The sequence below is a fragment of the Aplidium turbinatum genome, chromosome 1 (genome assembly GCF_918807975.1).
Source record: "Aplidium turbinatum chromosome 1, kaAplTurb1.1, whole genome shotgun sequence".
NCBI classification, from domain to species: Eukaryota; Metazoa; Chordata; class Ascidiacea; order Aplousobranchia; family Polyclinidae; genus Aplidium; species Aplidium turbinatum.
In genome coordinates, this window is record NC_137472.1 from 36049554 (window position 1) to 36193732 (window position 144179).

At 37.4% G+C, this 144179-nt stretch overlaps 6 protein-coding genes across 7 annotated transcripts in view; 4 read left to right on the forward strand and 2 right to left on the reverse strand.

Annotated features, from left to right (window-relative positions):
• Positions 1-8379, forward strand: part of LOC145773579 (beta-1,3-galactosyltransferase 5-like) — a 14550-nt gene extending 6171 nt beyond the window's left edge. The window contains exons 4-5 of the mRNA XM_082584808.1: positions 1310-1745; positions 5588-8379. Of these exons, the coding sequence (XP_082440934.1) occupies positions 1310-1745; positions 5588-5770 (619 nt within the window). The 3' untranslated portion in view covers positions 5771-8379. The remainder of the gene's footprint in view (positions 1-1309; positions 1746-5587) is intronic.
• Positions 8380-9046: 667 nt separating this feature from the next.
• Positions 9047-15669, reverse strand: LOC145774494 (NADH dehydrogenase [ubiquinone] 1 alpha subcomplex subunit 9, mitochondrial-like). The gene is made up of 11 exons (XM_082585755.1): positions 15513-15669; positions 14684-14878; positions 13973-14070; positions 13341-13438; positions 13022-13175; positions 12441-12549; positions 11754-11916; positions 11327-11447; positions 10068-10202; positions 9760-9903; positions 9047-9282 (listed from the first exon to the last, which is right to left on the reverse strand). Exons 1-11 carry the CDS (start codon positions 15550-15552, stop codon positions 9223-9225), a joined length of 1317 nt encoding a protein of 438 aa, XP_082441881.1. The 5' UTR covers positions 15553-15669; the 3' UTR covers positions 9047-9222.
• A 20006-nt stretch (positions 15670-35675) lies between these two features.
• LOC145770791 (small ribosomal subunit protein uS9-like) lies at positions 35676-47967 on the forward strand. Its single transcript, XM_082582516.1, has 5 exons — positions 35676-35786; positions 39470-39571; positions 46494-46590; positions 46818-46865; positions 47794-47967. Exons 1-5 carry the CDS (start codon positions 35742-35744, stop codon positions 47937-47939), a joined length of 438 nt encoding a protein of 145 aa, XP_082438642.1. The 5' UTR covers positions 35676-35741; the 3' UTR covers positions 47940-47967.
• Positions 47968-70657: 22690 nt separating this feature from the next.
• LOC145769065 (uncharacterized) lies at positions 70658-83129 on the reverse strand. Its single transcript, XM_082580665.1, has 10 exons — positions 82905-83129; positions 82672-82694; positions 79957-80126; positions 77117-77302; positions 75813-76048; positions 75268-75368; positions 74626-74796; positions 73674-73892; positions 72391-72592; positions 70658-71850 (listed from the first exon to the last, which is right to left on the reverse strand). The coding sequence occupies exons 1-10, from the start codon at positions 83098-83100 to the stop codon at positions 71507-71509; spliced, it is 1848 nt and encodes a 615-aa protein (XP_082436791.1). The 5' UTR covers positions 83101-83129; the 3' UTR covers positions 70658-71506.
• Positions 83130-90281: 7152 nt separating this feature from the next.
• Positions 90282-113177, forward strand: LOC145776894 (alpha-soluble NSF attachment protein-like). Of its 2 annotated transcripts, XM_082588118.1 has the most exons (6): positions 90282-91247; positions 92200-92358; positions 97769-97891; positions 100584-100813; positions 107697-107808; positions 109054-109148. In XM_082588118.1, exons 1-5 carry the CDS (start codon positions 91089-91091, stop codon positions 107782-107784), a joined length of 759 nt encoding a protein of 252 aa, XP_082444244.1. In that variant the 5' UTR covers positions 90282-91088; the 3' UTR covers positions 107785-107808; positions 109054-109148. The 2 variants fall into 2 exon arrangements, with proteins under 2 accessions (XP_082444244.1, XP_082444241.1); XM_082588115.1 differs by lacking the exon at positions 107697-107808 and having other exon boundaries at positions 109054-113177.
• A 9396-nt stretch (positions 113178-122573) lies between these two features.
• Positions 122574-130361, forward strand: LOC145771637 (protein ILRUN-like). Its single transcript, XM_082583361.1, has 5 exons — positions 122574-122788; positions 123617-123771; positions 126697-126894; positions 127843-128516; positions 129031-130361. Exons 1-5 carry the CDS (start codon positions 122619-122621, stop codon positions 129076-129078), a joined length of 1245 nt encoding a protein of 414 aa, XP_082439487.1. The 5' UTR covers positions 122574-122618; the 3' UTR covers positions 129079-130361.
• Positions 130362-144179: the final 13818 nt, after the last annotated feature.

The window sequence follows — 144179 nt, forward strand, 5'->3', positions numbered from 1 at the left end:
CAGCTAGTGAAACGGAAGAGAGGAAGATGTTTTCAATGTCCTCGAAACAACGATAGAAAAGTTAACACTATATGCTCCAAATGCAAACGTTTCGTTTGCGAACACCACCGAGTCACCAACACAAGTGTGACAAGTGCAAAAGAATGTGTAGATGACAGTGAATGAACCGTGTGTTTATGAATATGATCCTTTGTCTAAGTAATTTGTAGAAACACATACATTATACTGTATGTGATGCTAAGACTAAAATTTTAGTTTTTATAACATTTGGGGTAAAAACAGGGATTTGTTACATTGTCATAAAAATGGCATCTGCTTTACTTGCAATTTCAGCAATCTTCCTTTGTTACATTAGCTGTATAAACTGTAATCTAAGTAAGGATGAAGAAAGTAGACTACAAGTTGGCTCTTGTGCTTTAGTGTGCCGGTATACTGATTGTATGTATTGTGAGAGAACGCAAAACTGGCTCAGCCAATTTGCCGTTTGTCATTTCCAAGGAAGAATGGCCTCCTTCATCCCCAAACCTGAACCCCCTAGACTTTGGCATCTGGTCTTACCTGGTGAGCAGGGTTTCGACTAAACACCACCAAAGTTTGGAAGCGTTGAAGGATAATCTGAAAAAAGAATGAGCCAAAATACCTCAAAGAGTCATTCGTGACTCTTGCAGATCCTTTTTGAAGCGTCTCCGACTTATTATCGACGCAAATGGCCGACACAATGAGTAAAACTTGTTTTTCTTAAATATTTATTTATTTGACAATAATAGTATATGTTTATTACTCAATTTTTATCTACCATTTGTTGAATACGTTTGTTTGAAGTTGCAACGCTAATTATTGATGACTCTGTATAATACTGTATACTTTAAGCAATAAAAACAATAGGGTCCTTGGAGGACCCCACCTTGGTAAACGACGTTGGTGAGCTAGGCTTGGTATGTTAAAGGTTAATAGGATTCAGATAGTAATAATTATATTTGATTTAATTTGCTCTGCTTTGCCTTTTTGCTTAGCATTGAGCACTTTTTGTAGTATTAATAGTTTTCATTGTTTTACATATAGGCCTACACTTACGTACGTAGATCAGTTTTGTAATTTCAATTTATGTAGAACATCAGTCACTTGGTTTCTTGATAAGGGCGGACATGCGTATGGCCGAAAACGTTTGTAATTTTTAGTTTGTTTTGATGTTATTATATTATTTTAACTACCGTGTGAGTGTTAGGTTTTACTTTTCAATAGCAAACGAGACATTAATATGCTTGCACAACTACTGTTAACTTATCCTTCCTTGCCAAAATTGTTTCAGATTTTTACCTGAAAAAGTCCTGGCTGGAATGCAATGGGCGTCGCAGCTTCCCAAACATTGGTTTTATGCTTCTATGGACGATGACATAGCGATTAACTTTGCAAACCTGGTCGACTACTTTGAAACTTTAGTGACAAACTACACCTTATCAGACAACTCGATTAACTTTGGTGACATGCCCATTGTGTGCATTTATAACTACCAAGAAAAGGACCCTCCAAATCGCGATCCTCACTCAAAGTGGTATATGCCTATTGCTAATTATTCAAAGAAGTTTTGGCCGATCTACTGTCGAGGTGGCATGTATGCAACAACTCAAGGCATGGTCAACAAGCTCTATCAAGTTTCTCGCAAAACTTCGCGGTTGTACCTTGATGACGTGTGGATTACTGGCTTGATGAGACTGAAGCTACGAAGAGGAAACACCAACATTGTGGTAACGTATAACTCATTTATTTACACAATTTATGTTTACGACTAACGACTTTTTACTTGACATACTTCCAGGCAGTAGCTGATCAAGAAAGCAATTTTGGGAGGCATTAGTTTCATCAAAGCAAAAATTTTATTGTTTACTTAAGGATCTGGGATTTTACCCTTAGAAAAATATGAGAAAATATACTTGTTTTGCTCCCTTTTTACGTGTTGTGTGCCGCAATATAATATATTGCTTTTATGTTCGTTTAAGACACATTATGTTTGAAAAAATTTAACTAGTAAAAAAACTAGATTTCTAAAAGAAGTTATGAGTACAAGGTTCGGTTTTAAATTGAAGTTACGTTTCAAATTCCTTTTGTTTTAGGACTCAAAAGATTTCAATAATTTTTTGATGGTTTTCCTATATAATCTGGTATGGTGTTGCATGAGCTTTCTGTGAAACTTCAAAAATTCTTACAAGGCATGTTTCGTCTCATACATCAATCAGCACTTGAATAGTATAGTTTTTTTGTTGTTTTTTTGTTAACTAGTTCAGCAATGAGCAATTGGGAAATCTATTCAGAATATTGCATTATATTATTATTTTTTGAGGAACACAAAATTGTTACCACCTGACCAAATGCCCCCTGGACCCGTTATTACTGCTTCCGGCGTTGCAAAAAAGCTATCAAACGACACCCGTTTCAAAGTTACAAACAAATTATTCAAGCAATAGATGTGAAGACAGTTGTGGTAGCCTACTATTTAAGAGTTTTTCAAAAGTTAAATTTGATAAGACCTTCAAATTGCTTTAAAATTTTGTTAGGCTCCAGATTGTATGTGGTTTCATTCCAGAGCGGCCTGAATTGCAAAGCGCGTTTCATTTGGCATGAAGCTATTCCCGTTAAGAAATTTCGAACCCGAGTTTAATGTCGATTACTTCGATTTAACATAGGCTAAATGTTATTTTTTTCTTTAGTTTGAGATTCAACTGAACATATCACTTCACGTCTAGGCTTGCATGTCTTGCAGTTCTCACCAAAACAAAAACAAAAATAATTCGAAATAATAAATAGCCTACAATAAAAAAATACACGCCCAACTAAAACTTGTTCGCTCTTCAGCGCTTGACTCTATGCACAAAAAAAACGCAAAAATTAAGAAGCACTGGTTTGACTCTCGAGGTATGCGCTTTAGCAATGCATTCCAAGGCCTGCTCTCCATTCAGTGACATGCAGTGGATGGAATAATTTACAGGCAACACTTCAACAACAAGCGGAAACTTCATTTTGTCAATCTCGATGACCGGGCCTACGTCAGTAGGTCTATGCTTCTACAAGTGTACGAAACTGCCAGCACACTGCTCTTAAGCTTTTTCAGTCCAAGGATAAAGATTCCAAACGGATGCAATTTACTTTCCACTTGCTGCCTTTTAACTGAGTGAGACAGCACGTCAATTTTCTCTTCATCGGGTGCTAAACGTGATGCTTGGTTCGGTTGGGTAGCCCATTCATTAAAAAACCACAGGTTGAAAATTTGGAAACTTTAAAGCATGAATCATTTAAATCACACCAGTTTAAATGAAAAAGTTGTCCATACCACATCCTTTCCACTTAGGACGCTACGTAAATGTAACAACCAAAAAAAATAAATACGGTGAAATACGACATTGGAAACATTCGTTAATAAGAATTACCCTAAAGGTAAAGGGTCATGTGATCACCATCTCGCCCCCCCCCCCTCCTCCGAAATTTACTAGTGGGTCTCTACATTTCAGTAAAAATGACAAAATGTTTTTCAAGCCATATGCTAGGTTGTGAATTCGAATCAAAAACAATTCAGACTGACTCCACAATCTGTTGGAACTCCATCTTCGACTACATAGCAATGCAAAGTGCTATGGAGTTTAGGGAACGTTCAAATATTACGTAACGCTTTTTTTCCGAATTTTTGACCCCCCCCTCCCCCATGTAACGCTAACGTAACGCTTTTTTCAATTCCCCCCTCCCCCATGTAACGCTTTTTCACTACGAATTCAGCACAAAAAACTTCCATTCCGTACTCGAAAGCGTTACGTAACGTTTTGCTTGAACCCCCTCCCCCCCGATGTGACGCTAACGTAACGCTTTGCATAAACCCCCCTCCCCCTCGAAGGCGTTACGTAATATTTGAACGTTTCCTTACCTAAATAACTAAAAGATTTTCGTCATCAACGTCATTTTCAGCCTTGTGGTATTTTTGACAATCTAGATCAGCGTTTCTCAAAGTGGGCTAAATCGCCCCCCCTGGGAGCGATTTTGAACGCCAGGAGGGCGAAAAAATCAAAGGGGGTAATCGGGGGGCGAAAGCACTCAAAGGGGGCGAATTTATCAAACCACCAATAACAGTCCAACGCGCTAACAAATGTCCAACGCGCAAACCATTTACTGCAAATAAATGATTCCACCTTGACCGACAATGTATCGCTGCTGCTTGGATATGTGCGTTTTGTTCATAATATTAATATGAGAACAAGAAGAAATGAATTTTGCGCTCAGTCTTCTTACAGATATTCGGGCATCAAGCATCTTTAATGCAGTGAAAAACTTCTACGAAGAGAAGGGAATTCCACTGAAGAATATTTTACAATGCGCAACTGATGGTGCTCCGGCAATGGTTGGAAAGCATCGAGGGTTCATTGCACTGATGAAAAGAGCAATTCCTGGACTTATTGTAATGCATTGTGTAATTCACTGTGAGCATTTGGTTGCCCGTAATCTCAGTCCTGAACTGCATGAATCACTGATTATTGGGATAAAATACGTCAACAAGATAAATGCGCAGGTCAAAATGTCTCAGTTTCCCAATTTGATGGAGATAATTACTCAGTTTCCCAATTTGAGCGAGAATGTTATTACAGAAGAACAACGGCAAAAATACTGCTCACATTTAGACATGCTTCATAAAGACATGAAACTTCGCTTTCCAGATGTCGTGGACCTCCATGTTCCAAACTGGGTGGTCCAACCATTTTCTACCGAACCTACAGACATACTGTAGAAGTGGAACTTCAAGAGCAGTTCATTGATGTGCAAACAGATGATGAGTCAAGAGTGAAATTCAGAAATGATCGATAGATACTTGTTTGTTTGTTTATCTTTATCCTGCATTGCGGGAAAGCGGACTTGAGCGCTATGCATCGGTGTACGCCTTCCGACATACACCTGACCCACGCTGCAGCCGACTGCAATGTCTGTTTCCGGTTGTCTACTCTACTTATGACTTAAATTTGGTACTACCCATTACTCGGAGGCAATTATCGTAAAGTTTCTTGCCCAGAGAAACAACAGCAAGTGCCGGTGGCTGGAGTCGAACATGCAGGCTCTCGACTGCGAGCCCAACGCGCTAACCACTCGGCCACGGCTGCCGATTTGTTTTGTGCCAGGTTGCTGGCAAATTTGAGCTTCTCTGGAAAGAAGCTAGAAAAATGTGAATTTTGTCGTTTCCTCCTTTATATATGGTTGAAAAGGGGTTTTCGGCTGTGGCATTGATGCTTTCAAAGCAACGACATGCCAACAATCCAAGACTCAATTTTTGAATAGAAGTTATCAACAATATGTGCTTGATAAAGTAGCCTACAGCCTCGACCCTTGGTGAAAAACAAAGGTTCAAACGAAGAAGTAAAATACCATCACCGTATTCAATATCGACATAATAAATAAGCTAAGCCAGCGTACTTTTAAATTTTCTTCACCTTGTTTTACGATAAGAAGTGTTTGAAACAGGTTGTTTTGGATATCGCTTGATCGCTCTGGTCATAGAACACATGCATATTGCATAGCCTAAAAATCCAATAGGCCTAACATATTTCTTTATTTACAGGCAGCACCATTCTCAGAAAAAACGGATCAAGAAATGCATAAAGATCTTGATTTCACAAAGCTTCTTGTCAAGCATTTTTGGGGAAACATTAAAGAGAAACACATAAACGTTACCACAAGCCTGGTAGAAGCTTGGACTCAACATAAGAAACTATTTTTAAACAGAATTAAATGTCAGCGTTGAAGAGATTTCCTTTCCGGTGTTATATGAAAATGGGATCCGCCGATCGAAAAAAGGAACTAAGTTGGTCTATTCCGATTAAATAAAATATCCTTGCGGAAGAAATGAAACAAGTTTTATTTTACTTTTTGAACGATCCTATTTTTGCAGTTGAAAGTATGTGGCTAGTTTTGGAGGAGAGAGAAATAACTTTATTTGCCAATCAGAATCTATAATACTGTAGTACGATACATAATAAGCGTACATCACAGTAACAAACAGTTCATGGACAAAGAGGAACGCATAAGTACGCTCAGCGTTAACAAATTCAATCTGATTAACCAGGAGCAGTAAAAGACCATTTGGTCGTCTAGTCAGCTGCTTCCAAGGAGGATGAATTTCTCTGTAAATTCATTCACAACAAACTCACTTTGTCATTTATAACAAAAAACTTTGAAAGAGCCAATTTTTTGGCAATCTTTCCGTCTAATCGCGTGTGGTAGGAAATATCTAATTGCAAATGTTCATCTTTGCGTTTAAATATTTTTTTATTAGCCTAGCCTATAGGCTATGCGGTACTAGATTGAAGTTTTTTGTTTCAAAGTCAAAGTCAAGCATATATTTTCAATTAAATACTGTTTCATAAACTTCACTTGCATAGTGTTTCATCACACCTAGTGCTTCATACATAGCCATGAAGTTGCGTCACCCGTTTCTGGTAGCCTACTTTAAAGTAGGGATTGTAGATCATAGGGATGCGAAACTTCATCCACTTTTGGCTTATCCGTAACACTAGAAGGGTTACGTTTTTTTGTAATTTACAACATATTTTACTTTTTATGGGTTATATAAGAAGAGTGAAGTTGGTTTTAAAGTAATTTAAGGTTTTTAGTTGAAAGCAAGCCAGCAGTAAAGCGTAAAAAAAATGTTAAATTGGCAATTGACCCTTCTAATGTTGAAGGAACAACGGAGTTGCGCGTCCCGTAATGTACCGTCCCTATTTAAAGTCACTGGTCGTACATTGTGTGAATGGCCACAGGATGGTACTAGTAGCCTATGTTTGACAGTTGACCATCGCATATGTTTTTTCATAAAATTTACAAGTATCTGGATATTTTCAGATGTTGAAAATAAGTTAAAAGGGTATTTCAAATCTTATGAATTAACCTTGCAAGCTTATTAATTTCTGCTGAGCATGTTGGTATTTAAGTTATATGTTTGAAACATTACTTTTCATATTGGAGCACATTGAATTGGGGTAAACTACATTTTTCATAAAATTTATAAACATCTGGATATTTTCTGTTCAAATTTTTCGAATCAGGCTACACATTTATTTCTAAACTCTTAGCTCAGTTGGTTAGCGCATAACTTCGTGAACGAAGAAGCTTCAAAATGAAGCGGCGCTGGTTCGACTTTCGGGGTGTGCGCTTGAGCAACGCATTTTAAAGACTCCTCTCCGTTCAAAGGCACCTAATGGATGGAATAATTTCCTGGCAACAATCGGAAACTTCACTCTGTCAATCTCTGTAGCCGGCCCTGCGCTAAAAGCCTTTGTACAAATATGTGAAACTACCAGGAATAACCTATCAAGGCTTTGTCAGTCCGAGGATGAAGATTCAAAACCAAACCAACTTAAATCATGCTCCATTTCAGTGGACTTTTTAAACTTTATATGCACTAAATTCAACATAAAAATATAATTTTGAATATTTGAGCAAAAAATCAGAAATTAGCCTAGTTACAAAACTTGCCCGAATTTTAGACTAATTGGTTAGTTTAGGGGTGCGGTTGCACTTTATTTGACATTTGTATAATAATTATGTGGAAAAATCAAAAATAAGTTCAATCTTAATCAACTTTTTGAAACATGCTGAAAGTTCTTGCCCAAATTTTCGACTAGCCTAATTGAAAGGTTTGAGGGTACGGTTGCACCTCCTGCACCCGTAGCTCCTACGCCTGTGATATTCCAAAAGCTTAGTAGGCGACTTGAATGTAATTTAATCATCATCCGTTCAGTCGTTTACGACTCTCGGTCACTCTATACGTCATCTTTCTCCACATCTCTCGATCCCACGCAGCCTCCTTCAATTCATGCACTCCCATGCCACTGTCATTTACAATCGTGTAATGTAATTACTGTCATGTAACTTAATAGACGTCTTGATTATGTCAAAATACAGCTAAACACGGTATGAAGCTTGGTATTTCAACATACTAACATGGTACGGTAGGCTACTGTAGTTAAGCGAAAGCCAGCGGTATGTAGTTTTTACCAATAAAGCTATTTCCACAACAAAAGGTTCTTGAGAGATGTACTTTCCGCAGCAGGAGGATGCGATTACACAATAACGTCGCGTGTAAAAGCAGCTTGGAAAGCATCGAGAACTGTCGCCGGTCTTATGATTACGCCACCTGCCTTACAAGACGCGTGGTAGAAAGTACAGCACTTGTGAGTGGACTACCATGCTCTATGCCACTGAGGCCTGGGCTTTAACTAGACAAAATACTCATCTTCTAGAGCGCAATGATAGAGCTATGATTCGACAAAATACGTATGTCAAGACCAAGGACCTTACCACAGTGCGATCAACCCTGTTGCTGCATCGACTGGGTCTTGCTGACATAAATACATCGATCATACTTTGAGAGAAGGCTCCGCTAGTATGGACATGTAGATGCTGATGGTGCTGTGAAGTTGACTGGCAATTTACAAATTTCAGGAGGACGTGGTATGGGGTTGGTCGGCCAAAATTAATTTAGGAAGCGACAACACTAAAAGATCGTAAGTTGGAAAATGGAATTTGTAGGGACCCGACCCTTGTGAGAAGTGGAGAGCCAATGTGCATTGTGCAATCTGCCATGCGTGCAGTTAGCCAGTGATCTGGAGTGGGGCATACGAGTGTAGAAATGTCCGCAAAGCCTGCACGTTAAACCGCAAAAGCCGATGATGATGATGTTCATCATTCAGGGCCTGAACATTATCAGGAATGTTTAGTTTTTCTATAGTTACACTTATTACATTAGCAACAGTTAAACTTCGCCTCAACCGCGTTTCAGTAATATTGAAGGAAAATTTGTTTCTACCATAAACTACGGTGGCTCGCTGTCGGTTAATTGAAAGAAAAACTTAAAAATTCACATTTCTCTCAAAGCTAAACAAATGGAGATGCAGACTACTTATTGCCGGTTATGTGCCTCTACGCGAATCAGAAGCAAAATTTTGCTTTGAAATGCATTCGTTGAAATAAGACAACGAGGAAACCAAGTACAGCGAGTGATTTCACCACATCAGTTACGTAGCTTGCGATACTTTTTATTTATCGCATTCCACGAAAAATTGATGTCGAAAAACAGACAAAAATTCTGTTAAAATATATAAGTAGTAAATCCACTTCTATTGAATAAGCCTTAATAAGATCGGATCGTAGCGAGTGGTGCAGTAAACTTTGCTAATATAGCGGATGGGTTTCAAATCAAGTACTCAAATGAGCTATTTGTTTGCCTGACTGAGGTTCTTTAACTTCTGGCCCGGTCTGAAAAACAATATATGACAATAATTGTTGTTCAAGCATTCCAAAGTGCGCAAGTAGTAAGTTAGTCAACACAGTAGGCCTAAGGAATTTTTAACAACTTCTGACAACTAGAAATATCTGGGTCGGTACGCCAGAGCAGTTTGAGCTAAGAGTGATACAAGCAGGATCAGTATCCCCCGGATGCAAATACTCAACCAAATTACCACCAGCTTAGCTCTGAAAATAGAGACATATTCCTTTGTCAACCTCTGCTAGTTGCAATGGGCTGTCGAAGGAAAGAAGCCTAATTTCACAAAAATGTTTTCTCAGAAATTTGCATGAAGCAAACCAAAAACTTAGTTTTACTCTTAACATTAACAGTAAAGCCGTCATTCCAGCTATTGCATTGCCACACATCGACGTGCGTTTCTTCCTTTAAGCAATTGTTAACTAGACCATGACTAGACATAATATGCTGATGATGACGATATTAATTACCCTGGGGATCGTTTTTCCTGATCTTGGTTTAAATTTCTCATTAAGCGGAATGAGATACTCGAAGGCTTTCTCTTCATACGGAGTCGGATCGATGCCCAGGTCCCGGAGTCCTGCAGCGCCGGTGGTCCTGTCGGTGAGGTGGAGCTGCAGTGTGGGAAAGATTGTAATTAAATTTATTAAAATCAGACGAATACAAGCAAAATAGCCTGTGCGTGTGAAAAGCTGAGATTGGTAGTAATCGAGTCATGTCAGCATCACAAAGCTGAGAGGAAAAGAATTGTAAAAGATTTAACTGACTGATCACCAACCTGTTTGAAATGATCGAACGTCATCCACTGCGACGCTCTGCTGCCACCGCGCGTCAGCAAGTCAAGAAAGCGAGGCAAGAACAATCGCGGCCGAAACATCTTCCAGAAATAGAACTCTGCCACTTTGTGAGTAAGCTTAAAGACAAAAATACAAACCACAATTTGTTATAATGGTAAAATGAAAATCCATCAATATTAGTCATGTTTGATGTGAGATGGATTTCATTTTTGAAATGAAATCGTAGCTGTATTTGCGCAGCACAGACGCTGAAAGGCAAATTAATGGCAAAGATTCTAAACAGAGGCTTTGCTTTGAAACTTTAGTTTTCTGTCCAATGTATTCACTTCTTGATACTGGTCAGTATTTTACCAAATCCATATACTCGATGAACCATGGTTGTCAAAGCATGGTAACACCTTAAGCAAACTAGACTAAGCCACCATTTAAAAGGATTTTTGCAGTGACAACTGACAAGTATTTCACTAACAAGCATCGATTTTGTGCCAAGTTCAGATCAAGTGTAGTTCAATCATAAGCAGATGATGAGACAGTTTTAGAATTGTGGTTATTGCGTAAAAAATCGTTGTTACAAATTTGGTGAAATAAACTGTAGATTCTACAGTGTAGAAACAATACAATGCCAAAAATAATTAAAATTACATAATAGCTAAGAACCACCGCTCTAAAACTGCTACGTCATCAATTCAATAATGTTATGATCATCATCACTTGACAATGCGAGCTAACAATTCACTTCTTTACGTACGTTATTGCACGATGTAGCCTACTGTAGAAACATATGGCCACAGAACAGTGACTGTGAACGACAGCTGTTCGAAACAAAAGTTTTGTTTCAACGCAAAATTAATTGTCTTAGTTGTTTCGTTAGAAAACCATTTTTGTTTCGTCATCAGCTCGATACAAAACATATGAAAACTTTAAAACACAAAAAGCAAATTACTGTACAATATTAGGCAGGTTGACTTGAGCCGTATTCTGGTAAGAATTACCAACTATTCAGACTTACGTGTCTTCAAAAATAAACAATAAACTACTAACAAATAAAATGAACTTTGTTTTACACAAAATTCCCTTGTTTGAATTTCATTTCAAATGAATTTTTCTACAAATAACTTCGTTCATTTCAATTTTAAACTACTTTTTATGGAGTTTGAACGAAATTTCGTTTCCAACAGCCGGTTCCTCAGCCTTCGTAGACGGATCATTACTTTCATCTTGCATCAACCGATGAACTAACCTGTTGATACCATGCAGCTTTGCTGCGGTCGAGTGGGCCGATTGTATTGAATGGAAAATATTCTTCCTCCCGAACTTCGAAGGCATTTTCCAGGAAGTCGTGAAGTGTAAAGCGGTCAGGACTAAAGAGACAACAGAAAGTTATGAGTTAACAGTGGGCGTGGCTGATCACAAGTCTGACCGACTCAACAGCTCAATCTATCAACACTCTGGCTCTATGAATAAAGAAACAGCGAAATCAAACAACGATGGTTTAACTCTAGTTTGATTTCCACCAGGTGATTTTTATGCCGTTTTCACTGATATGGTTTAAACTTTAAACAAAGACTAAATTCACAACACAACTACAGCATCTAAACAAAAACTTATCACAGAGAAACCTTTACCGTGTACTGACAATGAAGTCTTGTCAATTAGTTAACACGAACCCGAGAAATTCGAAAGTATGTCCAGCGGCGTCGGGATGCCTGGTCAGTCGGGCGATTCCCTCTGCCACGTCACTCACGAACACCGGTTGTATGATGGTCGACTTGCCGCCGTCGTACATGACTGGAGCTGAACCAGATAACGTCAATCCGAGGTTGAAAAACCCTGTGAAAGAAACGAGACCAGAATGCATGTTACAAAGGCATTTTCCGGCCGCTGGACTCCCAATAATAGATAACATGCTGTCTCGGCCTGAGTGGTCCAGCTGTCGAGCTGGCAGTCGCAAGGGCATTTTCGGCTGTTAGACTGCTTGGTGACTGTCAGCTCGACAGCTTAACTGCTTAGGCCTAGACAGTCTTCACTCCTTTTTGACGACACGGTGTTTGACTGAACAACACAATGGTGGATCAATACATCATCTTGGTGTTTACTCCAGGAAAAATTACTGTCTGAATTCGAAAAAGGCAAAGCTATTACGATTCAGTGACAAAAAAACACTCGAGAAATGAAGAATAATCAGTTCTTAATGAATTGAGAATAGTTTTGAGTAACCAAAAATTTCCGAAATCTTAACAACACGTGCACAATACACATCAATTTAAAAAATGTCTTTTTTAGTAATGTGTGTAATGTGTATGATACAATTTTCTTGAAACATGCTTGAATAGCCTAGCGATCGAACCACTGACGTTTGTTGAAGAACTTGAAAGAGAAGTTATCCCCGTAGCCATGAATGCCAGAGCATCGGACGATGGTGGTCGGCGGGTAGATTTCTCTCATTTCATTTTCGGCTTGGTACTGAAATATTTCAATGCAATTGCCGAATGCCGACGTCACTCTTGGTGGAACTTTTCACAAACACATGCATTCGTGATCTGTTCATGCTACTTCAAGTCGATTAATGCGACAAAAGCAAAACTTAATAAAATAACCACATGTAGCAAGTTTAAATAGTTTCTAAAGTTTGGTTTATTTAATTTGTGTCAACGACAAAATGTTTATATGGAATATTCATGTGTGTCGTATATGTGGTGGAAACGCACAAGGAATATGGTGTTGTTTTCACTTTTTCTGTCAAATTCGGCCCAAGGTTATACACTATTCCCGATGGCTAAACTTTATTTCAATCGGATATCATTAATATGATAGCAAATTACAACTCTAAAAGAAGCCAGACATACAGTACATAGTTGTCTTACAGAAGGTGTGGGCCCATATTTGGAGCTAGGTTGCCAAATGCCAATGCAAACATGATCATCTTATCACCTACGTCTTGTCTAAGAATATTTGAGATATCTCTTCCTTCTTGTTGGTGGCAGTTCAGATGAGTGACATGAATCAACTTAGTTCCGTCTCCCTTTTCAGCCACTAAATTAGCAAGTCGTCTTGGCCATTCCACGTTCACTTCTTCCATGGTGTAGTGACTTGATTGAAACAAAAACCGTTCAACAAAATTTGTAAAGGAATTGTCTTATTCAGAAAAAACTCATCCATAGAAATTTGCGCCAACTTGCTTCTGCGTTTACAACTAACCTATTAGTAGTCTGGAAATCTGGAATAAATCACAGTTTCATAAATTGGCCACTTACTTGAACGGTTTCCACGCTTTAATCAAATTGATGACGCAGTTAGAATGTTCAATGAGGTCACGCACCTCGTCATCACCTCTTTGAATGGAAAATCTCTCCTGAAAATCCCGTAATTAGATTTACATAACTAATAATTACAGAGAAAAGTGTAACACCGGTATTAAAAATTGAAGAGTGATATATAATTAAAATAACTACAAAGGTACTCACATTGCACCTAGAAAATGCACTTAACCTTCAAACATGTAAAAAACATTGTGTTGAACTTTAAAATGCTTTTTTTTCGTAAACTCTCTGTCAGTTTCATGCAAAAAAATAAGCAAACGTTTTTACTGTGTTGGTAATTCTATGAACAATTCTGACAAGGTTGTCTACTGAAGATCAGATAAAACTGAAGTTGTTTTACTGGTCTTCTGACCACTGTAAAATGTGTTTGTTAAAATATCTTTTCACTAAAACTGAAAAACCAGATGCTACTAAAACAACTTTAAAATCGGCTCCATGTGCAAGGAGAACAAATTCAAGCATTCCAATTGCAGTTAAATGAGCTCCTTTTAAACCTGTCACTTTGAGAACACCCCATCTCGTCCGATCTGGGAAGTCAAGTAACGTCGAGCCTGGTTAGTACTTACCCGAAACATAAATTGTCCAAGATCACTCATGACCCTCATTCTCTGAACGCGATCGAACGTTCCTCGATATGGAATCATGACATTAGTTCCATATGCCCCTTAATAGAAAGTTAAAACTTTATAGACATCAATAGACTAATATTTTGTGGTCCAGGCATGAAACCGGCCATAAAAGATTTAGCCAAATGGCAAGAAAGCCAATCTGCCTGCTCACCTTTAATCATGGTATTATAACTGTTTTGCAATCAAGAAATTCTATGACAAATCTTAATAAACCAGTATCAATTACATTATACAAAAGAACTTGTTTAACTCAACAGAAATAGTCTAACATAACATCCTGTTCTAATTTGTTAGTTAAACTGTAGTTATTTTATGTGCTTACATAGGCTAAGCTATAATGAATTAAACTGTGGTCTAATGCAAACATTTAAGTGAAAACAACAGTGCTCATGTCAACCCAAAATCTTCACAGCTTGAAAGTAACACTTTCAAAAAATCAAACTTATTTTATACAAGTTTTTCTATCAAGAATAAGTTGGACATAATGACGATCATGATGGGCTGCTTAATGCTTATATACCAAGTTTGTACTACTAACTGTATTATGGCGAGTTGGTTTGATTGTTTTCTTTGTAAAGCTGAAAGAAGTCAATTGACTGGAAAAAGTAGTTTGAAAAGACAAAATTATGTTTTTTGTCATATATTTACCTAAATGGTTTAATAGAGCATGTCCTACAAATCCATTTCCACCAAAAACAGTTGCAACAACTCCGCTAAATGAAGATCTTCCCCCTTTTCCCTTGGGAAGGTAAGATTCATGCATACATCGAGTTTGTTGACCATTTTGAGCAATGAAGGTGAGTGCTACTGGGCATTTTTTGCAACTTAATTGTGTTCCAATTCCTTAAAACATATGTTGTTTTAAATAAAAAATAGTTATTAGTTTACTAACAGCCTGTTACATCAATTAATAGGATCATAAGAAGGAACTTATTCAAATAAAATTCCATTTGAATAGATTCTGTTTGAATAAGTTTCTTCTGATGATGCTGTTAAGGTAAAATAGGCTGAAGGTTTTTAGTGAATTACTAACTATTTAGGTGTAATTCGCTCTGCTTGGCTTTTCGCTTGGCATTGAGCACTTCTATCAATAGCATTTATTGTTTACATTGTTTCAAATATGTTCATAAAAGCAAGCACAATATAATAATTTAGCTTGGTTTTATTTAATTTCTACAAATGGGTATATTTATGGCACTGGTTGCAATCAAAGAGCATTGTTTTGTAGCAGTATTGCCATGGTTAGGGTTTGGCCTCTGCCACGACTAAAATTTCTAAAAAAATTACAAGTTCTTGTCTTGAACAGCTTTAAAGTTTTCTCAAATTAGGGCAGAATTCCTTATCTGGCAATATTAGTGCTATAGATATTGATATAGCTATAGTGTAATTTCTAACGATGCAAGAAAGATAATAGCATTTTCCATGACGTAACAAAGTTTATGAAAAGTGGAATAGCTTTACAAAAAAACAAACTTACTCAAAAATTTCATCTTTTCACAGGTCAAAAATACTTTCATGGTGCCAGGCTGCTTGAACTTTATAGCAACTACAGACTCATGCAGTAAATTACTGCAGCATAGAATATATTTAATTAATAACTACTTTCAGTCAAATTGAAGTAGTCCTACAGTACAAAATCTAAAGTTATTTAGAATTTAATTTGTTTAATTTCCACTACATATTATCATTTTCATTATCTTTAAATTAATATGCACAGAGGTAAGGGGTGAAAAAGTGCCAAAAATTTGGGTAAAAACTTACATTTGTTTACACAAAGGTTGTTAAATAAATAGCCACAAAATTTTGTCACTACAGTAGAAAACATACAAGTTGTACTATATACAATCTGTTCGAATTCGGAAGGCAACAGTTTAAATGCTCTTATTTATTTATAATATTTTATGGCAAATTTTCAAAAGTTATAAGTTCAACACAAAATTTCTGTATTACCACTAAATTACCACAAATTTTTCATTACTACATTTTTATCAAAAGCATTTTTAACATAATTTCCACCAAAGTAGAAACACTGATCCCAGTAGGCTACAGCAGTGCTTCTCAACCTTTTTCAGTTCACGACCCACTTTTAATGCAAGTTTTATTGTGCGAACCACAATGAGATATAGCCTACAGCGTGGTCCAACTACTTTTAACTTACGGGCTACTTTACAAAAACGTGACAACTTGCGTGCAGTAGCTTACATGACCTTAAAAAGGCATCCGCGCCCTCTGTTCCCCCACTTCCTGCACCCCTGTCGGTTCTACTATAGAGTGTAGATGTTCTAATTGTTTGTAGCCTATTTATTTATTTCGTTTTTGCAATGTTGACATTTGAAGTTTGTTTTGTTTGTTGGTCTATATCAGCGTGGTCCAACTACTTTTTACTTACGGCTTACGGGCCATTTCCAATAAAATGATAGTGAGTGCGTAATTTAAATTGTGAAACAATAGCAAATAGAAATTTATTGCAAATCTCTATCAGTGAGATGCCTGTGGTTGAGGTTTCTCTGATACTATTGTTTCTACATCAATTTCAATGTTAATTGTTAGTGGTAGCAAGTCGGAGACTATCTTCCAGTGTTTCGTCTATCATTCAATTTCTGTTTTTAGACTTGACTTGCTTCATTCTACAAAACGTACTCTCACACATGTATATGTGCTTCTAAACAGTGAGTGCATTTTTAATGCAAAAGTTTTCAGTTTGGGAAATCAATCCTTGCTGACTAATTTCCAGAAGCACTCTGAGGTTTCATTTTTCCTTGACAGCAAAAATTGGTCGTACTGAAGCTCGCAGAGTTTGAGCTGAAGTTCTGGTAGCTGTGTTTCCACATTAATATCCATAGGATTAGGATTGTTATACAAATGGAGATAGGTTTTAATCTGTCAAAATCTTTAAATCTATTCTCAAATTCACAAGATAAATCCTTAATATCTTTCACAAAACGGGTGCATTCCACTTCATAATCATTTACCACAAGTGCATGCAAAGAATCAAAGTGTGAAAGATCGTTATTTTTCAAGCATATAATATAGCAAAAAGGCGCAGTTTCCTCTGGAAAGCTTCAATGTGTCCAAGTAAACGTGAAATAGTTTTCTTTAGCTCCTGCAAATTTAGGTTTAACACATTCAAGTGCATTGTCATGTCTGTAAGGAAAGCAAGATTGCACAGGAAGTTTTTATCGCATAACTGAGTTTGGTACATTTGTGTTTCACCCAATTGTTCTGTTAAAAAAATGATAGTATTTCCTTCCGAAGACTAAAGAAATGAATATTTAAAGGAAACAAAAATGTCCGAAACACTAGTTACATATCAACCTTTAAAAAGCCCAGTTGTACTGACAAGACGTGTTAGGTTGAAACAGTATAAGCCCTGCTGTCTGCAACTTTGAATTACATTTTTGACACTTTTTATCCAAATGCTGTAGGCCTAGCCTACTTGTTCTAATTGAAATTACTTTCTGTAACATAAATACAAATTAAATCAATATAATACTGTGAAAGCTCGCAGGCCACAAAAATTCTACCCGCGGGTCGCATGCGGCCCGCGGGCCTGTAGCTGGACCACTCTGAGATATGACATCTTTATAATGGCATCTTTACTACTGGCGTACCCACTGAGATAGCGTCTACGGTATCTAATTTATATCAGGCATAGCCAAGACATGTATCTTTAAGTGGTGAAAGTTTCATCACTCTGGGGGTACCATCTATTCTACATGGTTATCTACCCCCCCAGAAAAGGGGGCCCGAGAGATGTATTTTAAGTGGTGACCATTTTCAGCAGGGTTGTTGGTATTTTACCCGACCCAAAAAAACCCGGGTGGGTTTTTTCAATAAAACCCACTTAAAAAAACCCAAAAAAACCCATAAAAAAACCCAGAGCATCATATTTGTCCAGTTTTTATAAGAAAATTAAAAAAATGAACAAAAACACTACAAAGCACTTAAAACAAACTTTAAATTAGGACTTAAGGATGTGATTGTGAAGTAAATTTCCAAGAATAAACTGAAAACGCAGTGGATATTGTACAGTACACAAAAATCAAGTAATGTCACTTTGTGTATATAATACTACACTAAAACTCATTTATGCAAGAAGGCCTTATAGTTAAACTGGTGAAAGTACTACTCTACTGTAGTCTGTATATATGATGTGTAATGCAATTTAGGAGGCTATTTACCAATTACAGATTCTGGATTCTAACGCATGGCTCTTTCAGAGCATTTGCCTAAATGGCCACGCAATTGCTCATCCATTACTATATATAATGCATATATATATAAATGATAAAAAATATTTAAACATGATGGCATAAATGCTCCTTGCCTTCAAATCTAAAGCAATGATGCAATAATGTGATTTCTACCACGGTAGCATTAACTTGGTATAGAAATCAGTGGATGATGCAACATCCAACTTGATCTTGAAATTAATGGATAATGCAACATTCAAGCAACAACAGCCCAAGTGGATTATTTTATTGAGTTATGCAAGCATGTACTGTGAGTGAAAGGCACTTCATTCGTAAAAAGTAGTTTTGAGGTGAAATAAGCATGAATCTACTCTTTTTTAAAAAACCCAATAAAACCCAAAAAAACCCGGGTTTTTTTAAAAAAACCCGGGCGGGTTGGGCTTTTTTAAAAAAAACCGGGTTTTTTTCAACCCTGATTTTCAGTAGCCTCTAAAACCATTATTTCCTGTTTGTATCAAGACATTTTGCTTCTATTGCTTCTACACAATCAGGGCTGCAATTTTTGCTTTTTTCGGTGACGAGGTCACTCGACACGCGCCATCACTATTCGACAAACGCCGTGCCTTACGGAAAAAAAAAAGAAAAAAAAGAAGAAAATAAAAAGGAAAAAAAACTGAGAGAGGACTAAACATCGTCAGGTCGAGGAACAATTGGGGGGGGGACATTACGTGATGCAATCATAAGAGTGCTGGCTTACGTAAACTTTCTTGCGCCAGGTACTTTAAAGCAAGGTCTAAAAGCGACGCTTCACACGAGAAACTCCCAAGGCGTCAGCGCCGCCATTTTGAACACGGCGGGAGAATGCTTTAATCGAAGTTCCAACGCTTGGCATCAAACATTTCGCCACACACGTTTTGTGCTATTCGACACAACGGGTTTCTTTTATAGATAAAATAACCGAAGTAGGCTACTTTAAATGTCAACATGTTTGCAAGTTTGGATTTATGTCTGACTTATGCACTTGTTGTTCCAAGATTGCAGAAACGTTTTGCAATGTGAATAAAGAAGAGTAGACAGATAACCACGGTTGCAACTTGACTTCCATCCACTAAAAGGGTTTCTGTGATTACGTAATGGGCGATTTTGCATTCACAAAAGCACACAACCCAGCTGGCAAAACCCGTCATTTTTACATTGATTCAACGTCTGCAGACGTTAAATCGAAAAAACGAGAAGCGAAAAATACACTAGAGTAGTCTGCACTGTTTGATTTGTAGTGTTGTAATAATACCAAAAGTAGCGATACGCACGCTGTTACGTTAAATCACGTCAAATAACTCAGGGGGAAAAGTAAGTTAATTTTGGGTTGATTCAACGTTCGAGTCAGCACAAATCTATTTAAATTTCCTGGCAGGTTACATTGCGTACCCAGACAGCAAAAATCATCATTTTTACATTGATTCAACGTCTACAGACGTGAAGTCAATGCAAAAATAACGAATTTTGCTGCCTGCGTAACAATGCCCAAGAAGAAATTTACGTTTGTTTTACATTAATTCGACATCTAGCGACTTTGAATTATCATAAAATAACGTTAGTTGTTCAACCAGGTACCGGTAACAAATTAATATCTCACTGCGGGATGATTGCCTCGATTTACGTTTACACTAACATAATTTCGGCACAATTGAGATACTGCGAGCAAACACGAGTCTGTTTGATAAAGAACTAGCTGTCAGAATCGGAATCATAAGACGCTGTATAGGAGGATGAAGCTGTCGCATCATCACTGAAATACTTGAAGACGCAAAACTGCCCGTTCATGCACGCACAATGCCATAAATTATGATCAGAAGCATTATTTTTCTTTTCTGCCGAAGAATCGTTTATCCAATTTTGTACTACTTTTTTAACTTGACCCCGTAGCTTTTCTAATTCCGATTTGTTTCTGTCATAAAATTCTTTACAAATTTTGCAAAATACCACACTAACTTCCTCCTGTTTCATATAATCTATAGCAGGTAAATTCCACTTTTTAACTGTATCTTCTTTCACGATGATTTATATTCGCAACGACACCGGTAAACAATAAGCATTCGATGAAAGAATAACTTTTGCGTAACAATAAGCCGGTATTTATTAGGTTGCAAACTTTTTACAGTTCACAAGAGCATTGTCAGCGCATAAAATAGCTTGCGTGATGCTCTGGGCTACCGCCGTGTGACACGCAATGAAGAAGCGCATAAAATTTCGTTTGATTAAACATTAAAGCATACGGCAATTGTCGCAGCAATCCAAGGTGTGTTGATTTGGCGACGGCAATGTTTTTGCCGTCATAGATGGAATCACTCATCCAGCGTGCGATTAAAAACTTAAAGTAAGTGATTCTGATACCACACAACTTGTGCGGTAACTCGCGGCCAAACGCTTATAATCTGACTTTTGTGATGTCATATTACTATTCGACAAGCAAGCGTAGAATTTTTGGTCGTTCGACAAGAAAGAAAAAATCGCAGCCCTAGACACAATGCTTATTGCCTAAATTACACAAATTTGGTGATGTTGGCCAAGAGGGGGACTCACAGCTGATGGTCAAAATGTGAAAAATTTACATTTTTACCAACTAAAATCCAGTTTTGAGATGCCTGATAACTTTTCATCAACACATCCTGGTCCAATTATGACAGCAGATTCTGAAAGAGCAGCCCAAAAATACCCATAACACCAATTTTCAGGCACATTGCAATATTGCATGCATAGAAATGAAGATATGTGCCTTCAAAAACCATTGAAAATGAACGCGGCAATCCACTGTTACGAAAAAGGGATGAGACCCTTAAAGTTTAAACCGCCATAAAATCTAAGCTGCTTGGAATTTTCATCTGAAACTTGGGGATTTTTTATTGCTTCCATAGAGGTACGTTTGGTGCAATTTTGAGCAAAATCTGAGACGGTACCCATGGAAGCACTGGTTGAGTTGGGCTGGAATGACCCGTAGTTAATAGAAACAACACATCTAATTGAATGTTACATTGTTGCATGATTGTTACGAAATGATAATGCATTAATTTTCCGATCTAACAGAAAACAGGGAGCACAATTCATGAAAATGGAAAGTCAACAAATGAAGTGAAGACCCTGAAGTGAGTGACCCACCTGAAATAGCTTCGCGATCCACCAATGGGTTGCGACCCACCGGTTAGGAAGCACTGGGCTACAGTACTAGTGGTTCCACTTTTACAAAGCTAGATTACCACTTGTATTACCACATTTGTTTTTAGATTAACATATTTTTAACTGTGATTTTCTTCTCGATTTTAACCGTATTTCGACTTACTTTTACATTAACAAAGTGGCTATTTTTACCCACTTGTTGCCATGGTTACAATCAGGTGTTGCCAGAGTTAGAATTAAAGTTAGGAAGGGTTAAAGCAAGGATTAGACTTCTAAAGGAATAAGGTTACGGTTTTGATCTTTAACCAGAACTGAAAAAGTCCAAAATGCAAGTTTTTGTTTTCAACAGCTTTAAACATATCTCAAATTAGGACAGAATTCCTTATCTGGCAACGTTATTATTTGGCTATATTTACACTACATAGTGTAAAATAAGGTCTAAAACAACTACTCAGTTTACTAACAGTACCGTACCGGTTATTAAAACGTCCGAAATAAGTAAGCAAGTACTGTAGTAAAGGAAGGGATGAAGTGGAAGGCCATGATGATGAGTTCTGCCATGGCATCGAAACAGTGACAGACTTATGTTATCTGGGTGATCGGATAAATGGAAGTGGTGGATGTGAAGCAGCGGTGACAACAAGGGTAAGATTGGGCTGGGCAAAGTTCAGGGAATGTGGGGAAATGTTGTATGGCAGAAAATTCTCACTAAGGATGAAAGGGAAAGTATATCGGAGCTGTGTGCGGCCTGCAATGCTATATGGTAGCGAGACATGGATATTGAGAGAGAGTGAACTGGCAATCCTGAGAAGAACGGAAAGGTCAATGGTGAGAGCAATGTGTGGGGTGAAAACGAGAAGGGAAAAAAGGACTGAAGAATTGTTGGATATGCTAGAGATGAGAGAGACCATAGACCAACTGGCAAGGGCAAATGGAGTAAGATGGTATGGACATGTGATAAGGAGGGAGGAAGGAAGTTTTCTTAGAAAGGCACTAGATCTAAAGGTGGATGGGAAGAGGAAACGCGGTCGTCCAAGAAGAACGTGGAAACAACAAGTGAAGGATGAATTTAAAAAAGTCGGACTGAAGGAGGAAGATGCAAGGGACAGGGTGAAATGGAGAAAAGGGATTAAAACAATTGCTGCGCGGAAACAATCGGCCACCCCCACTAGTGGGGAACAAACCGACGATGGATTATGATGATGATGATGATGTACTTAACACCGCAGCTAGAATCTGAAAGACATCTTGACTACCCATAGTATGATATGAATATGATCACATGGTCACCCTACGTTCAAAGTCAAAAGTCAGGACGCATTCCAAAATCAAACCAAAAACAGCAGAACATGCTAGTCGCATGCTATTATAAGTAGTTTTTTTGCATATCTGTTCGATTTCGAAAGACAACAGTTTAAATGCTCTTATTTATTGATAGTAACTTATTTTACGTCAAATTTTCAAATTATATAATTTCCACATTTTGGCTACATTTCCACACAAAATTACCACAAGCATGATGAAAATTCCACAATTGTGGTTTGTTTGTCGTATCCAGGCTTACAGTACACCCGGTAGTTGAAGATTTAGATTAAGTGGACAGGAAGGCAAGGAAGCCAATCTTCGTGTCCACCTTCAGGCATGTCTTTAAGTGTCCTGCCAAAGACACAGCCACATGCTCTTGAGCGGTGTCGAACCGGCGACCTTTCGATTGCCGTTCCAGGGCTCTCACCACTCGGCTATGCAGCCTACACAATTGTGGTAACTACCACCAAAGTGGAAGCGCTGTACAGTACGCCACTACTACGTCTACAACCTCACAAATTGACTGCTCACAACATAAATTTTGACCTGACCAAAATTTTAGTGTTGCCACGAAGTTACAAACGCAATGGTTTTGTGGTAATATTTTATTTAGGTTATATTTAACGACTAACGTATAAGGATAGTTTGTTTATAAGTTGAATTAAGATGAAGGCTGTCTAACTGCTTGATGAAATTTCTATCTATCTAATTTATCTAGTTTGGCTATCTGACTCCATGAAATAATTTCCACGCAATTATTGTTATTCGAATTATAATTTTAAGTTATCAGAAGGTGTTCGACTGTTCGTATAATATTGTAGGTCTATAACACAAAGTGAATTTAAACATTACAGAATAGTGAAATTGCAGAACAGGGAAACATTAAGCTATTACGAATTATTACATTTTTAACTAAACAATAAATTTAATGTTTTCTGAGAGCTGAACTGGTCTAACTGGACTGGTTTGATGTGAGCTCTTTGTCTAATTGAGCTGGTTTGATATGAGCTTTTTGTCTAATAGAGCTGGTTTGATGTGAGCTTTTTGTCTAATAGAGCTGGTTTGATAGAGCTCTCGTCAAAGGACGAACAAACCATTTTATTTTGTGTTCTCTTTTTCTTATTTACTTTGGGAGCAGACTACATGGAAAATTACAGAAACACTAGGAAATAAATTCAAGTTAAAGTATTGATTGATTGATTGATTGATTGATTGATTGATTGATTGATTTTATTTCGTTGTAGGTAAATATAATACAATAAATACAGCAATAAAAAAGGAATTTCCAGCAACGGGAATCTGCGAAGAGACCATGGGTCTTCGAGTCAAGCAGATACCCCAGATTCTAATAGAAGTTCTAAAATTGCGATAAGAATAATTCAATAACGAAAGTTGAGACAAGGTGTTAGAAGATGGTCACAGAGAAATATATTTAGTAGTCTATCGATAGCATAAAGGTAATACAAAATTAATCGTGCTAATATTTGGCGATGAGTGAATATTTGTGTTGTTTTTTAAAAGAATAAAATGACAATTTACGCAAGCTCGTTGGTAAGGAGTTCCAGACTTTCACTCCGGCGTATTTAATGCTGCGCTGGAGTCGGGATGAGGCGTAACGTGGGACAAAATAACAATCATTGGAAGAGTGTCTAGTAAGACGTGCATTATACATGAGTTTGGTTTTTTCAAAGTAGTGTGCGAAAGGCAGAGGCAATACATCCGTATCAAATTTAAACATGAATTTAGCAATTTCGTGTTCGTACAAATCTTTAAGCTTGAGTATGTTTACTTTAGTACTAAGTAGTTTACTAAGTAGTTTACTAAAGTAGTTTACTTTAGTACAAGAAAGGGAAACTTTATGACGAAATAATGGACCGCTACAGTTCAAAGCTTTCTCCAGGTTTGGAAATCGTGCCAGAAGCTCATTAAATTTTTGTATCTTCTTGTATATATATTTACAAAAATTTACGAAAGTTTACGATCCGGATCCTATTTCTTAAAAAAAAGGCAATATCCAAATCCGTTCCAGATTCGGTGAAAAAAAGTAAGATCCGGATCCAGTTCCTGCACAGTTGCAAAGTAAGATCTGGATCCAGTTCCTGCACATTTGGCTTTCAAAAGTGGGTGGGCCAGGCCCACCCAGAAAATAAATTAGGTGGGCTCAGGCCCACGATGCCCACGTGGTTCTTCCATGCCTGCAGGTGCAGCACATCGAAGCTTTCACTCAGTTTATGTCATAAAACAATAAAATCTGATGGCTTATTATAGCGAATACTCCCGTGCGTTGTGTAGTGTCTGTGGCTTTTTTTATGTTTCTTTGCGTCTCATTGCCGTTGTGAAATCTGTGCTTTAAGGACGTTTCATTTTTTCACCATTTTTGAAATTCAAAATGCCTTGGGACCCATCTGGTGGTATTTGGTGTAAAAAGTTTCCACCCCAGCAATTTTTCAATTATGACGTCATGTTGAGGTGGTCCACAAGGTTTGAAATTTTTAAGCCTCAAAATCTCGACATTCGGCAGTATCTCCGGAACCTCTCCTGATAGATCGACAAAATTGGTGTGGAAATGCGCGGAAGGGTCGGCTTTCTATGTCTGATGTGGAAAATATTAACTACTGTATTAAAGTCTATCTGCTTCGGAAAAAAAGTTATTTCAAAAAATCTGATTTTCGATCTATTTTTTCCTGATGAACAGAGATCAGGTGATCAAGATAAAAAGCTTTTCTGTATTTTTCTACTCTTGGAAGCTGCTATTGCGCAATAATAGTCCTTGTTCGTTTTGCAAGAGATGAAACGGTAATAATTGAAGCTATTACCGTAGCCTACTATTATAATGTAACCATTCTAAGGCTGAATAAGGTAGACCTTAATATTCTCTACATCAGGTAACCTATAGTATATATAGGAAACCGACACTTCCGCGCATTTTGACATTAATTTTGTCGATCTATCAGGAGTGGTTCCAGAGACATGGCCAAATTTTGAGATTTTGAGGCTCAAAAATTTCAAACCTCGTGGACCACTTTAATGTAACGACATAGGCTAATTGAAAAATTGTTGGAGTGTAAACTTTTTACCCCAAATATCACCAGATAGGACCAGTAGCGGCGCCACGTGGTGGACTGGGGTGGACATGTCCACCCCACTCCTATTTAGGGTCAATTTTGTAATTCGTCGAGATCCGATGAGAAAACTTGGGGGTGTATGCAGGGGGTTAGGGGTGCCTAGTGACTGCGTCATAAATTAATTTCAAATTCTTACGTATGAATTACTTTTGCAGCATTGACATAAAATGAAGAATCTTCATTGTTATCGCTCTGTTGTATTGATTGGTTGTAGGCTAGTCTAATTTTATCATTTTGAGGTGATGGCTTTTATCACAGCTGAGACATAATTAAGCTTTGTAAGACTTAATAGGCAAAGGTTTTGATGGGGCCACCAACATGTCAGGAAAAGATGAAGGTGTACAGCAACACCTAGTTCAGCGGGTGCCAAACTGTCGGTATATTTTCATTGTTTTGCACGCCGATTAAATCTTGTGCTTGGGCACAGTGTTGAAAACATAGCGACAGTCAAAACAATTTTTGAAACAATTGGTAACATCTACCACTTTATGGACTGTTCTCCCAAGAGACATTTTTTTCTTTAAAGAGCATTTGAAAAAGAAGGGAATCACGTCTAGAAAAATTGCATTGCACTCGTTATCTGATAGGCTACTAGATGGTCTGCACGTTCAGGTGATGTGGATGGGTTATTAATGTAGGCTATATCCAGCACTGCTGTCAATGTTCCAACAAATGTCAAACGAAGGTAATGGTGTAGCTACTGGTTTGTTGTTCCGCATCAAGCAAACTGAATTTGCTATTGCTAGTCTTATTCCTCATAAATGCTTTTCGCTAAGTAAACAGGCTTCAGATTATTTAAAAAGTGAAGAAATGGATCTCACCACTGGGGTTACTGCTATCAACGACTTGAAAAGAGCATTTGACTCACTGCGTTCAGAGGAAGATTTTAACAAATTGGTTTTCAACTCATCGCTGTTTGCGGATAGAAATCAAATTACTAGTGAAGCCACCACCCCGGCTAAGTGATGTCGCTACCCACCAAGCCATTTCCGAGATGGTCAGATTACAGGCCCGCAACCAGCAAATATTTTCGGGGGGGGCATTTAATTTTTATCAAAGAACAAACATTAAAATGATGCATTGTGACATTTTTATGTTAATGTCCACAAACAAAATCGTTAGCATGGCTTCCAACCAGCGTAGCCTACTTTCGGTTTCGATAGTCTACACCAGTGGCGTAGCCAGGAAAAAAAAATTGGAGGGGCCAAATATTTGATGAATTGAAGAGAACGAAAAAGTGTTTGATTTAAGACATCGCCACCTGATGTGCAGTGGCGTATCCTGGTGGGTTAAGCAAGGGGAAGCAATGAAACTGGTGGGGGTGAGAGCGTGCCGAACGCACGCGTATTCTAGGGGCGTCCGGGGGCATGCTCCCACGGAAATTTTTTGCAAAATTTCACTCAAATAATGTAATATAGCGCTTTCTGGTTTTAGGATAATATTTGTATGAAATTTATTAGCAGATAAACAGCTATTAACTTATTAAAGGTAGCTCTTACACACGAACGGGCAAAATCTGCGGATAAAATTAGAGAACACCAAAAACTTAGCTACACAAAAACCCAACAGAGTAAGCCATTCTGAAATTGCTTCCACAAATTAGTTAAAACAAACGTAAATCGAGTAAATTTTGCGCGATTTACGATTTGCAAAATTTATTGGTGTCTTTCTGTGTGTCTAAAACAGCGGTTCTCAACCAGTGGGCCATGGCTCACTGGTGGGCTATAGAAGCATTTTGATGTGGGCCACAGACATATTTTAAAAATTGAAAGATTTATTGAAACATTTTGTTTCATTTTGTCATTATAGTCAATTTTACACTTGTGTGTTTGTTTAGTTACAATGAATGATGCTGCTGTTTTTAGCTACAAAGTGGCAATCATCATTCTATCTAATTATTGCAACATACAGTACAGTTTTACGTCAACTCAGTTTTTACAACACTGTATGATGTAATAGACTACTACTTTGTGGTTACAATTAAGCCATCTTTATAAGCGGTAGCCTTGTTGAACTTCTGCAGATCCGCGTTTTTAGTACGTGCAGCATTTTGTTTTGTGGATTATTTTGGGGAGAAATTGACAATACAGTATTTGAAGCTTTAAGTTTGATAAAAATTACATTCAGTATGCAGCCTACATCAATTTTTGATAACAGAGAAGAAAAAGGACAATGCGTATTATGTTGTAAGGTTCTTAGTCATCCAAATTACAAGGAGAAGGATGAAGATGTGAATTTTTTTTAATGAAAAGAAGATACTGTGAAGCGTCAGCGCCTGGATTCAACAAGGGGATTCCAGCAACATTCTAAAGGCAATGTTCTGCTGCTTTTGTTTATAAACCTGTTTTGTAATTTTTTTCTCACATAAAAACTGAATGGGCCACAGAACTTTTATGCAAACAAAAATGGGCCACGAAAGAAAAAAGGTTGAGAACCACTGGTCTAAAACAAGTCCTTGTGGTGTTCATAGCCAGATGTCTTGAAAAACGTTATAAATTTCTACAAATTTTATTATATTTTCAACAAAGCGCTCAACTTCGGAATTCAAGCTTTGAAAATTTGGTGGGGGCCATGGCCTCTTTCGCCCCCCCCCTGGCTACACCTATGGTCTACACTCTACAGTATGGCTGTACGTGTACGACGTACGTCTATTCATAGTAGGCTACATTTCATACTGCATAGAACGCTGAAAATTTTTTCAAAAAATTTCGGGGGGGGCAAATGCCCCCAATGCCCCCCCCCTGGTTGCGGGCTTGGTCAGATATGATTGATAGGTTGCAACAGTCTTCCGTGGAGTGAATCTGAATCCATTACAGAAAAGTTAAAAAGAGATTTTTCTTTATCCTTTGACAGAATGCCAAATGAACTTAAAAAGCGTTACTCGGATCAAGCATGTGAATTAATGTCAAATGCAACTGCATTTTATTTCACGCACATGTCTCCATCAAATTTGCCTAAAGTTGAATATTTAGTCAAATTCTATAATTTCAATAAAAATCTGGTTGGGCAGCAATAGGATCTTCTTTTCTTGAGGTCAGCTAATTGTCACAAGTGAAAACTAGAATTTAAAAAGCACCAAAGTGGATAGACCCAGGGCCTGATTAAGACGAAACTGGGCCTGATGCTGCAGCGCAAAAACAGGCCTATTTTTTCTAGGCATTGGTACATATGCATTCGACACTCTGACTCCACCGTACACGCGTAATCAGACCGACCAAAGAGCCTTTATTGCTTTCGACGCAGTCAGCCAAATTTTAATGAACATGAACAATAATAACGACGTGTTATCGTAAAAACTCGAGAGTAACATCAGGCTATGTAACACCAACACAATTCAATACCAATATTGCCTGAAAAGCGGAGTTAATGAAGAAAAGGCTAATCCAGATCAACTTAACGTTGGCATATTGTCAATGCTGCGCTAGTGCTGCTTACTTATACTACTGTTTTTCGAGCCTTAGCAAGCGCGAAATCTTCGATCATGTCAGTGCAGTCAAGGCTGCTCAGCACCTCATGTTCAATGTTCATAAGCGCCAGCATGTTTAGCCTTTCCTCCCTCATCGAGGACCGCAGCTCTCCTTTGACTATTCCCAGTTTTGAGAAGCTCCGCTCGCCGGAGGCATTAGACACCATCAAGCACAGATAGATGCGCAAAGCAATCTCGACGTTTGGAAATGTTTGAGAAAGGTTCAACGACGACAAAAGCTTGTACATGGTAAGCTCTGCTGACTCGTTCACACTCACCGATTTGCAAACTGTATGAGCTCAGCCACCAGCGTGTCTTCCAAGTCATCTGGATACGAGGAAACGAGATTTTGAGCTTTATTCTCGATCTGCTTTATGCTCAATGACGTTAGCTCCGAAAGAAATCCGAATGTTGTAGATACAGTATATCCTCATACGCCTTCATTCGCTTTTCCAGTTCAGCTAACAGTCTGTCGATCATGACCAGATATATATGGGTTTTGAATGTTTCCCTAGGGGTGAGGTTTTCTTCGTTTGCAGCTCCTTCATCAGGCATTCGCTTTCGCTTACGGCCTCGACGTTCTTCAGCCTTGTATTCGCCGTGAGGAACCTTTTCGATCGCCATCTGCTCATACACGTCAAATCTGTCCCGTGCAAATTGAATCGTTTAATAATAAAGGTTAACCTTCCGATGACCTAGATTTTGTGCCGTTTATGATTGTTTCGTCATAAACTGCGTCTAGCTTTCAAAAAGTTTTGTAATACAAGGTCATTCTTCACTTTTCAGATGCTGCAATAGCTTGTCCCGTTAAACTACAGAAGGATTAATATGGAATCAACGAACCAACAAGTGTATTTTAACAAGAAGGAAAAAACTAAGACTTCTGAAACAAATAATTCTCAAAATGGAAATGAACCAAGTATCAGTAGGTGCAAATGTAAACTACGAAAAGGGCATATGCAGATAAGTTGAGTGTCACAGAGGGAAGTAAGAAACGAAAAGGGGAATTTGTCAGGCAATACAATAAAAATACTTGGAGCTTGGTTTTACAATAGTTCCGGGTAGTGAACAATCGTCACGGCCCTAATGTTTGGTGTGCTCCCAAATTCTGCCAAATGACGTTATGAAACCTTCTAAAGTTGTTCGTCACTTTCATTCAAAGCACAACAATCTTGAAGGCAAGCCACTTGAATATTTTGGACGAATATTCTCTGATATGAACGATTAAAAAAAGCAAATGAAAAGATGACGACTACCGAAAAATCCTTTCTTCATGAATCCTATCTAGTTTCTCTACGAATAGTTAAAACCAAAAAAAGCATACACGATTGGGGAAGAGTTAATAAAGCCGTGCATCTTATCTGCGGCTGAAGTAATGAAGGGCCCTGAAACAGCTCGAAAAGTGTTATAATTTTTCATCTTAAATAAGTAGTCTATGCCAAAATCTTGCTTTATCTTACGTGCCTAGGCGTAACACTGTGCCTAGGCGTGCGAAAGTCGGACTACAAATTTCATAATAAGAATTATTTGTGGGTTAATTAAGCAAAGGAAAACTGTTCAGCGTCCGGAAAATTCACGTCTGTTTTCGTCTGGGCCTATTTCAGGAATGGGCCTAATGCTGCAGCATCAATAGCATCCACCTTAATCCTGCACTGGATAGACCAAAACCGCGTGGTTGTGTTTGCCTTCACTTTTGAAATTGTGTGGACAAAACGACCTTAAATCATTTGTACAGCGAATTTTTTCAAATTATTGCTAAGGCATATGCAGCTAATAAGGCCCGGCCAGTAATAAGGCCCACCTCCTGGATCTCCGTTGTTACAAATCTTTTAAACAAAATTGGAAGCTCTGATTGCTGCTATGGTGAATTGAGACTAACTGGTAAAGTTTCACAGCCTAAAGTTGAGAACTTTTTGAGTTACGGAAAGTTGAAGTTTGGGGGGACTGAAAATGAGTGGTTTTATTAATTTTCACATATTTTAGACTGCTCTGCAGTTAACAAACCGCTTTGACTTCCGTTTTTTTGCATTTCATGTGAAAGATATGTGCATGCTGATGCAGTAAAACCAATAAATTTGAACTTTTTTTCTAATTAAAGCAAGACTGATAATGATGATCAGACTAGGCTAATTTTGGTAATGAGGCCCATGGGCCCCTGGGGTAACGTTGTGCACTAGGGTGGAGTGAAAAAAACTTTTTATAAAATTTTTATTAGCTCGGGGTTGGAAAACTTGCAAATTACTACTAAAACTAATTGTGCAAAATTAAAATGTAATCTGACGAGAGTTTGATCTGCCACCAGCCACTTGAAAATTTACTATTGGGCCATTCCGTGTCAATTCACACAGTCAAGAAATTCAACCTCTTCAATTTTTCTTAAATTTTACACACCTTTTCACTATTTTATATGATGAACACCTGCAAAATTTGAGTGAAATTTATTGAGAAACACGAGAGTTATAAAGCATTTAGTTTGGGGGGTCTGTCGAGGAGCACAATTTTTTTATGTTTGGCCATGTTTGAGGCCCTATTACTGCTTAAGTAAATTAGGCAAGAACCTAATTTTTTTACAGGTGATAATAATTCTGCCAAATATTGAAAAAACAACACCGTTCACATTCCCACTTTAAAAGGTCAAAGATCATAGACATCCAAATGTGGCCGTTTCCAGCTCTCGGTTAAAATTTTCCAAAATTTCAAAACCTTGCTAAGACCCTATTTTTGATTGGTTTTGGCTGAAATTTAGTAGAAATGTTGTTTACAAAATTCTCTATGATATTTCAGAGTAAATTTTTACTGGGGTCATGGGTAATCGGGATATTACAAGGACCTCTTTTTTGCTTTTTGTAATTTTGACCAATGTTTCACATTAAATACCTCCCAACCCCTTTCATATTTTGTACTGAAATTTTCTCAGTTCATAGAGAATCCTGTAAACAACATTTCTACTAAATGTCAGCCAAAACTAATCAAAAATAGGGTCTTGGCACGGTTTAAACATTTTGGAAAATTTTAGCCGAGAGCTGGAAAGGGCCACATTTGGATGTCTTTGACGTCTGACCTTTTAGAGTGACAATGTGAACGGTGTTGTGTTTTCAATACTTGTCAGCAGTACTATCACCTGTAAAAAAATTAGGTTCTTTCCTAATTTACTTAAGCAGTAATAGGACCTCAAACAAGGCCAAAAATTAAAAAAAATTCTGCCCCCTCGGCAGACCCCCCAAACTAAATGCTTTATAACTCTCGTGTTTCTCAATAAATTTCACTCAAATTTTGCAGGTGTTCATCATATAAGATAATGAAAAGGTGTGTAAAATTTAAGAAAAATTGAAGAGGTTGAATTTCTTGACTGTGTGAATTCACACCGAATGGCCCAATGGTAAATTTTCAAGTGGCTGGTGGCAGATCAAGCTCTTGTCAGATTACATTCTAATTTTGCTCAACTAGTTTTAGTAGTAATTGGCAAATTTTTCAACCCCAAGCTAATAAAAATTTTCTAAAAAGTTTTTTCACTCCACCCTATTGTGCACCCCTGGTTAAGAAAGTGGGGGTTAAAGATTTGAGTGACCTAAACAATTCTTGTTACACCATTAATCCAATTTGTTATTGCAATGGAAATATCATAATTTCAGAATCAAAATACTTTATCATCCCTACCATATCTAAAAACACCATGTCGCCTTTTAAAAAATGGAGCATGGGGCGGGGGAGGGAATAGTTGTCTCTGTGTATTTAATTATTAGTTATGTGCCTGTGTTGTCGATTAGAATTTGTTTTGTGGTGTGGTTATAGTAAAAATACACCTTTTCCATCACTTTTGGTGCTAATTCAAACCGGGCCTTATTCACAACACGTGCATCTAATAAGGCCCGCTTGAGTTTTTTTTTAATTTTTTTAATATTTTACAACCCCTTTTACTTAGAAACTTGTTTCATAGATATGTTGTTTAGATAGACCCAAAGTATCCTCATTCCAAGTTTCGTTCAAAATTATGCAGTATTTAGAAAAATATTGAGGTTTGAAAATTAGCGGGCCTTATTAGCTGCAGGTGCCTTACTGTTGCTACTTTGCCCATGACTGTGGCATCTTGTGAACGTATCCACAGCAAAGTTAAGACAATAAATTATTATTATCTGCAACCTGCCATGTCATCACAAAGACTTAAACATCTGGCGCAGATCAGCAGTGAGCGAGACATTGCCGATAACACTGGTCCTCAAAAATTGGTGAAAGCTTTTAAACTGACCTGCGAGCGCAAAATAAAACTTTTGTGACAGTGATTCTTAACCTATGGCTATGGGTATTATTGGGTAATAGCCAGGTTTTTTTAAATTCTGTTTAAAGGACCAAATAAATTTTTATAAGGCCGCCTATCATTGCAGCTCCATGACATAAAATAACGACATGCTTGCTAACATCAAGATCGTAGTCGGCAATTCTATGGACTACAGAGGAATGTATGGGAGCGTTTGGCCCCATTCTATTCTTTTATTCATAATTTATAATGCGCTCAATGTAAAACGAGCTTTTGCCCCTTTTCAATTTCCTTTTGTTCATTTTTCAATAAATTTCACAACCGAGCTGCAGTGAGTCACATCGCAATCGGTAATCTTAGTGACCATACTTTACGGTAGTATATTACCTCGAAATATTTTTGTCCACCCCACTCATTTTTGGCTGGCGCCGCCCCTGGATGGGACCCCAGGCATATTGAATTTCAAAAATGGTGAAAACAATGAAACACTCTACCGTACTGTGTTTGTGGGAATATGAAACGCTGGCTAGAATTTGGGCGTTTTCCTAAGAATTTGTAGGCTACCACTTATTAGGGTTCGATACACATATGGACGGTTTGGTTTTGAATCTTTATCTCGGACTGACAAAGCCTTGGTTGGTTTTTCCTGGTAGTTTTGCATACTTGTAGAGACTCTTGACGCAGGGCCGTTTACCGAGATTGGCAGCTAGTTCTTTTCTTTGCAATATACTCATGCAGAAAACCAAGGTAGTGTATCATTATCAGATCATCCCAACTGCCAATCTACCATTCTGGTACTCGGGATATTGCTGTAGCAATTACAGCTAGGTATGGGCAGATGTTCAGACAATTCGACGTCCGGTACACGTTATGGAGTAGGAGTGGAGTTGAAATCTCAAAAATTATATTCTGCCACTGCCCAACCACTATGCACATATTGCACAAAGTTGCCAAACAACAAGTCAATTTCTACACTGCCTCTTTGAAAAGTTGTCAAACGCATTGGGCATTAATCAGACCTTTTGCAGCACAGAGCACTTTTTAAAAAACAAATGTGTTCTCACTCTTGAATTCTTTCATACTTATTCTTCGCCATTTTATATATGTTTTTATGGTTTGCTAGCTAAAAAAAATTGTGTGAGACTATTTCGCGTCATTGAACCAGATTGCAGTCTTGAAATGTGGTTGTCTTATCCAGATTAATAAAGCATTTAAGTAGTGCTAAAGACCCACATCGCTAGTATCAGCATTGCCAATTTACAAAAACAAAAATAGGCCTAAGCGTCATCTGTTTTTAAATCAAACCTCCAAATACATATAATTTCTCTGAGCGACATAAAGTGTCACAAACTGCAAGAAGGTCTTTAGTGCAATAAGAAAATCTAGACGTACACAGCAACTCTCTTTGCTGGTTTTATGGTTGGTCAGTACTATCAGTAGCGTCAAAATACTTTTAAAAATATTTTATGGCATAAAAATAGAAATACGATCCGTCATTGTCTTCAGTTTACAACATTTTGTGTTGAATTTTTTTTACAAAAATGTTGTAAAACTACTTTCTTTCTCTTCAGCTTTGTCAGCAAACTACTTCTGTCCCACAAGGAAAAATCAGCGTAAGTTTAAATTCTTGCAAGATTATTTTTATTATTATTAATATTATTATTTATTTGTATCAGACCTTTTTTGTATCAGACCTTATTTGTATCAGACTTCTTGAGAGAGAGAAAGAAACCTTGTATTTCGTCTGTTGCGAGAATAATACGGTACAATTATACACAATAAGAATAAAATAGTACCATAGCAATCTAGATTTCACTACAGGCAGGAAGCAGCTTAACACTATATCAGTCATCTAATCGTCGTCGTCGTCGACGACGAGTCATCTAATGACCATATTCAAATCACAATATAAAGGTAAAAGACATAAGCTATGTTTTTTATTTCATTATATATTATATTTCATTTGGATTCAAATTAGATAAAAATCCCAGGTTCTAATTCACGATTGCAACTCGAACCTACCGACAATTTCTTGATATATCATTCCTCAGTTCAATGGTAACCCTTTTTAAATGCGATTAAACATGAACCGATGTGAGGAGTTGATCAATGTGGAGGATTTTCCTGCTTCCGATTCTTTTCGTTTCGTAGTGTGGTTGGGATTTTGCTCAGGCTTGTAACTGTGACTATGACGTCTGTGAAAGCACAGTCCGTTCAAGTGTTCGGCCGAAAGGTATAAAACATAATTATTTTGTCCTGTGTGAACTCCAAAATTGTCTTACTTTAAGCAAAAGCGTTTCATGTGTATTGAATCAGTGTGCAAAGTTGAGTGGTACCGTACCAGTTTAAAGGATTCACTGTTTGTAATAAAATGTTGAACTAAAATTGTCAAAAAGTATAAATTAACTTTCACACCAACAGAAAAATGCTCTTGCTTTATTCAAGAAAGCTAAAACTTTTGATAAGTTATTAGCCTATTCACATCTTTAATATGTGGCCTAGTTAAATGCAGTGTACCGGTAGCCTATCACTAATTCAACACATGCCGCATATCATGATTGTGGCCTAGTTAAATGCAGGCCTAGTTATTTAAATATATGTGGCCTAGTTAAATGCAGTGTACCGGTAGCCTATCACTAATTCAACACATGCAGCATATCATGATTATTTATAAAACTAGCACATTCAAAAACATATTATGGCAATAAATCTAAAATTCTGTATCTTACCTTAGTTTACATGCTTGTATGTGTAAGGTACGGTATTAAGAAATGTTGATACAACTTTTAACGTATTGGTATAAATTGTATGGTATATACTATCGATGTAAATGACTGTATTATTGCAGGCCTTGAAATTTGTACTTTTTTTCGGCGGTCAAGCATGTCCTACCGGACTGGCCCTTTCAGCGGACATTTAATATCTCAAGCTGACATATTTTTTGCATGTAGATTTTGCACAAAATCACACTACAGTATTGTGTAGTCGTGTTTGTAGAAGAAGATTTTCTACAACAGAATAACTCTGCAATGGTTGATGGCTTAATTAACCGGTCGACCCTGAAGTATACTGGAGCAGATTGCTTGCAAATGAATCAATGATAACAGTCGTGTAATGACGCAATAAACACAACTAAAAAACAACAATCCAAATTTCAAGACAAATGTGTTTAACACCCTCCCTTCTGTGCAGAAATTCTATTTCTTTCAGTATCAGCGTGAATAAGGTTGCCACATTTGCCTAAGCATGTGCGGAACCCAGCTGAGACTTGCTTCTCTGTGACGTTTCTTTTTAACAAACGATCAATGTAACGCAATAATCCTCATTGTTAAAATTAAAATACATAACCTGCCGAAAAGTTTACACAACTATATTTCAAGGCAACATTGCAAGGCGTTTAAATGATGTAAAAATGGCTACTTTTGCCATCAGCTCGTTAACCATGCCACTCTATTGTGATCTTTAAAGCAATTGCCTGTACTATTATTGTTTCAGCTCCGTATTTGTTCGTGTTAAACAAACAATGGTAACAATTCAAATTTAAAATATATTTTTGCTGCATTAGCTCTATTTTTGTCAAGATTTTTGCGGCGGTCATTTATGACCGACCAATGAATCGGCTTCGGCAGACATTCAAAGTCATTCCGGAGGTCATGACCCCATGACCCTCACTAGTGGGGAACAAACCGACGATAGATTATGATGATGATGACCGCCAGATATCAGGCCTCGAAATTCGTTTTTGTTGGCGGCGGACAAACGTGTCCAGTCTGAGCAGCTATCACGGCGGACAAATTAAGTCTCACGGCGGACACACTTTATCTTGATAATTCTTCGCAATTTGAGAACTATAGCTACGATTTAAGGCTTTTTTTAAATTTCAGCAAAGTAAAGGCTTTTATCAGACCAACGACGTGTGGCTTCTTGCGTCACAATGCTCTGGGCACGAGTCGGAGAACTTCTACACTAACGCTACTATTTTCTGCTGTGCAACATTTCACTAGGCTTTTTCTAGGTTTATTTTTGCGTGTCATGTTAGCGAAGGTGAATTTTCCTTGGGCTTTTTCTTACTGTAATACTAAAACTTAACAAATTTTGCTGCATCTTGCTGTAACTAATAGCCTACTTGTATAATCTAATTTTGTAACCAACCTTGCCTTATCAATATTACTCGGAGATCAAAGCCAGACATTGTGATGTATATAAGCAGGCCTCGAAACAACTTTTTTTTTCCGGCGGCTAAACGTGTCCGACTGAAGCAAGCTGTTCGGCGGCCAATCACAAGCACATGGCGGCCATCGGAACGTCGACACGCATCAACATACAGTCTTCAAAATTAGCACATTTTTACGTCGGCAAAAACGTTGCCGAGGCCAAACGAAAAAAGTTGAAATTGCCTCGGCAATTGCTGTGAACGTTTATTACGAAACAATTGTACCAAAACGAGAAGCGAAAAATATACTAGAGTGGTCTATCACGACCGCACTGTTTGATTTGTTGTGATGTAATAATACCAAAAGTAGCGATAAAGCGAGCAACAAGATACGCACGTCGCACGCTGTTGCAGTAATTCACGTTAAATAACTCACAGGCGGAAAAGTAAGTTGATTTTGGGTTGATTCAACGTTCGAGTAAGCACAGATCGATTTAATTTTCCGGCGGGTTGTACTGCGTAACAACAATGCCCAATAAGAAATTTACGTTTGTTTTACATTAAAGCGACATCTAGTAACGTTGAATTATCATAAAATAACGTTAATTGCTCAACCAGGTACCGGTAACAAATTAATAGCTCCCTGCGAGAAGATTGCCTCGATTTACGTATACACTGACATAATTTCGGCACAATTGCGACACTGCGAACAACACAAAGTCTGTTTGATAAAGAACTAGTCGGAATCGAAATCGTCAGATGCTGTATCGGAGCACGAGGTTGTCACGTCATCACTGGAATCAGACGTCTTCGCCTTTCGCAACGAAGCGTCCACGTTTTGCAGCTTTCGGGCTTTGATACCAATCCACGCGCCTCTTTCTTTTTTATAGAGCTCCATCAGGGTGTTGACTAAGGAACAAATCTATGGCTGTGCCATAACGACTGGGAGGAATGTGTAACCCTAACCTTACAAGCGCTCGTGTGACCTCGGCATTTTTATTGCCGACGCTAATTTCGAAGACTGAATATATCGCATCAATAAAGTGTATTGTGATGTCACTTGCATCCTGCTTATGTCAGGCATCAGCTGCTGGGTCAATCAATAATGTTAACAATTCAAGCATAGACAAGGTGTATTGTGATTTATCGGATGCTTTGACTGCTTTCTAATCCTTTGTGATTATAAGTGGCAAGGTACTTTATTCACAAGACCGCTTGCGTAAAATTTTCTCGGAACTTCATGGCGGACAAATGCGGCCGACGGAAGGGCGAGACCGGCGGACAAAATGTCGGTTTTTGTAGGTTAATCGCGGCCATGGCCGCGATGGCCGCCTTCAGTTTCGAGGCCTGATATAAGACTTAAGTTGTGCTTGATTGTAGACTGTAGTACCTGTACTCCTATCGATTCTTGGCGAAGAATTCACCTTTGTTACGCTGATTCAATGTCATCAATCATTGAAGCAACACAAAAATCAAAAGTTTTCTTGCTTGAATTGAAGCTAAACGGGATACAGTACCGGTATTCACATTTTCTCGATGAGCGTTAGAATGCGCGGGAAATTATATTCTCGCAACAATTGTTTGACTATGCAATGACGATTTGTTTCGTTAGTTCCTGTGTTATTTCTCGGCGGACAAATATGACCGATCTAGATGGTACTTTTCGCGGACATCACATGCTGTGACGGCGGACATGTCCGCCGTGAATTTCGAGGCCTGTTATTGTAATACAATAAATTAAACAAAACTGTTTGCTGCTGCAGAAAACTGCTACTGCTGTTGCTCATTGCAAACGTGGAAAAGGACTTGTGAAGGTCAATGGACATCCCTTAGAAGTAGTTGAACCAGCTACTTTGCGATACAAGGTATTCATAATTTGAGTTATTTACACTGTAGCAGCTCTACTTTTAGACTAATTATTTATTATATAAATTACTATTATTAATTATTGGCTGATTTATATGCAGTACCGTTGCTACGTAAGGATGATTAAGGAATTCTGCCCTAATTTAAAGTGCAAAGGCGTTGAAGGTAAAAACTTGTAATTTTAGAAAGTTTTAATGTTCTAGGCAAGACAAAAAACCCTACCCTTAGACCTAACTTTGTTTGTTCTTCCACAAGTTAATTTTGTAGCGAAAATTGTAGCAAGTTTAGTTTTCCAAGTTGGTACTTGCAGAGATATCACCTGTCACAAAACAATGCTTTTTGACCGCAACCATGGCAACAAATTGTATGAAAAAATAGCCTTTTTGAATTTGTTAACAAAGAGTCTTGACCTTGTTGCTCTTAATGGTAATAATTGATGTAACAAACTGGCTGGGTTACAGTAATCTTATATGGTAGCTTTTTCATATGAGATTGTGGTCCCCTTATCACTCTAGCACAGTGGTTCTCAAAGTGAGGTCCGCAAAGCAATATTTTAGGACCGGCAAGCACTTTTAAAAAAAGCTGTGTGTTTTGATGTGATATACAATATCCAAGCCAGCAAACTTTATATTTCTGTATTCTTACAGCAGAAGATCGCCTTTTTTTCTTTTCATTACGACAGATTGAGCTGTGGACATTAGACAGCTTCTGCTATTTCATGATTGTACAGTAAATTTGCCATTACTTTGCCAACCTACAAGATCTTCAAACGCATTGTCGTAGGAGAAAGAGGTGCAGAAAAGCGGTTGCTCCCCTGTTACACAAGGGTCATTCCATGCCAAGCGTCATCACAAGTCTCGGGGGTGGGAGGTAGTGTGGCTCTTATTTGGTGAAAAATGAAAATGTTGCTAAAAACACCCTTTTAAATGGTGAGGTTGTCAGAAAAAATAACTCCTGCAAAAATTTTGAAATTGATTTAGGGGTGGCCCTATTGGCCATCCCTTCTAAAGTTCTGCGCCATCCCCAAAATACTATCGGCATATCTCAAAAATCGCTCGACAACCTAACTCAACCCTAAGACAACCTCACCATTTAAAAAGGTGTCTTTGGCAAAATTTTTATTTTTTGCCAAATAAAAGCCACCCTACCTTCCACCCCCGAGACTTGTGATGGTCAAGCTCATGATTTCACAGCTGCATTTACTACTGTATTGAAAGAGTTAGGTTACATATTTGAAACTTGAACTGTCTATAGCTTAGGCAAGGATTTTTTCCTGAAAGTTTCAACTTTCTGAATGGCTGTCCACGAGGTCAAATATTAACCACAAGATGGCGCGTTTTGAGTTGTATGCTTGTTTAGAAATGGCCGAAAATGACTGAGCGCTCGTCAGCGCAGGGGTGTACCCATTTTAAAAATGTCATAATTTGAAAAGTACAATAGATTTTTAGCTAAAATTTTCAATTTTTAGCTCAATCATGTTATACAACCTTTTGTCCGATTTTCAGCAAATTCGGAGAGGGTCAAACTGGGAAGTTTCAAAATTTCAGGACGTTTGGCATGGAATGACGTGACCCACAAAAGAGTCGCTAATTTAGGCAAATATATCCAGTTATTTGAGAAAATATATCTAAAATGCATGGTCATCGAATTTGGACAATGTTGCATGTGGTATTGGAATCTGGGCAGAATGTTAAGATTCGCTTCAGTAAAAGTATATTTGTAAAGACACAATTTAGGCAAAGTTTTTTAGCACGTCCAAAATGTTTTATTCCCCTGACCTACGCCTGCGGCTATATTTAAAGTAGGTACGGTTGTTTCCTTAAACCGTTTGGAACTAATGTTAGCAATCTGCCACCGAAAGACAACTTAGCTTATTGCAATTAATTTTATTAACAGTTTATTTATTTGATGAATGATGAGGGATGCAAAACGTATTTTCTGTGAGATGTGCTGCAGTGACGTCTGAGTTGAAATGGTGCAGTCTTAACCTGATATCGCAAATATGGCACTTTAACTGCTGATTCCATTTCCAACAACTTATGAATGTGAAACAGCATTTTTAACAAGTACTTGCTATCAAAACAAAAACTTGAAACAGGTTGAATGTACTGCATGATATAAAACTAAAAGTGGCATTATGCAAAACAGAATCTAACATAGAAAGAGTGATAACAGCAAAGCAGGTGCACCTATCTCATTGACGTGTGAATTTCTAATTGCATGTAACAAACGAATGATTAACCGTTTTTCTGCAAATTTGACTAATTTTTTGGTGGACTGCAAGTCATTAAAAAAATTGCAAGGGGATCATTACACAATTTTTTTTAAAAAGTTTGAGAACCACTGCTCTAGCATGAGGCTTGGTTTTTTTCTTCACCAGTTAACAAAGAAAAGCCTTGTGACACGTCTTCATTTTGGAGAAATTTTGTAGTGCGTTGGTACAGAGCTAATGTGCAAAGTCCCATAGAACCATAACACAACTAAGGTACTTTTTTGTCTTTGGCTAATCTGATTTAAAGCAAGACGTAGGTGATGATTGTGTTTTTTTTATGCTTCTAGCTGTTTTGCGGCATTTGTTATTGTACTTTCTGATGTCACAATAAGTACCGACCAAACCCATTATTTCATTTTATGCTTTGACTGTTTTCTGTGCTTTTTCAAATGTGTTGGAATCACCTTCTGTAATTTCTTTTTTTTGTATTTTATAATTGAAATCTTTTGCTGCTGGAATTGCAGGCACTCGTTGCAATAGATTGTTTCATCAAAGCCTAGATTCTTGCAAATTGCTGTGTCTGTTTATTGTCATTTCAACAGACTATGCTGAACTTCGAGTTGTAAAATTGCAAACCTTGACTTCTATTTTTTTTTTTTCTCACTAAAGCTTGTTGATTAGCTCTTGTGATGTCAGCAGCAATTTGAATTAAAATCGGCACCAGGGATTGCTTTCACTGGCTCCGACTTACGGGGTGGCAGCCACCCCGTTTAGGTTACATTACTTACTGCAAATAAATGTAATTTGAACGGACGTTCAAATCTTTTTTTGATCATTGATTTTCGCTTCAAGTCAACGTAAAGCAAGAGGTGAGCCAATACAATCTTGCAAAAAAAATGATTGTTTTTGTCACAAGCATGATACTCGCGTAACATCAAGCAAGCTACGTGAAGATTATGCAACACGTGGCTACGAGTTTTTTCCTTGTTGTTGTTGCGATCGTTTTATTTGTTACTTGTCATAAGTCATTGTTACATTTGTTAGGTTTACAATGGGATTTATTAATCAATAAAATACGATCTTTTCATTGCCTCCCTCAAATCTTTTTTGAAAAATTTAAACTGCTCATAATGTCGCTATAAATTATGAGGGTCTGCTACTATTTAGTGAGTCCGATTCGGTGAGTTCCTAAACCCTAAAACGGCAATGATAATTAGGCTACAGTACCTGATAATTTAAAAAAAAATTGAAAAAATCCCCCGTTAAGGGATCGGACTCGCCGAAACGGGCCATTCCGAAAATATGACAGCTATAAAATACTTGGAAATAAAATTATCTCGATGATTGATAGCTCCACACCCTAAATGAATATCCATTTTCAAGTTTCATTAAACAAATGCAATTTTCGAAACTTTTTAAGTTTTATTTAAAAAGTGCACTTAGTAAAGTAGCAGTTTTAACGTTCTGCAAATTTACATGATTCTATTCGAGGAAAGCTACACCCCCTGCCAATTCCCAATAATAAAAGCAACCTTTTTCAATTACTCAAGATTATGCATTTTGAATTATTTTCCGATTTCAATTGGAGTGTACTGTCATCTACTTCATGCTTTAATTTATACTTTATTTATTATCTACTTCATGCAGTAATCTTGCGTGTCAATGCGTGACAAACTGTGAGGCGGGAATTTATTGGTCTGACATAGGAGTTGCTTGTTACATCACAGAAAAAATTACGAAAAGTCGTCGAGTAAAAGTTTTCGCCGACATTCCAGTTTTATTCAGCTTAAAGATGCCACCGAAAAAGCGTTCAAAATTGCAGCCCTCCATTGAGTCATGTTTTCTTGCGTCTAGTCAGGATTTCAGCCAGCATGAAAGTATCAGTATCATGATATTGGTTTGCAGTTACCATCTTTGCCGCGTGGCCGTGGTGGATGTACTGGTACTGCAAGATCTTTCGATGACCAGCATTCCAGCAACTGTTTTTTTTTCTACCGTAGATGCTTACTTTTACTACCAAAGCATTTATTTAGACGTATTTAAACTGTGTTCTTCTTCACTTTTTTCACGTTATTCACAGCAGGACGTGAAAACAACAGCTGGAAAGTTTTCAACAGCAAAAACAGATTTTTGTTTCAACTATGTCGCAACTGCTTGATCTATTTGCAAGCTATGAAACAATTTCATTAATGCTTCCAAACGTGGTCTGCATTGTGAAAATATACTTATCGTTGCCTTCCACCACCTGCGAGGCGGAGCGGTCGTTTAGTGCACTCAGGCGCATAAAAACCTACTTGCGATCTACCATGACGCAACAGCGATTGAACCACGTCCTAATTTTAAATGTTTATCAAGCTGAAGCTTCACGGTTACCAGTTGATTACAGTTGGATTGACAGAGCTGCTGTTCGCAAAAATACTTTTGCCAAATGTTAAGTGTCAGAGCAGCAACGTAACAATAAAGTTCACGACATACCTCCTGTGCTTTGTTTTAAAGTTGCTATGTAAATTATCGAGCTACAAATCAAGTGTGAAAAGACAATTGCATCTACGAAACCGCTTAGTAAAAATCAAACAAAAACATGCAGTTTGAAAGTTTTTAGGTTGCCATATTGTGCTATCCGCCACCCCGTGCAAAAATAAAAGTCGGCGCCTATGATTGCTTTCATTTAAAAGCAATGAAAACGATTTAGTTTTTGAAACGTTTGCTGAACATGAGTTCAATAGGCTACCTTTATTTTTTTATTATATTGACAAGGCGTCCTGACTATTTGCTTCTAAGAAGTTTGACGAATTCAGTGTGTGAAAAGTGCCTCTTCATTGTAATGCAAAAATTTGCAAGTTTTGCAAGTCGTATTTATATAATTGTAGCAGTTTGTTCTTTGTCAGAGCTGATTCTAAAGTTCAATAGTCAGTAATCACCTGGCCGAACTAACAATGTTTACTAAGTAAACTATAAAAAGAACACTATTTTAGTTGAATTAGGCTACGTTTACATGACGTTTCATGAATCAAATCAAATGAAAGATTTCCATTTCGGTTCGAATGAGATTCATGGTGGCGGTCAGGTAGTTTTGACAGAAATGAAACTCAAGTGGTTGCGGCTCAGTTGAAAAAAAATTTGGCACGGTCGCAACACCTTCAGAAAAATTTAAGATATAAAGTATGTAAACACGCCGATGTAAACACGCCGCAATGAGATCCTAGCAATGAAATTAGCCCTAGTAGTTTGATTAATTATAGTCAGTTAACTGGTAGTGTAGTAATTTGTAGTGCAGCACGTAAAAAGAACTTAAACATAACATAAATAAAATAGTTTTGTTTTTGAAGTCATAATAATAGAATTTTTCCACCGGTCTAGAATGTTGGTTGTGCTGTAGAACCAGCCATCTGCAACCAATCCTCTCAATTTCTGAAAGATATGCTGCAAAGTGTATTAGGAAAGGAGAACTTGAGCATTACATCAGTGCAATAGGCATAGCTTTATATTTGTGAATGTGAAGTCATGATGATATACATTTTCAACTGGGACTAGTCTAGAATGTTGGCTGTTTTTTAGACTGAGCACAAAGACTTATTGTCAGTGTCATCCGTAATCATTTGAGACATGCATTGGACTGGTGCACTAGTAAAGAGCAAATAATTAGCCAATAAATTAAGCTAGTCCATTCTCGAAGAACACAAGTAAATTATTGGCTCTGAACTTGCGATGTCAGTCTATTGACCCAAAAGAATTTTGAAAATACTTCTGCTATTGCAGTATTTGTTAATGTACCCTTTGGAATTGCATGTTTTATTGTAGAATCTATGTTGTTTTTTTTTGTAGAAGAACCAGCTTAATTTTCAGTGTACTCAGTAGCCTAGTTACAGGCGCGAAAATCACTCATGCGTAGAGGCTGTATTCATTTCGCTCGAAACCAAAAGCAGCCGCAATGAGATGGCATGTGAACAAAACCTTTTCCACGCCGCTTTGAGATTTCATTTCGGTCATTTTCATTTCCCCTATCATGTAAACGTAGCCTAATTCATGTGTTAATTACCACATTACCACAAGTAGACATTAAGAAACATTGTCTTGTAATGTTTCTGATTTAAGTCAACTGTTTTCCGCTTATTTTAATGCTCATATTATTAATTGGTAAAAATTAGAACAATTAGTATCTACCCTCTCTATAAAGCTTACAAATCAAGAATTCAAAGTGATTCTAGGAATCACAAGTCTTGTGTTTTACTATGGTGAAAAGGGGTCACTCCAAAACAGTTGCTTTGAATGGCACACTGCAAAAAATGATGCAATGTGAATAATTCGTTTTAAAATTTAACACACTTGCAAGTTGCAGTTAGTGAAATGTTACTACATTACAGAATGAGCATACTCATTTGTGTGTAAAAAGTGTGCTGTGTTTACTGAACTGAATGCTGATGGCCAAATTCAGTTGGTTTGATATTTTACTACTATGTGTGTAAAAGTGTACAATTTCACAAAATACCGTATTTATTTGAGTGAGTATAAGTTGCACCCTTCACTCAGAGTCAGGCCTGTTAAAATCGTAATTTAAAATATTTATGTATATTGTATATGTTCCACCCCGACTTTGTTGATAAACATTTGGTACACAAATCTGCATCTTATACTCATACGAATAATGCAAATGCAATTATATCAATGTTTCTGCCGCTGTTATCAATGATCGGTTATCTACTTCATAGATTCAGGAGCCTATTCTCCTTCTTGGAAAGTCACGATTTGCTGGAGTTGATATCAGAATAAGAGTGAACGGAGGCGGTCGCGTTGCTCAAATATATGGTTCGTATAGTAAATAGTTCTAGTTTGTGTGTAAATGTAAACAATGTGTATTTTTTAACAAAAAATAAATTGTAAACAATGTAAACAATAATATGTAAACAATGTAAACAATTGTAAACAATGTGTTATTTTAACAAAACACCCGAATCTCAGATGTCTAACAGATTCTTTGTTCTCAGAAGTTTAACGTCAATTTTTCATTAACTAACTAAAAGTATGTTTTTCAGCGATAAGACAAGCACTTGCAAAGTCTCTTGTTGCCTATTATCAAAAATGTAAGTATTTTTTTTTTTAATAATTCTTCACGATATCGTAATTGTAACCCATCTGTGGTTTGGTTTTGAATCTTTATCCTCGGACTGACAAAGCCTTTGATGGGTCATTTCTGGTGGTTTCGCATACTTGTAGAGGCTTTTGACTCAGGGCCAGTTGGCAAGATTAGCAGGGTGAAGTTTTCCTATTGTTGAAGTGTTGTTGGGTAATTATTCCATCCATTTAGTGCCGTTGAATGAATAGCAGTCCTTAGAATGCGTTGCTCAAGCGCACACCCCGAGAGTCGAATTAGCGCCGCTTGATCTTTGTTGTTTCATATCTTTATCCTGCATTGCGGGAAAGCGGACTTGAGCGCTATGCATCGGTGTACGCCTTCCGACGTACACCTGACCCACGCTGCAGCCGACTGCAATGTCTGTTTCCGGTTGTCTACTCTACTTATGACTGAAATTTGGTACTACCCATTACTCGAAATCGATCACTGGGTAGAGGCAATTATCGTAAAGTTTCTTGCCCAGAGAAACAACAGCAAGTGCGGGTAGTTGGAGTCGAACATGCAGGCTCTCGACTGCGTGCCCAACGCGCTAACCACTCGGCCACTGCTGCCGACGATCTTGGAAGCCAGGCGTTGAGCAATCGGGCGGACCAACTTAGCTATCTCTGTAAACAATTAAATGAAAATCGTTTTAACTAATCTCCATCAAGCACAACTTTTATCAAAATGTGATAGTTTGGAGATAACATTTTTTACCAAAAAGCTTTTTCGAACGGATAACCCAAGTGACTAAACACTTGGGTGCATATTGCACTTTTTTCTAATAACGACCGCTAGGATCCGTAATTTGTTTCGACCAATCTAATTTGCTTTTTGCAATCAAATTAACTTTTCCCCTTTGGAAATTCAAAACTCAACCACATAATGTTTTACAGTTGTCGACGAAGCGTCGAAGAAGGAGATAAAAGACACGTTGATTCAATACGATCGTTCTCTTCTCGTTGCCGATCCCCGTCGCAAGGAACCCAAGAAGTTCGGCGGTCCTGGTGCAAGAGCACGTTACCAAAAGTCTTACCGTTAAATGGTTTATTAAAATGAAAGAAAAATGACCGTGTTGAATTGTGTCGCCAGTTCTTAGATGACATCCGTGCAGAAAGTTAGCCAATCAGAAATCAGACTTGGCCCAGTAAAATAAACTTTCAAAATTTGAGTGGCGCTACTGGTTTACCGTTAGCGTATACCGTAATAGTAATTTGCAGGTCGCTGCAGAAATGCGAAACCATTGTTTCATACATTTTGATAAAAGTGGGATTTTATATGAGACTGTCCACATGACATTGTATTCCTCCAGTGGTCTGACTCTAATCAAGAACCCGGACTGTTTTCTGATCTCTTTAATGTCATGCGCATACGAGAGAATAGGGAAATTAAGTAAATGACGCTTGATGGTATTTGAACAGTCCCTTCTCATTTTCAGCAACGATGATGGATCAGGCTAAAGTTTATTCTGATTCATTAAATCATGCCGTCGCTTCAAAGTCTTGCAAGAGAAGTGTTGTGGATCCAGGGAGCACTTTGGTGACTCCCAATAACTGGAAAAAACGCATTTTTTCGGTTTTTGAAAGAAAACTAAAATTTAGTGACATGTTTATTGACGCCATAAGAGCACTCGCATTTAAATCAGTTGGGGGTTTTTAGAGGAAAGAAATTAAGCAACAAGCTCTTAGAAGTAATTCTACTTCAGCTACGATACCTTACACACAGTGCCGGATTAGCCAAAGTAGGCACGTGCCTACAGGCCAGTCAAAAATCCAGGCCACTTTAAAATCAGTAGAAATTTAATCATGTTTTCAAAATAATTATTTTCTAAGCTAATAAATATTTATCTTAATAGCTCTGTTTTTTCAGATGAATTAAAGGTTGCAAAAACCGTTAAAAAATATGAACGGAAACATGTTGTTTCTCGGCAGTCGAGTGTAGCAAAGAACTTGGCGATAGACACGTGTTTCGCCCATGAGGCTGGGCTCATCAGCAGGGTGGAGTGAAAAAAACTTTTTATAAAATTTTTATTAGCCTGGAGTTGGAAAACTTGCCAATTACTACTAAAACTAATTGTGCAAAATTAGAATGTATTCTGACGAGAGCTTGATCTGCCACCAGCCACTTGAAAATTTACCATTGGGCCATTTCGTGTCAATTCACACAGTCAAGAAATTCAACCTCTTCAATTTTTCTTAAATTTTACACACCTTTTCACTATCTTATATGATGAACACCTGCAAAATTTGAGTGAAATTTATTGAGAAACACGAGAGTTATAAAGCATTTAGTTTGGGGGGTCTGCCGAGGGGGCACAATTTTTTTTATTTTTGGCCATGTTTGAGGTCCTATTACTGCTTAAGTAAATTAGGCAAGAACCTAATTTTTTTACAGGTGATAGTACTTCTGCCAAATATTGAAAAAACAACATTGTTCATATTGTCCCTTTAAAAGGTCATAGACATCCAAATGTGGCCGTTTCCAGCTCTCGGTTAAAATTTTCCAAAATTTTAAAACCTTGCTAAGACCCTATTTTTGATTGGTTTTGGCTGAAATTTAGTAGAAATGTTGTTTACAGGCTTCTCTATGAAATTTCAGTGTAAGTTTTTACTGGGGTCATGGGTAACCGGGATATTAAAAGGACCTCTTTTTTGCTTTTTGTTATTTCGACCCATGTGTCACATTAATCAATCAATCAATGTTTTATTTGTCAGGAACATAGGTAGATGTTTGAAATATGCAATTAATGTACACAATGCAAAGTTACACAAGTTCCCATACCGACTGGGAGACAACGAAACGACCATACGGTCTACAAGTCAATTGCCACTCTACGGAAATGACGATTTTGCCATTTAAACTAAGCTTACAAGAGAGAGAGAGAAACCTTTTCTTTTGTCTGTTGCGACAATACGAATAAAATAGCTATCTAAATACCACAACAGACAGGAAGCAGCGAAAGACTATATCAGTCATCGAGTCAGCTGCTTCCCAGTTCTTAATGTGACAAATGTCAAGCATCGGCAAATTACGTTGAAACAAGATAGGCTGATGTTGAGTAATATTAATGAAAGAAAAAAAAATCATGTGCTGCTGCGATCCTCAAGTGAAGTCCTGTGGTTTTTTATTCAAATATAAACTTTATTCCGGGTGATTAAAAATAGGAAAAACTTTTAAAATCAATAAACTCTTGTAGCAAGGGCGTTTAAACTTCAGTGCAACAGAGAAAAGTTCAAGCCAATAAATAGTACAAGACTATACGAGTAAAAACATTTTTAGTAACAGTATTACAATACAAAAATAATCAAAATTTAAAAAAAAGGTATAGGCCTATTGTTCTGTCATAAAAGAAATGGCTGAGTGACTCTCAGTGTGACCTGTTAGGCTGCATGAAACTAGCGAACAATCCTGAAACTAGTAAATGAGAAATATTTGAGTGTAACCGAACAACACAATAGGTCAATAATGTTTTCTTCGGACGAAATTTAACAAATCAAATCCAGTTAAATACCTCCCAACCCCTTTAATATTTTGTACTGAAATTTTCTCAGTTCATAGAGAATCCTGTAAAAAACATTTCTACTACATGTTGTTTGACGCGTATTTGTCAAACCTACTGTCGTTAGGCAGAATTGACCAATCAGAAAGCAATAAACGATTCACACTTCTCCCAAGAGGAGGAAACCAGTGCTTCCACTTTGAAGGATTTTATCTCGAAATCGGGATTTTTCAACGCTTCGAAGGATAAAAAAAGGAAATGAAGATAAGAGGGATTTTTTTAAGGATTTTTAACAATTTTACAAGGAAATTTTGTCTTAAAAAGCGAATTGTTGTTTTTAGCAATTTTATTTATATTTTTATAAGAAAATTTTATAAGAAAATTTTATTAATATTTTCTTACAAAAGTTCTAAAAACGACTGGAAAACGATGATCAGCTGGTTTCCGTCGTCACTCGCCATCCGGAACCCCCTCAGCCCCTCTCACTCTTTTTCCCATTTTCACCTTTCTGTCGCTTGATTTCTATTTTCGCCATTTTGGGAATTGGACCTGAGTGCAGTGAGTGAGTTAACTGTTCTAAATTCTTTTAGTTAAAATTAGGTAATCCGTTGATATTGTGAAGTTTTTCATCAGTCTCAAATGATTGTGAAGACGTTACTAACAAGGAGAAAAAAGAGATAGCCTGTAGTGTTAAGTTAGCGCATCAAGGAAAACTGAACTAAACACAAAAATAAATTTGTTAATGGATGGATAATTCCTTACTGGACTTTTACCACCTGTACATTTTCGGTGTTAGGGATACCGTAGGTTAGGAGTCCGGGTAGAAAAGATGAGAGTGGTAATTGGTAGATGATGTCCAGGACTCCAGGTGGTAAATGTCCCAGAACCGACTAACTGAAAAGCACTTTTTTGGCTGGACAGTGAACAAAGGAAATAAACCATGTTATTGTAAAATATGTGCTGCTTTTATGCAGCCTACTGTTCTAATAAAACAACGTTGCTTCGACATACCGGTGCTACTGAAAAAAAAGCTTTAACTGAAATTATAACTTTAAAGTTGTATTAGCACATTTTTTAACTTAAATAACGTCAAAAATAACCTCGCCTATAAAGGAAATTTTGAAGGATTTCCGACTGAGAAAAAAGGGATTTTTCAGGACAAAAAAGGAAATTGAAGAGGATTTATCAATTGTTAGAAGTGGAAGCACTGGAGGAAACTTCTTGACGTTTGACAGCATTCCATCACACGACACTTGTGTTCCATGTTTGGAGATTTTCGTGGGTTTTGTTTCGAGAAGGCAGTTAAACGAAATAGATTTTTGTACGAAAAACTACAATGGCAAAGTTGATAGAAAACAGAAGGAAACAAAACAAAAATGTCTCAAAAGTAAACGTTTGAAAGTATTTGCAACCTGAACATAAGTAATGTTGCTTCTCAAATATTTTCGTTACTTTTTATCTTATCCAATGTAGACTACTACTACAGTTTCTTTAACTTTGCTACATGTTGTTTCTGTCTGTATTTATAGAATCAATGTACGCTTCTAGCAGGGATTCCTAAACAAACCGGGATGCGAAACTCGGTTTGCCGCGTAACAACAGTAGGGCTAACGCGAAACAATGCTGCAGCTGTTTGTAAGCATATACAGTATCTGATACAGAACTTAGGCTACTTCAGTTTCTGTTTCAAACGTTCTAGAAACACTAGTATTGGCATTACATATGACTGGAAGCAATATTGGTTGATTACAATTTTTTACACCAAAAAGCGGAGCTGGTATACAAGTCCCCCCCTCCCCCTTGGTAACTCATGACAAAGACAGGACTCGACCAAACATATAGGGTGAAACTACTTTACCTTTGTTTTACTGTTCACACACTTCAATCCACATGTTTTGGTCAATTCCTCTTTGTCATAAGTTACGAAGGGGGGGGGACTTGTATACCAGCTCCCAAAAAACTATTACAAAAACAATAATTCAAAAGTCAAGGGTGAAAAAACACTTCTTAGAATATTAAAAACACATAATAACAAATCGAATACCAAAACCTAGAGGTTTAAGCAGCAGTTTTGTTGGAGCTGGCACTCGTAACTTTTCGAATCTTTCTAGCCATCATTGCTGGTGTTTCATGTTTTGGTGCGTTGAGCCGTTTGAGTTAGTTTTTAACTGTAAATTGCCAAAAACGATCTCCAAAATAAGTTCAAAATTACAATGTCCTCCTACGCAGTTCTGGCGCAGCATAGCACAATAATGGACAGACTCGTGTGCAACATTTTTCACTGCTGCTATATATGCAGAGCGCTGATTAGAAACTGACATCACTTTGGATTTGGCACTTTCATCCGATATGATAGCAGTATAACATTGTACAGCTAGCGTGGTTACTGCAAAACAGAATTCAGAAGGCACTGACAACCCCCCTCGGTCTGCCATATCGAATAATTTGGTGTGGTCTTCTGACTCACAATCAGGAAATGGAGGGACATCCTCGCTCTTGATCAGAAGATCTTTGCAGCATTCACATTTCCGTCGGCGCGTAATGCTGCGTGCAATGTAGCCACTAACATAAAAAGCTACGTTCGCATCATTTTGGGACAAATCTTCCAGTCCATGCACAGCAACGATCAGCAAATGTTCGGTCAACCACTTTACTCCGGGGTCGTCTGTACCTCTCCCTCTACCACCATTAGCATGCCGTGAAGGCATGACTTCATCATTATTCAGCCTTGAAGCTGCCAGCAAACCGTGCTGTTGCAAAACACTCAATGTCCGAATTTTCTTCTCCGCTTCAACAAGCTGCTTTATTGACATAAAAAAGTTACCTCCATTGGCTTGGCGGTACCATCCAAAACGTCCTTCTATGGGATCTGAGGTGAATTTTCCCGGTAAAACGTACCGAAGCTTAAACTTTTCGTGCAAGTACCTTGCCAACTTTGGTACTGCAGTCATGGTTTGGATGCAGGCCAAAAAGGTTTGGTCAGTCAGTCCAGAACATCCTGATTGCTTCCATTGCACAAATATGTCTGTCGCCGCAGTAAGGTATTGCAAATTGGCTTGTTCCTGTTCATCTCCAAACATCATAGGCTTGCACATATTATCTCTCTTTTCAATGCCTAAATATAATAACGCAGTGAGTAAAAATACTTTTCATGAAGGCATTTATAGTAAAGTATTTATTGTCTGCTTTTGCCCTGAGAGAGGGAGGGTGCAGGGCCAGTTGCCCTCAAAAGCTTGCAATTAATAAGTGTAGGCTATTGATATAGAATTTATAGATAGAATGTCTATCAACATCTCCATTTGATAGCAATGGCATACAAAAGCTTCATAGCTCAAGACATCTTGATGCTTATTAGTGTCAGAAAATATCGCCTGTTTTCATGAAATGCAGAGTTAGGCTACTTAACATTACAAGACAAAATATTATACACAAAACAGTTGGCAGTGTCGTAACAATAACACAAAATACAGTATAATATTCAAAGAGCGCAGAATATGGATGTTCTAACCTTTGTAAGGCGTTCTCACGGTCATAATCTTCCAAATAGTGCAGATAAATTTCACAAATTTTGCTGTGTCTTTGAAGCCGGGGTGTTCTTCTGAAAAGAGTTCCAAACCAAGGAAAGTTGACTCACTGAACACACCTACACAATGCACAAGTCATACAACGTTCAATAATACGAAATATTCAGCATTAAAGCTGAAAGAAATGTTACCAGCAGACAAAAACACTTGAGAGTACAGAGATAATAATGTACCACAAATCGAAAAGAAATCTTCGGTTTCTTCCTGCGTGAAGATATGTATAATATATCCTTGTTGACATACGATCTAAACTACCAGTACACCAGTATAAACTAAATAAAGTACATGCATGGAATTGTAACTTAATTCTAGAAATAATGGCCAACCATAAAAATGAAATGTTTCACAGCAAATAAAACTGATTCATACAGCAGATCAATACATCAATTCCACTTACTGAGAGCATGCTGTGGGGAGGTTCGTGCAATATTGCTCGGATTAAGAGAAGCTTTCTTCAATGAATGAGCCACTTTCAGAGGCTTGTGCTCCTCTAGTGCATACAATCGTTTTATGTGTGCAAACTAAGCAATGCACTATCCACCAAGTAAGCTTTGGTCACCAGTGATTTCTGGAATATGCATGACCTTTCTGTTCACAAAATTATTGAATATATTCTTCATATTGTGGGTGAAATCGAAGAGCAAGAACAAACGTTCATTAGGCTTGGTAGGGTGAGCCACACTGCTTGATAGATTGCTGCTTCCGCATAATTCGGCAAACAATTTTCTAAAGAAATGAGAAATTAAAGTATGGCCATCTCAAAGAAAACTTTTCAATACGTATTAGCTTTTGTTAAAATTAAACCGTTTTATATGCATATTATTGTTCCAGATGGCTTATGCCTGTAGCAGAAAACTTTCATAAACATTGGGTTCCTTGGCTTTACTAACAATACTTCAAAATGAATCAGTACCATATACAGACGAAATCGGTTAATCGAATCATCTATTTGCCAGACGTTTTGATACGATTATACGATTGATTCGTTTAACCAATTTACTAAAAAAAAAGGTTTATTGTGAATGGGTGTAATTGTTGAGAATGTGTCTGTGCTGTCTAAGCTGCAACGCACATTACAACTGATACTTCCTACAACTGTTTACAATTCTTGTTAAACTTTGAAGAGTTTACTAGTTCTGTGTTACATAACACTATGCAGTATGTTCCAGCCAGCAAAACTGGTCCTTTTTACATTGATTTATCGTCTGCAGACGTTGACTCAATGTAAAAAGACCAGCTTTGCTGACTGGGAAAGCATATTGTACAATCAAAGCATTTTTCTGCAAACTGCGGCAATCGAACTTCTTTTAATCTCACCGATCAACTTGGACCGTTGAAGTTTTTGATTGAAGCGTGCTATTTTTAGCTTGTACCAGCTGTGTAGTTTTGAGTATGGAACGTGGCCTACGAAAACAGTGGTACGGTAGAAAAACACGTCTCACACTCATTGTTTGTTTTGAAATCGCAAAGATTTTTTTTCAAGTCTTTTTGCGCTGTCTGGTAAAATAATTAATTTGCAATGTTCTTCAACTGAACGAAACTGCACAAATGAAATTACGCACTGCGTTTCACAACAGTAGGCTACTTTTTTTCAGCAATTTAAAAAAATTCTCCAAAGTTTTCTGGTTTAATTTTTGGACATGCTTTTCAACACTTCCCTCTCAAGCCAAAGTAATTTGTCCGCGTCCATTCCTTGGAAGGTCAGTCGCCTACGGATGACATCAAAAGCATTTAAACTTCTTTATTGGGAAGTGTGATTATTCCTTTTGTCTGCTCTTTTGTTTTAATGAAGCCCAGCTGTGCGAAAATTGGTTGTTTGTAGTGCGCTGTCTAGTACATAAGATTATGGTCTGGGATTACAGACACTTGTCTTTGTTTTGATCGCATGCGTCTGTCTCACCTTTGCTTCATTTCGCCTTTGAACATTGCAGACAATTATGCAAAGCAAAAAAGAGACACTCTCTTTTTGCTTACGGGTACAATTATACAATTAAATGAATGAAGTATGCAAGCGAGAAGCAAGTCCTGATGCTATTATCCGACTTATTCTTTTAAGCGGTATACGTTTAACCGATGTTTTTACTTAACATTAGATTGGATTTGGTTTGGGATTTCAGGTTTTGATTCAAATAAACGATTGATACGTTTAAGCGGTCTACTATTAACCGATTTCGTCTGTATACCGGTACATAAATAAAATCGATTCTACAATCAGCCTAATGTAGCACAGGCCAGATGGCTGTTCACCATGATGCCCATGCAAGTTGATTAGAACAAGTTTAATAATTATTTTGTTGCAATTTAATATTACTAAGGGTAGTACTGTATCATTATATGGCGAATATACTGGATGGTTATGGCGAATGAGAGGTGACAATAAAATAGTTTCCATACTTCTGCTTTAAGGCAACTAACAACATCAAAAAGTATAATGGACTTACCTGTTGCATACATGATTATCCACTGATACAGCCACAACAAAAAAATTCTCATCAAGAGCATCCATTACAAGATTAAAATTGCGTTGTAAAAGCTTCGTATCAAGCTTTTCTACTGGCACCAAACACACCACATCCCTATAGTTTTTGCAGACAGACTGCACCATAAAAGCTAAAACTGTTTTGGCTGGACGACCGTCTTCTGTTAGACCGATGTAACTTCCATTACTGTACTCAACGCGCTGGGCAGTATAGACCTCATCAATCAGTAGCACAACCGTTCGTTCACCTTCACTTAAATTACACGTTCTTTTCTTTAAGTAGCTCATATCAACTTTTCCTGTTTCAATGTTCAAGTCCATTGATAGTTGCTGCAGTCTGCGTGTAGATGGTAACAAGAAAAAGTCAGATAGTCGCTTGTATAAAGAACTGCTGTTGAGTTTCCACAAAAATGATATTGTAATCATTTCGGGTGAATATCTTCGGCCACCTTTGGGAAGTAGCATCAAATTAAGTTGTTCTGTTAAAAATTTCACAAAATGCATACATGAACCTGAATCATTATCATCACTTTTGTCATCGCTTTTGAAATCTTTTAGAGCACAAATGGCTAAATTAATGCGATTGTAGTTATCAACAATTCCAGATTGCAAATCGCTACAGAGGTTTTTGCAAAATGCAAGAATGTTGCTAACTTCAGTCAATGTACTTATTATATTGGAGTTCATCAGATGCTGAAACTTCTCCTTTGACAGCATCACCGAGTTAAAGAAAGCATTCACACACATATCTTCTCCAATCATAACAGAAGACATAAGATTTGGAGCTGTGTCTTTGTTCTCACTGCAGTAAATATAGTGAAATTCAATAACATGCACTTTTTCCACTTTGATAATATCCAATGGCAAATTAGAATCACACAACTTCTTCTTTAATTCATCCAAATTTCTGACCTTATCCAATTCAAGCATTTTGTCATTTTGCATTTGGATATTAAGGTTTTCTTTGTCCAAACGTGCAGAAGATGAACAGGCAGTAGTAGAGCGCTTGGGAGGAGCTGGCTTAGATAAATATTTGGGCAGGTCTTGAAAGATATGAGGAATAGCAGTTGCTTTCAATCTTAATCTTTTAAGCTGTTGTGTGTCTCGCTTCTTAGTTCTGCTTTTACATTGATCCATAGAAACAGTTTCAAAGTCAACGTCAGAAAAATGCTTAGCACATACTCTGCTATTTTTTGTCACAGGTAAGTTTTTCCTGAGAATCGCATTGACCCAACGGCGAAGCATTTCTGGGTCACTGGGGAAACGAAGCATTGCAACTTTTTCTCCATTATTAGCTGATCTATAGCCGGTATTACAGTTTGGCACACAACAAGTGTAGCCCATAGCATATACCACTACCAGAAATTTAACCAATAGATTTTAGTACCGTACCGTAGTTATTTTACAAATTAACACCTGAACAAAAAGGTAATTTCAATAAAACCTAGTGCTGATAACCATACTTAATATCATAGAAATAGGGTAAAGTCTGACTGAAATGGGAAAAATCGGACAACTCATCAACTTCCATTTTTAAGTGGTTTTGAACAACCCAGGTGACTGTATTACCATATAAGATATCTATGGTATTACTACCATTAGCCTACATTGGTTATGCAGCTCAGTGATGCCAAATTCTCAAATGAGTTTGTCACCAGAAACCTCTTCAAATTTTATCAGATTTCAAAAAATTACATCAGATTTTCATCATGCACATAGAAACTATTATCCTAAAAAGAAAAACACAATATCATTTCATTAATGATATTTTGCGCATCCCGTACCATCATAAATATCATTGAGCATGTCAGATGCCATTTTGTCTGAAAGCGCACATCTTGAGCACTCATTGCTGACTGAAAACACATTTTTAGTATGTCTCAAGGAGAAATAATTCTTTTCATTACTTGCCTTCTACAAGTACTGCAACCTGGTACCAGATAATTTCAAAAATGGCATACCAGCATGGTGAGAGTTGCCATTGCAGCTTTGATTGCCTTCTACCGATAATTCATCAAGCTGGTCAAATAATTATCTCTTTTTTAGGGAATAAACAACTACTGAATAAGAACAACGAAACGTGAACTGCTGTCTAGCATCTGTTTACTATTGGCAAAATTACATGTCACCGCCACGCGCGCACTCGGCGACATGATGATAGCACTACTGTTGTTACGATCCTAAGCGGATAATCCGTCAGTTTCGCATCCCGGTGTGTTTTGGAATCCCTGGCTTCTAGTTCTAACACAAAACGGTACGTAATCCTTAGGAAAATACTGCTGTTAAATTTTTAGCTTATATTTAGCCTATGGTTTTTAGGTTTATATGTGGCATAGGGGAGACCGGGGATAGCTCGGACGATTTTTTGAAAACAGCCCATATTTTTTTTAAATTACCCAGCAAGTTCGTAATTGTTATTTTGTTGTAAACCTTAAAGCTTTGCCAAAAAGGGTAGGAGTATCGTTTGTTTCAGCAAACCGGAAATGCTTATAAAAAGCATAATTTCTACGGTCCTCAAATGTCCGAAGTTACCCCGGTACCGGGGTAACTTCGGACATGCCTGGGGTCATCTTGGACAGCAATTTTATGCACACCTTTTGAGTTGATTTGACAGTTAATACAGAATATTTGTTTTTCTTTTATATGTCCGAACCATTATGTCTTTAAAATCCAATAAATTATTTAAAAGATCTGAAAATAAGATTTTGTTTAAGTTTGATTTTTTCCACGGGGATACTTCGGCCGCTGTGTGACTTGTGTCCGAAGTATCCCCGACCACGTGACTACAGGTAAATGAAGAAAATATGGCTACTTGATTATCTGCTGGTCAAAATCATCACTTGCTTATCTGAGTATAGCTTTCTAACTACAACCTAAATCAATAAAAAGTTTGTTTTGGTTAACTGCAACGGAATTATGACCTTACACGTACAATTTTGAAATCTCAATATCACTGATAAAGTTACTTTTTCGACCTCAACTTTCTAAAAAAACTAGACATGCTTGCAAACTTTATCCTGATTTGTAATGGAGCCACAAAGCTTTGGTAAACGTGATTTAACAATACTCTACTGTGACGTCAAATGCCTTATCCGAGGTATCCCCGCGTCCGAACTATCCCCGGTCTCCCCTATTCAACGCGGAGATCACACAATGTGAGGATGGAAGATATTTCTGAGATGGAATGGAAGAAAATCTCAGGTTGGAACATAGCCGTACGAGACCAAACCATTTTGGGGGGGGGGGCAGAAAGTAAATTTGCCCAAATGTGCACGCTTTTATAGAAATTGCCCAAATATAATGTATGCGGTGCATGATAACAGTGAAAAAGCAACATAACAAGATCACCAGCAGTGGCGTAGCCAGTAATTTTGAAAGGGGGGGGGTTGAGGGCGTGTTTCGCTTATGATGATACCCAGCAGCGGGGGGTCTGGGGGGCCTCCCCCAGAAAATTTTGAAAAATTATTTTGAATTTGGTGCATTCTGAGTATTTTCAACAAAAATGTGGTTATGGATATTCCTGTAAAATGGTGCTGTCCGGTGGCATAGCAAAAGGATAAGATCATGTTTTCTTCAGTATTTTTCGCAAATAAAGCTACAATTCTCTATGTTTCCTTGTTGCTAATTCCTGGCTGAGATATTTGAATGTTTGGTAATGGCAAAACTCGCTCTTTACAATACCCAGCCCCCCCCCCCCCCCCCTGGCTACGCCACTGATCACCAGCTAGCTAGAATTTCTTACCAAAGTAATCAAGATAGAACAACTGAATTCATCTTTGAAGAGCATGGTAAGGAGGAGTAACAAATATTGTTTTACACACCACAAATAATAAACAAGGCCACTTAAATATTCAGTTGGGATGTCATAAAAGACTCAGAAAAATAAACATTGCAGGAAACCGGCTCAGGGTGACCATGCGGATTCAGAAAAAAGTACATAACAATAGAGAAATTATAATTAAATGTAATAAAACACAGACATACCGTACTACTTCTGTTCAAATAAACTTTGTTCAATCAATTAAAGTAGTTTTGATGATACAAATTTTAGTACAAAAATAAAAAGGTCTGGCAGCACTAATTATAATAGTTAGGCCAGGTAAAATAATATATAGTAAAATATAGTTAGGCCAGGTAATTTGATGACAAAAATAACTAAGTTTAATATATTCTAAGTTTGCATACAGACGGCGACGCAGGATTCAAAGAAACCAATTAGCCTAGCAGTAGCCTACGTATTTACATTGATTCAATGTCTGAATATTGAAAAATATTCAATCATCGGATTTGCAGAAGGCGTCGTTGGATTTTAAAAAAATCGCCGAATAGGAAACTCGCCGAAAAAGGCTCTCGCCGAATAGGGAACTCGCCGAATAGTAGCAGAACCTTTTATGAAAGTAACCAAACAAAGCTAAGCAACACCTTAACAGCACAGTACTTTTAACAGGTATATATAACATGTTTTTGTTAAATGTTGTGGTGTTGCTTAGCTATGTCCATTTATGGTTGAAAAAGTACTGTGACCTCCCCACCAGAATTGTTTTGTAAAAGTAGGCTATTCACCAGATTTATATAAATTCATATTTTGTAGTTGCCCAAATCAAGATGATGCATTTATGGATAGGCTATTATGAAAAAAATTAAAGACTTTGTAAATTTTGATGCCGAGGCAACTGCATCATGATAATTTGGGCAGTTTTATAAATAGGCCTAGACTATGATCAGATAATTTCATATTTTTTGTTGCCCAAATCTAAACGATACAGTTATGTAAATGGGAAAAATTAATGAATTTGTTCATTTTGGGGAAACTGCCTCACGCTAATTTGGGCAGTTGCATAAACAGAACATAAACAGACAGTTTCATCAAATAATTTCATGTTTTTAGCTGCCCAAATCAACACGATGCATTTGTGAAAATTAATAAAATTAGCTTTATAGCAAATTTTGTGTTTTGATTTGGGCAGTTTTACAAAAGTATTAGAGACATATTTTGGTGGCTGCCCAAATGCTTGCCAGATGTTTCGTCCCTGAGATCTTTCGTCCCGACGTTTCGGCCCTAGGCTTGCGAGATGTTTCGTCCCTGAGATCTTTCGTCCCGACGTTTCGGCCCTACAAGACATCGGCTACTTTGGTGGAAAGTGCAAGATTGAGAGTGGCAAAACACCGCGACCAAAAACAAGTTTTATTCGAAGTCGGCAAGGACCGAAACATCTTGGACAGTGACTCGTAATGGTTTTGTTTCTGGCTTCCTGTCAAGCTGTTGCGGGCAATTTCAAGTGTAGGCCTAATCTACCTTGGAATTGACTTTATTAAGCGGGTGTGCCCAGTGGCGTACGCAGGATTTTCTCAAGGGGGGGGGGGGGCCATTGAAAATGTTTTTGAATCGAAACGAAAAAAACTAAAAAAACGCCCATTTGCTAATAACAGGCGATAGCAGTGGCGTAGCCAGGAATTTTGAAAGGGGGGGTTTCGCCAAAGGCGATAACCAGCGGCGGGGGGGTCTGGGGGCCTCTCCCAGAAAATTTTGAAAAATTACTTTGAATTTGGTGCATTCTGAAAGCATTTTCAACAAAAATGTGGGTATAAACATTCCTGCAAAATTGTGCTGTCCGGTGGCATAGCAAAAGGATAAGATCACGAGACTGAAAGCATCATTCTCAATATCGTAACATCACACGAGTGCCAAATGGGGGGGTTGTAATGGCCCAATGCTCCCCCCTGCGTACGCCCTTGGGTGTGCCTGTTAACCGTGGGCTTGTGTAACGCCATGAAGCTGCTTTTCTTCTATGCAAGACGATCCTGCCCAGTGTCCGATAGGCTACAATTGTTGTATGAAAAACGATCGTGTTATTTTATTATTTCATACCCATTCCAGTTCAAGAAAGATAACCTATAGCTTGGAACCACATCAAAGAATTTTGCATGACCCACTGTAGGTTAAAGGTTTCTTTTTTGAGTCACTAATATTCTTCTGCAAGAAACATAGTGGATGTTGCCAGGGAAGTCCTAATAGGTAAAGTAAGCCAATGTGAGAAAATGGGGGATGACAAGCCAGTTTATTAGCTTGAGCAAAAAGTGACGCCTAGATGGTAAGAAACTAACAGCTGGGTTAGTAAAGTTGACAACCATGCCAGACTCTTGTAGCGTAAAGCGTGTGTATTGATTTACAATAAACACAAGCATGGGCTACTTGGGTGACACACATGCAAATTGCAAAATAAACTAGACTACGATATGTTTAAAAAAATAGCTAGCAAGGTCTAAGTCAAAAATATTTATTTCCGAAAGCTTGAAGTTTATAGCCTACAGTGATTCACAGATGTATTCAAATGCAATGCTTATTAATAACCTTTTTAAATGCATCCTTTTATTAGTCTGTTTCATACTACAGTAGAATTCGCCTATAGTAACACCTGATGGGACAGCGGAAAAAGTGTCACAATAACCGAAGTGTCACTATAGCCGAATTCTACTCAACTGTTGCGTATGCAAACGGGACTTTGCAACAGGTGTCACTATAGGCGAAGCGTCACTATAGCCAAAGTCACTATAGGCGAATTCTACTGTAATCGTTTGGCACTGCTGGTTTGCAGATCTACATTTGTCTACTGTTCAACAATAAATGCTCGTAACCTAGGCTTACTACAAAAAGTGCTCAATGCCAAGCAAAAGGCCAAGCAGAGCGAATTACATCAAATACAATTAGGCTACTATTCTCCAAAGAAAAACAAAGAATTTGTTTCCCATCAAATAGACGATAAATGGAGTCTGATTAACAACATCAGGCTCAGAAAATTGAGATACTTCAGACACATAGCAAGAAGCATCGCGTTGGAAAATGTAATGTTGACTGGGATGGTGCAAACGAACAAAAAGACGACAAAAAATAAAATATTTTGACAATATCAAGCAAATTACGGGAAAAAAAAGCATGCCGGAAGTACTAATAAAAACAAAAGACAGAACAAAATGGAGGCAGTTCGTATGGGAGATCACAGCTGATCTAACATGATCAATCAGTTTGAAGTGATTCTCTAAAAACCTCTACAAACTGTTTCACCTTTATGTGGGATCACTGAAGGTCATGAAAAATATGCAAAAATAATAAATCAGTAATATACGGTAGCCTACTTAAAAAGGTATTAAACATTACAACCTTAAATCTGCCTGCAAAAAAAACTCAGAGTTATTGAAGGACCACTACCACCGTTTTTCGCACAAGACTCCGATAAAAACGTGAACTGATGTTAAATAACAACGTTTATGACGTCATACAGAAGCAAAACGCGGTGTACGCTGACGTAACCTATAGAAATGAAAATAAATTTATGTTCAAAATGAATGAATGAAAACGTCCCATTTCAATTATGTTATTTTAAAGTATTTGAGTTTAAATTTATTGCGGTGACGACATTTACTCACCAATTCAGAACGATTGTTCAAAGACAAGGGTGTGGATCATAAAATATCATGGTCCTATCAATATCATATTATGGTCCACAGTTATTTTCGTCCTAATAGTGGGGGTGGTGGTAACAATTGTGTTCTTTGTTTTGCTGAGGAGCTTGCTATTCTGAAGGCCGATTGTAACTACCTTCGGAACAATCGTTCTGAATTGGTGAGTAAATGTCGTCACCGCAATAAATTTAAACTCAAATAGCCTACTTTAAAATAGCATAATTGAAATGGGACGTTTTCACTCATTATTATTATTATTTATTTGTATCAGACAAGGTTGTCCATAATAAAACCAAAACACAAAAAGACAAGACGTAAGGAGTCACTTGGATGACATGTGCAACATATCATTGTAGCGCTTAAAAAATGTCGTTTTATAGAAAGCGTCTGAGGACATTAATGCTATGATAAGAAAATTAAGAGTTTGTCCAAGTTCCACTTGTTTACGTCTTTATGACTGGAAAGAAGATAGAAGACTATACGGCTGTATCAGAAGCTCTTTCGACCTGCAGTTACACGCGTGATCTTGGATTTCGAAGCGGCTGTGTGGAAGGCGATCACAAACGTTTTCCCTGCTGTTGAATTTAGAGGTTGTTCGTTTCATTTAACCCAAGCCATTTACAGACACGTGCAATCTTTGGGATTATCGGCATCCTATCGCAATAATGTCGACATAAGAAATTTTATCAAGAAGCTGATGACGTTATGCTATCTTCCTTCCCTTCATATTGGACGAATGTTCGAAGCTCTGGAGCAAGAAGCAAATGCCTCTGCTTCCCTATCTGAACTGACAAACCATGTGCAATCAACTTGGATGGAAAATTGCGTGTGGAAAAAAAAATTGGAGCGTTTACGGCCTTCCCTTTCGTACAAACAACGACGTTGAAAGATGGCATCACAAAATAAACAAGAAGGCCCGTCCAAACACTCCATTTGATTTGTTAGTAACTCTACTTAATGAAGAAGCTGGCGACATTCCAATAAATGTCCAGCTCCTTGATATGGGATGCTTGAAGCGACGCCAAAGAAAGAAATATTTTGCACTCCATAAGAGGGTATTTCGTTATTGGCGTCAGTATGAAAATGGCGAAAGAAGTGCGAACAAACTGTTAAACGCCTGTGCAAAACTAGTCAGCCCGGTGGTTGAATAGCCTTAATCATAATCATGCTTTTATTTATCTTATCTACTGAACAGTAGACAAACTGTTTTACCCTTATTTGGAATCATCAGGAGATCATGAAAAATATGCAAAAATAATAAATCGGTAATATGCGGTAGCCTACTTGAAAAGGTATCTAACATTATAACCTTAAACCTGTATGCAAAAAACCTCAGAGTTATTGAAGAACCACAACCAGCGTTTTTCGCACAAGACTCCGATAAAAAACGTGAACTGATGTTAAATAACAACGTTTATAACGTCATGCAGAAGCAAAATGCGATGCACGCTGACGTAACCTATAGAAATGAAAATAAATATATGTTCAAAATGAATGAGCTTATGTTCATTTTTTTTTCTGTTCATTTTTTTTAACAAATGCGTGAATTGTGTGCAATTGCTGAAAAGGTTTATGGACTATTTTAAATGTACCGTCCATAAACCACGTTTTAGCTTGCGCTAAAATTTTCAGTGGCCAAGACTATATGCTCCTACCAGCTTCAGGGACGCTACAGATATCTTCAAATATGAAGTCATGGGGCACATTCAAGTAATCCAATTCGAAATCCTTAGTTGTTGGTTCTTGGGGGCGGTGCTGCTGCCGAAACTTGTTCACGTATCGGGACATGTTGTCTATCGGAGGTAGTCCTTCCAAATCCAAAGGATTTGAAATTTCTTTTCGAATTTCTTCTCGTATAATTTTAGTCGCTGGTTCAAATGGTTTAGCGGTTGCCTTTCGTTTCGCAACTAGTGTTATTGTGGTGACCTTCTCAGCGCCGTGTTTTGGTGAATGATTGTGACAAGCTGCTCCACGTTCAAACTTTCAAAAGAAATCAGCCACCGCACAACCTGTAATTGCAAAGTTTTCCCGACTGGTAAAAAATTTTAAATTTTGTTTTGTGTTTATTTTACTTTATCTTGTGCGGAATAAACAACACAGAGAAACACGGGACAGGAAAAATGGCAGCAAAGCGACGACGCTATAACATGCAAAAACATTGGAATTTGCTCTCCCCGCTTAGACCAGTTTGGCTTGGTCCCGATCAAGCGTGGCTGAGTGTAAGCTCGGCTTAGGGAAATTATATTGCTCTTCAAGACCATCAGCACTTTTGATGATCAACCTTGCAACTGTCTATTTTTTTGTCTTGTTTTTTTTTTGTTTACTCATACAAATGTTGAAAATCACTTTTTTTTTAATTTTAAAATTCTACTAAGGTCTTGCGATCATGCCATATTTTAAACTTATTGTACTGTTTTAGTATCAATCACGTTATAACGTTCGCGTTTTGTCGCTTCTACCTTTTTCTTGACTTCTGCTATGTTTGGCATATATTGTTTTTCGTTGTGATGGTCAGAAATAAAAACAAACTGAACTGACAAGCCCAAACTGGGGCCGGATATTATCAAATTATAAGCGCAGATATTGTTCACGCGGGCCGACTAGGTTTTCATAAAAATTGGCAATAGCCTCAGCATTTGCAATTAGGCTACCGCATGTTATTAGCCTATCCAAAATCGGCTGGTTCAAGATAGATGAAGGCTAGTATGTTAATAAAATATCACTGTAGGCTATAAACTTACTTATTCAGACGAACATTGGAAACATAGCAATTTCTCCAGTTCCCACTCATGTTTGACCATTTTTCTGTACAATGTTCGCGATAAGCCTGGTAAGAGCAGGAGCTTTTTTCTGATACGTTCATCTCTAAGAAGTTGTGAAATTGAAACCGCAGATGAATACAACTTTGGCTTTATATAAAGTAGGCTACTGTGCGAAGCGTGTTGAAGACAAAAAAATAGGTAACAACAGTACGAGTAAATAAAAAAAGAAATATAAGTTAATCACTGATATCCGCTACTAAGGTTTCCAATTATCTACTAATGCAATAATTGTCGGCCTACGTAATGTTTGTTGTTGGCCTAGAAATCGAATCAAAACAAGACACTATGTGGCCAATTATCTACTAATGCCAGCTGTTCAACAAATACTTTAATGCAAACATCCTGTCAGGAAGAAAAAAAAAGTATGCTAGAATAAAGCTTATAGGCCTACCAAGTTAAATGGCACTTCTGCTCTCACAACTGCAAGCTCCTGTCGTCTCGATAACCCGTCTACAATATCGTTTTTGTTGTACGAACGTATCTCAATGTGGATCGGTGAGGCAAATTAGTAGCTATATGTCTATCCCTCAGCTCATCCACCCGTCTATGAAGCTACATTCAAAAACATTTTTTTCTTCAAGTAATCCTCTCCGTTATAATCTGGCCTACTTGTTCCTCGACTGCTTAGAAAATAAGAGGCGAGAGTTTAAAAGCCCATCTTGATTAATAACTCAGACTCATAACTTAGCTTGTAAATGGCTTGTCACACAAGAAAACTAAACATGCACATGATCGAATAGATATATTAGCCTATGTTTTGCATTTATTCATTTTCAAAACTTACGTTTAACTTATTTGTTCTGAGTGACCTCATAAAGAAATCTACGTCCATGTAGCCTAGTAGTTTTGGGCGTTCGAATTCTTGTTTTGATGATGGGAAAAAATGGTAAAATAAATATTTTGAAATACCGTAACAATTGTCTTTTTTTCCTAAACACACCATTGGCATATTTATTCTATACAAAGTCGTTTTGAAAAAATTACACAGTAGATTACCGCGGTACCTACAAATGATTGCACTATCCAGCTTCTCCGCGGGGAGCGATTATCGCTGCTTGATTGTTCTGGCCTACTTCAGGATCAATGGAAAGACGAATAGACATGATGTAGCCTACTGTGGCTGTTTTAGCCTACTTTTTCAAACAATGTTCTATAGGCTACAATACGTTTGTGAATAACCAAAAAAACGACATGCGTTTCTTTTTCTAGTCTAAATCAATGAATTGACATGATAATTAGGCTAGCATATAGCCTTTTTAATCACAATTGTATATTATTTCGTTTCCACTATCTGACAGTTGAAATTAAAGGTCATGTCTTCATCTACCTCTGACGAACATAATCAAATGCTGTTATGTTGAATCTTGCAGTGGCTGTATTGTAGGCATATAAGGCAATAGTTGTTGATTTTCTTCATCGTGTGTCACACGGCCGTAGCCCAAAGGTTGTTAAATTGAAAACTTAAGAGATGTTTCGGCCTCTTGCCGACTTCGAATTAAACTTTTTTTCGCCCGCGGTGTTTGCCAGCTCAAGAGATGTTTCGGTCCCTTGCCGACTTCGAATAAAACTTTTTTTCGGTCGCGGTGTTTTGCCGCTGTTAATCTCGCACTTTCCACCAAAGTAGCCGATGTCTTGTAGGGCCGAAACGTCGGGACGAAAGATCTCAGGGACGAAACATCTGGCACCCGCCCAAATTGGCATGATGCAGTTGGTAAAATGCATTTCGTACTATAGTTTGATCACCATGCAATACAATACATCAATACGGGTGTGCCAAATGAAAATTTTGCGACACATTTCTTGTGCAAATAAGAGGCTGTACTTAGTTTGATAGGTAAAATATATTAATTTATAGTTTTTCTTAATTCATGCAACTTTGTAGCTTTTTATATAGCAATTTTTGCCCTAATAATTTCAAGATTTTGCCCGAATTCGCGACGTTTTGAAACAACAGGGGGGGCGGCTGGCTCGTACGGCTATGGGTTGGAAGATGGAAAAAACGTCTTCCATTCCATCCCATACCCTGTGTTATAGTTGCAACAACGATCTTTGTGACAATGATTTGGCATCACTGATAATTCTAATTTTTAGTCGGCAACCCTAATTTTCGGGCCACTTATAAAATGTGCCTACAGGCCAGCAGACCCCCGGCACTGCTTACACAAAATTATCTAGTGGCCAAACCCCCTGCAAGAAAAAGGAAGTAAATGTTTCAAAAAATTTATTTTTCTATAATAGTAAACGGTAATGGGTCATATTGCAAGTAGCCTAGAATATTTTTGTTTCATGCTATTCACAAATAGATTACCTATTCAATGTTCATTCTAAGTTGCTCTCCCATGTCATGTAGGCTATTTCCCAAAATCTTTGTTGCAACAAGAGCGCTTCAATGTCTTAAAAATCATCGCCATTGGGCTTTGTTTTGGTCCTGGTCCAAATTGAGACAAAGGCCATTCGCTTGTGTGGTTGGTTAAGGTGGTCGTGACTACGCGAGGGCTACGCACACACTCTTGGCCAGCTCCATGTCCACTGCGGTCCAATAAGATCGGAACGTGCAGATTCAGGGGAACCGGTTGCAACGGGCTGCCGGGTGCTCTGTTCATTGAGGCCCGCCTTACAGGATGCCTGCCCGTCAGCCACCGCTCTCTTCCGCCAAAAAAAGATTGCCGTTGGGGACTTTTAACGTGTGTCTATTAGCCCCAGGAGTTGCTAGGAATGAGCCTGGTTTTCAGCCTGGGTTCACCTCTACACCACGTTGAGGTATCTCCATAAGATGGGGGCTGAACAAAGTCAGCTCCCTAGACACTCCGATTTCGTAGAGGACACTCCGATTTCTTAAAAACAATAGGCTACTATATGGGGTGATAGGGAACATTGCCAAATTTAAAATCTAGTTTTCTTCACTTATTGTCGTACTTGCTTCCAAACATTAATTGCCTCTTGTATAAAAAGTTTTCAAGATTGTCGTTTTTTTTTTTGCTGTGTGTGTGTTGGTAGTAGGTAAATCTTTGTCTGCCTTGGGCACGTTTCCCTTCAATTTTGCCTGTGAGAGAGAGATGTTTTAATTTTTTTTCACAGCACATGTCCTAGAAATTGAAGTTGTTTTTCTTTGATACAACCGCTCGGTTGGAACGTATATAAAGTAGATAAGTTATTACGAAAGGCCGGCGTTGCAATTTTCGAACCGGAACATCCGGCCAAAATGTTGCCTCCGGTGCATCACTAAATAATTATGTCATGCAATTTACAACGTGAAATTATATAGCCTATTTGTAAAAAAAAAACGAAAATGATCATGCCTTTCAAGATCTGACTTGGAAATGTGCTTATTAAAGAAAAACTCTCTGAAATAATACGCTACATTATGTAGTAGCCTATAGTCTAACTAGCCTAAGTAACTGCCCTACCTATGCGCTAATGCGGTACGGTAGCCTACTGATTGGTCGATACCGACCACAAAAACAATTGAAAAGCTTGGTAAATCTTGCTTATTTGTCAAATTTTATTTATTGATGTGTGCGTCGTAACGAATGAGCACCATGGTCAACAAACACTGGGCATAGTTCCCCTTACGACCATCAGCACTCTTGATAACGCACCATGGCCGATCTTCATAGCAACTGTCCATACAAATCTTAAATATATCAGCTAAAGCTATGTGGGCTAATAGGCTAAAGCTATAGCCTAAATATATGTTGTTTAATTGTTTTTTTGTAACATTTTCTTTTATATCTTAAATTTTTCTGAAGGTGTTGCGACCGTGCCAAATTTCTTTCAAATCAATAACTTACTTTGATCTCAAGCACGTTTTAACGTTCGCGTTTTGTCGCTTCTACCCTTTTCTCGACCTTTGCTATGTTGATGTGTATTGTTTTGATATGATGGTCAGAAATAAAAACAACTGAACTGATTAACGTTAAAAGACTGAAGTAAAAAACTGAGTGGTTAAAAAGTAGCCTACATATATCTTGTCACAATCGATTATAGTGATCGGAGTAACGTTGTAGGCCTAAAGTTTGATTCAGTTGGGCCGAATCAAAGTAGCAGACTACAATCAGAGCCGTAAGAAAGTTTGAGTCCAGTAGCCTACCTATGAGATTACTGAGCCTTTAAATCAAGACGCCTTTAAAAAAAAAGCCAGAACCTTGTTTCAAAAATCCCACCAAAAAAAAACGAGGAAGAAAACTAATCGAGGAAAGATATGGTTCTGGTGCTTTTCCCAAATGAAGATTTGACTCCAAAAATGGATTGAATGCAAACGCATACACTGCGGTTTCTTCAAAATATCTGGTCATGAAGTAACTCAACGCTGCTGGCTGAAAGTGATTCCATTGTGTGCAAATTTCTTGTAAAACTTAATAAAAACGAAACAACTTGTCTAACAAAAAATTGGCTACCGTACGCTAAGTTAAATCCATGCAACTACAGTAAAAAATGTATAATCTGTAGCGCAATCGAGAACAATCATGCTTGATAAACAGGAACCATATCCAGTACGTTACATGCACGGTCACTAAATGATATTGCAAAGACCATGGATGGATTCATCGGTCAACGTAAGTTGCTTATGTGTGTATAAGTGCCCAACACTCATGATAAAGTATCAACAAAAAGACAGCAGTTTTAAAGCTGACCTTTCTACACAAGCTTAGACAATAGACATACAAGAAGAAGGTACTGTAGGATTTTTAATAACATACACTAAAACACAAGACATATTTCTCTAGACATGATGTATTGCAAGCTAAACTTTTTAAAATCACATCAAAAATCAGACGAAGAATTTGAATCGCTTGAATCGGATTCACTTTCACTTGATTCAGAACTCGTCTTGCTTGATTTTCGCAAGGCGGGCGTGGAAACACTGCTTAAAATTCTGCGTGACGTCCTTTTTCCTTTTTGTTTTTCGACGCGTGCGTATTGTATGACTGGTGCGTTTGCTTTGGCGAGTGTTTGCAAATCCAGCAACTGAAGCGCGTTGTCCGGGAACCTGAACTTGGAAGACGGTGCTTCGTTCTTGCGAGGTTGATGGTTGTTCGATTTAGTAGAATTACGAATAAAGTCGTAATATGAAACTGTCGATGGAATCGGAGTGCGTTCACGCGAATCTGAATATAAAGCACAAAAAAGCGTGTTGGCTTCTCCAATCGGTGTGAAATACTTATGCGTGAAGATATTGTGTTTCTCAGGCGTGGAGTGTAGCAAAAATTGACAGCAATAGTTGCAGTAGTCCAGTTTTAATCCGGTGATGTTCCCGTTGGCCGTTACCGGGGTGGCACACATGTTTATCGTTGTCAATTCTTGCTACACTTGACTACTGAGAAATACATGTTTCGAAAAAGTTTTGATCTGGTTTTGATGTCTAGCGTGGAAGCTACACCGGTATGGTTAGCGAAACGCAATGCTTGCTGCTCTATAGTGGGTAGTCAGGTAGCCTGATAGTGAGTAGTCTGACGCCAGGAAGATCGCTTTTTCTCCACAACCAAGAAATTATTGTCGACTTTACAGTAAAGCTTTTTTGGGACAAAAATATCCTAGTATTGTCAACATTGCTTTATCAAGTTGGAAAGTTACTTTGCGACGATCGATCACAATCTCGATCGACAATCGATTAACGACGACTCGACAAGCAATCGATCACATCTCACCGTTTCGGATGCTGCCTTCGCTCGCAAATCTCGGGAGGGGAGTGGAACGAAGGGTGTGAAAATATCGCTTTACGTTGTCACCAACAGGCGGTAGAGATTTCTTTGGAGTAGATTCCTTCTGTTGGTCAGACGAAACAGAAGAAGCGCTAGAGATACCACTGTCAGTTTGATTGTCCGACTGATTTTCAAGAGCGTTCTCTTTCTGTAGAATCAAAACAAAAAGTTAACAAACTTTGTATTTTATCTTTACTTCCATAAAATCCCAACTGTGCTTAAGAGGCTACTTGATTTTTGAAAGTAAACTTGCCAAAGAGTTTAGCAGCACCTACAATTTTTTAACAACATTACGCCTGCATTATGCGCTACAGTATACATTGACTTGGACGACAAATTTTCACATTCAAAGACAAGGCCAAAAGCTTTCCATACAACATGACGCAAAGGTATGCATCATAATTTTGGAATAATTTTATAAAGTATTATCACTCTAGAACAGTGATTCTCAAACTGTGTGCCGCGGCACACTAGTGTGCCGCCACAGACTCTCAAGTGTGCCGCAAATCTTTTTGAAATTTTGGAAAAGAGCTGTATAAATATTTAAAATAAACCATTCAGACAAGCATGCGACTTAAAAGCGCTTTAACTCCTTCAATAAATGATAAATAACCACACGTGACGATGAAACCAATTATGGCATTGCCGATACAACAGGGTAATTGCCACGTCAATATTGGGCTGCTATGTTAGCTATTGCTAAGTAACATTACTTCCCACCATTTGGAAGCAATGAATCAAGCAATCTTTCTGCAGAAGAAGAACAGCTCATTGATTTACTAAACGACCCATTTTTTCAAACGCTGTTTCCACAAAAAAACTTGGATATGTTTTGGCTGTCTGCTTCCAAATTCTATTTCATGATCCGTGCAAAAGCAATCAAAATTATATTGTCATTTGCATCTTCATGGCTATGTGAACATGGCTTTTCTGTATTGACTGAAATTAAAAGCTGTAAACGAGAGAGACTGCTTAGAATTGACGATGGAATTCGGGTATATGTTTGTCAACAATGCAACCTCGTTTCAGTCGAAGCTTATATTGGTATAAACAAGCACATCCATCACATTGACACGTGAAAATAATTTTTTTAAAGCAACTTTTCTTCTTTTGTAAGTGTGCCGCGTGCGTTTTATATTTTTTCTAATGTGCCACAAGCTGAAAAAGTTTGAGAACCACTGCTCTAGAAAGATGTTTTCCTTCTTGGTTGTAAGCTAGTGTTACCATACCTCAATGGCTTCTTTCTCGTGGTTTTCCATCATGTCCTGTACGAAGGATTTCCAACCGAGAACGGTTGAAAAGCGACGAATCGTTTCAGCAAGTTCTCCTGTCGCGACGATGTCGGTTGATCGGCGTCGTGATTTGAAGGGACCAACTTTCTCGCGATTAAGCAGCAAACGAGGAACATTGTGGCGCACAGAAGCAACAAGACTCGCAAACGGCTCCACCTACGCATTGTCGAATTTAAAGGGAAAAAGCCGTTGTTGTTGTTGTTGTTGGAAAATAAACTAACGTTGAGCATTGACAGTTAAATTTAAACAGAAACAGACCTAATCTTTCCAGGAGGCAAGTTTCCAAATCTTTCTGTAAGGTTTAGTCTGAAACTCCAAACAATCACGAGAATAACCAGGTGCTTGGTTTAATAGCACAATTTCTTTACCTGTGCCATGGCTACCAAAATTCAGGTTCAGCCTGATTTATTACATTGTGCAAAGTTTGACCGTTGGACTGAAATTTTCGAAGATTATTTGCTTTTTGATGGCTCGTAATGATACAAAAAAGCTTTGTTAGCTTGCGGAAGCAGCAAAAAAATGAGAAAATGTAAGTTAAAAAACGTTCAATCAACTGTCAGTACGCAGCTAACGGTCTGATTGAATTATAATTTTTTTTTTATCAAATTGTTATTGTTTTTCACAGCCTAGTGATTTAAAAACCCAATTTGTCACTTGGAAAAGATAGTAAAACGACGCTAAAATATTCTTTTTAAAAGTGTTATTCAGACAGTTACTAAAAGTTGGCAAAACCTGGAAAAGTCTGCAGAATGTAACAAACCAGGCCTTATCTTTAGGTAGCCTTGTCAGTACAAAAAAAATGGTTCAAATTGGCAAAATTAACTTGATAAATGATGTTAAAACTCCAAGATGGCAATACAACCATCATTACAGCATTATCATCACTTACTTCTAACGAAGTTCCCATAACAATTAACATATCGCACAAAGGAAAGTCCTTCAGGTAGTAGTAAAATCTCTTCGGTAAGTCTTCCCCGAAGAACACAATATCCGGTTTTATGACGCCCCAGCACAAGGAGGTCAGTTCGCATCTTGGCACAATCCCCTTCAATATCTTTTTCTGCAAAATGTAAAGCATGGCTCAGCATAGCAATGTTCGGCCGGGGTGACCAGTCCAAAGAACAAACGATTTTTATAAAATTGTAATATGAGTAAAATTGAAAACTCGTAACTGCATTCTGTTAAAAAACAAGGTAAAGTAGGTCTACTTAGTTACTGAGCCTCGGAGAATGAGAAGGTAAGGTTCTTGTTATGTTCAGGCTTTGACACTAACGAAAGTAAGGTGGCCAGTTGCCTTCTGGCTGTCTTTCCTTCATCAACTACGCCCACCCAATTTATTACGTCCTAGGTAGAAGTGAGCTGTGCTTATAAACAACCAGGTTAAGCGGGAGTCAAACTAGGCTCGCATTATTGGAAAGCCAAGTTATAAACAAAATCAAATTTAAAAAATTTGTTTAATTTTGCCGCATATATGTTAGTATTTTTAATTCAGTTTTCACATCACATGCTTTATCTAGCTCTTAAATGATACCTTTATCTGTTCTCCATTATATTTCTTTCCACACTTGGTGCATGTTGCTGTGGTGAAAGTGCCATGTGCTTCAACGAGCTTCGATGAAGGAATTCCTGCCACTAGAAGAAAAAGACAACCATAAAAAATAATTCTCTTTTACTTCAATAGGTCTGAATGAAAAACACATTAACACCGTTGCCTATATGACACCAAACGCACTACGGTACGTAGAGTTGTTGAAAGAATAAAATGGGAGTTGTATCAATAAGAATTCCGGGGCATCAAGAAAAGCACCAGTAAAAAACGAGAAGTTACCTTGAAAAAGGAGAAATTACTAGTAATCACTGCGAAAAAAATTGTATTTTTTTTACTAAAAAGCCGTTGTCTTTGAAAAAACGAAATGAACGCAAAAACATAATATCACAATGGCAAAGAACAGAAGGTGTTTTCTTCTAGTTTTCGGGCCGCTACATCATTCGAATCCGGGTTCAAAAACACCCTCAAGATCTCCCTGTCAACATTACTGATGGTACATACAACAATATAAACTGAAGTACACTTACATCGTTCTAAGCCGTCGATATTTTGAGTGTATAATCTCAAAAGCAATCCTTTCTCGTGAAGGCTTCTCAAAAAGTAGTGAGCGATGTTTGGCCGGTACTTTCCACTGGGGTAAAGCTCCTTTGCGAGTTCAAAAAACGGTTTCGGTTTCGCGTAGAAATAATCCAAATCAAACACAGCAGTGGGGTACGGGATCTTGTAGCGTTGCAAGTTATCGTATAATCCTGTACCAGGGCTCCTGCAAAACAACATCATGATAGGTTTCAAGTTAGTTCTACTTTCCCACCAAAAAGTAATTTTTGAGACAAATGGTCACGTGTTACTTGAAAGAATTAGCAGAAGAAATGCTTGCGCCTAGTAAGTGGCGAAAATAATTGAAGAACTAGTAGTTTAATGATTCAATTCAAGACAGGTAGTTGATCAAACCAAGGTTATTTCCTGACGGAGCCAGAGACCATTGATGGGATTTTAACACCGGTTTTATTTTTAGATTCAAATTCATCCTGGAACTAAGCAACGACTAAAAAAAAGCTGATGATGTGAAACGATACTTGACACTAAACGCGATTGTTCTCTAAAATCAAACACAAAGGATTTTAAGATTGATTATCAGTATCAGTTACTACACAAATAAAACAATCTTTGACAATTCGAATGTGAATATAACAAGATCTGACTATTATATTTTCAAAACAAACGAATTGAAACAAAACAGTTGTTTCATGTTGTTTTAACAACTACCGGTACTCATGCATTGTCTTTAAATGATATAGAAAGCTGATAAACGATGTTTGCAATATATATGCTTCCATTTCTATAAATGTATCAATGTTCGGTTATTATGTGTGACATACAACAATCAATGCAAAACAACAGCCACAGCAGACACATACGTGAAAAGAGGCTGCTGCCAATTGACAGATGCAGTCACCCGTCACTAATCCTAACACATTTCTTATGCAGACAACATAAGTAACACAAGTACATGTTACTTAGTACATGTTACACAAATATTGTTAAAAAATGGGGCTGACTAATAGATTTTACATAAGTGGAGGGGAATTTGCACCGTGTAATTTGAGTTTATCACCACATCATCTGCATACCTGCTGAACAGTCCTATTTTTACATTGATTCAACGTCTGCAGACGCTGAATCAATCGCAGACGTTAATGCAAAAAAGACTTGCAAGTAAGGTCAATAGAGCCGGTGAATCAAGAAAAAGTGAAGGTTCTCAGACGAGTTTGCTGTCTGGGTTAGAAACTGAAAATGTAGCCCACATGTTGTGTCACATTCGTGTTGTTACCTAAAATCAGGAATTCCACTCGCGGTGCTTATTCCGGCGCCACACATGACGACTATGTTTTTGGCACGATTTGACAAAATCAACCTTGCCACGTCTTCCAAAGTACTGAAGTTTGTCCTGGACGATCGACTGCTTCCTGCACTGTGCGATAAATTCCTTGTTGAAGTGCTACTTGATTGCCTGGTGCTGAATATAAAGATAACAATCATTGTTCATCGAAAGCATTTTATGGACCGGAATGGCCCGTTTCGGTGAGTCCGATCCCTTAATGGGGGATTTTTTCAATTTTTTTTAAAATTATTGGGTACCGTAGCCTAATTATCATTGCCGTTTTAGGGTTAGGGGTTAAGGTTAGGGGTTAGAGGTTAGGAACTCACCGAATAGTAGCAGACCCTTTATGGACGGGTAGACAAATGTTTTTGAACAATGAACAATACATCTTTTGAAGCCAGACAAAATGTGAATGAAAAATGTTACAACAGTAGGTGCTGCCACCTATCTTCATTGTCAGTCATCATCATCCGTTCAGTCGTTTACGACTCTCGGTCACTCTATACGTCATCTTTCTCCACATCTCTCGATCCCACGCAGCCTCCTTCAATTCATGCACTCCCATGCCACTGTCATTTACAATCGTGTCAAGCCATCTTGTTTTCGGGCGCCCCCTTCCTCTTCCTCCGCTCACCAAACCAAGCATGATGTCTTTTTCCATTGATTTGCTTCTCATTATGTGGCCAAAATATGAAAGTTTCTGCCTGACGATTCTAGCTTCTAGGGATATGTCCGGTTTAATTTGTTCAAGAATTTTCTCGTTTGTTATTTTGGCTGTGCAAGGAACACGCAGTAACCTTCTCCAACACCACAATTCAAATGCGTCAATCTTTCTTCTGTCTGTTTTGTTCATTGTCCATGTTTCGCATCCGTAAGTTGCAATTGGGAATATTATAGTTTTGATCGGCTTCTTTTTTGTTTCTAATTTTATATCATTGCTCTTCCAAATGCTATTCATTCCAACAAATGCATTTCTTCCCAGCACTATTCTTCTCCTTATCTCTGGTGAGTTATTAGAATCCCAGCTTATTTTTGAGCCTAAAAATATGAATTCATTCACAGTTTCAATTTCTTGATTTTCGATTTTGATGTTTATGTTATCTGCTTTACCAGTTGTTATAATTTTTGTTTTTTTGATGTTGAGTTTCAATCCAGCCCTTTCACTTTCCTTTTTCACTTTGACGATTAAGTCTTCAAGATCTTGTGCGTTCTCGGCCAAAAGGGTAGTGTCATCTGCATGTCTCAAGTTGTTTATAATTCTGCCACCGATTTTCACTCCTATATTGGAATTACTCAACCCTGCTCTCCTCATGACCATTTCTGTGTACATATTAAATAGAGAAGGAGATAAAATGCACCCTTGGCGTGTTCCTTTTTCAATTTTAAACCAAGCTGTATTTCCGTATGCTGTTCGAACTGTAGCTTCTTGATTTTCATACAATGACCTTATGAGTTCCAGCAGGTGCATTGGCGTTCCCATGTCTCTCAGACTACTCCAAAGAATGTTATGTTGGATAACATCAAAAGCTTTCGAATAATCAATAAAACACATGTACAGATCTTTTTTGTACTCCCTGCTGGTTTGCATAATCCATCTGAGATTTGCAATTTGGTCACGGGTACCTTTGCCTTTTCTAAAACCAGCCTGCTCATCTGGCATTTCTCTTTCAATAATTGAGCCCAGTCGTTTTTGGATGATTTTCAAAAGAATTTTGCTTGCATGAGGTATTAAGGCTATGGTTCGATAGTTTGAACATGTCCGTATGTCTCCTTTCTTTGGAATTGGAATAAATATTGATCTTTTTCAATCTTTTGACCATTCATGTGATTTCCAAATACATTGGCATAAGGCCAATAGTATTTGAATTGGCACATGTCTTAATAATTCTGCTGGAATTCCATCGACTCCTGGAGCTTTTTGTTTAGATAGTTGGTCTCTTGCCCAGATAACTTCTTTTTCCAGTATGTCAGGTTCAAGGTCAAACTGTTGACTTTTATGTTCTTCAATCTGTGGTTGCAGTTGAGGGTCCTGATATAACTGCTCAACATACTCCTTCCACCGATTCAAAATTGCTTGTTTGTCATGCAGATCTTCTCCATTTTCTCCACGTACTGTAGCATTCTTGGCCTTGAAGGTTGATCTTGCTTTCTTTACTTGTGAGTAAAGCTCTCGCATGTTCCCATTCATTCCCATCATTGTCATATATATACCATACCGTACGGTTTGCAACAACAACCGGCAACAATCAATGTCGTACAAGATAAGTGATGATGTCAGTTTGACTTGTGACAAAGCAGAATCTTCTGGGACACGTTTATGTTTGCTTCACTGGATTTCACATTTAAAGCACATCCTTTTTTGTTGTATCCTTACAGCTGGCTGTTGATGATTTAGATTAAGTGTACGTGAAGGCAAAGAAGCCGATATTCCTGTCCATCATAAGGCATGCCATTAAGTGTCCTTCCAAAGATATAGCGCGTGTTGCTGAACGGTGTTAAACTGGCACCCTGCGAGCGTCGTACGGTTGCTCTTACCACTTGGTTATGCAAACTAGTCTATGTGTATCTCAAAAGAAAACAATGGAAAAAATATGCAAAGGAAAAGTTGCAATTGTATCAGTTTAGGCAGTGATACAGATGTTACATGACATATGCATGAATCATTTTTTTAATGCAACACTTTTATTAAACGGTTAATCAACTTCAGTAAAGGATCTTTATTAGTAGCCTACTAATGTCGTGCTTTTCAATAAAACTACAAAACGCATGTAAAACCCAATGGTATGTACCTCTTTTGTATTGCTTTTTTTTCGGCGGTGACATTTAGTTTGGCAAAAGCTTTAGTAATTTCAGATGCGTCGTCTTTCACATGTCTTTGCTTCTTTTTTAGTTTTTTCTTAGTAGTATCTAGACTATCAGCAGTAGTTGCATGATGCGTTTCACTTGTAAAGTTGTTATGCTAAAAAATAAGCAATGCCAAGAACATAAATTTGAAAACAACTGTGCTGACAACATCAATTATGTATATAAAGATGTCGTTTGCAATATCTACAAGCAAACATGACAAAAACTTTTTAGCTAAATAAGCTAGAACTCTGAAAAGTATCTAAGAAGAATAAAGAAAAAAATAAACATCTCCTGCAAAGAAGAATATCTTGTGGTCTAACCAGACAAACCACTTAATTTAGTTAAAACAATAATCAAAATAATAGTAATACATAGTTATTGAGCTATTATTGAGTAGAGTTATTGAGCTAGTTATTACAGTAGAGTTATTGAGCTATCCGCCCCGATAGCTCAATTGGTTAGCGCGTCACTTCTGGAACAAAGAAGCTTCAAGATCAAGCGGCGCTGGTTGGACTTTCGGGGTGTGCGTTTGAGCAACGCACGTTAAGGACTGCTCTCCATTCAGCAGCATCTAATGGATCGAATAGTTCCCAGGCAACAAGACTTCAACAATCAGGAACTTCACTCTGTCAATCTCGGTGACTAGGCTTGCGTCAGTGTTTCAAAGCCTCTGCAAGTATGCGAAACTGCCAGGATTAAGCTCTGCAAGAAGCTTTCCCAGTCCGAGAATAAAGATTCAATCAATCAGTTTATCGTGTTTGATCACATAACTACATATTTCTACAACACAGCATGCAAAGCCTTTGAAGCATAGGCGTAGAGTTTCAGAAATTACCGGGGGTGCAGCTATATCAGAATATCACACGCATAAACATCAAATACCGTATATGCTCGAGTATAGGTCGAGATTTTAGCAAGTGATTTTCACCTTAAATAAAACAGGTTCGACTTAAACACGGGGCAAGCCGTTGTCTCCAGCTCGGCAGCCTTTAAAATAACGCATTTTTGCTGTGGCAAAATCATTGCCGACGTAGATTACGGATTGTGAAATGGCGTCGGCCGAAGTAATAGCGCGTCTAATTTAGCTGGTTTACTTATTATTGCCGTGAATAGTGTTATGTGACTATTCCAGCAGCGTAAGTTACTCTACGCTCTACTTTGAAATTTCCTCACCATATATCAATACCAATAAGAGCAGGGGGTGCGCCGCACCCCCTGCACCCCCTTACTCTACGCCAGTGCTTTGAAGTGACAGCAGTAAAAGTCTTCAGAAGAAATCTAATTACGCTTTATGACATATATATATATATATATAGTAGCATCAGTATATACAGTAGCATATATGATGCTACTATTCAGTTATTATAGTGTTTTCCCTGAGTTTAGCAAAAACAATCTAAGAAAGATTTGATGAAGGTCTACGATCAAGGTTTCCACAACAATTCAAAATATTTCATTTGTTTATTAAATTAAAGGGGGTGCAACCTATTTCATCCCCTGAACACTTCATCACCCAATTTTGTCCCTTGGAAAGATCGAGAAAAAAATACAACAGAGCTGAATTCGCTGATTGGAGTTGCTGCAAACATTTGGAAACTTCTCCCTTGAAAAGATTGAGAGAAAAAAAATGCAGAAGTAGAAGAATGCAGAAGCGCCGAAGTCGCTGATAAGAGCATCCGAAACAGTTGACCAGGCTAAGCATCTTGAAATAATAGTTGATAACCTGACTTTCGAGTTAGGGTTATCAAACTACAGATTGTAGCCCCTCCATTACAAATGATCACGAGCTGTCACACTGGAATCATGTATTCACTTCCAACTAACATTTCCAGACAAAAGTGCAAAGAAAAAGTCACACTTAGTTTGTGGTGGCCCGTAAAATGGTTCATTCAAGATTAAATCTCAATGATTAATTCAGGGGTAAAATTTTGAAATGTTTGAGGGAACTCCAATCAGCAACTTCGGCTTTGTTCTATTTTTTCTCTCAATCTTTTCTGGGGTAGAAATGGGGGAACGAAGTGTTCAGGGGACGAAATATGTTGCATCCCATTAAAGCTTTTTTTATATCTTTATTGATTTTCACAGCATAATTCTTTTCAGTATATTCTATGATTGATAATTTTATGACTGAACCCATTGAACTACAAGCTTAGATTCCTCCACTTCAAGTAGAATCAATCTTTGGTATTAAAATATAATTTACTCTCAAAAATGTTGAAGTATATAATCAAGAAAATGAAATATCTGAACTGACAGGCGTCAAACCCACAACAATGCTTGATATGAACGACTCGGCTATATGTCTTGTAACACAAAGGAATTTATTTTCACTTGAGTCAGTTCAATCACAAATAGCTAAAAATCGATTTGGATCAGCTATCAGCTAGATCATCTTCAGTTAAGCTTATTCAAATAGAAAGTTATTTATTTTGCCATATTCAAATAGAATAAGCTTAACTAAAGATGATCTAGCTGATCGCAATCGATTTTTAGCTATTTATGATTGAACTGACTCGTGTGAAAATAAATTCCTTTGTATTATTAATTCATATGTATTATTTGTGTCATCATGTAGTGCATATTGTAAATAGCATTTTACTTATATAAGAAAAATCTTCAATGAAACTGATATATGTTGTCAAGGCAAATGTACTCACTTCCTTAGATTTGTGCTTTGTACCTGCAAACATTAAAACCAAGCATCAAAAGTGCATAACAACATGTATTTTTTATAACAATTTTTTTTTGATCTGATGTTTTGATATGCCGACCGAATATCTTAAAATCATCTTGAAATTAATAAAATTATTATCAAATACGGTCCTTTTGAAAACCTCTGGACCTTTATACTGGATTATAAACTTTATGTTTAAAAATGTACCGTATATACCTTTTTTATGCTTTGGTTTGGACTTTGGCATGGTTTTTATCGCATCACCAAAGGATTGTGAAGTAGAAAAGCTCAACACAGGTAACTTGCTGACCAATTTCACTTTCGGCTGTTGCCTACTTAATATCCAGAAACTTTGAAAAGTATTGTTATTGCAACATCTTAACAGTAAGTAACGTTTCAACAAACAAATCATCAACAAAAACAAATCATACTACAGGTAAAAAATCTGAAATTAAAAACAGTAATCCAATTTATCCCATACAATAATGTATGTAAATAATAACTTTTTAACAACAAGTTGCCACTGACATCTCTACATCTAGTGTTAATGATTTTTCATCAATTAGCCTACACTGGCTAATCCACTATGGACAAGCTTAGTAAATTAATTATGTATATGTATCACTAGCACAGTCATGCAGCTTACAACTGAGTGAATATGGTAGGCTTATTTGGCGATCTACGGTACTTATCTTCTTTAGTAAATATGTTTCATCTTTTTATTTTTGGCTGTGGCTATATTTACACTATATAGTGAAAAAATAGCCTTAATAATGTTGCCAGATAAGGAATTCTGCCCTAATTAGAGCAAAGTTTAAAGCTGTTGAAAACAAAAACTTGTATTTGGAAATTTTTTTAGTCCTGGGCAAAGATCAAAACCCTAAATTTATTCCTAACTTTAGCCCTTACCTTAACCCTTCCTAACTTTAATCCCAACTCTGGCAACACCTCATTGTGTAAAAATAGCTACTTCCTTTATTTTTTGTGATGCTTGCTCAGCCTATATAAACAATTGATTTTCGTGACTAATGCGAATGACATTTGTTCTGCAGAATGATTTTGCACACATTTTTCAAGTTTGCTTGCAGCTAAAATATCAAACATTTTCAACTTCACGTGGTAAAAGCAGAAGTTAAAAGCATAAATGGTAAAAGGATAGACATTAGACATTAACCCTACTGTTGGAACTTGGAACCTGGATAGTGGATAAAAACTCAAACGAAAAATATGAAACAGCTTGATTTAAAGTAAACAGCTGCAGAAGAAAGTTAGCAACAAACCTGCACTTTTTTTTAGAGAAAGTGACACATTTAATTATTATTATTATTTATTTGTGTCAGACAAAGCTGTCCATATCCAAAACAATGAAATAAATAATACACAAACCAGAGCCACCACAAACTGCAAATGCATAAAGGTCACAATTCACTTTTTAATTTTCAGCATTGACGTCACGCAAAAGCAAAACTACCACGCAAAAATTACAGGCACGTTTTTAACCTTTAAAGGTTTTGCCACCCTTACCCGTGCGTCCCGTTAGCTCAGTAGTTACGCGCCCGGCTCGAGATCACGCGGCGCTGGTTTGACTTTCGGGCAGTCTCGGGTGTGCGCTTGAGCAACGCAATTTAGGACTGCTCTCCATTCAGCGGCACCAAGTGAATGGAATAATTCCCCGGCAACAGCACTTCAACCACAGTCTCTATATTACAGACTGTGCTTCAACAATCGGAAACTTCACTCTGTCAATCTCGGTAATCTTTCGGAAAAAGAAAAGTAAGTAAACTATCAAAATTTATATATGTAAAAAACAAATTATAATAATTAGAAAGGTATTGTTGATCGACATTGATGCGTTATCAACAGTGCTAAAAATCGTTCGCAAAAAAAAGTTCCAGAATAAATTCCCGCTACAGGGCACGGGCAATGCAATTTCTAAACACAAATTGAAATGTAATGCGTTGAAAAGAAGCTTTTGAAAAAAATTATGGTAAATATTCCTAAAAATCCATCTAAATAAGCTGCGTTGCTAAGCTGGTACAGTAGAAGAAAGATTGGTATTACAACAGCATTTAAATTGTTAACGGAAAGTTTCAAGTCAGCTTAAAATTATTTCAACCCTAGAATTCGTTTACATTTAATTTAAATTATTATTTATTAATGGTTCAAACGTTACCTTTTGAAGTGTTACCTTATACTTTATAATTTTTTACATATTCTTTTTTTAATGCTTTTTATTTGTGCTTTTATAGAGTACTGATGAAGCCGCCTTTACGGCGGCGAAAGCTCTACCAATAAATTTTTGTAGTTACCAAACCTGGTTGATTTTTTATTAAATAAATATTGCCCGGATAAAATCTATTTGGTGAATATTCCAGCAATATTCTTCTTTGTCGTATGAGCTTTCTTTCGGACTACAGACGTTTGGGCATGAGGTCATCAGCCAGACAACAGACAACTCAAATACCAAAGTAAATTTTCCGTGGGAATTTTTACAGATTTTTATTTACAGGAGATGTACCTATTTTAGAATTCAAAATCCAAATCCATTTCTGGAATTCAACTTAAAATCCAAATTATTTGCATTGTGAAATCCACATTGTCCATATAAATAGAATCTCGCTTGAGAATAATCTATTGCAATCAAATAGGATTAGGAAGTGGCCCCCGTATCCGACTACGATTCCTGCGGAGACGCGGTTCCTACACAGAGGTGCCATATTGGTAATTGGTATGTTTAATTGTGTAATGCCAAATTTGAGGAATTTGACGTTTTTTTAATGCATTTAGCAAGGTATTTTTAATATGGTTGGTTTTTTGGCGTTTCTTGAAAGTTCCTTTCTAGTATTTTAACAGTAATTAAACACTAGAAAATAGTACCTAACCATAGAATCGACAAGGATAAAAGTAAAGCATGAGCTGTTAGAAAAAAAGTGTAGGTTTCGAAAACTGGAAATTAGAATTTCTTTCTTTTGGTTTCTAGGGTTGAGTTCTAATATATACTGTTTGAAATCTTTCTAAAATCCTACAATTTGCGCTGATTTTGCCAAAACTTAATGAATGGGTCAATACTAGCTTTGGGTCAATACTAATATAATAGTGAGAGAGTTTAAACTGACGACATCCAAAGTGGCTCTCTGTGACCTTTATGCATTTGCAGCTTTTGTACAGTATTATTTCGTTGTTTTGTTTTGGATATGAACAGCTTTGTCTGACGCAAATAAATAATAATAATAATAAACATAGGACAACAAATCTTGGATTATAATTACTGTACTACAGAAAGTTAGGGATGGTGTAAGTAGGGGTAGGATTTACTTAAAATGAAAAATAATAAGATAAATCTGACTATGCACTATAACTGTAATGACACTTCAAACTGAAAAGCACAAACTGAACAAGTAATACAAAAATGATTACTAGGGCAAGTTTTTGTTGCACTAAAATTGTGAGAAAGTTGCACTTAATTTTAACAAAAGTTGCAGAAAAAGTTGCATTTATGCACAAGATTTTTGAAATTAATAGGGTATGAGATACTCGAAAGGTTCCGTTGTATAACCCAACAGTTTAAGATTTGCAGGGTGTTTGTTTGTTCCGTTTCTTTCGAAGTCGTACCGGTACTTCCACTTCTAATTTAGTTCTAAAAGCCAAGTCATACCGTATTATACTTCTAATTTAATTCAGGCACTATCGTGCTTGGCTGGGGTTGTTGTTTGTTGAACTTTTAGCTTGCATGCCAACTGTTACGTCATAGATAACATTGAGATGCAGCTAATCCATCACACTTTTGTTATGCACATCAAAGAGAATAGAACCATACTAGAAATAGTTTTATAGCATGTTTTTTAAATCACTCCTTTACATTTTGTGCAATACTTGATAAAAGTTGCATGAAAAATAGAAAAAAAAAGCTGCAATATAAAATTTCTACAAACAGCTTAAAACATCATACTACATAAATTCTGAGTATTTAGGAAGCGGAAGCTGCTGGAAGCTCTGAAAAAAGTTGGAAAAACTTGCCCTGAATTGATTTCGAGTAAATTATACGGTGGAAGACAGGTCACATGAGGTGTAAAGTATGGGCATGTGACAAACAAATTTTAGAATAAACACAAAAGGATCGATCAGCTAAAGTGTTCAGTAGCAGGGTTGCCAGATGGCCTTTTTTTAGGCCAAATTCCAGAAAACTGGCCTTTTTAAATTGCAGTTGGCCTGAAAAAGTTGATGCAAATAAGGCCAGAAAATCTGGCCTTATTTGGCCCTTTTTATGACTGCAAGTTTTGATCGGTTTAGAAAGTGTTATTTTAAGGAAATTCAATTTCAACTGTAATATAAAAGTATCACTTATCATCACTTAGAGCCTGACCTATAATCGTTTTAATTTTAATTAGTGAGTAGAAACATAGGTAGAGAGTAGAGAATGTGTTGGCGGTGGACAGGGCGGTTCTATTAAGTTGCACCTGCCGTAAACCGTAAAGTATACACTTGCCTTGTTTGTTAATGTGATGTGTTTGCATTCCAGTTGTGCAATCTTGTCGTATTTTTTTTGTTGCTAAATAATTTCAAAACCGAGTTTTAGTTCTTATGACATCTTAAACGTATTGATTTCGTACTGGGTTGGTCTGTGAATAAGTTTATTATAAAAGCCTACGACAACACATTTCACTGATTGTTGAACACTCCACGTTTACTTCTGATCCGGTTTGCAATACGCAAAATGCTACAGAACGACAGGGAATCTTTGCTTTTGTTTATTTTTGATTTTTTAGATTCGTGGTTTTAAACTTCTATACATGAAATAAGTTTTGATGTGAGTAAAGGCTATATTTTATATTGTTATGGCGAAATTAAATTTTATACATTCTTTAGTTGATACAAACAGTGTTTTATTTTAATAATTCTTCTGTAGTCATGTATAGCACTGAAAATAGTTTCCAATCCTGTAGTTGTAGACATCCCTGGTACATATACTCCATAAGACAAATTCATGCTTATTGCTTAGCTAGATGTTCCGAATAGCACTGTTCATGAATTGAAGTAATAATGGTTTCTAGTTTATCTTCTACTACAGTAATTTTTCATTAATCAAATTATGCAAACAAACCGGTCATTATGCTCTGACAGTGCTACATTATTATCTGTCATATTTGATCGTAAAATGGCATTTTCAAAAAATTATTTCAATTAAGTTGTTAGCGTTTATTTAGCCTTAGAAGTAAATTAAAAATTTGGCCTTTTATTGGCCTTATTTTATAATGGATTTGGCCTTACTATAGCTTGAGTATCTGGTAACCCTGTTCAGTAGTCGTATGGAGAGTTTTGATGTGTCTTTGTTTACTAAAGTGCCTCTGAAAGAAACTATTAGGCTACTACAATTGCTGACCATATTTTTAGTGAAAACCAACCTAATCGACCACCCATTGTGAAAAAAATCTTAATAAAATTATTACATTTAGCCAAAGAAGACATGTTCTTGTACAGTACAACAATAGCTTGTTTTAACAGTTAGATGGCGTTTCCCATTGGGCCCAACACTGGCAAATTTTTTCTAGGCACACATTGAAACCAAACTATTTGAATTTTGTCATGATTTTTATCTCAAACTGTATTTACATGATGTTGTAGATATTTTGCCATCATTGAATATGACGAGTCGGTCTCATAATTTGTAAACCTCTTATACTCACAGCATAAAAATATTGAATTTACACTTGAAAAATCCAATGATACTATCTCTTTTTTAGATATTGAAATTAAACGCAGTTCTTTTGACACCTGGATTTGGCAAAAACTCACCAACACTGGTTTGCTTTTTAATTATAACGCTCTGTGCCCTAACAGATGGAAATCAGATTTAATCTTCTGTCTGATTTCTTGTGCCTGTTTGGTGTGTTCTGATGATCAGTTGTTTCAGAAAGAAATCAACAAATTGAAAATATATTTTATTTGAATGAAACAATAAATACTATTAATACTACAAAAAGTGCTCAGTGCCAAGCAAAAAGCCAAGCAGAGCAAATTAAATCAAGTATCGTTATTAGTAATTACTCTCTAAACCCTTGACAGCCTGTTTCACCCTAAAAGGAGAATCATCAGAAGTAAAATTAAATAATAAAAATAAATATAAAAAATTTAGTTCTATTTGAATAAGGACCTTCTGATGATCCCTCTATTAGGATGAAACAGGCTGTAAAAGTTATAGAGAGTAATAACTACAGGAGAGTACCCCCACTCCCTTAATATGTCCTTGTGTCTCCGTATTCTTTCATGTTATACGATCCGGGTCATTCCATGCCAAATGAGCAAATGGGTTACACCACACGTCATAGATTGTATTGAAATTTGGCATACTTGTAGATGTCAAAGAAATATTAAGAATGCAAAAAAAATTTTTGGAACATTTTAAATATTAGTAGAGTTATGATCATTAGAAAAATCACCATTTTTGCCTGTTCCACTTCAGTGATTTTGTCCAATTTCTTATTATTTTTCTAATTTCTTAACCTGTGATCAAACAAAATGGCTGAAAATTGCTAGACAGACATTTTAAGACCCAAGGAATCCAAAAATGTAAATTAAAACGTTGACAGAGATCTTCTTGATATGGTTATAAAGGTTTCAATTTGCTACATGCATTTTTCGGAGGCCAAACTTTGGGGGCCTGTAAAAAAATGTGTATAAAAATTAAGAACTGAAATTCACATATTTTATACTTATATCAATACTCTTTCATGTCAAATAAAAAATATGAATTAATTTTGATAACTACTATGATAAAAACTAAATTTTCTGACTTGCAAATTTTGTACTTTTTTACACTCATTGTTCAAGATTTTTGTCTATGACATCACAATTTACATTATTGCTTGTTGATGACATCACAATTTACATATTGTTTGTCATGACAATTGTTATGTAGCTCATGAATGAATTGAATGCTGGTAATGCATTTAGGTTTAGTGTTCAATTTTAGGTTGTCCTATTAGTACTACATTAGTTTTACTTTTACAATAACACAATTATTCATCACAGCAATGCAACATTGCAAAAAAATGGAAAAAATGTGCCATAAAATTCACTTTGCTAGAAGCAGTGGGTTTGTGGACATTGGTGGACTTGCCGAAACAGATGAACATGTTTATTATGAACGTTGACATTTCTCTGCTTCAAGCAGATAGATGGGCTTTGAACACTTGAACAGTGGGAAAAGTATATTTCCTGGTTGCAAGATCTGTCGAGTATGTTAGGAATAATACATTACTAATAGTAATAGGTCAACCTAAAATTGAAATCACAGTTGAAAGAGTACGGTAATTAACTCTACAAGTTACCACTAATATTACTATGGTGCATGGCCTACAACACTGAACTTAAGTGCATTATATACCAGTATTCAATTCATTCATGAGCTACATAACAATTGTCATGACAAACAATATGTAAATTGTGATGTCATCAACAAGCAATAATGTAAATTGTGATGTCATAGACAAAAATCTTGAACAATGAGTGTAATAAAGTACAAAATTTTCAAGTCAGAAAATTTAGCTTTTATCATAGTAGTTATCAAAATTAATTCATATTTTTTATTTGACATGAAAGAGTATTGGTATAAGTATAAAATATGTGAATTTCAGTTCTTAATTTTTATACCCATTTTTTTATAGGCCCCCAAAGTTTGGCCTCCGAAAAATGCATGTATCAAATTGAAACCTTTATAATCATATCAAGCATTTCTCTGACGACTTTTTAATCTATATTTTTGGATTCCTTGGGTCTTAAAATGTCTGTCTAGCAATTTTCAGCCATATTGTATGATCGTAAGTTAAGAAATTAGAAATATGACAAGAAATTGGACAAAATCACTGAAGCAGAGCAGGCAAAAATGGTGATTTTTCTAACGACCATAACTCCACCCTGTTACCTTAGCAATTGAGGTTTTAGCTTTCTAGATATGGAACAGGGATCGTTTCAGAATAAGACTAGGTCAGAAAGCGAGGCAGACTCCGACGCAGCTCAGCATCAGCCTAGAGCAGTTAGCTATAACTCCACCAATGTTTAAAATTTTTCAAAAAATTTTTTTGCATTCTTAATATTTCTTTGACATCTACAAGTATGCCAATTTTCAATAAAATCTATGACATGTGGTGTAATTTTTCCAAAAAATTTTCTCATTTGGCATGGAATGACCCACCCTACAGTAGGCCTACTAGTATGAAATGTTACTGCTGCACTTAATAATGGCTCAAAGTATGAAAGCAAATGATAATTTTATTTTCATTGCTTAATTTCGACGTTAAAACAGCTTTTGTTGCTCATTTTATTAATAGATGATAATATAATAAATTTGTTAAATTTCAAAAACAATAGGTATATATAAAAGTTGTGTTAAGAAAACATTGAATGAAAATGGATTCCAAGGAAAAAGAAGCAATGGATTTAATTGCAGAAGGTGATAAGCTTGCAAAATCCAGCAGAGGATTCTTTGGTTCTTTGTTTGGTGGAAGTTCTAAGCTTGAAGAGGCGTGTGATAGATACATTCGAGCTGGAAACCTTTTTAAAGTAAGTTCTTTTACTTTGCAATAATTCGTTTCTTTATTTCTTATAATTGTTCAAAGAGATGTTAAGTATATACTCGGATATCAGTACAACATTTAGAAATATATATATTTCAATGATAAAATACAGCAGTTATTGTTTTCTATGTAGACAGAGTAATATTGCCAACATTAACATTTGGAACAGAAGTACAGTAAACTGGCAGCATCTCTACGAAATACGGCGGCAAATATTGAATATAGGCTAAACAGCAATGACAAAATTAAGACATGAAATTATCTGTAACAGAACACATTGAAATAGCAAACAAAATTAAAGTACTTAGCAAAACATGAAGCAAAGACTTCAGAAAACAGCCAAGGCTGTCACCATTGGCCAAGAAAACCACAGTATGGACAGTTGGACACTACCGTATGAGATACAAAAAGAGCTCAACGGATACCAAAATGTAAATGGTGGGATGATGATAAAGAGAAGATTGGTATTATCTGGATGAAAAAGCAGCAAATGATAGAAGTGTGAAAACATATATAAAAGCCAGCAGTTGCATGAGTGGATGATAATAATATGCAGTGTGTAACTGCAGACAAGGCAACACCTTGCGTCCCTGAGTTGTAGTTTAGATCTAGTGTACAAAACACACATTGGATAAACTGAACTACTCTTCTCACTGTCAATGAATTCTGTATATCGGCACTCAGTTGCAGTAAGGATAAGAAAACGATTTTTTTTACTTTTTGTTCTTGATTGCCATGTCAATGCACTAGCAAAGGATTTATAATTACAGGAGACACAGAGTGTTTTAGTAAGGTGCCAGCTGCCAGTGGATTTATGTCCGTGGTTCTCAACCTGTGGTACTATGAAAAAGGGAACAGGGAAATTACCTCTTGTGGTTTTTTTCCTGTCCACTTTTCATTCAGTAAAAGTGACTAGCCTAATTAAAATATTTTAACAGATGGCAAAAAAATGGAGTGGAGCCGGTGCAGCATTTTGTAAGTCAGCAGAAATTCAAATCCAGTTGCAAAATAAACATGAGTCTGCGTCAAACCTGGTGGATGCTGCTGGCTGTTACAAGAAGTCAGATCCTCAGGAGGCTATTTCTTGTTTCAGCAGAGTAAGTTGAATTCAATTATGTGTTTTTCCTGCTGGTGCAAACATGTACAAAACGGCAAAGTAAACATACGAATTTGACACCAACAAATATGAATTCAGAAAATCAAACCAATAAAAAGTGAGATACGATTAAGTGTAATAGAATAAAAACATAGGTGCTATTTACTTGTTTAGATAAAGTTTGATTAGCCCTATCAATTTAGTAAAGCTTTGGTAGAGAGTTTGCTTTGTTGAACCATAGAGAAATAAAACATAGTAACTTTAGCGGGTTTAGCATACTTTATTTCACACAAAATATAACATAATTAAATAAAATAAACTCAAACGTTTTCGACACGTACGTGTGTCCTCATCAGGAATTAAATCTGCAATACATAAAATGAAAAATTGTAAGATAAATTTGACTATGCACTGTAACTGTAACGACACTCTGGACTGAAAGCACAAACTGAACAAATGATACGAGAATGATTGCGAGTAAATTATGCGGTGGGAAACAGATCACGTGAGGTGTAGACTACAGGCATTGGACAAAACAATTAGAACACACACAAAAGGAACGATGAGCCACAGGCGAATAACTGCCGGTTGAGAGATGGATTGTTACGTTTGATTCTTAAGGCTTCCATGATCTTAGTCTGAAAATCAGATCTGCCTCGAGAGATGATTTTAAATTGGTCGATCGAGACATTGTCAGTGCACGTTTCACAAGAGGCGATGTGCTCTTTAATTGCACTTTTAGTTGTTAGGTTTGGGTTTCATCATTTTCGTAATCATTCTCGTATCATTTGTTCAGTTTGTGCTTTCAGTCCAGAGTGTCGTTACAGTTACAGTGCATAGTCAAATTTATCTTACGATTTTTCATTTTATGTATTGCAGATTTAATTCCTGATGAGGACACACGTACGTTAGGGTGTGGCTGGTCCCCTTATGTTATTCAAATCAGCTCTTCTTTTAGCATACTCTGTGGATGGATGATACAAACTCACCTGCAAAATTTTAGCTGATTTCGACAACATTTAGGTGTAGCACACGGGATTTAAAGATTGCGCAATCACGCGGCACCGAAAATAGTCAAAAATTGCTTGTTTTTTAACATTTTTCAATAATACAAGCATATTTTCAACTATAAAATGCATTATTGGCCTATGTCAAAGTAAGTATTGTTTGTATTATAATATTTGGGTGTTACTGTGATAATTTATTTGTTTTTTTTTCAATTTTTATAGATTTTTTGTCGTCAAAGTAAGTTCCAGCTGTTCAATTTTTTAAGTTAATTAAAAAAACATGATTTTTAAGTTTTTCAATACAATGTCCCAGCTAATAGCTCAGTACATGGAATTTTACAAGCATGTTTTGGTAAATTTCCATTAAGGTATATGTCATAATAGCCAATTGTTATCTATTCTAGCTTGACTGTGCACAGCTAAATCTTCCAATGTGCAGTCTTGCACTGCATAGGTCTATGTACTTTTTACAGCAGTCAAATTCAGTATGATTCAGAAAGGTAATTAATGTATTGAATGCAATTAATTAAAGTCAATCAGACAATCACTGATATAGTCTGTTCCTGTTAAGTAGTAGGTAGTGTTATTAGGCCTGTTTAGACTAAGTAGTGCAGTATAACGTAGAGTGATATAATGACAGTTTCCATTCTAACGTGTTTTATTGATTTTATTCGAGTTGTACTGATACTGATGTGTAGTATATTAGTTATGCTACACTGCAGCATCCATACAGTGAAAAGTGTTCAATATTGTTCAATCTATTTACAGGTCAGTTTAGAAAAGTAATATAATAATACTCTAAATGTAATACACCATTCATCAAGCATCAAAAATGAGCATAAAAACCAGAAACCAGGATCAACGTTTTTTTATCTTTAATTCGTTACCTCATGATGATGACAGAATTATTCACAGAGCTCGTCTTCCAACTCGCAAACAAATATTAAAGTCAGTAATTGCTTGGAAGGAATTTTTTCGTAATAATGATTTTTCAAAGCAGCAAGACATCATCAGACCAGCTGCCAAAAAGGTTGCAGATGAAGTTTTAAAATTCTATGAGAAAACAACTATACCACGTATTGCAAAAAATAACATAATAAAAAGGATTGAATTGTTATTTAATGAGTATAAGTCAATAATGAAACTCAGCTTGGAAAGAAGAGAGGGCGAGAATCCAAAGCTGACAAAATTTAAGCAGAAGATGAATGAGACTATGCCATTCTGGATAAAAAACCCTATTGCTAATATGACCAAATCTAAAGTAGGTAAAAAGGCTTAAGAAAATGTCCAAATTCAGGAAGACATAGCATTTCTAATCATGATGTCAAACCGAAAAGCAACAATAGCCGGAATAAATAAAGTCCAAACAAAAATTGAAAAGAAGCGAGAATTGAGACAAACTGAATCAAAACAAAAAGTCTTTGAAGCTACGAACCAAGAACCATCGACATCAACACTATGTAATATACTTACAGAATCAGAAGCTGAGGATAATGATTGGGATATTCATGACATGGCTGTTAGTTTAGAACCCAAAACGTCTCACGATGGAACGGTGAAAACTGGAACTAACATATTTGTTCCCCATGATGTTTTAAAGTCACCAGTAATAAATTCTACTGCTATTCGCAACAATATCTCTCCAACTGCTTTATCTGCGCTGCTTGAGTCATTTATTGTTGCCTGCTCTGGTAATCCCAAAAAAGTGAATCTACACTGTTCTCAGTCGTATCGTTATAGGATTACATCAAGTAAGAAAATTGCAGAATGCATCCGGGAAACATGGAAGTCACCAGAAGTTGGATTAATACATTGGGACGGGAAGCTAATGGATACACTGAACAACAAGGACAAAACAATTGAAAGGATCCCAATTTTAATTAGTGGTAATGGAAATTCCAAACTTCTTGGCGTGCCGGCAATGCACACACACCAAGGTGCAGGCCAAACCGGGCCTTCTATTGCAGAAGTTACCTGTTCACTCCTTAAGACATGGAATGTGAGTGAAACTTCAATTGCAGGAATGGTTTTTGATACAACTGCATCGAACACTGGGCACAAAAGTGGAGCTTGTATATATATTCAGGATAAGTTGAATAAAGGTTTACTGTGGTTTGCTTGCAGACACCATGTTGGTGAAATCATATTAACTCATGTATATGACAAACTCAAAATTGAAGCATCCAGAGGACCAAATTACACTTTATTTAATCGCTTTAAAACAAACTGGGACAATATTACAAATCAAGATTTTGCGGAATTAAATGTTTTCAATTGGAAAGATGTTAATAATGCAGAGTTTTTATACGACTGTAAAGCACAACTAATTGAAACAGCTACCTCTATGATGGCTGCGAATACGAGATTTCGGTGCAGGGATGACTACAGAGAGATGTTGCAACTTTCATTGATATACGCTGGCTCAAACTTAGTGGAACTTGATAATTACACGATGTTAAAGCCTGGTGCACTCCATCAGGCACGGTGGATGGCACGAGTTTTGTATGCAATTAAGATTGTTCTTTTTGAAAACAAGATTAAAACTGAATTGAAAAAAAATGTAATTTTGTCATCATCACAATTTTTAAAGTTGAAACGATTTGTAAATTTCATAGTGTTTGTGTATGTGCCATGGTGGTTTACTTGCCAAATTGCAGTTGATGCACCTTACAATGACCTGGAACTAATAAGTAAATTTTTCGCATATAAAGATGTTGATGAGGAAATTTCCACTATCGCAATCGCGTCATTTGCAAAGCATCAGTGGTACCTTACAGAAGATTTGATACCATTTTCCCTGTTTAGTTCTAAGGTTAACTTGTCTTCAAAGGAAAAAATTGCAACAATTTGCGACGAAAAAAATTGCGACGAAAAAAAATCTCAAAAATTTATGGAAATTAGGAGAAAAAGCAAATAAACTATCACAATAATACCCAAATATTATAATGCAAACAATACTTACTTTGACATAGGCCAATAATACATTTTTTAGTTGAAAATATGCTTGTATTATTGAAAAATGTTAAAAAACAAGCAATTTTTGACTATTTTTGGTGCTGCGTGATTGCGCAATCTTTAAATCCCGTGTGCTACACCTAAATGTTGTCGAAATCAGCTAAAATTTTGCAGGTGAGTTTGTATCACCCATCCACAGAGTATGCCAAAAGAAGAGCTGATTTAGTAAAGTATTTAATTTTTGGTCGGGACCAGCCACACCCTAACGTACGTGTCGAAAACGTTTGAGTTTATTTTATTTAATTATGTTATATTTTGTGTGAAATAAAGTATGCTAAACCCGCTAAAGTTACTATGTTTTATTTCCTTATCAATTTAAATTCAAAATCTCAAAAGCTTTATGAAAATCACTAATAAAACAAGTTTTAGCAATTTAAATGGATTTGCAATGTCACCAAAAGGTAGCCTTAAGGCTTAAGCGATAAAAAGTAAAAACAAGTATTTAAAAGCAAGTTAAGAAGAAATATTATTATAGTATATAATAGTTTGCACAAAAAATTAAGGCTACAAAAAAGAAGTTTTGATGATATGAATTTCAGTACATTATAAAAATTGATCTAAGCACGTCTGACAACACTACTTTCAAAAAAAAAACGGCGAGGCTAGCAGTTAACCTGTAAGTTTAGTGACAATTTAATGATAAAAATTGGTATAATTCAAAGTTCTATTTTAATAGTATAGTCAATTGCAAATTAATTAGCCAGCTGCATTGCCGAGTGGTGAGAGCCTTGAAACGACGTTCGAAAGGTTCGACACCGCTCAAGAGCATGCGACTGTGTCTTTGGCAAGACACCTAAAGACAAGCCTGAAGGTGATCACGAAGATTGGCTTCCTTGCCTTCTCGTCCATTTAATCTAAATCTTCAATCACTGGGCGTAAGCCTGGATACAACAAACAAAAAAATTGCAAATTAGTCCAGAACAGTTTACTTTTTATAAGAGTCAATTTCCATTTGTAAGCCCACTTGTTGGTTCATCAAATTTCTAACATTTTTTTAAATCGCATTTTCTTTAACAATTCCTGATCAATTTTGGAATTTTTTTCTTTGGATTAAGCACAAAGAAACTCTTTTTTCAATTTTTTTTCAACTTGACGCGTCTCCAGGCCTTGATTTTTTATTGGTCTATTTTTTTAAATTGCAGTCGACTTTCAAAATTTAGCTGCCAACTTAGAAAAGTGTGGAAAAAGTTTATTGTTACTGTTACATCTTTTATAAACTAAATATCTTTTATTTCTCACAATAAACTGAGCATACTTTCCGGTGCAGTTTTGATTTTTTTTGTTACTAGTTGATGAGTGACCAGCAATGTTATATCAAACTTTTTCAGATGTTGCTTGTTTTACTGCTTGTGCATCAAATGTATATATATATGGTATACTTTATTTCAGGCAATTGATATTTTCACTGACATGGGGAGATTTACAATGGCAGCAAAGCACCACATAAACATTGCGGAGTTGTATGAATCGGAAGCCATGAATATTGAAAAATCCATTGAACATTATGAAAAGGTGGGTGGAATCAGTGTACCGTACTTCAAGACACAAGTCTGCCGACTGCGATTGTGTCTTTTCGGTAAAACTTAAGATTTTTTCTGAAATCTCAAGTAACAGAAATGTTCATATGAGCTTGGTGTATTTTTGAAGCCTGCTGTAAGTTAGTAAAGTGGAAGCGTTACAATCTATGGGAAGTAGAAATCATGCTCTGTGTTATCTAAACTTCGTTATTTCTATTGCTCCCGTGTAAAGTTAGTGTTCTTCCGGCAGCATGTCATCTCTAGTAGGTATATTGGATAATCCATTTCCAGTTTACTCTGTATGCGCTTGTGTAGAGCAGAGCTGCTGTGTGACTTTTTGTGCAATAGGTCTCGTGGTGTATGCATCGCAAGCACCCAATTAAATATATTTTTCTCGTATTAGGGTCGACATAGCCAGCTCTATGGTGATTGGTGAGGCAATGCCAGTGTGGACGCTTCTCATTCATTTGCCTGATCCAAAAATACACACTGTCATTTTTATAGCTCTCATCTTTTAATATATATAAAAAAACAATGAAAACTATTAATACTACAAAAAGTGCTCAATGCCAAGCAAAAAGGCAAAGCAGAGCGAATTAAATCAAATATAGTTATTACTATCTGAAGCCTTTACAAATTGTTTCACCTAACGGATCATCAGAAGGTCTGAAAAAACATGCAACCAGTAAAGAATCGATAATTCTGAAAAGATATTAAATATTACAACTGTAATTTAATCTGCCAAAAAAAACTTCTAAACCTGTACTTCCTGAGAAGATATTAAATATTACAACTGTAATTTAATCTGCAAAAAAAACCTCTAAACCTGAATTCCTGAAAAGATATTAAATATTATAACCTAAATATTATAATAACTAATATGCATATAATAACTAAATATTACAGGCCTCGAAATTCGTTTTTGTTGACGGCGGACAAACGTGTCCGGTCTGAGCAGCTATCTCGGCGGACAAATTAAGTCTCACGGCGGACACACCAGTTTTAACGTCGATCGTCATACTTAATCCCTTTATCTTGATAAATCTTCGCCATTTGAGAATCATAGCTACGGTTTTGGCTTTTTAAAATTTCAGCAAAGTTACTCTGAAAGGCTTTCATCAGACCAACAACGTGCGCTTGACGCCGTGTAGCTACTAAATATGATGATGATGATTGTTAAAAATTTGAATTCTATGGACTTTTTGTGTCTGATGCAAATAAATAATAAAAAAATAATACGCCGCATAACTGATTAACTTCCGCCGAACGAGGTCGTGTGGCTTCTTGCGTCACAATGCTCTGGGCACGAGTCGGAAAACTCTAACGCGTAACGCTACTATTTTCTGATGTGCAAAGTTTCACTATAGGCTTTTTTCTTTAGGTTTATTTTTACATGTTATGTGAGCGAAAGTGACGAAAAGAATAAACAAAACATTAGAAAAAGCACAATTATTTTTCCCCTCTCCATGATGCGGTCGCCTTTTCAAAATAGTATCAGTATTCCACGAGACCACGGCAGGCTCGGAGTTATAATCAGCGCAATCAAGGCCATCCAAACATATGCTTATGATGAGAGCTTCAATAGCATCGATCTTCAAAGACGTGCGCCAATCTCCACGAGATCAGTGCTTGTCGTTAAGATACGTGATACCGAGATCTATTCCGTGTCTTTTCTCCAGACCGGCTAGTTGAGGGAAAAACGTAAATGCGAGCTCTTCTTTAGCGATGAAATATGCGATTTCAAACAACCTCTTTTGATTTTTTTCGTTGTCACTCATATTGTTGATGGCCTTGATGATCGGAAATTGATGGCTTGGGGTAAACGATATGTTGTGATCTTGGACAAAGCTAATCCTTACATTCGTTGTTCATTTAATATATGCGTCTATCACCACTAAATTTCCTAGTAGTAGGTTCATCGCCCTCATTCTCACTTTCAGAATTTTCCCTGGGCCTTTTCTTTCTTACTGTAATACCAAAACTTAAGTTTTGCTGCATCTTGCTGTAGTAGCCTACTCTTATAATCTAACTTTGTAACCAACCTTGCCTTATCAATATTACTCGGAGATCAAAGCCAGACATTGTGACGTAAGACTTGAACTAAGTTGCGCGTGATTAGTGTAGAAGTACCGGTACTCCCATCGATTCTTAGCAAAAAATTCACCTTTGTTACGCTGATTCAATGTCATCAATCGTTAAAGCAACGTAAAATTCGAAAGTTTTTCTGCTTGAATGGAAGCTAAAAGATACAGTATTAACTTTTTCTAGATGCGCGCTTGGAATGCGATAATTTCGCATTCCCAGCGCAAATTATATTCTTGCAACAGTTGTTCGTGCTATGCAATGACGATTTGTATCGCTAGTTTCTGCGATATTTCTCGGCGGACAAATATGACCGATCTAGAGGGTACTTCCCGCGGACATCACATGCTGTGACGGCGGACATGTCCGCCGTGTCCGCCGTGAATTTCGAGGCCTGTATTATACATTATAATAACCTAAATATTAAATATTATATCCTAACCTTTATGCAGGTTATAATATTTAATATCTTTTTTTATATTTTTTTTTATATATTTTTTTTTACTCCAGCTAAGCATCCACTATACAGCTGTGAATTTACAGCTTAAAACAGTACTGCAACCAAGCGCTGTATTGGTTGTAACGCAGCGTCACTAATATTGCAGGCTTCGGACTACTATGACGGTGAGGACTCCAAGAGCAGCGCCAACAAATGTTGGCTTAAAGTAGCCTCGTACGCCGCACAGTTGGAACAATACACTAAAGCGATTGAATTGTACGAACGAGTCGCCATGACATCGATTGAAAGCCCGTTATTGAAATACGCTGCGAAAGACTACATGTTTAAGGCCACTTTATGCCAATTCCTTCTTGGAGGAAGTGGAGTTGACGCGAGGTATGTTCTGTGTTGGTAACTTGTTTGCTGTGCTTTACTGAAGTTGAAATCATTTGAATTGTTTCTGTTATAGTTTCTTTATTTCGTGATGATACTATACTTATCTTGCGTTTTTTGCGCTTGATATTGCAACTGTTGCAGTTTTTTTCTAAAATCTTTTGCCGACATTCTTGCAGTTACATTGCGATATAAAAGGTATCTTGTATCAGCCACCCTTGCTTCTGTGCTGATATATATCTGTGCTTCTGTCCACCAAAGAAATAAACCTAAACACTACCTCAGGCTGAACCAACATTGTTTTCAACAGATGCAGGGTTGATATCTAAGTGGTCAAAACTGATTTTGACCACTAAGCGGTTTAAATCTGATTTTAACCGGTGAAAACTAGGTTTAAACCGGTCAAAACCCAGAAAAATATTTTTATGTAGTGAATGGTCGGCAACCTAGGCTATGGGCTATTTAGGAAATATAAAAGCAGCTGTGAGTTGTGACCATTTTGATATGCGGGCCTCGAAATAGCTGGCGGCCATGGCCGCCTGAACTTCCATTATTGGCCGCCAATAACGACCTGTCAGGCAGCCACAGATGGCTGCCTGTAAAATTCGTACGAAAGATTATATTTATCTTGAATTTTTCTCTTGTTTGAGCGCCGCCAAAAACAAGACATCAAACAGCGTTAAGATTACTATCTTAATTACATGTCGTGCTACGTCTTATGTGCTACGCAACGGGAAGGCAAATGTTGCGCAAATTTTATGGCAAAATTGATGGCAAATGTTTTTCATAAAAAAAAAATTTGGTGGAATAAATTCTTGTACTTCAGTTGGCTGTGCAAATGGTTCATCGTTCTACCAAGCATTTTTTGGAACTTATTTTAAGCATCAGAAACTTATTTTAAGAATATGAATTTTCTCAATAATTAAAATAACCAACTGATTGAAATATCAAAAATATCAAGTTGGACTGAAGGAGGAAGATGCAAGGGACAGGGTGAAATGGAGAAAAGGGATTAAAACAATTGCTGCGCGGAAACAATCGGCCACCCCACTAGTGGGGAGCAAACCGACGATGGATTATGATGATGATGATGAAACAGAGAAATTGAATATTTTTTGTTCCAAATCCAGCATTTAGGTTACCGTATTGTTGATCAAAACAAAATATAGTTGAACATCATTACTAAATTGGGTCTGCTACTATTCGGCTAGTCCGATTGGGCTGATCCGATTGGGCTGATCCGATTCGGCTATTACCCTTTTCGGCTACAGCCCGATTCGGCTAGTCCGATTTGGTTGATCCGATTCGGCTAGTTCCCTATTGGGCAACAGTCTTTAGCAGTTAGTTCCCTATTCGGCAATTTTTTGAAAATCCAACGATAATCCTTCTGTAATCCAACATCGTGTCTTTTGCATTCCGACAAAGAAAAACAAATTGAAATGAAATTTAGCGAAAAATGTTTGAATTATTAAATTGAACTGTTTGCTCACATAAAATGGACAACGACGTCTTCTGTTTATTTAGAGAATGTTGTAATATCGCTTCTTTTATAGTTGAAATCATCGAAGCTTTAGATGAGTGGGGTTTAGACCTAACCATTGAGATCTTAAAACTAAAAAGCGAATTAAATTTATTTTTGAACTATCAATGTTTGCTCAGATAAAATTGACATGTATCCTGCGTCGCCTTCTGCATGCAAACTTAGAATATATTAGAATCCTCAACTATTACAAAATTCTAAATTCAACCACGCCTTCTGTTTATTTGCAGTAGAGAATTTTGTATTTTATTCCACAATAGTTGATCTCGAAGCTTTGGGTGAGTGGAGTTTAGACCTAACCACTGAGATCATAAATCATATTTATGACACCGGTTACATCCCTAGTGATATGGTACGTTCCATATTAATCAATGTAAAAATGACGAGTTTTGATGTCTGGGTTCGTTCAAAATATGTGTTTTACATGAAAACAACAGTTTTCATGATTACCAATAGGGGTTAATGAGATAAAGTCTCAGCGAAAACGTGTCAACGAAAAAAAGACAGTTGCCAAATAGCGTTTGCCATAAAAGATAAAGTTAAAACCTAAGTGGCAGTTTAGAGTAAACCTGGGTTTCGGCGTTACATGACCTGAAATGCCTTTGGTTAGTTCCTTCGTTAGACTCTCAGTTGATGTTACTTGATCATGGCAGAGGAATCGATTAGTAGGCAGCGCAAAGGTGAGGTTTTTCTACATGATGGCTACATGTTTCAACTAGCTCAATATAGTCCAGACGGGCTTAAGAAATACTGGCGTTGTTCCCGACGTGATGAGAAATGCAAGGCTCGCATCCACACTTGTGTGGCAACAAATCAGGTAATAATGTGTGTTATGATGACTATATTTTGATCATTTGAGAAAATGTGCCAAGAAATGTCAAGTACTTGAATTGTAATAATCGCAACCATTGTTCACCTGCATTGACGTTGGACCTGGGAATGCACCACGGACTGGCCTACCCTAATAATTACAACTGCTTTGATAGTGACGTTGTGCTATTACTTATTACTAGGGCCATTTTTTTTACCTAAAAAATTGAAAAATATGACTTTATTTTTTGAAATATATAATAATATATGACTTTGTTTTAAAGCATCAAATTTATGCTAATCTCTAATTAATAACTCGGATGTAAGTTTTTACATGTATTTTGAACAATAACACACTCGAACAACTAACAAAACACTTCTATTTCGCTTGAAAATCACTACAAAAATTCAAATGTCTAATGCATCCACTGGCGCCGACTTACGGGGTTACGGGGTGGCCAGCCACACCACCCCATAACCTCTATGGCATGATGGCAGCCACCCCGTTTAGGTTACATTACTTACTGCAAATAAATGTAATTTGAACGGACGTTTAAATCTATTTTTGATCATTGGTTTTCGCTTCAAGTCAAGTAAAGCAAGAGGTGAACCAATACAATAAATTGTGAAAAAAATGATTGTTTTTGTCTCAAGCATAATACTCGCGTAACATCAAGCAAGCTACGTGAAGAAGATTACGCAACATGTGGCTACGATTTTTTTCCTTATTGTTGTTGCGATCGTTTTATTTGTTACTTTTCATAAGTCATTGTTACATTTGTTAGGTTTACAATGGGATTTATTAATCAATAAAATACGATCTTTCCATTGCCTCCCCCAAAAATCTTTTTTGAAAATTTTTAAACTGCTCAATATCGCTATAAATTATGACAGCTATAAAATACTCGGAAATAAAATTATCTCGATGATTGATAGCTCCACCCCCTAAATGAATATCTATTTTCAAATTAAAAAAATGCAATTTTCGAATGCTTAGTAAAAATCAAACAAAAACATGCAGTTTGAAAGTTTATAGGTTGCCATATTGTGCTATCCGCCACCCCGTGCAAAAATAAAAGTCGGCGCCTATGTGTAGGCCTACCTACCAAACCAGCTACTTAATAGTAAGAGTCAAAGCTCTGTACTCGAAAAGTACCCTTGACTCTTGAGGTCTCAGCACTAGACGATGCAAAGAGCTATCACCCCATCTCCTTGCCCTGCATCCCTTTCAAGATCCTTGAGAGACTGATCTACGCCCGTGTCGAACCAATAATTGACCCACTGCTTCCCAACGAACAAGCTGGATTCCGACACGGGAGGTCAACTGTAGACCAAGTCACACTACTAACTCAGGATATTGAGGAGAGTTTCTCGGCAAAATATTGAGGAGAGTTTCTCTGTTTTTATCGACCTAACAGCAGCCTATGACACTGTTTGGCACCATGGCCTAGTCTACAAGCTACTCCGCCTACTCCCTGACAGGCACATGGTCAAAATGATCATGGAACTCATCCACAACAGGAGTTTTACCCTTACCACCGGAAGCGGAAAACCAAGTAGACTGCGGCGACTCAAAAACGGTGTCCCACAGGGATCAGTCTTGGCTCCCCTCCTTTTCAACGTCTATACGCAATTACGCATGACCTACCATCAACAACATCTCACAAATATGCATATGCTGATGACTTGGCCATCTTGCACTCTGCGAAAGACTGGCAATCATTACAAACGACGTTGAGCCAAGACATGACGACCATATCTGGATACCTTCATCAATGGAAACTGAAGCTCAGCGAAAGTAAAACTGTGACGGCAGCCTTCCATCTCAACAACAGGGAGGCAAAACGTGATCTGAAAGTGACCGTTAACGGCAAAATTCTGCCGCCCTGCCCAGAACCAACATACCTTGGGGTTACACTTGACAGGTCACTCACATACCGTCACCATTTACAGTCACTACGCAAAAAGCTGACATCTCGCGTCGCCCTGCTGAGACGTTTGGCAGGCACAACTTGGGGCGCAGGTGCTGACACCTTGCGCACTGCAACCCTGGCTTTGGTTCACTCCACTGCTGAATACTGCGCCCCTGCCTGGTGCCGCAGTGCCCACACCCGCCTCATCGACAGCCCAATCAACGACGCATTGCGAATTGTGACTGGATGCCTGCGCCCAACTCCAACAGAGTATTTACCAATCCTTGCAGGCATCCAACCTGCTGAGCTTCGCCGAAAGGGAGCCATTATACACCTGGCTCGCCGGGCGGGGATCCTGACCACTTGCTCCATGCAAAACTCAACATCCCACCTCAGGAATCTCCCCGGCAACTAAAGTCAAGACACCCCTTTGTGCCAGCTGCTGTTGAATTACTACAACCATTCAGCGATCGTGCCATCAGCGCAGTACACTTCATGGAAGACACTTGGAATGCAGCATGGTGCGCCACCGACACCAAACTACATGGTTTTATGCCCCACCCGGTGGCGCGTCCCCCTGGTATGGACCTTCCTCGGCCGACTTGGGTCAAGCTCAACAGAATCCGAACCGGAGTCGGTCGCTTCCATTCCAACATGCACAAGTGGGGTCTGGCTCCCTCATCGGCCTGCGAATGCGGCGCGGAGGAACAAACTGCTGACCATGTCGTTCTCGAATGTCCCATCTACAAGGCACCAAATGGAACGCATGGTATAGCAACGCTGGACGAAGCTACACTCACCTGGCTCTCCACCACCTGCCCTGAAATTTGATCTAGTCTCAAACGAAAGAAGAAGAAGCACTGGTTGACTTAGTCGCCGTTAATAAGCTGAACTATTGTAAGTCCAAATTTTTCAAAATTGCGTTTTTGATTGATTTGATATCTTTATAAACTACAGTTTAGTTTGTTAAAGCATCGTAAGTCCATCTGCTTTAGTTTTGATGATACAGAACGATGAACTATCGTAAATTGGAGTTACGATAATTTTGCAAAAAAATAAAATGGGACTTACGATACTCTGCTCTGAAAGTAATTTTACACGTTTCACGTTAACACTCCCTTTTCTTTTAGTTAATTTTTCTTTCAATCGTTTTTTGCATGTTGATATTTAAGGCTTACTTATATTTCTTTCTATTTCGCATAACAATTTTGCTGTTTTATTGTAACTACATTTCGACAATTTTTTATTGTTAAACTATCGTTCTAACGTTCAATTTTTGCAAAAAAGAATTATATTTTTTTTCAACAACAAAGCTCCATGAAAAACAATGTATAGTTTTCATGTTTTTCCGTTAGAGAACTTTTAGAAAGATCAAACAATGTACAGCAAACACAGCGTGAACTTTAAAATTCAATTTTCTCAAAACTGCATTTTGGAGTTACGACGGTTCAGCTTATTAGCGACGTAGTGGCCTACTGCAAGTGTTTATAATGTTCAGAGACTGGATTGTGTGTTGCAAAATAATGTGTCAAGATGATGTCACAATGCAAATTAACATCAAACAGCAAGCGCTAATACTAGGCTACAGAAAGTAATAAAAATGTTGCTTCCAATGCTTCGTGAGACTCAGCGTGAGAACTCTCATTGTCTCCCTTATAGACAAATTATCAAATTTCAATGTCTACAGCAGCTGTTTGAACTGCATTTACAAAGTTACTCCGGCTCAATCTTTGTATTTTGAAGTAAAAATGAAGTCATATTTTATGATCTAAAACAGAAATTTATAACTTTTTATGACTTTATAATTTCTTAAATAGACACCGTAGAAACGTCGTTGTTTCACTGTTATCGGTTTGACAACTTTCTGCATTACCAAAAAAATATGACTTTAATGGCTTTTACTGGCCCTACTTATTTCACAGGTAGTGAACACTGGCAAGAATCAGCATTTTTAGAAATGAAGACGATGTTCGATCAAGCTCAAACTTTCAGGAATGTCGTTTTATGATTATTCGCAAGAAAGAAAGTTTGTAGCAATGAAATCGGAGAAAAAGTCCGTTTCGACCCACCCTACTTGTTATGTACCGTATTGATTGTATTGACTTGTTAAACTAGGGATTGGAATTTTGTAATACTGTAGTTGAGGATTCGAATATATTCTAAGTTTGCATACAGACGGTGACGCAGGATACATGTCAAGTTTATGTGAGCAACATTTTAATTTAATAGTCCAAAAATAAATTCAATTCGCTTTTTATGTTTCGCTAAATTTCAATTCAATTTATTTTTCTTTGTCGGAATGCAAAAGAAACGATTGATGATGATTATGTGTCTCATCTGATACAGACGTTGGCGATCATGGTCTTCCAAACTTCTCTGTCATTTGCCATTCGTATAAAATCGTTCGTTTGGACTGTTGTGTTTGTGGCCCATTGATTCAATCTGTTTAAATAAGTTAATCTTTGACGACCACTGCTTCTTTTTCCCATCCCAAATTTTTCCAAATCTCCATGTCTGTGAATATGACCTACAAATTGCATCTGGCGCCTTCTAACTGCTCTTATGCTCATTTTACTGAAAGTATCCTTTGCCTTTGCTATAGTGATTCTCTTTTTAATTTCAGTGTCACTTTGCCATTGCAAGTTATAGTGTACCCAAGATATTTCAATTTATCAACTTGTTTCACACCATTGAGTGCAACACACCATTGAGTGTATGGTTGCAATTTGGATACCGTAAGTTTTCTTTTTTGATACGGTCATACATTCTGTTTTTGAATTTAACTCTAAACCCATTGGTGTACTGTTATTGACAGCACAATTTATTAAGTCCTGTAGATCGTTTGCAGATTCTGCTATCAGGACTGTATCATCATTCATCAGCGTATCTCAAGCTTGTTACATTTTGTACCCCAATCTTAACTCCATTCATATGTTCGATGTCTCTCAAAATCATCTCACTGTAAGCGTTGATAAGATCTGGAGATCGGACACATGTCTCTGTTATCATTTTTAATGTAAAAATTCCTTTTGTGGTCCCTTTGTCTGGAACAAATAAAAACTGTGCTGTTGAAATTTCCGATTGTAGTTTTGGTCCCAATCTCATCATCATGATTATTTTGGAGTAAGCTGTTTGTTACGTAATCCACAAGGCTAATTGTTCTGTGGAGTGAGCATTCTGTTGCTCCGATTTTGTTTGGTAAAGCTATGAATATGGAACGTACCATATCACTAGGGATGTAACCGGTGTCATAAATATGATTTATGATCTCAGTGGTTAGGTCTAAACCCCACTCATCTAAAGCCTCGAGATCGAAATACAAAATTCAGAATTTTGTAATAGTTGAGGATTCTAATATATTCCAAGTTTGCATGCAGACGGCGACGCATGATACATGTCAATTTCATCTGAGCAAACAGTAATAGTTCAAAAATAAATTTAATTCGCTTTTTAGTTTTAAGATCTCAATGGTTAGGTCAAAACCCCACTCATCTAAAGCTTCGATAATTTCAACTATAAAAGAAATTTAATAATTCAATCATTTTTCGCTAAATTTGTCGGAATGCAAAAGAAACGATGTTGGATTTTGTTGGATTACCGAAGGATTATCGTTGGATTTTCAAAAAATTGCCGAATAGGGAACTAACCGCTAAAGACTGTAGCCCAATAGGGAACTAGCCGAATCGGATCAGCTAAATCGGACTAGCCGAATCGGATCAGCCCAATCGGACTAGCCGAAACGGGCGATTCCGACTAAACATGGAGGGTAATATTTTTAATTCAATTGAAAAGCAACTTGATTCATACACTAAAGGGGTTTTTGACCAGTAATAGGTGGTCAAAACTGCCCGGTTTAAACCGCCCCAGTTTAAACTGATCAACCCTGAACAGATGGTTTACAAAATTGCACTCACAAGCAACATTTCATAAAAATAATTCTTTTAGTTTGCAACCAGTTAAAATGTAACCACGTGTTTCAGGCAGGCCATCGAGAAATATCAAGAATGGATGCCCGCTTTCGAGGACAGCCGCGAGTGTAAGCTCATCAAGAAGTTGATCGACGCCCATGAGAACAACTCAGCTGATTCATTCGCGGAAGCCATCGCTGACTACGACAAAGTCACACGAATAGACGAGTGGTTGACGACCATGCTCTTACGAATCAAGAAAACTATACATTTCGGCGAAGACAACAAATTGGACATGACGTGATTTGAAGTAACTCCACTGTCTTCCATACTATCTAATTTCCTTTTTGATTTTTGATGGACATGTAACTTTTTTCTGTTTTTTGATCCTACTACAGCAGACTAATGTCTCGTGAAGTATTTATAGTTGTGGTGTCATTCATCTCCTTCCTTTAATTTTTTAACATTTATGATGTGAAATTTTTTGTTGATGCTTGGTCGAAAGATCCTCAAGCCAGATTTTTTTCATTATCCGACTTCACATATTATATCTAAATAATTTGTGGCAAATGACTGTCTCAGTGTCTCACTGAGGTTCTCTTTCTTTTGGCAGGTTTACTTTTAACCTTCTTATTCAATGTTACCAGTATATGACAATGCAGCTTGTAGATTGCTCAGCTAAAGCACCATTATTTGCCATTTGTAATCTAGGTAAGCAAAATATATGGCAAGTAAAGCTTAATTTAAGCATGATTCGTCCTTTCGTTGAGTTAACGTTAAACTAGGCGTGTGATACGATACGGTAAGATTGCATTGTACAAGTGTAGCCTACATACTAAGTTGCATCAAATGAGCTGTGTTATTTGATAAAGTGAGAGAGTTGTACTCGGACTTATTTTGTTAAATAACTACTCTATGACTCCCCATTCTCTATTATTTTTGCTGAACACACAGTAAAGCCTGGTGTACTTTTTCTAAGTCAGTAGAGACTGTTCGACGAAACGTCGCTTACAATATTTTGAAGTGGTTCAGCTTATTCTCATCTGTAGAAAGAACTTTCAACTTGTCAGCAAATTTCACATTGACTCATCAGTAATGTAAAAGAAGACCAGCTTTCCTGGCTGGGTTAGAATCTAATTCGTTTTTCAAAGGCATTGCCTGACGGGTCTGCTACTATTCGGTGAGTCCGATTCGGTGAGTTCCTAACCCCTAACCCTAAAACGGCAATGATAATTAGGCTACGGTACCAGATATTTAAAAAAAAATTCAAAAATTCACCGAATAGGAAATCGGACTCACCGAATTGGACTCACCGAATCGGACTCACCGAAACGGGCCATTCCGTGGCTGACAGATTGGATTTTAAAACTTTTTATGAAATGAGAACGTAAGAAACTTTGATAAATAACTCTTGTCAAGTTACAGCAAAATGATGGTGCGTAAATTGAATTGCTGTTCAGTTTATAAAAAGCTCATGGGCGCAAATTTACGTTCCATTTATATTTTCAATGTTTTCTAAGCAGGGATGCAAAAACTGCTCATGTATCCAATGGTGTTTTAACATTGCTGTAACTCTTCGGGAAAATGGGTATTTTTCTTGTCGTGAGACAGCTGCAAGTCTTGTACCGTGCAGGCCATACGAGTTTAATTTGATAATAATTTGCCTAAATCTAATGTTGATTTTCTACTTTGAACTTCTACATATCTAACTTCGAAACACATTCCAGCTGTTTAACTCCAACAGCCTGGAAGCGAAGTAAATGGGATGGCACAGTGCGTTTTGCTACAAGATACAAATTATACCCATTTCATTTGTGCTGAATAGAATAAGTGTAAAGTTTCAAAACACTCACAATTAATGTGCGTCATTTGTTTGTTTAAGGTTACATTTGATTTTGAGCTGCTGTGCAATTTGTCACTGCATGTGATCGTCTGTTGATGATCAAACGCATCACCAAAGTTACATTAAAATGCATTTTAAAAAAACTTAAAATGATGTGCAATAGCAACCGTTGTGGTTTGTACCAAACAATGACTGCATTTATCATTTTGGACATTTTATAAAAGTAAGTAAACATGTGACGTAGTTGTGATCATTGAAGACCGTAAAATGGCTCTGAAAAGAGTTATGTTGGAATGGCTTCATGCGTAATGGTGTCTAATGTCTATGCAGCAACTACGTTTAGCCCATTAAAGTTTTCCAATGATAAACATAACTTCAAACTGGTGCTTGTCATTCTATCGATCGCTTCAAAACAAAAGCGATGTAAGTATTAGAATTTTCCACGTCGACATGTCTTGCTGATCATTGATCTCCCCTCTCTGTGGTCGTCGTTTTATGATATTCCTAAATCTAACAGCTTGCGGTAGAGAGCTCATCGTTGATGAACACTTCCCGAGAATAAAAAGTCTTCTGGAATTCCATCGGCACTATGGTCACTAGCCCAGTTTTATCGCTACGAGCGAATCTTAACTCTCAGTCGAGCTAACTGAACAAAATTGCTCAATTACGTTGGACTATTTAGCTCGTATCACTAATACTATCAAATTATCTCATCAAACCTGCGAAAGTAACATTGCCATTCGGCCGTAGCCTAAGGACAATTGGCAGAGATGTATGTATACGCCGCAAGTTCTACGCCGTAGACTTGCGCGTAGACTTTTTGTTTACTCTAACGCTTACGGCCACATTTTTTTGGATAGTTGTCGCTTGAGGCTACGCCGTAAAGTTTTCGCGGATTTTCAGCGCATAGCGTCAACGCATACTTTTTAATGTATTTTTTTCGCTACAACACGCCAATACCTTCCAGCGCTGCAGTTGAAAGAATGTTTTCAATGGGCAAAGACATATTGAAACCAAAACGCAGCAAAATGTCAGATGAACACTTTTCAGATGCTTGTGTTTCTTCGTGAAAATTCAAAATAAAACTTGTTTGTTTCGAGTGGTTTATACCGTGTGAATGTTTGGCACCTAGCAAACAAACTGAGTTTACGCTAGTGTATGCGCTGACGCCGCCAACTTTTTTTACAAGTTACGTTGACGCATACGGCGTATGGTTTTTCGAACGTTTACGCTGACGGCGTCAATATTTTTTGTATGCGCGTACATCACTGACCATTGGTAATAATAGGCTTTAGGCCTAATGTAGGTATGGTGATATTTTTAAAATGTAAACTTTTCTGACCAATTTCAGAAGCTTTAGCCTGGTGCAATTTTGGTTTAAAATGTTGCTTCTGTTGAATCATATTTGCACTCGAGATGATTGAAAACGGTTAGGGACATGTACACTGTACAGCCGAAAATGTTTGCATTTTTTGTTTTGTTTTTATGTCACGATAACTGTGTTCTTGCATGGTTTTTAATGTGTCACTTAGTGTTAAAACGCGGGGAAACCCAAATTAACTTTGCGAGTTTTTTGTTTCAGCGTGATGTCATTGTGTACAACATGCGTTTTAGCAATAAAAAAATCCAAATTTTGTTGCCCTCGTCTCGCTAGGGCCGCTTTTGTTTGATACCCGTTTGCGAGGTCTCGTTGCGCATCAAGCTGTGATTCTGTTCGCTTTGACGTCACAAGGTACATATAGTTCTGGCCAAAAGTTTAAGACCAGACTTGATTTATAACGATTTTTGCATTACTTCAAAATACTGCGTCAGATATAAGATGATGCATAAAGATGATGCAACTGAAACAATATATGATGCAGTATTTTGAAGTAATGCAAAAATCGTCATAAATCAAGTCTGGTCTTAAAGTTTTGGCCACAACTATATGTACCTTGTGACGTCACAGCGAACAGAATCACAGCTTGATGCGCGCGAGACCTCGCAAACGGGTATCAAACAAAAGCGGCCTTAGCGAGACGAGGGAAACAAAAATTGGATTTTTTTTTTGCTAAAACGCATATTGTACACAATGACATCACGCTGAAACAAAAAACTCGCAAAAAGTGAATTTGGGTTTTCCCGCCCTTTAAGACAGCAAAGATTTCAAGGTCTGCTCGCCTCCAAGGTTATAATCCGACCCTGCTAGGACTAAATGTTGCAACTCTGCTCACTTAGTTGCATCTTGTTTTGGTCTCGAACGTGTCAAAATGTTCTTTTTCATTTGCGCGTTTTCGTAACTTTTGCTGTACATGTCAACCTATTGAAGCTTATCTAATATAATGGTCAGAAATAAACCACTTAGTTTGTCTTTTGCGTCATTTCATTGTAGTGGAGTGGCAGTGGTGTTACGATTTGCTTTGTTTTTCGAGGCCGTTGAGAGGATAATTTCAATTTGGGCCCACTGCCAATAAAAATCCAGCTACACGCTTGCAAAATTGAAATAAAATACTGGAATTGAAAACCCCAATTCCTTGCAAGTTTAAGACACTTTTGAATGTAGGCTACGCAATGCCATGAATTTGCTTACAGATTAGACCAAGCCTTTATAAATTTCACAGCAAAAAGCCAGAAATATCCCTTCAAAAATCACAAAAAAAAGTGTAGCAATGAAACCTCAAAATATAGAAAACATGTTTTTGAAGGATCCGAATAAGTCACGCTGTTTGAATTTTACAGAAACCCTGTAATCGGCGGCGCATTGGTAATTAAGTTGTTTTCACCCACAACGAATAATTGAACAAAATGATAGTGATCTCAGAGCTGTCACACAGATTGTACCTATTACTTCATTGTTTTGAAACAATATCAGAGGTGCACTAGGGCCCTTTAAGGAGATATTGAGGGTCAACTTTTTTAGCCGTAGGAGATGGGGGGGACGGCCGCTACCCCGCTGAATAAAAAATGTTGAGCTTACAAATTTGAGCAAAAATATCCAGTTATTTGGGCAAATCAATTCTCACCAATAAGAAGAAATTACACTAAAGAAATATATTGATATTTTCCAATGAATGTAAAATGTATTATCAGAGGCGTAGCAACCGCCCTCCGATCGGAGGGGGCCCCGCAAGGAAGGAGGGCCCCTCCGCCGAAGTTTTTTGGAAGACTATCGAAATATAGGCTATAACCACGTGGTCACAAACGCATGCGAAATAGCATAGCTTATTGGTATTGAGCAGATGTTTTCTAAAAACACGGTACGACGTAGGAAGAGAATGTTTGGTTACGAATGTTCCCGACAATTTTCACCAAATCAAACGTCATATAAAAACCGTTATGGTCTACTTAACCTAGCTAGCATCTTACGTCATGGAAATTGCTAGAAAATGTCCAAATATTGCACCATCGGTCGTAAGACCTGATGAAATATTGCATTAGCCGCTTGAACACCTGTTTAAATGACTTCATAATTGTCTTTCATTATTGCGTCACAGTTACTGTCTACGTGCATTTGAGATATCGCAAATTATTCTAGTCATTCGTAAAATTGTTTGTTGGAAGTCAGTCGCAAGTTTAACTGTTTGCTTGGTGCTTGCTAGCTGGACAAATTTTCCGTCTTTTATCTAAGTAGTTTGTTCTGTAGTGACAGTTTTTTAGAGGTGTACGGCGTTGCATCTCGATTTCGATAGCCGCGGGCTAATTTTACAGGAATACACTTTTTGAATAGACATTTCAAAAGAGTATTTGTTTTTTCGGTCATTACATTCAGACGAACGGATTCGGGAATCTTACGTTACAATTTTCCCACAAAGAGATTATGGTTTACCGCTGTGACCATAAAAAATAAAAGACGGGTTCTTGTCGGTTGGTAGGTCAAGAAGAAATTAAAGCATAAAAAATAAAAGACGTTTTTGTTAGCTGGTAGGCCAAGAAGCACTTGAAGGCATAAAAATAAAAGACGAAGTTGTTGGTTGGTAGGCTACAGAAGCAAAGAAATAATAAAAGAAGATCTTGTTGGTTGGTAGTCTACAGAAGCAAAAGAAAATTAAAGACATTTCTTCTCAGTTTGGTACTGACAAAAAAACAACATTGACATTCATTTGAAGAAAAAAGATTAAAGACAATCGATCTGTGCTTGAAGATTCAAGTGAACGAACCCAAGCAAGTTTTGTGGAACTCTAGGACTTCATATCCTACCCGTACAACTACGGTATCGTGCATTTAAATTCTTTTTGTATTTTTATGGTCTTTGCAGTTAAGTTTTTTATAACTTAATTTTGTGTGTTTGTGTAACTTAATTTTTTTAATTGTTAAATTTAGCCCCAACATTTAATATGTCCACACCCGGTGGCGACAGGGACTCGGCCGCCGTCGACTCGACTGAGTTTAAGCCTGATGGTGTTCTTTGCGGTCGGGCAGGCCATTCTGGGGAGGGACCCAGTAACGATGAGGCTAAGTCAGTTCGAGAGGCCCGGCATCTTAGAAGGGATATTTTGACTCAAATTGGGGAACTTTCTGTAGCCCTAGGTTTTTTGAGTGATAAGCAGGAACTGTTAATTTTTAGATCTAAGTTCTCTACTTTGGAAGAAGATTTACGGCATTTCCATGCTCTTTTGACTAAAATTTTTAACTCTGCAATCTTGGCAGAACTTCGTGATAGGGTAGATCCCGAATTTAACTCGTCAAAAAATAACTTCGAACAAAAAGAAAGTGAGTTCTCAGATATGTTGGATGCTGACATACATCCTGAGGATAGCGCCTCAAATGTAAGCACTAGGATGTCTACGAGTTCGTCTCGGATAGTGGCACAAATTAACCTGCAGCTAAGACGAGAGGAGCTCCAGATACGAGCTGAGGCTGAAGCGAGAGCTGCTGAGGCCACCGCGAGAGCTGCTGAGTTTGCACTCAAAGACGCACAGTTGAGGGCTGAACAACGTAAAGAGGTAGCTTTGGCTGAATATCGATCAGATGTGGGCTCCCGGCGTAGCTCCAAGAAGGGCTCTTCTAGGCATTCCAGAAGTGAACATCAATCACAGTTTAGTTTACATAACCTTTTCCAGACGCCTGTTCAATCTGTAAGTGGACCAGTGCAATCCACACGTTTTCAAGCTGTTTCAGGAGGTCTCGGGGCCGCGGCTAAGGGTCTTCCGAAGGCTGTAGAGCCAAGGCCTGTGAATTATAACCTAACTCCTCCCCCAGGGCGTACAGGTCACGGGGCCGCTATCAGAAGTAATGTCTTGCCCCCTTCACAATTTTCTGCGCCGCTAGTTTTTGATCGCCCAGCTACACGTAATTTGGGTGATTGTGAGAGGCGTATCGCGTCTCCTGATTTTAACGTTTGTGAGGATCGTGATCGGGCTGTGCATGTGACTGAGCCCCACCAGCCCCTTAAGGGATATAGTTTGTCTTCTCCCGCTAAGTCGAGTTCTCAACAACAGGATTGCTTTTTTGAATACCAAAATAGTAGGACGTTTTTCGATAAGGCGGCCTTGATTGGTTACGATGGTAATAATATGCCATTTATCTTCTTTAAAAATCGTGTTACGGCCTTAATGGCAGCTTCACCCTTCAAAGGAACTCGTTTGACTTTGTTACAAGCAGCTTGTGTTAGAACAGCTGCGCAAACGATTGCTAATTTGGTTTCCGACACTCCTGGCTTGTCAGAAGAAGACAGGATAGAAATGTCGTTAGCTCGCTTGTCCCAGCGTTTTGGGGTTCGTGGAGGTCTTTTCGCCGAACCGGAAATTAGAAAGTATCGCTATGGTAGCAAATTGACTTCGATTTTTTCCAGTGATTTGAAAGAGTTTAAAGATGAATTGTCGCAGTGTTTGCTTTACGCGCAAGCTTATGGTCAGCGTGACAAATTGGAAGGACGTTTTGTTTTGGATTTGGCTAAGCGACTCCCGTTTGACGCTAAGCAGCGTTATCTTGACTTTTTAGTGATCAGTATGGTGGTACTGATGAGCCTACTTTTCAGAGTTTGTTTGAATTTGTAGTACGGGAGGAAACGCGCAAGTCGGCTGATTTTGCTATTATGCTAATGGGCGATTCTGGTGAGTCGCAGCATTTTAAAAAGTTTGGTAAAGGAAAATTGCCTTCATGTCCGGTTAGGCAGACGTCGGTAAAACCCCATCATAATGTGATTTCAGGGAGTTCGCAGTACTCGACTGTTGTTGGCGCACCGCGCGGTGGTGTGGCCAGACGTAGAGACATACCGGCATGTTTTTATTGTTCGTCACGTGGTCAAGTTGAATATCATTTTTTGTCTAATTGTAAAGAATTTTTGCGCTTGACACCTAAAGATCGGAGAGATGTCATTGTGAAAGCTGGCAAATGCTTGAATTGTATGCGCCAGCATATGGTTAGGGATTGCGTTCATGCAAACAACTGTCGTAAGTGTGTCCCTAACAACGATAGGAAACACTATTTTCTTCTGCATGATTTTTATGTGACGTCACGTGATTCTCTGGATTCGATTGGCAAAGATGATGCTGGTGCCAGAGTTCCTGTGCGTAATGTTAAGATTGGAAATGTTAAAGCAGCTTTTAACCACGTTACTGCTGCTCGTGTTTTGAATCCAATGACTGGCAAATCAAAGTTGGTGTATTGTCAGCATGATCCTGGTTCGCAGTTGACGTTTGTTTCGAGTGATTTGGTGTGCGAACTTGGTCTTAAACCGTATGACAAAGCGTCGTTTAAAATGGATACCCTGGCTGGTCAGAAACCTACTTGTGCTGACCTTGTTAAACTCAACATCCAGTCGCTAGAGACGAATGAACTGTTCTTTTGACTAAAAGAACCTTTTGACTTAAATCGTAGTGAACCGCATGCTTTACTCACTCCTCTCGGTTGGTTGGCTTGTGGTGGTAAGTCACCCTTAAATGAAAGCGTTGCAAATGTGTGCAGAGTGCAGACGTCTTCAGAGTCGGATGTCATCTCTGGCTTTCAGCGTAAAATTGAGTCTCGTGATATGGAAATAGCAGACCTGAATAAAGTCATTCAGGATTTGACCTTGCAAAATGAAACCTGTGAATTGTCTCGCAATGATAATTTGGCTAGAGAACTTGTTGAACCGAATATTGAGTTGAAAGATGGTCGATTTGAGATACCTGTTCCGTTGAAGGAAGATATTGATCTACCTAACAATTTTGTGTTGGCGTCAGATAGAGCTGCTGCTTTAAGAAAGAAAGTTTTAAAACAACCTGAACTTCGTGATTTCCTTACTGACACCATGAAAGATCTTAAATCTAATGGCTATATTGAGCGTGCTGATGAAGCAGGAAATGTCAAGGGATTTGAATGATATTTACCATACTTTGTTACGTCACAATTAAAAAAGCGTATTGTTTAACGATGGCAAGTCTGAATTTCGAGGAACTTGTGTTAATGATGTAGTGTTTTCGTGTCCTGATTTGTTAAACCCTCTGGCAGATCTCTTGGCTAGATTTCGGCTTAGTGAATTTGGTTTCGTGACTGATATGACTAAGTACTTTTTTCACATTTTGGACTCTTCAATACGTAAGCCCAATTTTATTGAACTGCTTACGTACACAGGCAGTGCTGTTCGGATCGTGAACGAACGCCCTTTGGTACCTTTGAGTGACGACCCTAGGGATTTTACTGTCATCACCTCTGCCTCACTTTTGACCCCATACTTAGACCCATACTGTGCTGTTGGGCAACCACATGATCGTGACCAACTAAGAAGGGATTATCGGTTCAATTTGTCACTTTCTCAGCAGTTTTGGAGCAAATGGATAGATTTTTACTTGCCAGGTCTTCAGGGCCGGAAAAAATGGTTAAAAATGGCCGAGAATTTGGAGCCTGGTCTACTTGTAGTGGTGGGTTCTCTCCAAGACATTGGTAAACGTGGGAAGTATCAACTTGGGAGGGTGCATGAGGTAGTTCCACAAATTAGGAAAGGGAAGCCTGTGGTTCGTAGAGCTGAAGTTGCCGTCTGCAACTATGATGAGAGTACGGGGAAAGTGAAAGTAGACTACGTGTTGAGGGATATTTCGTGCCTCGCCCCCGTAAAGAACACCTAAGTGTTAGGGTTTGAGCCTGGTTTTGTCTGCGGTGGCCGACCCTTGTCTGAGTCCGGAACAGTCGGTTATTATCACAACCATTGTATATAGCGTCATTTTAGCATGTACCTATGGTACCAATTTCATGTATCGTCGTGTATTATCCCGTATTGTTGTTCATTCTTTGCATGCCCTTTGTATTTACGTGTTAACATAAACGTGAGTGATTCAAACAATTTGTGTATCGTGTGTTTTTATTCATTGGCTCACAATTGTCGTCAATTCTTTTTTAGTTATGCCATGTCAGACTGTCATAACTAGGGGCCGCTATGTTCCCGACAATTTTCACCAAATCAAACGTCATAAAAACCGTTATGGTCTACTTAACCTAGCTAGCATCTACGTCATGGAAATTGCTAGAAAATGTCCAAATATTGCACCATCGGTCGTAAGACCTGATGAAATATTGCATTAGCCGCTTGAACACCTGTTTGAATGACTTCATAATTGTCTTTCATTATTGCGTCACAGTTACTGTCTACGTGCATTTGAGATATCGCAAATTATTCTAGTCATTCGTAAAATTGTTTGTTGGAAGTCAGTCGCAAGTTTAACTGTTTGCTTGGTGCTTGCTAGCTGGACAAATTTTCCGTCTTTTATCTAAGTAGTTTGTTCTGTAGTGACAGTTTTTTAGAGGTGTACGGCGTTGCATCTCGATTTCGATAGCCGCGGGCTAATTTTACAGGAATACACTTTTTGAATAGACATTTCAAAAGAGTATTTGTTTTTTCGGTCATTACATTCAGACGAACGGATTCGGGAATCTTACGTTACAATTTTCCCACAAAGAGATTATGGTTTACCGCTGTGACCAACGAATGTGCTGATGATTCGAGTCGTCTTTCTGCTGAAGAAAAATTCAAATCGCAATTTTTTTCCTTGTTTTCACTGATCAGGCCATGTCATCTGTTTCTTTGCGCTTTGACCAACTCGTGGAGTGGTAGCCTACAAGTTGTTTGAATTTCTGTACAAAGGTAGCAGCCTGAAGAAGTGTCTCAGAGAAAATGGCTGGGTTGGTTGGTTTTGAATCTTTAATGTCGGACTGACAAAGCCTTGATTAGTTATTCCTGGTAGTTTTGCATACTTGTAGAGGCTCTTGACTCAGGGCAGGTTACCGAGATTGGCAGAGTGAAGTTTTCCGATTGTTGAAGTGTTGTTGCCAGGAAATTATTCCATTTACTAGGTGCCTCTGAATGGAGAACCGTCCTGAAATGCGTTGCTCATGCGCACACCCCGAGAGTCGAACTTGCGCCGCGTGGTCTTGAGCGGGCACGCAACCACTGAGCTAATGGGGCGGACAATCACTGCAAAAAAATTAAAAGAAAAATGGGAGACATTTATTTATTTATTTATTATTTATTTGCGTCAAACAAAGTTGTCCATATCCAAAACAAAAACAACGAAATAATACACAAACTGAAAATGCACAAAGATCACAGAGAGCCACCTTGGATGCCGTCGATTTAAAAGCTCACTAAATGGGCTATCTACTGTTGATACTCACATTGATGCCATCGAACTAATAATGGAATTGAATCGTTTTATTTGTCATCGAGAAAGAGAGAGGACTTGTCACGGCAAGCATTTTTTTAACGTACAAGAACAGCCTTCAGGAGATATATCCGAATCTTTGCATTTGCACCAGAATTCTTCTGACCGACCACACCAGTTTCTGTCGCCAGTGCTGAAAGGACCACCAGCAGAATGAAACCGATCAAGAATATCTTACGCTTAACCGTGGAAGATGACAGGCTTTCTGCTCTTGCAATTACCATCGAAAACAAGATTGCCTATAATCCTTGGACTTATATGACCTTACAATTTGCGCAGAACAAGGCTCGAAAGAAGCGCTTTGCATAATTATGGATTAGATGTCCACACTGTCACTGTATACACAGTGGTAGGTGCAGCTAATGTAAAAGTTAGCTTTCAACAACAAAATCAGCGGATTTCCAATAAATTTACTTTCGCTAACGAGTCCGCTAAAGTTTCTAAATATTAGCGAAAATGCTAATCTGCTAAGCTAAGCGTTAGCTTCGCTAATTAGCGGTTAGCGGGACTGTGCCCTCTACTGTGTATACATAATATGAACCCTGCATGTTGTGTAAAATAAATAGCCTACCACTTTCCAGTTTCTGTGTTGGAAGGGGCCCCGGACTTATGTTCGGAGGGGGCCACGTTCTTTGTTGCTACGGCCCTGTGTATTATCATCGATTTTGGAAAGTATTGCATGTGGTAGGCAGAATGATAAGTTTCAATTTAACATTTGTAAAAAGTAAGTGTAAGGCCTAAACGAGCACAATTGGTGAACAGAGGTAAGCTTCATACTTGCATAATAATAATCGTGCTTTTATTTGCGCCCATTACGATAACATACAGTAGCCTACACTGCAATCGCAAATGCGATACAACAGACGACAGGAAGCAGCGAAGTGACATATAGTCTTCGAGTCAACTGCTCCCCTTATTTTGGCTTGCCATTAAGTGTCTTTGCCGAGACACAGCCACGTGCTGTGGAGCGGTGTCAAACCCACGCCCTTTCGAACGTCGCGCAGACGTTCTCACCACTCGGCTACGCAGCCGACTTATGTAGGCTTGCATGTAGGCTACATTTCTTCACGGGTAGGATTCAAAAGCCTGCTGGGTTCTGGTAACCTTATGAGTTATTTTTTCCTTATTTTCTTTATATCCTACTAATGCAGTTATTAATAAAATTATTTCTGCAAAAATGTCTAGTTATTTGGACAAATCAATTTTAACAACCGAATACCGACTGACTGTGCAGAAGACCTTGAAAGTCGAAATTGGTGGCAGCTAATAAGTGCAAACATAACTGACTGATGTGATTGTGATTTCGTACAATAGTTTTTATTAGTCTGATAATCACGTCTATCATGTCAAAAGTGTTTTGACAGCAAAGGAATAATGCTGAACTAACAGGCTACTTAATTCTGAGAAGAGATTCTAAAAAGTGAGTTTCCTATTAGTCTAGTCAGCAGTTGTGAACTGAACAAGAGACAACTGGACTAAAAACATTTGAACTAGTAGTGCCTAAAGTTAGTAAATGATAAAACTGAGAAAGTAATAACTGAACAGGCCGAAACTTGACATGTCACAAACATAGCTGTTGGAGAAAAAAACATTGTAGGGAGACAAACAACATTTTCCCAAAATTTGTCTTTGCAAATATACTTTCAAAATGCAACATTACCCACCATCTCTGAAGTGGCGTATAGTTTAATACAGCCTACAGGGGTCGTGAACTTTTTAGGTAAGAGAGCCATAAACGTTATATTTTTGATGCACCTCTGCTTTTTTCAAATATCTTTTTTCTCAAAATTTTACTTCTTATGAAACATACTCGGCAACTCTGACTTTCGATTGCGTCTTTCCTCAGGAATCAGGATTCTTTTCTCTCAGTTTCTGAGTCACTTGCTTTCTGTGGTCGTGATTCTTTAAACTTGAGTGAAAAACTGCAAGTGTTTTCTGAACTTTATTTTTGTATGAAAAATAAAACAGGGTCTCTTTGTATGTGAATAGCAAAATTGTTTAACCAGAGTATATATGACGGATAGGGTAAATTTTTAGGCCAGGAATAGTGCAGAAAAACAAGTTAAACTGCAGTAAAATCTACCATATGGTTACAGACTGTTTTAAATGCTTTCTTTATTTTAAGTTGATATACATTGAAAAGTGAAAGACAGTTATAGTTTGCTATACTTACTTGCACAATGGATGATGCTGGAATTGAAAATGATATGGATATTGATCAGTGTTTAGTTGGAAAATTTAGTTCACTGGGAACAACAGACAAAGATGTTCTGATTGGTGAATTTCGTAAGCTGCTTGGATTTCAACTCAACGTTGCAGGATGTGAATTCTTTTTGGACATGACCAATTGGTAATTTTGTTCTGTTTGTGTTTACATGTAAACTCACTCTACTCTCTAAAGTTTACCTAAATGACTGACATTGACAAGCCAAAGGAACTGTTAACACTAAGTACCATAGCCTAAAAAAGCATGATTTATGTGATCATTATGAACGTTCATGTTTACTCTGACTTATAACTCTTACTTCTGATTTTTGCATTAAATTGATTCATTCATTTATTTGCTCCTTTTGATATCTCTTTTGCCTCTTCACTCTTACTGGGTTCTGATCTTCAGAGACAGAAGTGAGTTACTCTGAACCGACTGAGAACAGAAGTTGGGTGTTTTGATGCTTGCTTGGCACGATGGGGCATGAGTGGCTCTGATGCATGTCCATGCGGCGCGACAGAGCAAACATACGACCATATCATTTTAGTGGGTATTTTCCTCCCAGCGGAATAACAGGCCTTCACAAACTTGATACGCTAATGAAAACTTTGGCTCCAAGTCATTCCATTTGGCTGATCACAAACTTTCTGCTTCATACAAACAACAATCCATTTATTTTTTTCCCTTGGCTGTTGACAAAGCTTCTTATAGATTTTGTTGCCATAAGCTCAACTTATGTATAATATTGCCAGTTTGCGACCTTAGCATGTAGAGCTAGCATGTAGAGCCATAAGCTCAACTTATGTATATATTGTATATTGCCAGTTTGCGACCTAGCATGTAGAGCTAAACATTCTCGAAATAGATTTATGAAAAATCATACAATATAAAAAAAAGAACTATAAGTGGTTGTAAATTTTGTTTATTAAACTGATGCTTTCATATAATTGTAATGTGGTTTATTTGAAGGAATTTACATGCTGCTATTGGAGCATACTACGATTTTGAAATGCCTACCACAAAAACACCATCTATGTCGTTTGTTCGAGACATCACCATTGGTGAAGGAGAAGCCATTCCACCTGACACAGAGTTTATTAAAACTTGGCGGATTCAAAATACAGGTAACAAATTTTGAGCATTCTAAAAAGTAGTTTATGTTAACTAACATTATATTAGGCTTATGTATTATTGTATATGTAGCTAAACATCTGTTTGAAATAAATGGCATGGTTGTCTTTTGTGAGACACAGTGATCATGTGTTGGGACATACAATATAACTATTTTAATGCCTATGTCTTGGAAAGATTATACGGTACAATACATGATTACAGCACGTGAGTATATCATGTTGCTCCAGTGGCGTATTCTGGTTGGTTTTCCTAGGCATGCAATGGAGGAAGAGTCATAGCCAGTGTAGGGGGATCTGGGGTCATGCTCCCCCAGGAAAGTTTTACAAGTTTGCCTTAGGTTTTATAGCTTTTCTTGAAATCTGAGCCTTACTTAGCTGATAATTGTTTTGAGCTAATATGCCAAAAAATGAGGTTTGGACCGCATCATGAATCCAATGTCTTAATTTTATATCTTTATCCTGCATTGCAGGAAAGAGGACTTAAAGCGCTATGCAGTGGTGTACGGCCTTCAGCATACACCCAACCCGCTTTCTTGATGATCTTTTAAACCAGGGGTCACCAAAAGTTTTTTTTTTGAGGGCCGGATTGCTGCGAGATTAAGAGCTGCGGGCCGGATGCAAATTACGAAAAGATATAATTTATAATCTCCATTGACTTAAATTGAGCACAAAAAATAACAAATTCAGCGGTGGAATAGCAAAGTTGTGATGAAAATTGAAAGGTTGCTGGAAAAGTTATCCCCTGTAGTGATACACTACAGGGCATCGTGCTCTTGAAAAAACATTACACCTTTCAAAATTTGGCCTTGGCTGTCTCCATTTGTGGTGGCCTAATGATAAACAGCAACATCAGTCTCAGCGAAGTTTGGTAACTTTTCTCCTTAACAGTTGTAGTGCAGCTGTTATTTCCGCAGCACATGGAGGGCCGGATGAAATCAGTTTGCGGGCCGATTCCGGCCCGCGGGCCTTAGTTTGGTGACCCCTGTTTTAAACTACTGTGCTTAGGTTTCAAAGTGCAATGCCACAGCTTGCAGTAGGCTTCATCAAGTCCAGTGGGTGCTTTTTTTAACCATGGAAAATGTTTTTTCCCATTCTGTATTATATTTTCGCTGACTGTTGTAAGCTGGCTACCATTTCTTTGAAGATGCCATGTTAAACATTCAAAACCAGTTAGATTATATTATAGCTTCTCCAATGCAATACAACGAATACCAGTTTAAACCTGACCAGCTGAAATAGGATTAGATTACCGACCACCCAACCGAAAGATTCCTGGTGCTCTGTGACATCGCCAATGCCAAAATCTGACTGAGAACTTTGTTGCAGTATCTAGTAGAAAGCCGCGAAGACCAAAAGAAAAAAAGGCCAAACAAATGCCAATAGAGAAACTAAAAAAGACCAAAAAAGGCCCAGCGGCCAAACAAAAATTGTCTGGCCAAACACTTTTAAAAAGGCCAAATTTCTTAAATTTGGTCGTATAAAGGCCAATTTGGCAACCCTATCTCCAGATAGTGATTTTTGTTTTGCATGCAATTTCAAATCTGCATGTCTTGATCGCATTTGCGTCACAGTGTGGTAAAAGAGCGGCAAGTAGGCAAATTGTGTTATCAACTCAGGCTGAGCTCTCCTCAGCAATTAGCATGCAGGGTTGCCAGGGTCAGCGAGGTTGCCAAAGTTTGAAAACAAATAGTCGTTTCGAATATTGAAATTAAGAGAGCGAGGAGGTTCTGTTATTAACATTTTCTATTTCTACGCCTAAATTTGTTGTTCCTGAAAGATTTCTGATTTCATCAGAATTGTAAGGCATGCATGGAGAATACGCCATTGTGTTGCTCATGCAAAATGTTTCAAATCTACTCTGTACTTGTGAAAGGTTTTGCAATAAAATTTTAATTATGACAGAATCTTGTGTTTTGGATTAAAAGATTAGCACATTTGTTAGGGTATGTAATTGTAAGTGTGAATTATAATTTTCTTCTCTTTGACCAGCATATTTCTGATTTCTGACCAACAACACAATCTGTACTGAAAATTGAATGAGGCTGTTCACCAGGCATTAAATTAAATAATTAATATGAGATGTTCTACTGGTGCAAATTAAGCTAAACTATCACAAGATGTATACAGTGACAATCTGCTTTTATTCCGACGTTTCGTCAATCAGACACGACTGACTTCTTCAGGGGGCTAGACCAGGTAGTGACTACCTGTCTAGCATGGCAAAACACAGGACATATTGCTGAAAACAACTAAACATGCAAAATGAAAATTCAACTTCTGGACAAAAACTTATCGCGCGCTAAGTTTGAAATAAGTTCGAAAAAAGGGGGGAGACTTAATTATTAACGATCAACAAGAAACTTAAATAACAACAAGATAGGAGAGTGAACGGCATGAGTCATGAATCGAGTTTTGTACGCACTACTGCACAGTTTTACAATCAGCATGAAACCAATTTAAAAAAACGTCAAATAAGCACTTACAATAGTTTTTTGTAGATAGCAGGAAAGGAGATGCCATCATTGCGACTCATTTAGCATTGACAAACAAATTGACATAAAAAACTTTTTTTGTTAATTTATAATCACATGTCAATGATAGCCAATTTTTAGGCTTAAGAGTGGTTATCACAAAACTATTTTATTTCGACACTGCATTCTTTGTCTTATTATTGAGTTGATTTTGTAAAAAATTTATAAAAAAACTTAGTTTTGAACATCCTTATTACTAATTTATTTTTAATTTCTCTGTCAATGTTCTATTACTTCTTTCATATTTATTCAAAACTTTACCTATCTAAGGTTACCAATTGAGAAGGAGCGATCTTCCTGGCGTCAGCACTACCTGATTACTAACAAATTGTTTGACCAGTGCTGTAATCTTCTGCAAATCTGCATGTTATTGTTAACTCTGCAGGTGATGAAAAATGGCCTACAGGCTGCACATTGCGCTTTGTTAATGGTGACAAGATGGGTTCACCTGACTGGGTGGCAGTTGCTGACCTCGGTTGTGGACAGACGCTGGATATATCAGTGAAGATGCGGAGTCCTGTAAATGGAGGCTTATATCAAGGCCAATGGAAAATATACACAAGGACTATGATTCCTTTTGGAGGTGCATGTAATTTTTGTATAGCAATAATTTGAACTTTGTCTGGCCTATTGCATTTTAAGAATGTGAATTCGATCGATTTTCAGTCTAGCTTGAATGCACAAAATATGTACTATTGAAATTTTGGGTGCTTTTTATTTATTTTGACTTCACGTTTGGCAACATGGAAGATCTTGAAAGTGTAGCTTCATTCAGTTGACGATTTGGCTTAAAAGCTTTTTATCTCTAACATAGCTATAGCTGAATTAGTCAGCTTGAACGTAACTGATTTTTTGTCAAACTTGCAGTTCTATAATTTGCTCATCTGCTGTACATTTTTAGAGTTTTTTAGTGGATCTATTATTCACCACATAACACAGTCATTGCTGAATGTTGATAACTTTATTCATATAAAAGTAGCTGTTTACACGCTCGCTTTGTTACAGAAGTAAATAAGTGCTATTTTGTACTCCAACATTGTTTAAAACATTCTTATTTCGCTATGTGAGGCTGAGGTCGTTTAGTTAACATGAAGCACTTTATTCAATTTACATTATAAACATGTGTCTGATTTAATCAGTTTCATCTATTTTCAAGTAGTCTACTGTTGCGATGAATGAGAGAAATGATGAATGCGAAAGTGCTTTGGCCATTTTAAGAGTTACAACCTCAAATGAACCTCGTTGCAGCTTCTATCTCCAGTTTATTCATATATACAATAGGTTGAATGCAATAACTGAACTCATGGAGAACACTTGCATTTTGTCAATTCATAACTAAGTTGGTTTTATGATACTCAAACTTAATAACCGTTGAAGTTCCAACAGCATTTTACTGATTGAACGATTTTAGGCTGGTTTTTGCATTAATTACTTTCATTACATTACTATTCTCTATTCACTTATTCAGTCCTGCATTTTCAAAACAAAACCTGCGCATCATTCCTTTGTAAACACAGTTGGCTTGTTGCAGAAAGCATCTGGGTGATAATATCTGTGGAGGCTGGCGGCTTACTTGGCGTGACTCAGCAGATGTCACGATTCGCTAGCAGTCTTGGTAGCCCTCCAAAGGATGTCTTCGGTGCATCCAGGGACTCAAATCCTTTCGCCACTTCTGAAAATCATCAAGGAACCACTCTTGCCTTCGCTCCAACTGAAACCAAATTCAGGACTGTTGCCAATGAAAGCGACTCGAAATATGTGATCAACCATATTTCACAAAACTTTACTGGAGAGCATCAAGACATGGAAATGGCCGCCGAAAAGGACAATTTTGATTCTCGTCGATTAACAACAACGCCGGAACTCGAAGCTTTGCCCGTTGTTGTGGGCAGAGATGAGCCTGGCACTTCTTGCTGGAACACGAAAAGTCCCACTGTGATGCATGAGCCATCCGACGATTTGACGGGGACCTGTCACTCCTTGCAAATCATCGAGGAAGAGTCGAACATGGTTGCCGATGGCAACAACAATGACGATTTGAAATCCCCGTTTTTATCGTCGCGATCCTCTTATGACTTAAGCGCACGTCAAGCGTCTCCTTTCAGTTCCCCTACGAAGCTTATCGAGCTGGAACGATCTTTCACTTCCCCCGACGCTCCTTCCCCCATACGACCCGCTTCCAGAAATTTACTTGTTAATTTTGAGGTGAGTGACGGCAAATACAGTAGAATTCTTATGATGCTCATTTGGGTGCAAGCGGAAAATCGATACAAATACAGTAGCGTAGTGGTGTTATGGATTAAAAGGATGTTTAAGTCTCACGAAAATAGTCTATTTAAAAAACAGTTATGCAACTTTACGTTTCATTTTTAGGCATGTGGTTGCTAAACTGACCCAATGCCAAATTTGTAAATCGGTCAGGTAGCGCTTGATGTTATGATATAGCCCATGCTCGAAAGAACATTGTTTGGGCGTCATCGAGAGTACGTTTGTATGCCTAGGCTATTCGCTTAACGACATGTTTAGTGACAGTGACATTTGGAGACGGACACGACTGTTGAATTCCTAGCATTCCTCTTCACTGAATTTAAACCATCAGGTCATCAGTTTGAATACTGCGATAAAAAGAAGAAAAACAAGCCAACCTATATCCTAACTGATTAATCTTACTTTTGCCGAATGGTTAATAATCATTTTGCTCATTGTCATGTTGTTTCAGGAACCTCCAAAAGCAGCACAGAGACTTGACTTTTCCGGTGGTTCGTGAGTTTCCATGTCGAAGCCGCAAAGTTCGATCGATTTGAAACGAAGCATCTTCAACGCACGGCGACGTTGAGCATGGGCGATTGTCTCCTGCGATTGAACAATTCGAACCGCTTTGCACATTGACTGGCGAACCTGTTATTCTTAGGTTTCAAAAAGCGCAGAAGGACGTCCTTAGTATAACCACGACGCAAGTCGGCAGATGAAATCTAGCTTCAAGGACCGGATCGTTTCAAATCATAAAAAATTCAACCACCTCCTAATTAAAGTTATCATGTAAATCCAAAAAGGATTTCAACAGATTCAAATTCCGGCTCGCTTTCTTTTTTGGTTGGTTCCCTCGTAATATTATAATCAAGACCTTGGTCAACTATTTATCAAATGAAAAGCGTTTAATACCGAAGTATGTCTTTTTATGTTCATGTTTTCTAGTCAGTATTTTCCTGACACAGGCTACACCCAGGCAGCGAATCCGTCATTTTTACATTGATTCAACGTCTGCAGGCATGTGCTGAACCCACAAACAAGGCAAAATTATCTTTTTCTAACGTTGTTTTTTATTGTCACGAAGGGATCTGAAGGTTTATAACTGGAAGTATTCAAAGTAAACTGTTATTAACTTTCTCGCATGTTGTCTAGCTGGTAGATTGTTAAGTATGTTTACCTGTCTGACTACTGTGCACTTTAACTTACAGCTAATACGCTTTGCCTTGATTCCTACGCAATGGCAAGATAATCGGAAGTCACTTTCACCAGGTTCATGAGGTGCTCAAGTGGGTAGGGGATCGATGAAAGAGCAATCCTCAATTTTCCCGGTTGTGCATGGCCACTCAGCTTTGCTTCGAAATGTAACATTTGTAATTTCAGTTCGAAGAGATATTTCGTATTGCCGTTGCACGGCGGACGAGAGTCATTTCTGTATACATTTTTCAACCCCCGGTAAAGTATAAAGTATCCTGTTACAGTGACTGTCATGCATATTACTTTATGTTTGCTTATTTAATAGTTTCATAATAATGTTTCGCCATCTAGATGTGGAACAGGTGAGATATGTGTCATTTCAAGAGTTTACTTAAAGTTTCATTGTCCAGATATTGATTTAAACAGTCATTGCAAACTTTCGACGTATCAGAGCTACCACAAATTTAAAAAGGCTAAATGACATTTCTATTTTTAAATAAATTATTTTATTAGTTTTTGATGTTGACATGCTCACGTATATTTGAGCGCATGATTGTGTGAAATTTTGGTTCCCCTAGTAAGAACACACCTGTTGTTGAACAATGCCTGTGTTGCTTTGGAAGGGAAATGTGCAGAAACCAGCAGATCGTCATTTTTGTCCCATGAAAAACGTGCGCAGATTGATCAGAAATTACATTTGATAGCAAGATGGTGAACATTAGCTGATTGGTTGGAAATCAACTGAGTACAAGGCTACCCACAATCACCTTCCGTTCGTTCAACCAACAAGGCCAACCCTTTTTTGCCACGGCTCAAAGTTCACTTGTGCATACGCGGTCCACATGTAATCTTACCTTGCTCCTAATTTTACTATTTCTTTGCATCTCATAGTTTGAGAATTAATTGCTTACAATAGCCTACAGACCTCCAAGCATAAGCTATACCTCATGCGACCACTGGAATAACTTTATTTAATTGTTATTTAAAGTAGTTAAGTAAGAAATATTTTTTACTTCGAAATAGATTTCCTGGGTTTTCTCAATTTCTGATAAGCACATGACCAATTGACCAAACTCATAGCCTCTAAAACAGCTGCTGATTTGAAACACTCGTGCGACGAAACCTCTGCTGTTGGTTTGGTTGATGTGGATCTAAAATGATCAAAGCGCACAAAAACAAAGTTCAAAACTAAGTCTTTTTTTACAGTTTTTGGAAGGCATGCAACCAAACGCCCCCTGGGTTTGCTATCTTGCCAACGTCATTTCATTTAAAGTATATTAGCCTGCGTGGAACAAAAATGATAAATAGGCCTATCAAATCTCCTCGAAAGGGAACATAGCATGCTACAAGAGAATTTTTTCCCGACTTCAAGACATTCTCCCTGAGTAGTGAGTAGCCTATCAAAATTAACACCGACGACCCTCGTATTCACGCTGCACATCACTTACCACATCAGAATAGTTTCAATAGGTGGAATTTTTACATCGCATTTTAATTTAACATGATTTTTTTTCGAACCCTGGGATTTCTATACAAGGGGATGCATGCGTAATTCTCTGGCCGTTGGCAGAAAGTGGGTTCCAAAAGCTGTGGTCAAATTTGTCTTAACCTCAATTGAGTAGCGTTGAGAACTGGGCTACGTGTTTTTTTTTTACTTTTTGCATAAACTGAAACTAGGGATGGTAGAAGTAGGGGATTGCTCACTCAAAAGTGAGGTGGACAACTGGAGGGTCACAACGTTATGACAAAATTCGATGCAACTACAGCTTGAGATCTACTGCCATATGTCGCATACTCAGGTGCAGTTTATATGACCTGCCCACGTGTGTATAAAGTGTGTATCACCAAAATAAATGTAGGAAATATGTGATATCATGTTCATTTAATAGCATTCGTGTCATGATAATGCAGGGGTAGACTTCACACAACACCGGTAACGGTAGGTAGCCTCAAACTGCTGTAGTGAGGTTTTGCAAATTTTGTAGCACCCAAAATTTTAACTAAATGTAGCAATTCATTTGATGAGAATAAATTCACCTAAAAGCAAAGAAAACGTTGTGCAGTTCTGCTAATTTTTGAATTTCTTAGTGACCCTCCAGCTGTCCATTTCGTTGAAAAAATCATTAAAGTGAGTCGTCCCGGACTGAAACACTCCTAAAATTTGTTTTTTATGACAATGCCATTGACGTTTTGTGGTAAATTGACGAATGGCAGTAGGCTAATTTCAATGTCCTGAACTATTTTTTTGCCATTTGTATTTTTTAAGAACTGGGAATAAGCAATAGGACTATATGCAAAGGGTTCAGTTGTTTTTATATTTCTGACTATCATATCAAAAACAATACACGTCAACATAGCAAAGGTCGAGAAAAAGGTAGAAGCGACAAAACGCGAACGTTAAAACGTGCTTGTGACCGACGTTAGTTATTGAGTTGTAAAAAATTTGGCAAGGTCGCAATAGTGCAGTCGTGGGAGGTTTTTTGAGGGAAAAATTTTTTATCAAGCTGATACTTTTCTCAGACCTTCCCCATACTATGCAAATGGCTCAGAAAAAAATCCCCATCAATCGGATGATGGGAAACCCCCTTTTGGGTCCTTTTTCCAAATGACGTCACAATCCCTTTATGAAAATTTCAAGTTTTTCAAAATAGGACATATTATACATCATTTTTTAGCTTTTTTCAAGGGGAACAACTTTTTCTATTAACAAGAACCCTGAAAATGTACAGAAAAAGAGTTATTACCGATTAAGCAAAAGGATAAATCTATGAATTCCAGGCAAATTTGAAATTATTCGTCACTGTTGGACTTATTCTTCTACATTCGTTAACAAGAATTAAACAAAGTAAGCGAAACAAAAATTGCAGCTATCATCATCATCAAAAACGTCAAAGATGTTGCTGCTTTCCTCCTCGTCTTGTCCCGTTTCATCTTCATTGTAAGAGCACTCCTCTTCGGTACCAACATCGACGTTATGCAAAAGTGAAAAAAAACCTTCATTCTTAAGTTTTTCGTCTAGTCTCTGGAGTAGCCTATGTCGTTCATACTAATTACACTTAGATACGAAAAAGATGTGAAACTATCTTTGTATTTGAAGCATACTTAGGCTACTATACTATTACATTCAACACCATGACTCCAGATATTGCTGATAATTGCAGAATTCTCTTTTCATCTATATTTTTAGGCCAACGATCAACTCCTAACCGAGCAGCACACAGTAAAGAGGACAGCAAAAAGCTTCACCGGAATTTGGAAAGATCTTGCGATCGAGCAAGCTCTTATGCGCTCAATTAAGTCGCGTGGAGGATTGACGGAAGAAAAAGTATGCAGAAAGTGTTCGACATCTTTGGGTTTTTAGTGTGAGTCATTCGGCAAGTATTCATGAAGCAATGACGCAACTAAACAAGGCTCAGTTTCTATGAAGTAGGCTAACCAGCATGAAGAGTTGGGTGCTTCAAGAATAAAGAGGGATTACGAAGATTGTAAAAGTTTCTGGCCTGGTTAACAACGAAAAACCCATTCTTGGTACCAGATGTAAACCTATCTTCTCTTTCAAACGGTCTAGTGTCCATCGCTGGAAAAGATGACGTCAATTGTGAACAAGCGGAGCAAATTGGTCAAAATATCCAAAAAGGTTTAGATGGGGTAGCAGTTACTATCGCATCAATCAATTGATCAAACCATGAGAATCCTTAATGGAAGTAAACAAAACAAAAAGTAGTGCAAGTGGTATTGGTTCAAAAGTCATGTTCAATAGGATGTTTGCTGTTGCTGAAAGCGAGGAAAGCCTTGAGCAATTTTTCGAATTCGAGTTGACTTCAGAGCCAATGTCGATGTTCAAGGAAAGCATGATGAGAAAGCCTGACAAACCCTCTCTTCGAAAAATTCTTTTGCCTGGTTCTTCGTCGCATGCCTTAGAGGAAATCAACAAGCAACTTCTATTATTGACGGTGGTGCATTAGGCCTACTACATAAAGTTCGCTGGAAAAAAGAAATGAAGTTTTCGGAAGTTTGAAATTCGTATGTGAAATATATCCAAAACCGTTATACCCATGCTGTTGTTGTGTTTGATGTCTATCATGACGAAAGTACTAAAAGTCACGAGCACTTGCGCCGAAATTCCGTTCCACAGAGCACGTTTGTGAAAATTGATCCGAGCAATTCACTTCCTTTCACTCAAGATCACTACCTCAGCTGCATCGAAACCAAGGCTGAATTCATCAAGTTTGTTTCTACCCTTCTGAGACAATCCGAAGTTGAAGCTCTGATGATTTTACAATAACATCTACAATTCTACATTGGAAATAACTGATCTACACAATGAATATTGAAAAACGAAATGCACAAGAATGAAACTGCAAAGCAGAGGAGAAAGGCACATCGCATGGCGGTTAATTACGCGAGGCAAAATGCTCTGATGATGCTGACGGTTCCATTGTAGCGAAATCCTTTGATTATGCTTCTCTTCGAAAAGGTCCAGTAAATGTCATTGCTGATGATACTGATGTAGTTACTATGTTACTGCATCATTGGAAGACTGACACTCATGATGATATTTACTTCGCCCAAGGAGCGCTTCAACAAAGCCTGGAGAATCAAAGAAGCCAACCCAAGTATTAAAGATATTAAAGAAGATCTTCTTTTCCTCCATGCATGGTCAGGATGCGACACAACGTCATCGATATTTGGAAAAGGGAAAAGCAGTTTGCGAAAATCAGAAACGCTGAAAGAGAATTCTGCAATTATCAGCAATGTCTGGAGTTCCCAAAACGAGGTCGGAGAAGCCTCTATAACTGCATTCAAGATCTGGTATTGTGGCAATGAAGATTCAACGCTTGCTAAACTCAGGTAGCCTATGTATTTTTACATAGGGATTATATAATAATGTTTACACTTTTAAGATATTGTCCAATTCTAGATACTCTGTATGTAATATTTATTTTTGTTTACTTTTAGACATGACAAATACATGTATATGGCATGTGAAGGAATAATTGCACCGGAAAAGCTACCACCGAGCCAAAGAGCAGCCTACTTCCATGGGTTACGTCTTTAGAGTTTAAATTCAATGTTTGTGAATGCAGATGGAGAAACAATAGCAACAACGAACTTGTCCCGATAATGACGGATATGCCTATAGCACCAGAAGCATTGACCAAAGTAATTAGATGCAGAGGTAAGAAATCAACGAAAAATACATGTGGAACGAAAACTTGCACCTGTCGCAATTATGGAATGGCATGTGTTTCTTCGTGTGGTGAATGTCATGGTGTTGAATGTAATAGTAGGCCTATAGTAGCCTAAGTATGCTTGAAATACAAAGATAGTTTCACATCTTTTTCGTATCTAAGTAATAATTTGTATGAACGACATATTCCAGAGACTATAGACGAAAAACTTAAAAATGAAGGTTTTTTTTCACTTTTGCATAACGTCGATGTTGGTACCGAAGAAAAGGAATTCTCGTACAATGAAGATATGAAACGGGACAAGACGAGGAGGAAAGCAACATCTTTGTCGTTTTTGATGATAGCTTCAATTTACGTTTCGCTTACTTTGTTTAATTTTTGTTATAGAATGGAGAAGAATAAGTCCAACAGTGACGAATAATTTCAAATTTGCTTGAAATTCACAGATTTATCCTTTTGCTTAATCGGTAATAACTCTTTTTCTGTACATTTTCAGGGTTCTTGTTAATAGAAAAAGTTGTTCCCCTTGAAAAAAGCTAAAAAATGATGTATAATATGTCTTATTTTGAAAAACTTGAAATTTTCATAAAGGGATTGTGACGTCATTTGGAAAAAGGGTCCAAAAGGGGGTTTCCCATCATCCGATTGATGGGGATTTTTTTCTGAGCCATCTGCATAATGTGGGGAAGGTCTGAGAAAAGTATCAGCTTGATAAAAAAATTTTCCCACAAACACCACTTTTTAAGTTCCCACGACTGCACTACAACACCTTCAGAAAAATTTAAGATATAGGCCTAAAAAAAAAAAAAATGTTACAAACAAAAAAAATAAACAACATATATTTAGGCTATAGCTTTATTGGCCCACATAGCTTTAGCTGATATATTTAAGATTTGTATGGACAGTTGCTATGAAGATCGGTCATGGTGCGTTATCAAGAGTGCTGAGAGACTATTTCTAAGTTATTTGTTTCCCTTGTTCTGCAATCTGGTTTCGTTACGCGTGAAAATGAAAAGAGTAGAATCTTTGAAGTTTTAACACACATTACGTTATTTACCGAAGAGCCTTAGTTAGCATCCAAAACTTTGTCTCCAGTAGAGCAATGAATGGTAGGCCTATCTTAAACTTAATTATCAAGGTGGTCAACTTTGCAAATACAGAGTGCTTTATAAAAAGCTGGAGCTCTTGCAGTTGTTTTATCAACTTGTGCAAGGAGACGCAGCCCGATTGTACATGATGTAGGCTACAATCCGGTTTATTTTTCACGCAAATGATTGATGTTGTTGAAAAAATACGCCTACTAATTAGAAGTTTCATATCCAAACTATAAGGTACATCTGGAAAAGACGAGGTAACAAGGAAATCCAGTGAGCTTTTGTGACCTAAGTTGGACGCTGCACCAGCAGATGGTAAGTTTGATTGGATTAATCAAGCAACAGCTAATCTAAATGCCTTGAAAGCAAACACCATAAATAAATGTCAGATGCGGATAACAATTTGGAAACCAATATTGAAGAAGCACAAGAGTAATTTTCTTATGAAAGTTTTATCACACAACCAAGTTATACTTCAAAGAACGGGAATTCGAGATTATTTTCCCATTCATCCGCTTATCTGAACTCAAGATATTTAAATACCAGCCTAACAGTGCTGGAATCCATATACCTTTGCTCCTTTTTCCACTGCAGTTGCTGTCAAGACCAACAACCGGCTGAAAGTTGAGCAACTTGTCTAGTTATACCTTGCATTAAAAATCTAGTTTCTTAAAATCAATTTCAAGTAAGCTACGTCCCGGGCTACCTCCACTAACTTAATAGGTACAAAATTACTTTTGGTGTTGTTCTGGGGGGAAAGGAGGGCATGTAATTAAATCTTATAAGGGTAATCTTAACTTGTAATTAATCGTTGAGGAAGACGAGACAAAGAAGGGTTAAAAACCCCTGTTTAGCAGAACTAAAACCGATAAAAAATTGTCAAAATGTAGCTTAATTGCTATATCAAAAAAGACAAAATAAAGTAAAAAGTTGTTTTCATTTGTCGTTGAAATTCATCTAGAACTAAGTTATAGGCTACTGTAGCTGTAGTTTACGAATTGGAACTCCTTTTTAAATGTGACCTTGTAGAAAATCATCACTGATAGACAGTGCTGTATTCGAGGGTATATACGGCGGTATACGCAGTATGCTCTCTGCTTTATCGAGCAACTAATAGTATAGCCTACCATCTGGTTTTCTAAAGAGAGTGCCTATCTATGTTATCCTTACTGATTCCCAGAGATGTATGTACACGCCGCAAATTCTACGCCGCATAGGCCTACTTGCGGCGTAGACTTTTTGTTTACGCTAACGCTTATGGCCACATTTTTTTGGATAGTTTGCGCTTGAGGCTACGCCGTAAAGTTTTCGCGTTTTTTTAGCGCATAGCGTCAACGCATACTTTTTAATGTATTTTTTTTTCGCTACAACACGCCAATACCTTCCAGCGCTGCAGTTGAAAGAATGTTTTCAATGGGCAAAGACATATTGGAACCAAAACACAGCAAAATGTCAGATGAACACTTTCAGATGCTTGTGTATCTTCGTGGAAATTCAAAATAAAACTTGTTTGTTTCAAGTGGTTTATACCGTGTGAATGTTTGGCACCTAGCAAGCAAAATTAGTTTACGCTCGTGTATGCGCTAACGCTGACGCCACCAACTTTTTTACAAGTTACGTTGACGCATACGGCGTATGGTTTTTCGAACGTTTACGCTGACGGCGTCAATATTTTTTGTATGCGCGTAGCCTACATCACTGCTGATTCCTAATGTATGATGTTCAAGAAGAATTATCCATGTTATCCATTGAACTTCAGTCTCGAAGTAGGCCTACAACTATTCCTATAGCCGAACTTTGAGTAAAAAGGACAATACGAATTATTGAGAGTTTCAAATAAAATCCGGGAGAAAAAACACAGTTGGCTTTAGCAGCGAAGGATAAAATTTAATGTTTAGAAATATTCCTCTGATACAGAATTCTAAAATGGTGCCACTTAACGCGAATCAATTCATTCAGAGCATTGTTCGCAGAATGCAAATCAGACTTTGCACTAATGCCGACATTGACAAAGGTCAGCTACTAGTTGATATTGCTAACTTGCAACCTGAAAAACATGATAAGAAATTTGCGTCATGGAAAAGCAGAGGTGAGAAGAATTTGTAGACGCTTTTTGATATTGATGAAATACAGTCAATCCAAGCATTAAGAGACTTTAGTGAAAAGTACCCAATAATTTGAAGCCTTTCTTGACAGGTATTTCAACTTTACCTTGTTCGACAGCAGAATGTAAACGTGGTTTCAGAACAATATTATCACAGGTTTAAGAGCATCTTTGTTCATTGATAATGTGAGCTTGTTTGTTTGTTTATTAATTGCAATGGACCTGTGGCTCAATTCACCGCTAAAAGATATGTCAAATCCTCGCTGCTATACCACCGATTACTCGATTAGCTAAGAATAAGCTTACTAGATCACAAATTTGTAAAGAGGATGAAGAATCTTTATTAAAGATGTAGATCGCTCTCGGCGGGCTGTTTGGAATGTATTCATAGAAAAATAAACAATTATAAACACGTCTTGTCCAATTTTGATGTTGATAATAATTCATGTTGTGGTAGAATAAAGATTAGTATTTTGCAAGTTGTGTATTATTTATACAAATCTGATAGTATACCCTGTACTTTTTTTACGAATGCAGCACTGCTGATAGGCCTAAGTGGTAACGCAACTTCAAAAAATACAACAAACTCGAAGTTTCGAACTTGTAGGATTTTCAGAGAAAAATCAATCGAATTTGCTGTCTGGCATAACCAATCAGTTGCAAATTATAAAGTAGACATTTCTTCAGAATCTACAGCAGTGGTTTTCAACCTTTTTGATAGAACGGAACCCAATAAAACATTCCAAAAGCTCGAGGAACCCCTGTTCCCATAATTTAATTGCCTTATGCAAAAAACATCGTTTGATTAATAAGAACTCCTTGAAGCGAAGAAAACCTGTCGAAGAAATTTGGCGAAAAGCAGAAAGTTAAAGGTAATCGCACCACAAGAAAACAACGAAAATTCGGGATCGCAGCGAACGTGTTAAAGTGTAGCAATTTTATTAAGCTTCATAGTGCCAAACCTAACCAATATTTGATTATATTTAAACAATATGCATATAATAATAAAATAGACTCTCGGATTTGAATGTAAACTTGCGGAACCCCTAGACTTACTGGCGGAACCTTAGGGTTTTTAGGAATCTTAGGGTTCCGCGGAACCCTGGTTGAAAATCACTGATCTACAGTGACAAGAGATAGCGAGCCCATGGATCAGAGCGGGCCCGATGAAGTGCAATGATAGGTTATATAGTATTATTTGCTTAACCAATTTGGGCTCACCGTGTTGCAAAGTTGGTTAAGCCTTATTAAGGGTCACAAAGTTCAGAGCCCTTTGCAGAGTAGGTCAAATTATTGTGAGGGATTTGATGGATTTTTCTAAATGGGAAAATCTATTACTTGATAGGTAAAGCCTTTATTTTGTAACCAAACAGTATTGAATTAGTTTTTTTTTTCAACACAACTTCTGTCCTTTTCGTTTTGACAACACCCTTTGTGTGGTCAAAGAATAAAGCCAAAAGATTTTTGCCTGTTTGTAGGAATTCAACCAAAAATAATTGCTTGAAAATCAATCGTTTCACTTCGCTGGCCATACGCGTCATCAACACTACCATCAATCAACGTCAATTTGTCTCGGATGGCTAAAACAACAGTTTCAATTTTTGATTTTAAATCTGTAAAAAAAGATGAAAAAATATACCGGTACGCAATAGCTTTGACAGGAAGGTCCAGGAAGTACTTTTGCCCAGGATAATTTTTAGAGGCCCGTAACTTTTCTTAGTGGTCCGGAAACTTAAAGAAACCACCGCGTATTTCGATATTGTGCGTTTTTCTTAGACGTATCTTGATTAGGAGCACAAGGATCTCATTGGTACCGAGCCCAAATTATCCTCTCAGCGGCTCTGTCGGTATAAGTATGATGTGTTAGTAATAGTTAGCAGTTTATAATCGATGAGTTTTGTAAAGCAAAGAAACAAAAAATAAAGGCTGCGATAATTCTCCATATAGGCCTATTTACCTAAATATTTTTAAGTTGAAAAAATTAGCACTTTCAAATTTGAAAAACGGCGATTCTAACAAATAGTTTTAACTTTTGATTCAATGAAGTTGTTTGTCATGTGCGCTAAAGTTTCCTAAATCATGTTCATTTAACATTTGAAAAATTATATTCACGCAGAATTTATGCGCTTTGGTGGTGTTGCAATATACTTCAACAAAGAAACATAATATTTTTAATGGAATCTAGTTCATGTGTAAATTGTAGCATTTAGCTTGGTTAACTTATTATATTGCAAATAGATTGTAATTTTTAATAACATATTTAATTTCTCAAAAACAATTAAAATTTTGTGATCTTTAATCGTCAAGATTTTGCACAATTGTTTTCAAAAATGAAAAGCTAAATCTAAGCAAGCTTGTTTTTACAACAAAGAAACGCAGACGATGACGTCTCCGCTCTAACCGCTTTGTAAAATCGTTTTGTTGTTTTTCTTCAAAGAGTAGGCAACATGCATTCATTTGCAAAGGATATATTTTGACAAAAAGTCATTTCACATTTGCAAGCGCACAGTTGCATAATCTTTAAGAAGCCTTGGCCCACTTCACTAAGAATCTCAGCAGCTTCTTTCAATGAAGGAAAAAAAATTAACTTACTTTAAGGTTGTAGGGAAGTATATGACTCATCAAAGCATACACGCATGTAAAAGAGTAAAACTCAAACCCCGATCAAAAATATAATTGAAGCGTTCTGTTCGCTTGTTCTGCAGCTACCGGAAAAAATGAGTTTTTTGTTGAAGTTTTTCCAAAACGTTATTCCTTTCATCGAACTTCAACTGGATTTAAATTAGCCTTAAACAGGAGAAGGTTTCATGGCTTGTGTTTTGAATATTTTTTTTACTTTAGCGAAAATTTGTTTACTACTGACCAAGAGAATTGGGACCATGGATCTGGTATTCTAGGGCCTAGGCCATTCAACCTTTTTGTTTTAGAGAGAAAATTGGCAAAAATAAACTTTTCCAAGTTGCATTAATTTATTGACTGGGGTTTACCTGCTGCTGTAAGATGAAATATTGAGCAAAATTAGTTATATATGGTAACAAAAACAATTTTAGTACAAGCCACTCCTAATACAGTATAACAACAATAGCTAATTATATTTACGGCGATTGCAACTCAAACTTTTGTGCGCCATCGCAGCAATAAAGAGCTCGTGGGTCGATCCATATTTTATTGTTCAGTGATTTCCAAACGTAAGTAGCCTACAATCGCGTAAAAACATATTCTTTAAAAAAAAAAGAGAAAACGTAGTTATGTATTTATAATGTAGCCTAATAGCCTATTATTGTAAAATGCACTACATTTCTATTTTAATACCAACCATATGTTTTACGCAATACGCACTTCTTCGTGTACGGTACACTAAAAAAGTTAAATATATATTAATTATATTCTACAATAAATTTAAATACAATCAACAATACAAAAAGTTCTCAAAGCCAGGCAGAGTGAAATCATAACACAGTAATTACAATTCTATTAAAATAAGAATCTTCTGATGATTCCAATTAGGATGAAACACTATAAAGGTTTTTATATGACCAGCAACAATATTTCAGCATTATTTACTGCCTATTATATTTACTATTAGCCTACATGCTTTTATACCAATTTATACGTACGACAAAGAGTTGTACCTTATCTGGAGACGTGAGTCGTAACCGCAAACGCGTGTGTTGACGATTGACGTAAACATGTTTTTTTTTTCAGTTTACCGAGGTTTACTCTCAAAGAACCTTTCTCAGTCTCAGGATGAAGATTCAATAAATATGTGCCATTTTTAAATTCCTTTCCAAAAAGATGAAGTCTTCTCGAAGTTCTTCAAGATTCTTTGTCGATAGACACAGTGACCAAAGATCTTGGTCAAAAACCAAACTGACCAAAGCTGCCCGAATGAACAAAGCCATAAGTATCGTTTTCGACAAATTAAGAATCCTGCAAAAGATCACGCGATTCTGTCGATTACTTCTCGTCAGGGGCGGATCCAGCAAGTTATCGTTAGGAGAAAAAATGTCAACAAAACACAATAATGTGTTGGTCTACATTAATTCGACCTTGCAAATGGACCGTGCATAAAGTTACTTTTCTGTGTTTTAGCGAGGACAATCGCCTAACCGCTACCCCCTCGGATCCGCCACTGCTTCTCGTACAGTTCCACGTTCCAAGCATGGATCCTCACGAGTTTTGAGCAAACGAAATTTGACGTTGAATATACGAAATAGAAAACGGGAGGCTATCTATATGATTGTTGCGTATTTTATTGCGAGTAGACGTAGATGATCTTTATTCTTGGTTGGATGTTTTCACAGACTCAATCACGCTAAACAATCGTGATTGTTCCAACTGAAACGTTTAGCATAGCCTACATGAAGTAAGAAACAAAGAGTCGAGTCTTTGTTTCGAACTACAGTAACTTTTTACAAAAGTGGTAAGAACGTGATTTTGTTTTGTTGACCGTCTTTGTTTTGTCTAAATCTTTGTTCACATCAAGTCAATATACGTCAATTCTGTTTACTAAAGCCGATGCGAGATGATAGTTAACATTTTATCAAGATGATTGAATGCAAAGATTTGATGACTTCAAGTACCGGACGCAACTATTTATCACAGAAACGTGCAAGGACTGGTTAAACATTTGCTGAAAAGCCAACATAACTCTTCGTTAGGTTTGATGTTCACATATGGGTGAGCTTTTTATAGCAAACTATTAACATGTGTTCCTGTTTACGTGGCAACTCTGTTGATTTAAATTTTCTTAAAGAAAGACCTCGAGTTGCCAAGGTTGTATGCAGATGACTACATGATGGCACATCTGTACAATTTTTTGTTGCCTCTTGTGGTCTGTTACGATATATGTGCTATTGTCAGTAGCGTTTACAGAGGGTACGTTTGGACTCGGGTGGGAGACCACTTTAGAAGACCCGAACTTTTTTCAGTAGATCCGAAAAAACAAAAACGTCACATGTACTTTCGATTTCTTTTGTTTTCTTTGAAGGTGTTGCATTTGGGAGGCCCGGCCCTTCATTAGTACTAGATCTAAATTATCCCCCCAACGGTCCTGGTTATTACACTATCCTCTATAGTCTATAACTCTATATCGTACACAATATTATTGTGTTACGTGGTCACAACACACGCAGAATAAAATCCGTATGGTAATAATATTATCATCATATAGATATAATATTAGTCGAGCTGAACTAGATAAAAGTCAGTGTTTTGCTTCGAGTGATGCTATTCATATCCAACCTTTTGAAACAGCGAAAACATTAGATTTCGTAATCATCGTAAGGAGAGGAACATTTTCAATTATTTCCAGATGTGTTTAACACAGCGCCCACAATTGCTCACTTTATCACGTATGCTCAATTCTCTTCAACTAAGTATCTTCTTATAGAAGAAAAGATTCGCTCTGTTGCTTTATGTCAATTAATACTTGAGGTTTCCCACGTTGCACGCACATTACGCAACAATACGTGTGATATTCCCATAGAAAAGTGATCCCAATTACAGCATGTCAAGGCTTGTCAGAGATCTATTTTCATAAAAAAAGTAGGCATAGTATGACCATGCGTTTTTTTTTTAAACGTTGAATCAATTAGTTGAACCAGGGATGTTAAATATTTCAATTTTCTGAAAAAAGTTGTTTTATAAATAATTTTCGTGATGGCTTTGAGCTAAACCTATTTTATCGGAGGCTGACCTGGAAAATCTTTTCAAACGCATTCACGACAGCACATTGTCTGAATAATTGCATCATGCAGATGACATTGTGGGTGACATTTTCACTATTTGATGGATAACAATTTTTTTAATTTTGTTGCAATTTTTCACACCCTCGTTTTCTAGAATGTTCTGCATTTGTTCAATTGTGGCTGCTTATGTCGGCACCAGTGTTCTAAAAAGACTTAAAGATCACATTTTTTAACGTATTTTATCTCCAAATAAGGAAGGAACCTGTAAAAAGAGCAGTGCATACCATGGATGCTGATTGTTTGATGAAATTGGTTTACGAGCTGTAAACAACACAAAGGTACTA

Coding starts and splice junctions, on each gene's coding strand:
- LOC145774494 (XM_082585755.1), bottom strand. CDS start 15,552: ATGAAAGTATTTTTGACCTGTGAAAAGATGAAATTTTTGA. Junction 14,071..14,683: donor TGCTCTATTAAACCATTTAG/GTAAATATATGA, acceptor CTTTCTATTAAG/GGGCATATGGAACTAATGTC. Junction 9,904..10,067: donor CGTTCGATCATTTCAAACAG/GTTGGTGATCAG, acceptor CCCACACTGCAG/CTCCACCTCACCGACAGGAC.
- LOC145769065 (XM_082580665.1), bottom strand. CDS start 83,100: ATGATTTGTTTGTTGAAACGTTACTTACTGTTAAGATGTTGCAATAAC. Junction 82,695..82,904: donor CAAACCAAAGCATAAAAAAG/GTATATACGGTA, acceptor TAATGTTTGCAG/GTACAAAGCACAAATCTAAG. Junction 75,369..75,812: donor TATCGACGGCTTAGAACGAT/GTAAGTGTACTT, acceptor TTTTTCTTCTAG/TGGCAGGAATTCCTTCATCG.
- LOC145776894 (XM_082588115.1), top strand. CDS start 91,089: ATGAAAATGGATTCCAAGGAAAAAGAAGCAATGGATTTAATTGCAGAA. Junction 91,248..92,199: donor GAGCTGGAAACCTTTTTAAA/GTAAGTTCTTTT, acceptor ATATTTTAACAG/ATGGCAAAAAAATGGAGTGG. Junction 92,359..97,768: donor CTATTTCTTGTTTCAGCAGA/GTAAGTTGAATT, acceptor ACTTTATTTCAG/GCAATTGATATTTTCACTGA.
- LOC145770791 (XM_082582516.1), top strand. CDS start 35,742: ATGACGTCTGTGAAAGCACAGTCCGTTCAAGTGTTCGGCCGAAAG. Junction 39,572..46,493: donor CAGCTACTTTGCGATACAAG/GTATTCATAATT, acceptor TCTACTTCATAG/ATTCAGGAGCCTATTCTCCT. Junction 46,866..47,793: donor TGTTGCCTATTATCAAAAAT/GTAAGTATTTTT, acceptor AATGTTTTACAG/TTGTCGACGAAGCGTCGAAG.
- LOC145771637 (XM_082583361.1), top strand. CDS start 122,619: ATGGATGATGCTGGAATTGAAAATGATATGGATATTGATCAGTGTTTA. Junction 123,772..126,696: donor TTGGCGGATTCAAAATACAG/GTAACAAATTTT, acceptor TTAACTCTGCAG/GTGATGAAAAATGGCCTACA. Junction 126,895..127,842: donor GACTATGATTCCTTTTGGAG/GTGCATGTAATT, acceptor GGCTTGTTGCAG/AAAGCATCTGGGTGATAATA.